The sequence below is a fragment of the Oncorhynchus masou genome, chromosome 19 (genome assembly GCF_036934945.1).
Source record: "Oncorhynchus masou masou isolate Uvic2021 chromosome 19, UVic_Omas_1.1, whole genome shotgun sequence".
Lineage (NCBI taxonomy): Eukaryota > Metazoa > Chordata > Actinopteri > Salmoniformes > Salmonidae > Oncorhynchus > Oncorhynchus masou.
Window position 1 is genome coordinate 24,043,087 of NC_088230.1, and position 144,179 is coordinate 24,187,265.

Consider the following 144,179-nt stretch of genomic DNA (forward strand, 5'->3'; position numbering starts at 1 on the left):
CCATTGACTAAGCACCGCGGAGATACAAACCGATATACAGACCAGTGTACTGAAAGTCGGGTTGATAGCATTTCCCTGTGGATCTTTATATCAGATTACTTCCGACATAGGGAAAAAAATCAGCGTAAAAAGTTAGAACAACATTCTGACATGTAACGGGACTGTTCGGCAATGCTGAGCCTACATGTTAGCGACGAGTGTGTAAGTATTTCACTCTATGATTCTGAAAGAGGCTCCTGTAATTCGCTCTGGATAACAGCGTCTGCTAAATGACTAAAATGCAAATGTATTGATGTCTTTTCTATACCCTCAGTAAACTCTATGGAGACCAGGCCAGTTTATTTGATGTGTCATCTCTCATTTATCACAGTGTTAATCTGCTAAATTGTAATTATTCGCTCCTATGGCCTATTTACTGCCTGCCTCATGCCTTTTGCATACACTGTATATAGACTTTATTTTTTTCTACTGTGTCATTGACTTGTTTATTGTGTTATTGGCTTGTTTATTGTTTATTCCATGTGTAACTCTGTGTTGTCTGTGTCACACTGCTTTGCTTTATCTTGGCCGGGTCGCAGTTATAAATGAGAACTTGTTCTCAACTAGCCTACCCGGTTAAATAAAGGTAAAATAAAAAAATCATGGTTCTCAGGTTGGTAGAACTGCCATCCAACTCCTCAGTATTTTGGGCTCCCAAGTGGCGCAGTGGTCTAAGGCACTACAGACACCCTGGTTCGAATCCAGGCTGTATCACAACCTGCCATGATTGGGAGTCCCGTAGGCCAGCGCACAATTGGCCCAGCGTCGTCTGGGTTTGGCCGTCATTGTAAATAATAATTTGTTCTTAACTGACTTGCCTAGTTAAATAATGGTTCAAGTCAACTGCAGTTTGAAAACAACAAAGTTAGCCTACTGGTTCGAGCAAGATAGCAAGTGTCTGAAATCTCAAATGTTCAGGTTAGCTTACTTGTGCTGTAACAATCTCTTTACCCCCCCCCAGTTCCTAATCACCACTGGTGAGGTCCACACTGTGTTCGGTGAGGTGTCAGAGGGTATTGGCGTCTTGGATAAGCTCAACGACACCTTCGTTGATAAGGTCTTCATCCCTTTTCAGGATTTCAGGCCAGCAGATTTCATTTCCTTGAACCATATTTAAATGCAGCAATGTTAGGGGTAAATTATAATAGAATTGAATAGACTTTCGAATTTCCTCATGAATAGCTCCCATACAGAGGTGTAGATGCAATGACCTACTCAGACATCCCAGTATAAAGTGAGGAGAAGAGAGATGTGATACTTGTTTTGTGTCATTGCAGGATAAACCACACTGTGATCCTGGAAGAGCCTTTAGATGACCCTGCTGACCTGCCCGTGCCGAACCGTTCCCTCGAGACTACCAAGGAACAGCTGGATGTGAGTGACTGGGTACTTTCAGGTACCATTTGAGGTCAAAGCATATCTCACATTTCAGAGCAAAAGCGGATTAACTGTTCATAAACTTTCATAAAAAGCCATAAGTTTTAATTTATAGTTTCTCTGTTCATCAAAGGAAAGGTGAATGATTTTCTCAATACCTGAACAAAAGTAACTGTGATGTTACTTTAGATTTTTTGATGTCATAGACTGTACACCTTTTGTTGATTTGCAAAGTCAAACCCTCTTTGGTGTGCAGAGTGGTCGTATTGGAGCAGAGGAAGTGATCAACGACACAGATGGTAAGGAGGTTGAGGAGCTGGATGAGCTGCTGAAGGAGGAGGCGGCCAAGACCCAGGGCATCCTTCTGGAGATGGTGAGATGGGGGTCTTGTGGTTCTGTCCACCTAGCCTTGTAGAGGATGTCCATACTTTCAGGCGCGATGGCAGAGCAGATTTTGTAACACTACCACATCACCACTTTGTGTACTGATTGATGTTGAAGAACCCAACACTAGTTAATTAGCTGGTAAACATATGAGTGTTTTCTGAGAGTTTTGTTTGAGACGTTGTCGTGTGTATGTGCTTGTGTAGGTGGGTAATCTTCCTGATACGGAAGTGAAACGTCCGGAGAATGTTCTATTTGTGTGTAAGCTGAACCCTATGACTATAGAGGAGGACCTGGAAATCATCTTCTCTCGCTTCGGACTTTCACCCTGTCTATTTCAACATACTGGCCTCCATGACACTACTATACATATTTCATTAGAAATAGACCTCGTCCTAACCATTTAAAAATTGAAAGGAGACTTGGTAGAATATTGGTGTATTATCCTATATTAATGTGTTCTTATTGTGAGATCATCAGAGACTTGAAGTCAGGAGAGTCTCTGTGCTATGCTTTCATTGAGTTTGAAAAGAATATGTTTGGTTTTCACTTGATTTCTATATGTACCATGAGTTAGCATTTAGTCATTTTAGCCCTCTTTAAACATTGAACAATGATCCACTCATATTCACAAGTCCAAATCAAGACTAAGCTAAAAAGAGTTTGGAACCATTTAAGTGCAGTTATGCAGAATTCAAATAGAGGGCACCACTTAGTCAAAATTGAGAGTACACATTAATTCACTTGAAAGGGTTGTATTTACTGAATTGATAGATTGTTTCCTTATTCACTATACACATAAGGGCTCAGTTTACCCTCTTAGATATAATTGATGTCATTTCTCTCCACAGGAGGGGGACTGTGAAAAGGCCTTCTTCAAGATGGACAACGTGCTCATAGATGACCTACGCGTACATGTGGACTTCAGCCAGTCTGTCTCAAAGATTAAATGGAAAGGCAAAGGTAGTCACTTATTAAAATATAACTCATTAACTTCCTTTTAATATTTAGGGTTTTTCAGCATTATATATACTTTCAGAGACTTTAAACCTCAATCAGGAACTTTAGCTAAAGGATGTGCCATTTACCTTCTCTTCTAAGTAGAGAAATTAACAAGGTCTTTTTTGGTTTTCTAGGTGGGAAGTATACGAAGGATGACTTCAAGGCCTATGAAAAAGAAGTGGGATACAAATGAGCTCTTAAGGATAAAGTCAAACCCAAGCCAGAGTATCCTTAAATGTTTTTATATTTGCTATTCTTATGAACTGAAAGATAGGGGTTAGAACCGTGTAAAATAACTAAACTGTGCACCATTTCACATAGCAATCAGGTTAGAGAGGTCAACTATTGTAAATATGTTTCTGTTGGAGGAAATAAAATTTCTCTGGAAGAAAGTGTTTCTCTTTGAAATGTTGTCTTGGCAAACCTTTTAAAGAATTACTCTCTTTACTTAAGTTTTACTTAATGGTCCCAAAATCTCCAAGTACGACCTGCTTTTAGAGGAAGAAGGAACAAGCCATTGGCATGCTGAGAAGAAACTCAAAGACAAGAAGCACAATCACACCAGGAAGTTCAAGAAATCCAAGGTTGACTGAAAATGTCTCCCCAACTCATTGTTTGTGAAAAATGTCCTTTGTTTCACAATAATGTTCAGTCAGAGCATTAGAGTAAGAATATATGAGTAAGCATGTGATTTGGGTATGGCCTATTATTTCAACAGTTGTGACACCAGTGATTTGGGTATGGCCTATTATTTCAACAGTTGTGACACCAGTCACTCCAGCTACACAGTCATTCCGCAGAGTATAACTCCAAAGATTTCTATCTAACCTTTCTCAAATCTCTTTCTCTCCCATGTTATACCTACAGTGGGACAGGGAGGAACCCCGGCGGGAGAAAAAGACAGACTGGCAACATTCTCACTCCAGGGAAAGAGACGACGGCGATGACCACCATAAGCACAGCATGTCCCATGAAAAGCACCGCCCGGAGGGCCATGACAAGGGCCACAGGGAGAGTAGCCGTAGTCACTCACCCAAGAAGTCTAAAGACAAGGAGAGGAGCAGACACCGATGATGAGAGAGGAATGGGATTGAGGTCCGTTCCATTTCAACTTCCATCAATTATGGAATTGGAAATTCCTCTTTAAAAATAAATGGCCGTTCTTTTCATGAATTGACTAAATTTAAATGGAATTGGTCCTCCCAAATACCTGCCTCTGTGGCCCCTACTACCCTACCACGACCACCCATGTCTGGGAGAGCAGAACCAGGGACTCGTCATGACTAAAACCTCGGCAGTTAGTAAGGTTGTGTAAGTATATTTGTTTTTTAGTTTGACTTATACCTACCCCACCTCTCTTTCTCTGTTCATCAAAGGGGGGTGAATTATTTTTCCCCCATGTTTGTCTTTGACCTTTTACTGTAGTTTCTTACAGATTTTATAGAGTAAATAAATTAAGTGGGCATGGAAAACATGAGTTGTGTTTCTGAGTGAGTGCACTGCAAAGGGATTTCCCTGTGTAACCCTCTCCGCGAGGTCGGCCAGTGTGATATCACTGAAATAGCATGATATCTCACCTTCCACCTCGCTGCGTGAAAACAAGTGGGAGGAAGCTATGCTAGCTGAATGTTGTGTGGGCTACATCTCTAAATGAGGGATCCTCTTTTGGCGACCGTTTTAAATGTTTTGGGTCTGTGTATCTTGGCAGTACTGTCAGAAAGGGTATCAGTTAGCCCAACCTGAATCCTGTGTTGAAGTATATTGGGATGTGAGGGGGAAACCAAAAGAGAGCTAGATTTAATTCGATACAGTCCTGACCAAAAGTGTTCAGAATAATGTTTTCAGCCTTGGCAGTCATAGAAGAATAGCACAGTGAGGGTTAGTGTGTGCAGCTAGCGAACAGTCGTTGAGTTTTCCACAGGGCCTTGTGCAATGCTGTGGGCCACCACTTCTAGCCCCCTCTGAGTTCCCTGAATTAAAGCACGAGAGACCCAAGTCAACACTCACCATATTTGGTCTGTTGACATTTGGAATCATTTCACATTTGGTTGTTTCTCAGAATGAGATGCCATTTTGAAGCTTCCCAAAATGGGTTGTTTTTAACTTGTACTGAGTGTGGGGGTGGGGTGGTGGTGGAACCAGATGGCTGTTGGAGGGAAGCCGGTGAGGTTTAGCGTGGTTCAAGTTGTAAAAAGACTGCAGATAGACAGAGGTATGTTTTGTTTTCCACCCCCATATCTAACCACTGTCAGACTTCCCCAACAGCCCACAGTACCTGAGTGAGAGCAAATTGCACTTGACAAAAGGAGTGAATATAATGGCACTGTAGAAAGCTAAATCATGAGCAGACAGTTGTAGGATCCCACGGTCAGAAGCTAATTCCCATCATTGACCAGAATTAGGAAGAACTTGGGACCAAGGGAAGTGTACAGTCAGTCATGCATTTTGTTCTAGAGACAGCCGGGTGTACAAAGTGAAATGTCTCCCCACTGGGCACACACTGGTTGAATCAATGTTGTTTCAATGTAATTTGTCAACGTATTGTGATGTGGAAGCATATGTGGAAAATAAATTGAAAACAGTAGTTTGATTGGATTTCAAAAAAAGTAATCTCATTTTAACCAGCATTGTAAACACTGAAATTAGGGTAAAACTTAACTAACAGGTTGTTACATCAATGTATTTAAGTCAGTCAATCTAATTCCAACGTAATCATCAGAACTATGTATACATTGAAATTGTGTTAAATACCACAAATAAAGATTAATCATTTTCATACTATATTGGGTGGTTGAAATGATCGAATTTCATATTTGATTAGGCACATTTTATTTGGTCATATTTTAATAGTGAAATGGTATGTTTGAATCAACGTCATTATTTTAATGTCATGCCAACAACCTAAATAAAGAGATATATTGAAATAAAATGTGAAGCTACAGTCCAACGGTTCCTGCCAGAACATTGCCTCCTACTGGTACATGAGCACTTCAGTGAGAACAAGTCTACCATCCAGATGCCGACATCTATGTACTAAAGCCTTGTTCACACTGCAGACCGTAATGCTCAATACAGTTTTGTTACAAGTGACAAACTCGGATTTGTGTTTGTTCAGACAGCAGTCATTTGCTAACATGGCTACGCTAGTTCTCATAGTAATGACGGGTATTGTGCACAGTGATTTAAGCTGATTGGCGGTGCTCATGCTTCCTATCACTCAGAAGTTCTGTAGAAGACTAAGGTGACAATGCCTGCCATGGATGTTGCTTTGAATGTTCAAAAAGATAAGATGAGCCAACTTTCAAAACTAGTCCTTTTTGTCTAGCCTCAGCAATCAACTAGCTGGGTAGCTGTTTAGCTTTTGAGCACATTTACTAATTTGTTTGTAAACAGTTAACAAGCTAGTTAGCTACCACATGTCCCTAATATACAGTGCATTCTGAAAGTATTCAGACCCCTTGACTTTTTCCAGATTGTTACATTATAGCTTTATTTAAAAAATTGATTAAATACTTTCCCCCCGTCATCAATCTACACACAATGCCTCATAATGACAAAGCAAAAACAGATTATTTTTGCACATTTAAAATAAACGCTGAAATCCCATTACATAAGTATTCAGACCCTTTACTCTGTACTTTGTTGAAGCACATTTGGCAGCAATTACAGCGTCAAATCTTCTTGGGTGTGATGCTACAAGCTACGCACACCTGAATTTGGGGAGTTACTCCCCTTCTCTGCAGATCTTCTCGAGCTCCGTCAGGTTGGATGGGGAGCATCGCAACACAGCTATTTTCAGGTCTCTCCAGAGATTTTAGATTAGGTTCAAGTCCGGGGTCTGGCTGGGCCACTCAAGAACATACAAAGACTTGAAGCCACTCCTGCATTGTCTTGGCTGTATGCTTAGGGTCGTTGTCCTGTTGGAAAGGTGAACCTTTGGCCCAGTCTGAGGTTCTGAGCGCTCTTGAACAGTGTTTTTTTTATCAAGAATCTCTTTGTACTTTGCTCCTTTCATCTTTCCCTCGATCCTGTCTAGTCTACCAGTCATTGCTGGTGAAAAACATTGCATAATGCAGCCATCACCATGCTTCACCATAGAGATGGTGCCAGGTTTCCCCGAGACATGACACTTGGCAGTCATGCCAAAGAGATTAATCTGGGTTTCATCAGACCAGAGATTCTCCCCCGATTGCTCAGTTTGACCAGGTGGCTATCTCTAGGAAGAGTCTTGGTGGTTCCAAACTTCTTCCATTTAAGAATGATGGACGCCACTGTGTTCTTGGGGACTTCCAATGCTGGAGAAATGTTTTGGTACCCTTCCCCAGATCTGTGCCTCGGCAATCCTGTCTCGGAGCTCTACGGACAATTCCTTCGACCTCATGGCTTGGTTTTTGCTCTGACATCCACTGTCAACTGTGGGACCTTATATGAACCGGTGTGTGCCTTTCGAAATCATGTCCAATCAATTTAATTTACTCCAGGTGGACTCCAAGCAAGTTGTAGAAACATCTCAAGGATGATCAATGGAAACAAGATGCACCTGAGCTCAATTTCGAGTCTCATAGCGAAGGGTCTGAATACTTATATTTATACAGTGGGGCAAAAAAAGTATTTAGTCAGCCACTAATTGTGCAAGTTCTCCCACTTAAAAAGATGAGAGAGGCCTGTAATTTTCAGCATAGGTACACTTCAACTATGACAGACATAATGAAAAAAATCTCCAGAAAATCACATTGTAGGATTTTTAATGAATGTATTTGCAAATTATGGTGGAAAATAAGTATTTGGTCACCTACAAACAAGCAAGATTTCTGGCTTTCACAGACCTGTAACTTCTTCTTTAAGAGGCTGTCCTCTGTCCTCCACTCGTTACCTGAATTAATGGCACCTGTTTGAACTTGTTATCAGTATAAAAGACACCGGTCCACAACCTCAAACAGTCACACTCCAAACTCCACTATGGTCAAGACCAAAGAGCTGTCAAAGGACACCAGAAACAAAATTGTAGACCTGCACCAGGCTGGGAAGACTGAATCTGCAATAGGTAAGCAGCTTGGTTTGAAGAAATTGTGGGAGCAATTATTAGGAAATGGAAGACATACAAGACCACTGATAATCTCCCTCGATCTGGGGCTCCACGCAAGATCTCACCCCGTGGGGTCAAAATGATCACAAGAATGGTGAGCAAAAATCCCAGAACCACACGTGGGGACCTAGTGAATGACCTGCAGAGAGCTGGGACCAAAGTAACAAAGCCTACGATCAGTAACACATTATGCCGCCAGGGACTCAAATCCTGCAGTGCCAGACGTGTCCCCCTGCTTAAGCCAGTGCATGTCCAGACCCATCTAAAGTTTGCTAGAGAGCATTTGGATGATCCAAAAGAAGATTGGGAGAATGTCATATGGTCAGATGAAACCAAAATAGAACTTTTTGGTAAAAACTCAACTCGTCGTGTTTGGAGGACAAAGGATGCTGAGTTGCATCCAAAGTACACCATACCTACTGTGGAAACATCATGCATTGGGGCTGTTTTTCTGCGAAGGGACCAGGACGACTGATCCGTGTAAAGGAAAGAATGAATGGGGCCATGTATCGTGAGATTTTGAGTGAAAACCTCCTTCCATCAGCAAGGGCATTGAAGATGAAACGTGGCTGGGTCTTTCAGCATGACAATGATCCCAAACACACTGCCCGGGCAACGAAGGAGTGGTTTCGTAATAAGCATTTCAAGGTCCTGGAGTGGCCTAGCCAGTCTCCAGATCTCAACCCCATAGAAAATCTTTGGAGGGAGTTGAAAGTCTGTGTTGCCCAGCAGCAGCCCCAAAACATCACTGCTCTAGAGGAGATCTGCATGGAGGAATGGGCCAAAATACCAGCAACAGTGTGTGAAAACCTTGTGAAGACTTACAGAAAACGTTTGACCTCTGTCATTGCCAACAAAGTGTATTTAACAAAGTATTGAGATGAACTTTTATTATTGACCAAATACTTATTTTCCACCATAATTTGCAAATAAATGTATAAAAAATCCTACAATGTGATTTTCTGGATTTTTTTCTCTCATTTGCCTGTCATATTTGAAGTGTACCTATGATGAAAATTACAGGCCTCTCTCATATTTTTAAGTGGGAGAACTTGCACAATTAGTGGCTGACTAAATACTTTTTTTCCCCACTGTGTATGTATATATATATATATATATATATATATATATATATATATATATATATATATATATATATATATATATATATATATTATATAAGGTATTTCTGTTTTTATTTGTAATAAATTTGAAAAAACTTCAAAACAACCTGTTCACTTTGCCAGTATGCGGTATTGCTTGTAGATTGATGAGAAAAAAAAATAACAATTTTAGAATAACGTAATAATCTGGAAAACGTCAAGGGCTCTGAATACTTTCCGAATGCACTGTAAATGAAAACCGTACCGGTTGATACATTTTTTCAAATTCAATGTATTTTCAACGTTGATTCCACATCCCAATACTTCAAAGGAAAGTTAATTCAACCAGTGTGTGCCCATGCAGTGAGTGGATCAGTTGTAAGAGCTAGGAATGTATTTGTATTTGCTAGACAATAACGTATTCGATCAACAATGCAAATCTGCTTAAATGTTATAAGAACTTCACCCACTTTCAAGATGTTCTTTTCTACTTTGTTATACAAGACAACCCGTTGTAGAATAAATGGCCTGATATCTATTGTTTCTTATGTGCATGACTGTGCATGAACTTGGTGATTTGGCATCTGATGTTTTCTAGTGTTGATATCTACTGTAATACAAAGTGTTTGTCAGTTCCAGGAAATGTATCAGGTTCTTTTTAAAGGTTCCACCCTCTCACTTGTTTCCACTGTTATCAAATAAATATCAAACGTCTCAGTGAAAGTGGCGAGGGCGGGTCCTCCTGAGACGTAGAGCCAGTGGGTGAGTAGGAGGAATAGAGCTCTCATTTGCTTTGCCTCCACAACTGTCAAGTGATATTTGATTGCCACGTCTTGAGGTTAGTCACAACCACGGTGCGTCCTTTATTGAAAGGGGGAGATCAAGCTGATCCCAACTGTTATAGGCCAATTTGCCCTGTTTATCAAAAGTGTTGATAGTCTTATACTCAGCTGGCCCCTCCCAAGATGTTGTGTTAATCGCTCTACAACAAAGCTTTCTTAGTGTCCAACCAGCTTTCTCTGCCCTTAACAGTACTCCGAACACCTCCAAAATAAAGGTAATGTGGTTTGGTACAATGCCCCTCTCCTCAGCGGTGTGATTACTACCACTGAGGGTTTAGAGCTTGAGGTAGTCACCTCATACAAGTACTTGGGAGTATGGCTAGACGGTACAATGTCCTTCTCTCAACACATATCAAAGCTGCAGGCTAAAGTTAAATCTAGACTTGGTTTCCTCTATCGTAATCGCTCCTCTTTCACCCCAGCTGCAAAACTAACCCTGATTCACATGACCATCCTACCCATACTAGATTACGGAGACGTAATTTATAGATTGCCAGGTAAGGGTGCTCAAGCGGCTAGATGTTCTTTACCATTTGGCCATCAGATTTGTCACCAATTCTCCTTGTAGGACACATCACTGCACTCTATACTCCTGTAAACTGGTCATCTCTGTATACCCGTCGCAAGACCCACTGGTTGCTGCTTATTTATAAAACCCTCTTAGGCCTCACTCCCCCCTATCTGAGATACCTACTGCAGCCCTCATCCTCCACATACAACACCCGTTCTGCCAGTCACATTCTGTTAAAGGTCCCCAAAGCACACACATCCCTGGGTCGCTCCTCTTTTCAGTTTGCTGAAGCTAGCGACTGGAACGAGCTGCAAAAAACACTCAAACTTGACAGTTTTATCTCCATCTCTTCATTTAAAGACTCAATCATGGACACTCTTACTGATAGTTGTGGCTTCGCGTGATGTATTGTTGTCTCTACCTTCTTGCCTTTGGTGTTGTCTGTGCCCAATAATGTTTGTACCATGTTTTGTGCTGCTACCATGTTGTTGTCATGTGGTGTTGCTACCATGATGTAACAGTATAGACTTTATGTCAGTCCCCTTGCCCCGACCTGGGTGCGACCAGGGATGCTCTGCACACGTCAACAGTCACCCTCGAAGTATCGTTACCCATCGCTCCACAAAAGCCACGGCCCTTGCAGATCAAGGGGAACCACTACTTCAAGGTCTCAGAGCAAGTGAAGTCACCGATTGAAACGCCACTAGCGCGCACCCCCGCTAACTAGCAAGCCATTTCACATCGGCTACACTCAGCCCCCTTTTGACCTCCTCCTTTTTCCACAGCAACCAGTGATTCGGGTCACGGCACCAATGTAACAGTATAGACTTTACGTCCGTCCCCTCGCCCCGACCTGGGCGCAAACCAGGGACGCTCTGCACACGTCGACAGTCACCCTCGAAGCATAGTTACCCATCGCTCCACAAAAGCCACGGCCCTTGCAGATCAAGGGGAACCACTACTTCAAGGTCTCAGAGCAAGTGACGTCACCGATTGAAACGCCACTAGCACGCACCACCGCTAACTAGCTATCCATTTCACATCGGCTACACTGTGTTGTCATGTGTTGCTGCCATGCTATGTTGTTGTCTTAGTTCTCTCTTTATGTAGTGTTGTGGTTTCTCTCTTGTCGTGATGTTGGTTTTGTCCTATATTTGTTTTATTAGATATTTTTTTGAAGGCTGGCATTGTAAATAAGAATTTGTTCTTAACTGACTTGCCTAGTTAAATAAAGGTTAAATTACTTGTTCATACGCCTACAGCTCAATGTGCTCAAGCCGCCCATATGAGTCATGTGATGATCATGTTGTAGCCTGTTGTCGATGGTGTCACACGTCATGATTACCTGCTGTGTTCCTTCTCCATTTCACCAGTGTGTGGAAGAAAAACCATAGCTTTAAAGGAACTGAAAGCACAAATGTTTTTTTTTCTTTCTCCAATGGTGTAGATCTTACTCACTCACTGTGTATTTACAGTACCTGATTGAAAGTACACCAAGAGGATAGACCAGTAATCAACCTGGGAGGCAGAAACATATGTTTAGATAATGTACTAAACCTTTATCTTTGTAAAGACCAAACACTTGAAACTGCACTAAAAAGCATTAATTCCCTTTATAGCATATCCATCAAAATAAACCAAATCTACTTGCTCTGTAAAATGAACCCTCCACTTATTTGATTTAGATTAGATTCATTAGGATCCCCATAAGCCAAAGCCAATGGCAACAGCTAGTCTTACTGGGGTCCGACACATAACGAAAAATACATTACAGACAAATAACTGATCCACTTATTCTCAGTACATGCAGGTAGATAAGGAAGTATAAGACACTTTCCTTAGAATCTGGACCAGTTTAACTGCTGTATGTGGGGACTGTTCCTGAGAATACCGCAGTCATGCATGGCCTACGAGGATGCCTCACCCCAACCAGAAATGGATTTATTTCTTTTTTAAAGATATTCACGAAAATATTCTGTAAATATATCAATCATCAAATGTCTTGTTTTGTCATTAAGTATCTCAAGCATCCACATTAAGAGGTAACTAACCTACTATATTGTGTCACAATGTAATTTTAATCAGCCGAATAAGGTTTACTGTACATTGAGCATTATGCTGTATGCATGCATGCAAAATATTTTAACTGTAGCTTGGGTGACCATCATCTGTTGTCCACCCAACTCCTTTGTAACATGATACTATATTGTCCAAATACATGTATTCAATATTTGTTATACGTTTTAAGTCTCATGCAAATATGTAGCCTGGGTGTTTTTGCATATTTATGTGTACTGAATAAATATAATGTCCTTGATTCTAAACCTGTATGGCCAAAACATTTCGTTTTAAGAGCAACTTGACTCTCAGGGGGAGGGTTTATGGTTCTGGCTGTTGTCAATCTCATCTGTCAGTTGAGCTGCAGCCACGACTCAGAGAGCAGGTGAGTTCATTGCAGGAGGAAATGGTGTCTGGCATTCCAGAGGGAAATACGTAGTAGTATCAGCCTCTGTGTGTGTGCTGTACCACAAGAAAGACAAGCTCTAGATTTTCAACTATAGACTTTATTTTGACAGACATACCACGATGGCATGTTATGCAAATTGAATTACATTTCACCATTCCTTAAAGCTATTCTTCTTGTTTCAGATTCAAAATGATGTGTGTGGCAGTGTGTGTACGTCAGTGGAGGCTGCTGAGTGGAGGACGGCTCATAATAATGGCTGGAACAGAGTAAATGGAATTTGATATCATTCCACCTATTCTGCTCCAGCCATTACCACGAGCCCATCCTCCCCAATTAAGGTGCCACCTGTGGTGTATGTTGGGGTTATTAAACGTCCGCTCTTACGATATGAATCTAATACAAGCTGCTCATATTTCAAGAACTAACCTCATATTCAATAGAACTTCACCTACTACTGAACAATATGTAACAGTACGAAGTAAGAACAGTGCCGGGTAACTGGGTAGGTACAGTATCAAGTCTCAGGCAGTCCCACTGTGTTGTAATGCCACACCAGGAAGATCAGAGAAAGAGGGGAAGAACTCTAAGGGCTTACCTATAACAAGCTGCATTCTGACCCAGACTCTGCATTGGGCTCAGATGAGGAAGTGAAATGATTGCATTTGTCTTTTGCTTCCTTGCTGGCATTGGTCTGAGCAAAGTCTCTGGAGACTTCCTCATATGACTAATAAGAGTACACACAGGTTCTGTCTCTCCATGAGATTGACGCTCTCTCACACACATCAACAGGTTCTCTACCCGACAAGCAGGCTGATTGATGCTCCTTCTAACTGCCACCTACTGGAACTGTAAGTAGAAAGAGAGAGGGAGCAGAATTAGCACACAATCCACCTAATATCCAAATCGTGTTCAGCTGCAAGGGTTTACTGTATGTAAATGTTTGTAACTTCTTAGAGCTGATATAATTTATTTTGGTAGTTTTGGTTTCTTTGATAGTTCACTGGGATTGTCTTTATGTTGTGTGCTTGAGAGTTTGGCAAGTGTTCATTTCAACTACCACACAGTTCACAGCAAGTGTTCAGTGAGACACGAAGTGTGTGATCGTTGTAAGACAGGCGTGGGAAGCCTCATACTCTGCATTCAGGACTGTGTCGAGTCTTGTAGAGGTGGTGCAGAAAGAGTGTTCTGGTTTGAGATGCAGCGGTGAGAGAGGATGTGGTTAGAAGTAGATTGTTCAAACTATTCAGAGGTAGAAGATCAACAACCCTAATCTCACTTTTGTCACGTGCAAATGAGTGGGGGTGTGGGGTATCGTAACCCATATTTATCTTGGAATTATCACCCCTATATAGTTGTGCATTAACTGGCATGGTATGCTTCTCTATTAGAGTTTACTTGTAAACTGAGCAATGTTTGTCTTAGCCTGACATTTTCTTCCTTATTCTTCAAGAGGCTTTTATGATGTAGCAATAAACATTAAACACGTCTCTTATCAAACTCCTGTCAGGACTCTGTTGGGTCTACTCTGTCTAAGGTTGTCACCTGTTGTATTCGGCGTATGTGACAAATAAAATTAGATTTGATCTTGAAAACACCAGTGCCTTTCAAATTTGAATGCGGTCGGGATGAAAGGGTGCTCTTAGGGAACAGAAGATGGGGCATACAAACGTGTGTGTGTGTGCATGTAACACTGCATGTTAAAGTAGAGATGAGGAGTTTCAATTTGTGCGTGTTCACTGTCACCATGATAGTCTACGATTGGTGAAAAATACATTCCTGAAGCTTTTAACACTTTCTAAATATGTTGCTATTCTTAGATATAACCTCAACATTCCATAGGCCTACCCAGAATAGAAGGTAAAGGGTGTGGTGAAGGCATGCACAGCACCTACCCAGAATAGAAGGTAAAGGGTGTGGTGAAGGCCTGCACAGCACCTACCCAGAATAGAAGGTAAAGGGTGTGGTGAAGGCCTGCACAGCACCTACCCAGAATAGAAGGTAAAGGGTGTGGTGAAGGCCTGCACAGCACCTACCCAGAATACCCTACCACTGAGGAAGTACAGTTCCCGCTCAGCCCAGTCAAAACTGTTCGCTGCTCTGGCCCCCCAATGGTGGAACAAACTCCCTCACGACGCCAGGACAGCGGAGTCAATCACCACCTTCCGGAGACACCTGAAACCCCACCTCTTTAAGGAATACCTAGGATAGGATAAAGTAATCCTTCTCACCCCCCCTTAAATGATTTAGATGCACTATTGTAAAGTGGCTGTTCCACTGGATGTCATAAGGTGAATTCACCAATTTGTAAGTCGCTCTGGATAAGAGCGTCTGCCAAATGACTTAAATGTAAATGTAGAAGGTAAAGGGTGTGGTGAAGGCCTGCACAGCACCTACCCAGAATAGAAGGTAAAGGGTGTGGTGAAGGCCTGCACAGCATGTCACTTTTCTACCTTTTCTACTCAGTCATTGGTAGAGTCACTTTGTAAAATAATTATTGGGGTTTTCCAGACCACTAAATGGAGGATGTGTGTGACTGGACTGACGTAAAGTATTTGCGAAACAAATATCAAAACATTTCTGTTTTGGTTTAAAGAGAGGAATATCCTCATTAATTCCGGTGGTCTATATTTGTCATGACAACGGACGCTAGTTGTATCAAACACTTTATTTAAGTTCACCTGAGCCTATAGGGGCTTTCTAGACCAGTATGACGTGAGCGTCTGCGTGCAGTCATGAGACTGTGGCAGCGCGAGCAGCCGATTCTATCCTTGTGCAGTGTGCACCTAACCACATTGAAAGTATCTGAAAGCCCCGTGACCTCCACCATGCTTCTTCATGTGTTTACAGAGTTGAGGTTGCCTCACCTCACCCCCCTGGCCTTCCTGCACCTGTCAGATCTTCCAAAACTGATGCTGTTGTTGTGGAAACCGTGATGAAGTGATAGAAAAAGGAGACGAGCAGGATTCCCCAACAGACAGAGTCCTGACAGGAGCCTGGAAGGATACTACTACTAGACACTGACAGACCTGAGGCAGAGTGTGCCAGACTGAGCTGAGGACCAGCAGCATGGACCAGCAGAATGGAAAAGTGGAGCGCTTCCTCAAGCTGGGCTACTCCCATAGTGACATTGTGCGTGTGCTAGAGAGCCTGCGTCATGACGCCCAGACCAACGAAATACTGGAGGAGCTGATCAAGACCTGCCAAATCACCACTACAACAACCACCATTACCCCATCCATACCAGCCAGCCGCTCAGCCCACTCCAGCCCACAGCTGGTCCCTCGAGGCTGCAGCTCTCCCCACCCCAGCCAGTCCCTACGGCCCAGCTCAGCTACAGACAGGGATCCCACTTTGGGATTCAGACCGGTGGTAATTGATGGAAGCAATGTGGCCATGAGGTGAGAGTACTACTTAATTTTGGACTATAGGAATTTTAGCATTAAATAGATAAAGACAGAGTATTAAATGAAATGCTGGCACTAATTAAGCTAATGTATGTACTAATGAAAACATAACCACATAGCGATTTATCTGGTCACCCACAGCACCTGCATTGTCAGATATGTTATAACAATAGTGAAAAACACATGCTACAAATACTTTGAAATAATCAACAGGTGACAGAGGTAGGTGTTGACACTGCAGCCCGAAACTGAGAGGAACAAAACGAGAAGTTCACTTCTCATAAATCAGATGTTATTTTGTCCAACACAGATCACGTGTCTCAAGCTAAAGCTGGGGGTGTGCTGAACTTTGAAGGGTTCTACTTCTCAGGCAAACGCACTCCTCTTACTCAAATGAACTCTGGCATAAATCTCAGTGACAGTTTGCTTACAAAGCAGCCTTTGATTACTCAAGTCCTGAGTTTCCTTGTTCCTAAAGGTCTCTGTCCCTAAAACTTTAACTCCAAAACACTACCTAAACTTTCTAAGCAAAGTACATCTTTCTACTAATCATTGTGTATTTTCTATAACCTGTGCTATTGTTGTTGGGTTCGGTGCCCTGCCCCAGTGGCTTTATAAGGCAACAATGTCTTATCTTTGGTGTCCTGTTATGCAAAGTTGCCTACCACTTCCTGATGGTTGAGTGCAGGGAAACCCCACGCTATATATAGTGCTGTCTGTATAAGCAAATGATCCACTCCCTGTGATCAGCTGCCAGTCAGGGTCTGGGAGGCCTTATAGCACTATAGGTCTTAGGCCTGTCTAAAGTATTGCTGGAGACATCGCACCACTATTAGGATGCTGCAGCTCACATGTGATACAAGGTTACAAAAGTGTGACATTATATCTTCTCCAAGACTTTCTGTTATTCCAGTTTTTGGTAATTTGGGGAGATAGTTTTCACTTTAGAGTTGTTTCTGGGATGAAAGGACACACAACAGTCTCTTTGCTGGGGCTATGCAAAAGAGTGAATTGGAGTAGCTGAGTCACACAGCTAGCTGGCTTCAGTCGTTTTAGAACTGAAAAAGGGAAGCTAATGTTCTACTGTGGCTCCTGTCTTTGCAGCCATGGCAACAAGCAAGTGTTTTCATGCCGGGGGCTGTTGCTGGCAGTCAGGTGGTTTTTGGAGAGAGGTATCCGTGACATCACAGTGTTCGTGCCTCTGTGGAGAAAGGAGCAACCCCGTCCTGAGGCCCCCATGACAGGTAGGACACACCTGTTATACTATCTGACCAGGGCTAGATGGCACTGTGGAGCCACAGGTCACCAACACACCAACACTACACCATACAGTATTGATGGCCTTTTATAACTGAGAATTGTTGTTTACACCCTGTATGCTGTGCACTACTTTCTTGTCTTTTTAATGATTGATATGATACAATCCATCAAGTCTATGGAACTCTAACCTCTCGTCACGTGACCCTGCAGATCAGCCCATCCTCCATGAGCTGGAGAAGAGAAAGATCCTGGTGTACACCCCGTCACGCTGCGTCAACGGGAAGAGAGTGGTGTGTTACGACGACCGCTACATCATCAAACTGGCCTACGAGTCCGATGGCATCGTTGTGTCCAATGACAACTACAGAGACCTGCAGATAGAGAAGCCAGAGTGGAAGACGTTTATAGAGGAAAGGCTGTTGATGTACAGCTTTGCCAATGACAAGTAAGTCCCAACACTAAGACTTACAGCATCTAAGAGGGCATCTGACGCAGGGCCTATAAAGAGGATATAAACCATTTTAATTTGGGGTTGGCATATGAGAGTTGGTATACCACCTGTTACACCACCTACAAAATCCCCCCTGCTTATATACTTCTAATACATCTGTAATGAAGACTTGACTTGTTTACATCATATTCATATGACTTTATATTCAAGGTTCATGCCTCCTGATGATCCTCTGGGAAGGAATGGCCCAACGATTGACAACTTTCTGAGAATAAAGCAGTGGACCCCAGAAAACAAGAAGGAGCGTTGCCCATATGGTTGGTAGATATTTTACAATACACACTTTTATTTTCAGTTTCCTACCTCATTCACCTGGGGGTTTTGACTGTAACTCATCCAATGTGAGCCAGCTGAGCAGGATTTGATTTGTAGTTTGTGACTAGTAGTTGGGTCGGTTGTAATTCCATTTGGCTGCCTGTCAGCCGGCTGTTGGCAATGGGAGAGCAGCACCACTCCAAGGCTACAGCACAGCGCCACTCACAAACAAAATACCTTATTATCAACACCCAGGATAATAAAGCTAACGGCAGGCCTGGGATTATTCCTGTCAGAGGAGTACAACGGACCCTCATAGCACTCTGCCGTGTACCTAGTGGAACAAAAACAGGCTGGAGACTAGACATATTTTGTTTGCTTTGCTAAGTGTGTTTACAGTACTAAAGAAGGGGGGAAGAGGGCTTTACAGTGAGTGCACTCAGACAGACACACATCCGAGTTGACAGTCTCTTTAAAGAGTTACAGGGTTACATACAGTGCCTTGCGAAAGTATTCGGCCCCCTTGAACTTTGCGACCTTTTGCCACATTTCAGGCTTCAAACATAAAGATATAAAACTGTATTTTTTTGTGAAGAATCAACAACAAGTGGGACACAATCATGAAGTGGAACGACATTTATTGGATATTTCAAACTTTTTTAACAAATCAAAAACTGAAAAATTGGGCGTGCAAAATGATTCAGCCCCCTTAAGTTAATACTTTGTAGCGCCACCTTTTGCTGCGATTACAGCTGTAAGTCGCTTGGGGTATGTCTCTATCAGTTTTGCACATCGAGAGACTGACATTTTTTCCCATTCCTCCTTGCAAAACAGCTCGAGCTCAGTGAGGTTGGATGGAGAGCATTTGTGAACAGCAGTTTTCAGTTCTTTCCACAGATTCTCGATTGGATTCAGGTCTGGACTTTGACTTGGCCATTATAACACCTGGATATGTTTATTTTTTAACCATTCCATTGTAGATTTTGCTTTATGTTTTGGATCATTGTCTTGTTGGAAGACAAATCTCCGTCCCAGTCTCAGGTCTTTTGCAGACTCCATCAGGTTTTCTTCCAGAATGGTCCTGTATTTGGCTTCATCCATCTTCCCATCAATTTTAACCATCTTCCCTGTCCCTGCTGAAGAAAAGCAGGCCCAAAACATGATGCTGCCACCACCATGTGTGACAGTGGGGATGGTGTGTTCAGGGTGATGAGCTGTGTTGCTTTTACGCCAAACATAACGTTTTGCATTGTTGCCAAAAAGTTCAATTTTGGTTTCATCTGACCAGAGCATCTGACCAGTCTCCCAGGTGGCTTGTGGCAAACTTTAAACAACACTTTTTATGGATATCTTTAAGAAATGGCTTTCTTCTTGCCACTCTTCCATAAAGACCAGATTTGTGCAATATACAACTGATTGTTGTCCTATGGACAGAGTCTCCCACCTCAGCTGTAGATCTCTGCAGTTCATCCAGAGTGATCATGGGCCTCTTGGCTGCATCTCTGATCAGTCTTCTCCTTGTATGAGCTGAAAGTTTAGAGGGACGGCCAGGTCTTGGTAGATTTGCAGTGGTCTGATACTCCTTCAATTTCAATATTATCGCTTGCACAGTGCTCCTTGAGATGTTTAAAGCTTGGGAAATCTTTTTGTATCCAAATCCGTCTTTAAACTTCTTCACAACAGTATCTCGGACCTGCCTGGTGTGTTCCTTGTTCTTCATGATGCTCTCTGCGCTTTTAACGGACCTCTGAGACTATCACAGTGCAGGTGCATTTATACGGAGACTTGATTACACACAGGTGGATTGTATTTATCATCATTAGTCATTTAGGTCAACATTGGATCATTCAGGCGCTGAATAATTTTGCACGCACAATTTTTCAGTTTTTGATTTGTTAAAAAAGTTTGAAAAATCCAATAAATGTCGTTCCACTTCCTGATTGTGTCCCACTTGTTGTTGATCCATCACAAAAAAATACAGTTTTATATCTTTATGTTTGAAGCCTGAAATGTGGCAAAAGGTCGCAAAGTTCAAGGGGGCTGAATACTTTCGCAAGGCACTGTATCTGCGCATTTCCCTAGTCATCCCGTTCACTCTGTCCAGTTTGAAATATAGTTGAGTAGTGGAGACCAGAGTCTATCAAACTTGGGCTGTCTCTTGTGGAGGTCATAAGTGAGCTTTTCAAGAGGGAGAAAGTCAACAATCTGGTCAATCCACATTTTAAATGTAGGAGGGGTATTAGAGGCCCACAATAGAAGAATACATTTCTTAGCAAAGTATGTAATAGTCATAAGCCGATTTTCTCTGTCAGGATCAAGAACAAAGTCCTGCTGGGCATTAAGGAGATAGATACACGGGGTCATATCAAACTGTACCTCTAATATTTTCTGTGCAGCAGTATGTATAGATTGCCAGAATCTGTCAATCTCTCTACAGCTCCAAAATACATAAAATGTCGTTCCACTTCATGATTGTGTCCCACTTGTTGTTGATTCTTCATTATAAATACAGTTTTATATCTTTATGTTTGAAGCCTGAAATGTGGCAAAAGGTCGCAAAGTTCAAGGGGGCCGAATACTTTCGCAAGGCACTGTATGTGAGCCATGTTTTTGAAAGCCCATAAATATTCCTTATATGTTTCTTTCCAGGGAAGAAGTGTACTTATGGAGTGAAGTGCAAGTTCTACCACCCAGAGCGCTCCAACCAATCGCAGCTGTCTGTAGCAGATGAGCTTAGAGCCAAGAGCAAACCTGCTGCTCAGACAGACAGGGAGTGGTCATTTCTCCCCTCAGGCCTCGGCCAGGAGGGCCATATCTACACATCCCTTTACGAGCCGGATCACACTACTAATCATCTACACAGATATCCTTCCACACCGCCTCACCTTAGAAAAAATGAACATTCCCAATCCCACAGGGCTTTGCCAAGTGATCAGTTCACCAGCCAGAGAGAAACAGGCAGCCCAGTTCTACAGCACAAATCCAGCCACCACTTCTGCCCCAGCCCAGACACTGACGAGGCCTTTGGCTCCTTGGAGACCTCCCTGTCCAGACTATATGTCCAGGACCAGACAAACAACCCCAAGGGGCCCGGGGTGTCTTACACATACAGCAGTGGGGTGGCCGGGTGCAGCCAGGGCAGTGGGGACGTCTACCCTTCCAGCACTTACAGCAGCCACAGTTACGGCAGCAACACACAGAGGCTCAGCCTGGGTGGGCCTTCCTCGGGAGTCCACTATGCCCCCCAAAGACTGCTACAGTGTGGCTGTGACCACTCACAGAGCTGTGAGTGCAGCCAGTGCATGTACGGCCACCAGCATCTCCAGCCACAGCTAAGAAAGAGCTCCTATGTTGTCCACAGTAACCCCATACATTTCACCGAGCAGCAGTACTTTCAGAGTCCTCCCCCACAAAGGCAGAGTCACAGCCTCCCAGAACACAGCCTGGGACAGGGCCTCTCTGGTGAGAGAGTGGAGATGACCAGGTCCAATGGCGGTAAAGCTGCAGATGGTGAGCAGAGGAGGAGTGTGAAGAACCAGCTCAGCACCCTCTTCCCCCCCAGCATGGTAGACTATGTGATGAGTCTGTACCCACACACCCTCAACAAGTCAGAGCTGGTTCCTCTGATCCAGAGGTTCAGAACCAGCCACGTTCCCTTCTAACGTGCAAGATCTTTCTCTGTAAGCATTAAACACAGTAGTTCCTCAGCAGACTAGAGACAAGCTTGAAAATGTAGCAGTCTGTGCTGAATTTCCTATGTATGTATATAGGTCAAGTGCAATGCACTACCATCTCCTGAATGATGCTAGTTCATTTTGAATCTAGCATTGCCTTAAAGATTATCAAAGCAGCATGTGTTGTTTTAACATGTAGCCTCAAACTGAGGGAAGCTATTTGACAGAATGTGTGTTAACCTGTACGGTATGCAGAATAATACTGTCCTTGTCATTTATTTGTTGTCATATTAAAAATAAGTCCTTGAAAATTGTCTGATGATCTGTCTCATTTACCAATTTACACCGCCAAGCTTCCTGAACTTTATCATACCAACTATTTTAGGTCTCTACTGCCATCTACTGGAGTGAGGAGATGTGACAATCGTCATCACATCACTGCAAGCCAACAACCAATGGAATGGAATCTAAATGTGGAATATCTAGTAAGAAATCCAGAATATCAGAATAGATTTTTTTTTATTTTTTACAAATAACTTATCTGTTACAAAGACAGTTTTCCCAGCTAAAATCAAAAAAACACTTTAGTTATCCAAATTAGTTTTTTTTTATGAATAAAACATGTATTAACCGACTTCACACCGAGCTGCAGATAAAGCTGAACAATTTGTTTCTTTGGGGTTTTTACAGATTTTTTTTTTTATAAGTGCTTAAGAGACAACTAAGAATTTGGCTTCGACCGAATCAGTTTTTGACAATACTAAGCTTTGGTAAAAAAAAAAAAAAAACATCTTAATTTGTGACTGCATAGATTTTCAATACAAATGCCATTCTGAGGCAGTAATGTGTGGCAGCATTTCACAACGTGAAAAACAAACAATAATAACCCATTCCACAATGAAGGTAAAATCATTACAATGGTCAACTTTTAAACTATCCTCGTAAAAAAAAGCTTCACAGGACAAATTAAACCAAATAAAAACATGATTATACAATGAGGACAGACACTATTTTGTCTCACTTTATTGGAAATATAACAATGGCACTGTCCTTATTGTCTTTTATTAGAGATATTCTAAACTTCTGGCCAGGGGTAGATACGGTAAAGCACATACCTATATAAATATCTGCTGATTTGAAAGAGGAATACTTTAAAACATATTCATTTGGAACTTACCCAATTTATACTGCATAGCAAAATATTTTGATTCTGAAAGCCCTCAGGAAACAGTCGCCTTCCACCAAGCTGTACAAGGGCCTTAACACCTTAATACAATTACCAAAGTCCGTCTTTCTTTCATCCGACTCGAAAGCTTCTATTCTGATGCAAGTTTTAGGTGAACTGTAAAAATTCATGCATCTCTTGGCACTGAGGTGTAAAAGTCCCCAAATATTAAACCTACATTCCAGTTGTCAGATAAGATGGCAGTTTGTCATTCTGCTTATGAGCTTTTTTCACCTGTCCAAGAGCTCTTGCATCCTAAAAAAAACTCCTCCATCTTTCTTTTGACTTTGCTGCATCTGCAGATCGTACACAGGAAATTCAGCATATACACAAGCGATGAACTACAGACTGAGCGGAAGAAGTTTCATGACTGCATAGTTTTCATTCAACTGCGCCTCTTTTTTCCACAATGCTTCAATTCTCACAGAAATCAAGTAAAAAGCTTAAAAGGGACACCGTACTTATTGGTTTGAAAGAAAATGGAAACAAAACAAGACAAAACAAAGTAAATAAAGTCTATAAAGCTATACTTACAGGAAATACAAGTGATTCATAGTGAGGAAGAAGGCATTTAAGGCACATTCAAAAATGATGTACAGTAAAAAGCATAAGGGTATTTCCTCCCTCCATGTACTGTACACATAAAGCATGCAATTGAGTTTCCGTTCTTTTTACTCTAGATTGAAGAGACGCAGATTGATAAGGGACATTACAGAAGACGAGAGAAACGTTTTGGTGGCAGTAAGTTTCCCCCTGTCATCCTCTAGAAACAGCAACCAAACAAATAGTCCACAAGTAGTCTGTTCGTTTTCCCTTCAGGTGTGAGGTGACGGCTGACCAAAGTTCCCATTCCTGATTAGGCCATCACAGAAGAAAAAAATCAGCAAATGCACGTTGGCACCCATATTGGCTTACGTGTTTGTGTGTGCCAACACACTGCAGGACAACTTGTTAATACTGTATATGGAAAAGGCGAGGCACCCCCAGGGGTAAAGTCGCCTGCCGAGCGTTGAGCAGGAGGAGGGAGAGGGGGGTGACCCCATGCATGCAGAGACTCCAAGGTGAGGTATCATCCAACTCTGCTGGCTTAGCAAAGTAACACAACCTGTAAACACTATCCAGTCAAGCCTTCAGTGGATAGCATTCTACAAACCTTGGAGGAGGGGGGAAAGAAACAGTCCCAAAATGGAAAAAAACTACAAACCTTGGAGGAGGGGGGAAAGAAACAGTCCCAAAATGGAAAAAAACTACAAACCTTGGAGGAGGGGGGAAAGAAACAGTCCCAAAATGGAAAAAAACTACAAACCTTGGAGGAGGGGGGAAAGAAACAGTCCCAAAATGGAAAAAAACTACAAACCGTTGGTGGGGGAAAGAAACAGTCCCAAAATGGAAAAAAACTACAAACCTTGGAGGAGGGGGAAAGAAACAGTCCCAAAATGGAAAAAAACTACAAACCTTGGAGGAGGGGGGAAAGAAACAGTCCCAAAATGAAAGAAAAACTACAAACCTTGGAGGAGGGGGGAAAGAAACAGTCCCAAAATGGAAAAAAAACTACAAACCTTGGAGGAGGGGGGAAAGAAACAGTCCCAAAATGGAAAAAAACTACAAACCTTGGAGGAGGGGGGAAGGAAACAGTCCCAAAATGGAAAAAACTACAAACCCCTGTCCATTCATTTTCTTACCACTAGAAAAAGAAGGGAAAAAACAGTCTTTTCTAATGTAGTTTCTTTGATTCGCATTGAAAAGTGATGCGTGTTGTTGGTATTGTTGGCGTCTTTGTGGCTCAGAAGTGCCGTGGGAACTCGCACTGTTCACAGCGGTTGAGGGCGGGGTGGTTGAGGAAGGTGCAGGCCGTGCAGCTCCACTGCGTCCCCTCGTCTTCCTCCTGGTCTGCTACAGTCTTAACGCTCTTACTGCTCGATTCTGGATGGAGGGAGGGAAGGAAAGAGAGAGCGGTAGACGGAGAGGAGTTAGTCACCCAACAGACTCCAGAGATAAACACACAGACACACAGTCAGCTGTAGAACATCAATCAAAATGGGGTCAGACTGTCAAGGGTTGTTCCTTCAAATTATACCCTTGAATATTAGGGGTGTATCTAGCTATCACCATATACAGTGCTGTTTTGGTTTCTGCAATAAAACTGGAATATTGTACTTGCACCACTGATGGGTTGAATTGGCAGTTGTTGGTAGTTGGTGAATCACTCTGGTTCTTTCACTCTCCACGATGTGTATTGCACAAGAAAACACTTAATGCTAAGGAAATATCAGAGTGCTAGGAGAATCCTATCAAATGTTAAAAAAGCAACAACATGCAAACCTCTCATCAACAAATGTCAATGGTGCTTTCTTTGTGTGAAATGGCAACATTGTATCTGAAGGTCATCTGTTGTAAGATTGTTAGGAAAAGGTGTGCAGGGTGGCTTTGATAAACATTTAGTATTTTACCTTTATTAATCAGGGGAAACCCATTGAGACCAGAGTCTCATTTACAAGGGCCCTGGGAACAATAAACCAACATGATCCATCTCAATACAACACTAAAAATGTACAATTACACATTCAAATGCAAAAGCAGCAGATAAAATTACACATCAATCAAAACAAGTGCAGTTCTCCTTCAGCACATTCCTCATCAAAGTCCTGAACTGACCATTCGAGACCAGCGAGCCAAGCATCAAAGTGGCCTGCCGGTCATTCCATGCTATAGGGGCACAATTACTAAAAGCAATCTTCCCGGACTCTATGGAGATCTGCAAATCTTCTAGAACCAGCCAGTCTTGAGAGCGAGTCTAATGTTGGCTGGATTTCCAATTTAGAAGTGAGGTGAGTTAGTATGGGAGTTTCTGGAGAACTGCTTTATATACAAATAGCAGCCAATGTTGGGCCCTTCTGGTAGTCAGAGACTCACAGCCAACAGAACTATATAAAAGGCAATGATGTGTACGAAAATTGCCTCCAGTGATAGACTGAATCTAAAGGTTTTAAAACAGAGGCTGCTGGGTGCATGTAGATTATATCTTCATAGTCAGTACTAGGAGGGATGCTTGAACAATCTTCCTCTCGTTTTCAAAAGTAAGGCACAATTTCTTTCTATGAAGGAAACCGATCTTAAGTCTCAGCTTCTTTGTCAGTTTTTAAATGTATGTTTTAAAGGACAGCTTATCATCAACCCAAATACCTGAATACCAGCGGAGACTGGTGGGAGGAGCTATAGGAGAACAGGCTCATTGTAATGGTTGGAACGGTATCAAACACATCAAACACATGGAAACCGCATGCTTTACACCGTTCCATTCATTCCATTCCAACCATTACAATGAGCCCATCTTCCAATAGCTCCTCCCACCAGCATCCACCTCTAAATACTTATTATGAGGGACTTGCTCAATTTGGGCCCTTCAAGGTGCAGATACGCAGGTCTTTCAGGTCAATTTTACCTGGAGAACAACATAAACATTTTTGATCAACATTTATCACTGATTGAAGATAGGTGAGCAACTCTTGAATTGAATCAAAGCCAAGCTGAAGGTTGTGAATGGCCTGCTGCACTGAGGGGGCACAGGAATATTACTGTGTCATCTGCATAGATGTAGGCCCCAGTTATTATTATTCAGGGACAAACCAACAGTACTAATGTAAATAGTGAACAGTTAAGGGCCTTGTATTGAACCTTGTGGCACTCCTTTGGTTATGTTAATTAAACTGAACTCCATCAGCAGATATACATAGACTTCTGTCGTGCAGGTAGTTGTTTAACCAGCTGCTTGGTCAAGACCAATTTCAGATCGCCTCCATAGCAGGAGTGCATGATTAACCATATTGAATGCTTTCGACAGATCAATATAAAGCGCAGCGCCGTGCTGTTTCATGTCTAGTGCGTTAACTGCAGTGCCTTCAGAAAGTATTCACACCCCTTGACTTTTTCCACATTTTGTTGTGTTACAGCCTGAACATCAAAATGGATTAAATGTAGATTTTGTGTCACTGGCCTACACAAAATGCCCCATAAAATCAATGTGGAAATAAGTTTTTAGAAATGTTTACAAACTAATTAAAACTGAAAATGTTATGAGAAGCCTAATTAAGTTCAGGAGTAAAAATTTGCTTAACAAGTCACATCAGTTTAATGGACTCACTCTGTGTGCAATAGTAGTGTTTAACATGATTTTGAATAACTACCTCATCTCTGTACCCCACACACACAATTATCTGCAAGGTCCTCACTCGAGCATTGAGTCTCAAACACAGATTCAACCACAAAGACCAGAGAGGTTTTCCAATGCCTCACAAAGATGGGCGCCTATTTGGTAGATGGATCGTAATAAAAAAAGCAGATATTTAATATCCCTTTAAGCATGGTGAAGTTATTAATGACACTTTGGGTGGTGTATCAATACACCCTGTCACTACAACCACTCAGGGATTTCATCATGAGGCCAATGGTGACTTTAAAACAGTTACACAGTTTACTGGCTGTGATGGGAGAAAACTGAAGATGGATCAACAACATTGTAGTTACTCCACAATACTAACCTAAATGACCAAGTGAAAAGAAGGAAACCTGTGGAGAATAACAAATATTCTATCAACATGCATCCTGTTTGCAATAAGGCACTAAAGTAAAACTGCAAAAAATGTGGCAAAGAAATTAACTTTATGTCCTGAATATAAAGCATTTTGTTTGGGACAAATCCAACACAACACATCACTGAGTATCAGTCTTCATATTTTCAAACAGTGTGGTGTTGCATCATGTTATGGGTATGCTTCTCAATGGCAAGGACTAGGGAGTTTTTTTAGGATAAAAAGAAACAAAAATAGAGCTGAGCACAGCAAAGTCCTAGAGGGAAACCTGGTTCAGTCTGTTTTCCAGCAGACTCTTGGAGACAAATTCACCTTTCAGCAGGACAATAACCTAAAACACAAGGTCATATATACACTGGAGTTGCTTACCAAGATGACATTGAATGTTCCTGAGTTGTCTCGTTAAAGTTTTGTCTTAAATCAGCTTGAAAATCGCTGGCAAGACTTGAAAATGTCTCTCTAGCATTGATCAACAACCAATTTTTTTCTTTTTTCTTTATTTAACTAGGCAAGTCAGTTAAGAACAAATTCTTATTTTCAATGACAGCCTAGGAACAGTGGGTTAACTGCCTGTTCATGGGCAGAACGACAGATTTGTACCTTGTCAGCTCGGGGGTTTTGAACTTGCAAACTTCCGGTTACTAGTCTAACGAACCAACTTGACAGAGCTTGAAGAATTGTAAAAATAATAATGTGCAAATACTGTACAATCTAGGTGTGTAAAGCTCTTAGAGACTTAACCAGAAAGACTCACAGCCAAAGGTTATTCTAACATGTATTGACTCAGGGGTGTGAATACTTACCGAGTGAGTTAAATTAGATATTTCTATATCTCATTTTCAATAAATGTGAGAATTATTCTTAAAACATGTTTTACTTTGTCATCATAATGTGTGTAGATGGGTCAGAAAAACAATCAATTTAATCCATTTTGAATTCAGGCTGTAACACAACAAAATGTGGAATAAGTGAAGGGGTATGAATACTTTCTGAAGGCACTGTATGTCCTTTATGACTAGAGAAGCAGCCGAGATGGTGCAGTGTCCTGGCCTAAAGCCTGACGGGTGAGAATTCAGAATACAATTGTCTAAAAAGGACCACAGATGAGAATTTACCAAGAGTTCTAATATTTTCGCTGAACAATCTCAAGTTTTGAGATTGGGTGATAATTATTAAGATGTCAGGGATCACCACCTTTGTGGATGGGAAGAACACAAGGCCGACACAGTATGAAGGAGGAAAAGGAGAGGTTGGACAACTGGGACAGACACATGGACATACAGATGGATAGACAGAGCGACAGGTACCAACCCAGAGGGACAGACAGATAGAGGAACAGGCAGAAAGACAGATGACAGGCAGAAAGACAGACAGCTAGACAGACAGACAGCTACAGGTACCAACCCAGAGGGACAGACAGAGGGACAGAAGGAAATACAGAGGGACAGGAAGATGAGACAGACAGAAAAACAGACAGAGAGACAAACAGACAAGACAGACAGAAAAACAGACAGAGATACAGGTACCAACCCAGAGGGATAGACAGAGGGACAGGCAGACAGACAGAGGGACAGGCAGACAGACAGAGGGACAGGCAGACAGAGTGACAGGCAGACAGAAGGGCACGCAGAAACAGAGGGACAAACAGACAAGACAGACAGAAAAACAGACAGAGATACAGGTAAAACACAGAGGGATAGACAGAGGGACAGGCAGATAGACAGAGGGGCAGGCAGACAGACAGAGGGACAGGCAGACAGACAGAGGGACAGGCAGACAGACAGAGTGACAGACAGACAGAGGGACAAACAGACAAGACAGACAGAAAACAGACAGAGATACAGGTACCAACCCCGAGGGATAGACAGAGGGACAGACAGACAGAGGGACAGGCAGACAGACAGAGGGACAAACAGACAAGACAGACAGAGATACAGGTACCAACCCCGAGGGATAGACAGAGGGACAGGCAGAGGGACAGACAGACAGACTGAAAGACAGACAGAGTGACAGACAGACAGAGGGACAAACAGACAAGACAGATAGAAAAACAGACAGAGATACAGGTACCAACCCCGAGGGATAGACCGAGGGACAGGCAGACAGACAGAGGGACAGGCAGACAGACTGAAAGACAGACAGAGTGACAGGTACCAACCCAGAGGGAGAGCAGCAGGGGGAGGAGGGGCAGAGGAGGGTTCCATGGTTAGGGTGGAGGTGACATTAAATGTTCTCCTGTCTTTCCCCAGGCCCTCTGGCTCTGACAGGTCCCAAGCACAGGATGAAGGGAAGGAAGGAAGAGATTGAGGAGAGGAATGGCAGGGAAACAAAGATGACAGATGCAGAGGTGAAAAATACAGCATGTATGAATGAAAACCCTAACAGACATGAAAACAGTTAGGATGAAAGAATACATGATGTAATGAGAATTGACCAGGATAGAAATAAATACCTGTTAGAAACTATCACAAGTACAGATCTAAAATCCAAGTACTAATAGATATTAATTTATAACAAAGTTTAAAATTACAGATGGTAGTGGAAGCACAAGAGAGTCTGGTTGTCCAGAGGCGACCATGCAACCTTTTCTAAACTTACCAACAGATAAAGTACCTTTGGGTTTGGGTGGGACAGGACCTAGGAATCCAATGTTGTCATAGAAGTTATGAATGGCACTGGGATTAAAGTGTGGTCCTGCAACAAACCAAAACAAGGGATTGCAATACAGGACAGAGACTGCACCAAAGCCATCCTAAGCTAAATTTAAATAGTGAGCATCAGTATAGCATATGAACATACATACACCAGTCACACATATGACCCAAGTAAAACACTGCAGTCAAACACCTTAAGTTTTGGCCTATATCACAAAAACAAATAAACTTAGAAAACAAACCCATAACACTTTACTCCTAACATATTTGTCTGTTGGCTTCAGTAAGAGGCCATATTCATATCTGAGCCATGCTTGTTTCTCCGTATTTCACCTGTGTGACTGTGCAAGCTGGTGTATTAATCCTGTTGGCCGTGGAGAGCTGCCAGGGGGCCTATAAATCGCGTGTTACCAACTAGCAACAGGATGCAATTCAGGAAACAACTGGTTGTTAACATTACAATGGCAGCACCTTGACTGCGTGTGCCGAGGGGATGTGACCAGACTAGGCCTGGCAGATGCAGACCTACTGCTACTACTACAGCTGTACTGTACACTCCACAGGTCATTTCCCCCTCTCTGCCTCGCTCTGCTACGCAGTACGTTCCCCATTACAGAATACACAAACACTACTAAACATGAAATGAGCACCAGGCTGAAGCTGAACCTTCCTTGCATTGCTAAAGACTGCATGTTGAAACACCCACAGTACACCATAAACACACTGGACATACAAGCACATGTATGCACACCACACACAGAGAGCTGGTGTTTCATTCATCACAACACTGACAAGCACACCCAGCAAACCAAATGAGCCTCCTACCTTTTGTTTGAAGGAGATCGATTTCTTTAGTTAAGCAGTCAATGTCGATCTGCAGTATCCTGTTGTTGCATCGCAACTGCTGCATTTCCTCAATCTGATAAGAGAGAATGAATCAGGTTCATATAAACCGCCATTTACAGACAGACAGGCAGCACTGTCTGCTGAAGAGACACAGTGGAGGAGTAGAGAGGGTGACAGCCTAGGCACAAGCTGTACAGTACTGACACACAACACAAGCCTAGCCTATATTACGTCAATGGAGGTGCAGGGAGCCAAGTGGGCTAACACCGCAGAAGGAGAGTTCTCTCCAGATCTCTCTGGCCTAGTGAATACACAGAATACACAACTCAAGAGCTACTGAGCTGAACTCCGGGCTTTTAACTTGACCATCCATGTCCCCTTTTTCCTCTCCTGACTAACACACTGATAGCTGACAAAAAACGAAAAATCAAAGCACCACTTGATTTTGCATTCTGATATATTTCAACAAACTCACAGCTGCACGCTTAATGTAAACATGACGTTGGGTGAAAACATGGAAGTGTGTGTGCGTTTTTACCCCAAAGAATCATGGATTCCTTAGAAACATACAGTAAATACACTATGTGACTTAGGAGTGAGTTATGAAGTCAAATTGCCATGGATCTGCTAAGACTGATCAATATCTCAAACATTTGAAGTAATTTCTTATCAAGTCGGATATCTATGAAGATAATATGCAGTTAAATCTGTAGTAAACAAAAGTTAACAAACTAAACGCATGAATACAGCTCAGGAGGATGCTGAGGGGAGGAGGGCTCATAATAATGGACGGAACTGAGCAAATGGAATGGAATTAAATACCTGGGAACCATGTGTTTGATGTATTTGATACCACTCCACTGATTCCGCTCCAGTCCTTACCACAAGCCCGTCCTCACCAATTAACTTCTTGGAACTCTAGGGGCGCAATTTCATTTTTGGATGAAAAACGTTCCCGTTTTAAACAAGATATTTTGTCACAAAAAGATGCTCGACTATGCATATAATTGCTACTGTTCGAAAGAAAACACTCTGACGTGTCCAGAAATACAAAGATCTTCTCTGTGCGTGCCCTTTAACGTGAGCTTCAGGCAAAACCAAGATGAGATGGCATCCAGGAAATGACAAGGATTTTTGAGGCTCTGTTTGTCATGATCTCCTTATATGGCTGTGAACGCAAGAGGAATGAATCAACCCTCTCTGTCGTTTCCCCAAGGTGTCTGCAGCATTGTGACGTATTTGTAGGCAGATCATTGGAAGATTGACCATAAGAGACCACATTTACCACGTGTCCGCCCGGTGTCCTGCGCCGAAATTGGTGCGCAAAAGTCACCTGCCAGTATTTTTCCAAGGAATACAGAGAGGAAAGCAAGCTTCCACGAACTGCATGTCAATGAAGAGATATGTGAAAAAACACCTTGAGGACTGATTCCAAACAACGTTTGCCATGTTTCGGTCGATATTATGTAGTTAATCCGGAAAAAGTTTTACGTTGTAGGTGACTGCATTTTCGGTTCGTTTCAGTAGCCAGGCGCAATGTAGAAAACGGAACGATTTCTCCTACACACAGACGCTTTCAGGAAACACTGCGCATTTGGCATGTGACTGAGAGTCTCCTCATTGAAAACATCAGAAGCTCTTCAAAGGTAAATGATTTTATTTATTTGGTTATCTGGCTTTTGTGAAAATGTTGCGTGCTACATGCTACACAAAATGCTATGCTAGCTTTGCATACTCTTACACAAATTAGTCCATTTCTATGGTTCAAAAGCATATTTTGAAAATCTGAGATGACAGTGTTGTTAAGAAAAGGCTAAGCTTGAGAGCAAACGCATTATTTTAATTTTATTTGCGATTTTCAGAAATCGTTAACGTTGCGTTATGCTAATGAGCCTGAGGCTTTAGTCACGATCCCGGATCCGGGATGGGGAGTTTCAAGAGGTTAAAGTGCCACCAACCTCCTGTGACAGTAGCTAGGAGAGTAGTGTCTGTGGGGACTTACCGAGGGGATTTGGGACTGGGAGTTGGATCGTTCTAGCCGTCTCCTGGTCAGATCGTTCTCCATCTCGTTGACTTCCTCTTTTAGCTTCTCCAGCTTCTTCTTCTTCAGCTCCAGCTCATGCCACAGCCGGTCCATGCGGGCCTTCTGGTGAACCAACAGGGCTACAAGATATATAGTCCACATTAACACAACAAAACTGACATGGGGGCAGACTGATGGCTTAGACCAGTGCTCTCCAACCCTGTTCCTGGAGATCTACCCTCCTGTAGGTTTTAACTCCAACCCTGTTCCTTGGAGATCTACCCTCCTGTAGGTTTTAACTCCAACCCTGTTCCTTGGAGATCTACCCTCCTGTAGGTTTTAACTCCAACCCTGTTCCTTGGAGAGCTACCCTCCTGTAGGTTTTAACTCCAACCCTGTTCCTTGGAGATCTACCCTCCTGTAGGTTTTAACTCCAACCCTGTTCCTTGGAGATCTACCCTCCTGTAGGTTTTAACTCCAACCCTGTTCCTTGGAGATCTACCCTCCTGTAGGTTTTAACTCCAACCCTGTTCCTGGAGATCTACCCTCCTTAGGTTTTAACTCCAACCCTGTTCCTTGGAGATCTACCCTCCTGTAGGTTTTAACTCCAACCCTGTTCCTGGAGATCTACCCTCCTTAGGTTTTAACTCCAACCCTGTTCCTTGGAGATCTACCCTCCTGTAGGTTTTAACTCCAACCCTGTTCCTTGGAGAAATACCCTCCTGTAGGTTTTAACTCCAACCCTGTTCCTTGGAGAGCTACCCTCCTGTAGGTTTTAACTCCAACCCTGTTCCTTGGAGAGATACCCTCCTGTTGGTTTTAACTCCAACCCTGTTCCTTGGAGAGCTACCCTCCTGTAGGTTTTAACTCCAACCCTGTTCCTGGAGAGATACCCTCCTGTAGGTTTTACCTCCAACCCTGTTCCTGGAGAGCTACCCTCCTGTAGTTTTTGGTATTTTATTAGGTTGTGAAAGCCACAGCTACTCTTCATGGGCTCCACACAGAACATTAAACATAACATAATACACAAGATTAATAGACAGGAACAGCTTCAGGACAGAACTACATACATCTAAAAATGGCACACATAGCCTACATATCAATACATACACACAAAATATGGCGTTGTGCCATGAGGTGTTGTTTTGTCTGGGGTTTTTTAACCAGGTTTTCTGTTTATTTCAGCAATATGAGGTGGAAGGGAGTTCCATGCAATAATGGCTCTATATAATACTGTACACTTTCTGGATTTTTGAGACTATGAAACCACCCGGGTGGCATGTCTGGTGGGATAAGTGTGTGGGTGTCAGAGCTGTGTGTAAGTTGACTAAGCAAACAACTTGGAATTTTCAACATGTGAATGTTTCCTATGAAAAGAAGTGATGCAGTCAGAATCTCCTTAACTCTTTGACAAGAAAGACTGGCATGCATAGGATTTACAGTGACTTCGGAAAGTATTCAGACCCCTTGACCTTTTCCACATTATGTTACGTTACAGCCTTATTCTAAAATATTCAGACCCTTTGCTATGAGACTCGAAATTGAGCTCAGGTGCATCCTGTTTCCATTTATAATTCTTGAGATGTTTCTACAACTTGATTGGAGTCCACCTGTGGTAAATTCAATTGAGTGGACATGATTTGGAAAGGCACACACCTGTGTATATAAGGTCCCACAGTTGACAGTGGATGTCAGAGCGAAAACCAACCCATGAGGTCGAAGGAATGTCCATAGAGCTCCAAGACAGGATTGTCGAGGCACAGATCAGGGAAGGGTACCAAAGCATTTCTGCAGCATTGAAGGTCCCCAAGAACAGTGGCCTCCATCATTCTTAAATGGAAGACTCTTCCTAGAGGCCAAACTGAGCAATCGGGGGAGAAGGGCCTCGGTCAGGGAGGTGACCAAGAACCTGATGGTCACTCTATTAGAGCACTAGACCTTCGCTGTGGAGATGGGAGAACCTTTCAGAAGGACAACAATCTCTGCAGTACTCCACCAATCATGCCTTTATGTTAGAGTGGCCAGACAGATGCCACTCCTCAGTAAAAGGAACATGACAGCCCGCTTGGAGTTTTCCAAAAAGCTCCTAAAGACTCTCAGACCATGAGAAACAAGATTCTCTGGTCTGATGAAACCAATATTGAACTCTTTGGCCTGAATGCCAAGTGTCACATCTGGTGAAACCTGGCACCATCCCTACGGTGAAGCATGGTGGTGGCTGCACCATACTGTGGGGATGTTTGTCAGAGGCAGGGACTGGGAGACTAGTCAGGATCGAGGGAAAGATAAACGGAGCAAAGTACAAAAGAGATCCTTGATAAAAAACTGCTCCAGAGCGCTCAGGACCTCAGACTGGGGTGAAGGTTCACCTTCCAACAGGACAATGACCCTAAGCACACGGCCAAGACAATGCAAGAGTGGCTTAGGTACAAGTCTCTGAATGTCTTTGAGTGGCCCAGCCAGAGCCCGTACTTGAACCCGATCGAACATCTCTGGGGAGACCTGAAAATGGATGTGCAGCAACGCACCCAATCCAGTCTGACAGAGTTTGAGAGGATCAGCAGAGAAGAATGGGAGAAACTCCACAAATACAGGTGTGCCAAGCTTGTAGCGTCATACCCAAGAAGACTCGAGGATGTAGTCGTTGCCAAAGTTGCTTCAAAAAAATATGGATTAAAGGGTCTGAATACTTGTGTAAATGTGATATTTCAGATATATATTTCTTTATAAATGTTCTAAAATGTCTAAAAAACAGTTTTTGCTTTGTCATTATGGGTTATTGTGTGTTGTTTGATGAGGAAACAACTAACAATTTAATACATTTTAGAATAAGGCTGTAACATAACACAATTTGGAAAAAGTCAAGGGGTCTGAATACTCTCCAAATGCACTGTGTATTAGCCCACTAATTAAAATGAAGCGCAAGATGTGCCGCTCTGTTCTGGGCAAGCTGCAGCTTAACTAGGTCTTTCTTAGCAGCACTTGACCACATGGCTGGACAATAATCAAGATAAGACAAAACTAGAGCCTGCAGGACTAGCTTCGTGGAGTGTTGTGTAAACAAGCTGAACATCTCTTTATTACGGACAGACCTCTCCCCATCTTTACAACCATTGAATCCATATGTTTTTACCATGATAGTTTACAATCTAAGGTAACACCAAGTAATTTAGTCTCCTCAACTTGTTCAACAGCCACACCGTTCATTAACAGATGTAGCTGAGGTCTACAGCTTTGGGAATGATTTGTACCAAATACAATGCTCTTAGTTTTAGAGATGTTCAGGACCAGTTTATTACTGGCCAACCATTCCAAAACGGACTACAACTCCTTAAGAGTTTCAGTAACTTAATTAGCTGTGGTTGCTGACACGTACAGTCATTGGTAAAAAAATAGAAAAAAAGTAAAGGTGCCTAGAAAACTACCCTGGGGTACACCACACCCTATTTGTTTGACATTAGAGAAGCTTCCATTAAAGAAAACTCTCTGTTCTATTAGATAGATCTGAATCCACGATATGGCAGAGGTTGAAAAGCCATAAAACATATGTTTTCTCAACAACAGGTTACGATCAATAGTATCAAAGGCTGAACTGAAATCTAACAATATAGCTCCCACAATCTTCTTATTATCAATTTCTTTCAACCAATCATCAGTCATTTGTGTCAGTGTTGAGTTTTCACGCCAACCCCAGTTGTAACTAACCTAATTTAGCTTATTAACCAGCTAATTAATATAATTAGGTGTGCTAGATTAGGGTTGGAGTGAAAACCTACAGGACGGTAGCTCTACAGGAACCGGGCTGGAGAGCCCTGGCTTAGACAATCTCTGAGAGCTGAAGGGCCAGGTTGACAACCAAATTTACAGTACAGGCTTACCGCTATAGCTAAATGCATTTCCCCTTTCGGAAATATCCGGTACGTGCAGTGGGCTGAGTAAGAATCATACATTGAGTAAAAATCATACAGTTCCATAATTGTTCTTCATTTCATGGCCTACTTCAGAAAGGGCTTTTGGGGGAGTCAACATTGATCCTGGGAAAACGTTGCTTATAACGCATCATAAGAAGTGTTATATTGTCTTATTACGCATTCATAAAATGCTATATGTTATGCGGAAATGAGCTGTCCCTGCTTTTCTAATTGTAACATACAGTGACAGTCTAGGCCTACATGTCATAAACCTTTCACCTCAACAACAACTACCCCCCCCCATGCACAGAAATAACAAAGTAAAGAGCAAAAACAATACTAGGCCAAGCCAAACTGGGAATGTCATGTGAGCCAGAGAAGAATGCATGGAGAGGGCTGCCTGCAGTGAAAGATAAGGGGCAGAAGACCTAGGCTCAGGGACGTGGAGAGAGAAGAGAAGCCCCACAGTAGTCACAGCAGCATGAGTGAGCGCCTAGCAAGACCCACAGGCACTGACTCGCACGTAATCCAGTCAAAAGTCCAAAAAAGGAAACACTGCGCTCCAACACATTTGACTCACACTGCCGCAGTCAAAGGGCTGTCAGTGTAAATCCAGCATTACTGCAGCCGACTCATGCTGCAATCACACCCCACTCCATGCGAGTCACCTTTAAGAATGTATCTATCTACTCCCTCAAATCAGGCTTAGATGAAGCAGGGTTTTAAGACCGATAGCTATTTAATGAGACCAGCGTCTACACAATTTGGCTTTAAAAATGCATTAGTGTCATCATATGGAAATCCAAGTTAAAACAAGGTATAAACGATAAGCAATAGTCAAATTACTTTCTTGGCAGAATGCAGTGGAAAAAGCATTTACTACTGGTGGACAAAAGTGTATACTATTCCTTATTGTTATGAGGGCAAGTTACTCTCTTCAAAATTACTGAAGCCTCTTTCAACCATTATACTTTGTAAGTGGATGTTATATCTCTTTGGCCACTTGACTTTTGTTGCACAACTTGATCTGCATGTGACTGAGGGATACTGTTGTTCAGCCTAAGAATTGCACAATGAACTATATCCTGGTGTGTTTATATAATTCCATAGACTGTGAACGTCGACAATGCAAAGCAACTAACAGATGAAAGAGTTTAGGAACCCTAATCTGGTCTCACCTTGTGTGTATGCTGCGTCATCTGAGCCCATGCTGAGTCTGCGTGGCTCACTGGGCCTCTCCCTGTGTACAGACAGTGGGTCTGAGAGATGATGTGGGTCAGGCTCCACAAAATGGTGGTCCGAGGGGAGGCTGAGGAGGTTGGTAGCCTCAAAGGTGGGGGACACGACGCCGGGGGACACAGCTGGGGGCTTGTTGGGGGACACGGTGATTTTGAAAGTGTACTTGGTGTTGGGCTGGGTGACCACCACTCGGGGCGAGGTGGCTGTGCCTGCCCCTCCCATAGACGCGCGGGACTTGGGCGGGTGGTGGTGGATGTAGGCGGGGCCCATGCTCACCTGGCCCCCCATATTGCGGGGCCCCTGGGACCCGTGCGGAGGTGGTTGAGCAGAGATGTAGACGGTTGGAGGGTTTCTGCCCCCACCGTCATCGTTATTAGCAGTAATGTAAAACTTGGGCTGGGAGCGAGAGCCAGATGAGGCCATGTTGGCCTCTTCAGAGGGGGTGGTAGCAGCAACAGTGGGCGGGCTGGCAGAGATGTAAACAGTGGGCTGGCTGCGGCTCAGACCTGGGCCTCCGATGGACAGGGGGGTGGTGGTTGGGCCAGGTGCTGCCCCAACAGAGGAGGAGGATGAGGGGCAGGAGGAGGAGGTGGAGGAGTTGGAGCGGGGGCCACTGCTGGTGCGCAGTGTGGTCGTGGTGGAGTTGCTCCTCTGGGGAGATTCAAGTTTGATCTCTATCTGGTTCTTGCGCGGTCCGGTGGAGATGTTCTGGATGTTGTACTGGCTGAAGGAGGACATGCCTAAGGGCATGCCAGAGGAGGAGGCACCAGAAGAGGAGCCCTGACCTCCAGAGGGGGCCTGGAGGATAGAGGAGGGGGCCTGTGGGTTGGTGGGGGAGCTGATGGGCATGTAGACATGGGAGGTCTGGTGGCCCTGTGACTGGTGCTGTGAGGTATGTGAGGAGCCGTGCTGGTGCTGCTGGGAGGAAGGGCCTGTCCAGGAGCCAGGCAGTGAGGTGGGATGGGAGATCTGGTAGATCTGCTGCTGGGGTTGGGAGGTGGGGCTGTACTGGGCCCTTCCTGCCTGCTGCTGAAGCTGCTGCTGGCTTTGCCGGGTTGTACCGCTGGGCTGGGTCACGTAAGGCCTTATGTAGATAGAGTTACCCTGTGGACTGCTCAAGCCGGACTGTGTATGGGGCCCGCCGTGTATGTGCAAAGAGGTGGGGGTGTTGCGACCAGTCTGGATGTTGGGGGCCAGGGTGACGGTGATGGGGTTGAAGCGGGGCATCTGCTGGCCATGTTGGCCCATGGATTGTCCTTTCCCCCCCAGCTGGTAGAGTCCCAGGTGCTGGGGCGGCTGGGTCTTGCGCGTGGGCTCCATCACGCCAAACACATTGAGGCTGGCGGGCACCTGCACCGGGGCTGACTGGGGCTCCTGCTGGAAGAAGTCACTATTCGGGGGCTGTCCTGTCTGTAGGGGCCCGTCACTCAGGCTAAGACTGTGGGACAGTGTCCTGCTGCCGTTCATCCTCAGGCCGTCCCTTCCCGGGGTCGCATGCACATTCTGAGACTGAGACTGCAGGCCCAGGTTCAGCTGGGTCATGGGATTCCGGAACCTGATGAAGCTGGGGTCGTCAGTGTAGTTGAGTTTGCCTCCTTTGCTGTACAAGTAGCCTGGGCTTACTTGAGACAGGTACTCACAACAAGCGTCCAAATTGTTGTTATTCTGAGGAAAATAGAAGGTTCAAATCAGTCATTTGTGATGAGAACTGGTGTTACATATATATATATATATATATATATATATATATATATATATATATATATATATATATATTTGTAACTAATGGATTGAAAATGAGGAGACACTAGACTCACATGCAGAACACACTGGGAAACAACACCCTCTGGAACTTCAGGGAACTTCTGGCGCAGGTCGTGCAAAACCTGAATGTCAATCTGGTGGCTTCCCTGGGCCATTCGTGTATTGCCAGGTCAAGACTGCTCTGCTTGCTCCGTTCAGCACACTGACGATGCATCAGTGGTGGCAGCACCTCAGCCACAGCTTGAGCATCTTCTGGAAAACAAACACAGAGATGTTTAGGCTAGCACCCAGAGTTGTAACCGAACATGCACACACACTGTTTCATACTCATACTCCTGTTCTAAACACAGTAAAGACAGTGTGAACTGTATGTGTACCAGTCTGTGTTCTGAAAGGATGTTAATAACAAGGTAGGCGTATGCGTGTTGCAGTGACAGGAAAGCAGGGAGCACATACGGGAAAGAGGAAGGGGGGATACCTAGTCAGTTGTACAACTGAATGCCTTCAATTGAAATGTGTCTTCCGCATTTAACACAACCCCTCTGAATCAGAGAGGTGCGGAGGGCTGCCTTAACCGACATCCACGTCTTCGGCGCCCGGGGACATAGCAGCCTATTCAAACTTCATACTAGTGATAAACACCCGTCAGACATTTTAAAGTCGCCTATTTCATTATGGTGGTGAGCTTTCAAAACAATATATCAGAAACCCTTGTAATATATGAAAGGCATTCATTTCACAGCCCTTCTCATCCCCAAAAGCCTCTTAATAAAAAAGTAGGAAACCACCTTGGACTATTGAGGAAGCAAAGCCTTTCAAACCGATCTTAACGTCAACATTCTATTATTAAGGACTGAGAAGACCCAAACAGTAGTCCCTAGTGTTGCAGCAATCTGCACATAATCATCAGTTAAGCCTCAAAGTCAATACCAGCACTACAGTGGAGCTTTGAGGCAAGCAGAAACACTGCCTTACTTCTGATAGACCAGCCAGAGCACGGAGAAGCAAGGCCACAAAGTGTGATGCTGACCTTCAAGAGCACGGAATTGATGATCAAGCTCTGTGACAATTTTGGCCTAAATTGAACTTCACAAGTTAAAAGCAAATACTTGACCTAAATCGGACTACAATGAGTGAGGATGAGTATTCAAGTGAAAAATGGAATCAAAGAGAAGATGCTCCGCTATGACAAACCATCAAAGCGTCAATACAGGACTAAGATTGAATCGTACTACACCGGCTCCAACGCTCGTTGGATGTGGCAGGGCTTTTACGGACTACAAAGGGAAGCACAGCCGCGAGCTGCCCAATGACACAAGCCTACCAGAAGACGTAAATTACTACTATGCTCGCTTCGAGGCAAGCAACATTGAAGCATGCATGAGAGCACCAGCTGTTCCGGGCGACTGTGTGATCACCGATGTAAGACCTTTTAAGGTCAACATTCACAAAGCCGCAGGGCCAGACGGATTACCAGGACGTGTACTCCGAGGATGCACTGACCAACTGGCAAATGTCTTCACTGACATTTTCAACCTATCCCTGACCGGGTCTGTAATACCAACATGTTTCAAGCAGACCACCATAGTCCCTGTGCCCAAGAACATCAAGGTAACCTGTCTAAATGACTACCGACCCGTAGCACTCACGTCTGTAGCCATTAAGTGCTTTGAAAGGCTGGTCATGGCTCACATCAACACCATTATCCCAGAAATCCTAGACCCACTCCAATTTGCATACCACTCCAACAGATCCACAGATGACGCAATCTCTATTGCACTCCACACTGCCCTTTCCCACCTGGACAAAAGGAACACCTACGTGAGAATGCTATTCATTGACTACAGCTCAGCATTCAACACCATAGTGCCCTCAAAGCTCATCACTCATCACACAAACACTTCCCTCTGCAACTGGATCCTGGACTTCCTGACGGGCCGCCCCCAGGTGGTAAGGGTAGGTAACAACACATCTGCCATGCTGATCGTCAACACGGGGACCCCTCAGGGGTGTGTGCCCAGTCCACTCCTGTACTCCCTGTTCACCCATGACTGCATAGCCAAGCACGACTCCAACACCATCATTAACTTTGATGATGACACAACAGTGGTAGGCCTGATCACCGACAACGATGAGACAGCCTATAGGGAGGAGGTCAGAGACCTCTCCCTCAACGTGATCAAGATAAAGGAGATGATTGTGGAATACAGGAAATGGACGGCCGAGCACGCCCCCATTCTCATCGATAGGGCTGTAGTGGAGCAGGTTGAGATCTTCAAGTTCCTTTGTGTCCACAACACCAACAAACTACCATGGTCCAAGCACACCAAGACAGTTGTCAAGAGGGCACGACAATGCCTATTCCCCCTCAAGAGGAAGGCCCTAAAAATTGCCAAAGACTGCAGCCACCCTAGTCATAGACTGTTCTCTCTGCTACCGCACGGCAAGAGGTACCGGAGCGCCAAGTCTAGCTCCAAAAGGCTCTTAACAGCTTCTACCCCCAAGTCGTAAGACTCCTGAACCGCTAATCAAATGGCCACCCAGACTATTTGCATAGACCCCCCCTTCCCCACCACCCCCATGTTTACACTGCTGCTACTCTCTGTTTATTATCTCTGCATAGTCACTTTACCTGTACCTACATGTACATATTACCTCAATGACCTTGACTATCCTGTGTACCCGCACATTAACTCTGATATTTTATTGTTGCTCTTTAATTATTCGTTATTTTCCTATTTTATTTCTTAACTCTTTTTTTATATATTTTTTTTTACTTCAGTTTGTTTTAGTAAATACTTTCTCAACACTTATTTTTCTTAAAACTGCATTGTTGGTTACGGGCTTTTAAGTAAGCCTTTCACTGTAAAGTCTACCTACACCTGTTGTATTCGGCGTATGTATTTTATTTGATACGTTCACAGTGTTTAAGTCGCTCACTGAGCCCAACTCCACGAGGTAGTAATTGCAAAAGAAGGGAGACTTTTCACGTCGTAATAATATTCACATTTTTGGGGTCTAAACCAATGCAGAAAGGGGGCAGAAAATTTCTACATTTGTGGACAAGATGCTGAGGTATGTCTTGGAAATCGATGCTTCAACACCTTTGGTCATAGAAAGGGCCCACAAAACGGCACCTACAGCCCAGAGTAGGCCCGGAGTGAAGGACACACCTGCAGCCCAGAGTAGGCCCGGAGTGAAGGACACACCTGCAGCCCGGAGTGAAGGACACACCTCCAGCCCAGAGTAGGCCCGGAGTGAAGGACACACCTGCAGCCCAGAGTAGGCCCGGAGTGAAGGACACACAGAGGCTCAGCGCTATCATCGTGCTCCTTCTCAACTTCGAAACGAAATAGAAGATAATTTAGCTGTCGAGAACCAGGTGAGAACTATTCTACAAGGACAAGCGCATATCTATCTTCAATGACTATTCTTTAGAGCTGTTAGGGAAGAGAAAAGATTATGATGGGATCAAGAGAGAATTAGCAGCCAAAAAACATCATATACTCTCTGATGTACCCTGCGAAGCTGCGCATCACCCATGAGAGCAAGACCCACATCTTTGATTCTGTACCTGATGCCGAGTCCTTCCTACGCTCCATTGGGATTACACCACCTTCCAGACCCGAGGACTGAGTACAAAAAAAATTGCTGACTATGTGGCAAATTTTTGGGCCCAGAAGGAGTAAGAAACAAGACACAAGACCCAAGAAGTAGTCTAAATCTACAGTGGAACATTGTCCAGTCCACATTGATACCTGAAGCAAGCCCTTCTTAAGGACTGGAAACTACCTGGTTTTACGATCATAAATAACTGGGACCTTATTGTTGGACTAATTCATCAATCTTTGAGCTCCAGTGTGTCAGGATGATAAGGTAATGATTTCATCTGGAACAAACAGAAGAGCCTTCTTTCCTCATTCCCACTTTCTCTTTTAGTAGACTAGAGTAAACATGATTCATTTTTAACATTGTTTTATGGCAATTACATATAGACTACCAAGTGTAGGTTATTGAAAATATTTGCCTAAAAGGCTATGGGGCTATATTTCATAGTTTATAACGGAGTGCAGGGAATGCCTCATCCATGCGGGTTTGTTTATGGGCCCCTCCCCCTTTTTGTTTCATGTTTATTTTTGCGTTCATGCTTCTCTTTAAACGATAGGTGGCTGAAGTGAAATTATCAAGTGATAAATATTACATCAGATATACTATAGGCCAAAATGTCACTTAGTTTCCACAATTGTCCCACTACTGGTCTTGTGAGGCACCCCCCTTTGTTTAAAGAACACCACACCACCAAGATCTGCCAACCAGGAATGTGGCAGTTTTATGTGTTCTACTTTTAATTTCACTGTTCGGGCTCCCTTCGTTCTAGTGGAGAAAAAATATTGAAACAGCTAAAAACAAATGGATTGTAACGTTGTCCTCCTTCAGGTGACCCACTTATCAGACGAGGAGCACAAAAAGCTTAAATGGGAATGGGTAGGTCAGACTCATCAAAAGAAATGGTGTTTGTATACTGCTTAATAAGAGGTTGTCTTTTATATCGAAAAATAAGGTAACTGATTCAGAGGGTAGGTTTGTTATTATTTAATTACTATTATTTAGCATACATTTTTGTCCATTAAAATAACATCAAATTGATCAGAAATACAGTGTAGACACTGTATGTTAATGTTGTAATTGACTATTGTAGCTGGAAACTGAAGATTTTGGGGGGAATATCTACATAGGCGTACAGAGGCCCATCATCAGCAACCATCACTCCTGTGTTCCAATGGCATGTTGTGTTAGCTAATCCAAGTTTATCATTTTAAAAGGCTAATTGATAATTAGAAAACCCTTTTGCAGTTATGTTAGCACATCTGAAAACTGTGTGAGATTTTCACGAGACTAGCACGGTGTAGCATGGCGAATGTCTTTCGCGCATGCCCCCACGCTCTTGATCTATTTCTAACCTCACTCTTTCAAAACTTCCTCTAGTGGGAGGCTCAGAATATGCCAGTGAAAACATTGTGACAGTAGCACACCCGTTCTCCATTCTGCTTCTAAACCTGCGCTGTAGGCCCGGAAAAGCCTACAGAGATCAATCCAATGTGGGTAGTGCTAAGTAGGAACATCCTGGATTCTCTCAGTTACAGGTCCCTTGATGGTAATCCAATCCATCAGATTAGACGTCGGACCAAATGAAATCCAGAAGCGTCTTTAAGAATATTTGACTCAAAGTATGCTTCTCTGATAAGGGGCGTAAGACAGTGCAGATTCTAGGCCTTTTGTGCCAAGGAGATGACATAGCAAGTAGCAGTGCTGTCTTATCTAAGCTGTGAGCATGTGTAAATGTCATAACTGAGGAGATGTAAATCTGGATGATAAACCATCCCACCAGAGCTGTTGATAACAGGGGGAGGGGCTAGTGCCAGAAGAGGGAGACCGCAGCAACAGGGCTCGAGTCCTAACAGGAACAGCCTGAGACTGACTCAAACAACACCGGCTGGGATTCCTTCTGAAAATTGGCATTATATTCAATTGGATGGTACAATGAAACTAGCTTGATTGTGACACACTATCGAAAATGTGCACTCACATGAGAAAAACATTTCAATAATGTTTCAAAGTGAGACACTTTAAATCAAACATAATAACAGAGGCTGGTACATAATGTTCTTTCATCCCAGGCACTCAAACCGTCAGTCAATGACTTCTTTTGTCCTTTGCAATACAAGGAAATGGAATGTTTTGCAATCAAACCACCAGACTGAAGAATACATTTCAGTGCGTCAAAAGAAAGGATCACACGCCAGTGCTGAGTGATTAGTGCTTTTCGGGTTCGGTTCAGTTTGTTTGATTTTTCTATTTTTTATCCCGGTTTTCCCTTTCAAACATGAAATGCATTATGAAATAAGGACATGCAAATGATTTTAGAGCTTCTCTCAGCTATCACATGCCTTCTTCCTGACAATGACAGCGGGTTGAATGCTGTAACAACACAGAATAATATGAATAACAGTTCATAAAGGTAGTGAATGCCCATTACCGCTTATCACTTATTAACCATAATTTATTCACATTACTTGACTTTAAGAAAATACTTCTGTTGTGTATATACATTCCTTTTTATTTGATACCTTTTTTATTTTTCATTCACTCTGTCACGCCCTCACCATAGAGAGCCCTCGGGGTTCTCTATGGTGTTGTAGGTCAGGGTGTGACTAGGGGGGTGTTCTAGTTTTCCTATATCTATATAACACCTGCCTCTCTCTCATTGCACTCCACAAGGAGACTGCCTGTTACGCAAATGTAGTAAGCCAAGGTAAGTTGCTAGCTAGCATTAAACTTATCTTCTAAAAAAACAATCAATCATAATCACTAGTTAACTACACATGGTTGATGATATTACTAGATATTATCTAGCGTGTCTTGCGTAGCATATAATCTGACTGAGCATACAAGTATCTAAGTATCTGACTGAGCGGTGGTAGGCAGAAGCAGGCCCGTAAAAATTCATGCAAACAGCACCCTCGTGCGTTTTGCCAGCAGCTCTTCGTTGTGCGCCAAGCATTGTGCTGTTTATAACTTCAAGCCTATCAACTCCCGAGATGAGGCTGGTGTAACCGAAGTGAAATGGCTGGCTAGTCAGCGCGCGCTACCTGCTCTGAGCCTTGGGGTGGTTGTTTCCCTTGCTCTGCATGGGTAACGCTGATTCGATGTGGTGGCTGTTGTCGTTGTGTTGCTGGTTCAAGCCCAGGGAGGAGCGAGGAGAGGGACGGAAGCTATACTGTTACACTGGCAATACTAAGGTGACTATAAGAACATCCAATAGTCAAAGGTTAATTAAATACAAATGGTATAGAGGGAAATAGTCCTATAATTCCTATAATAACTACAACCTAAAACTTCTTACCTGGGAATATTGAAGACTCATGTTAAAAGGAACCACCAGCTTTCATATGTTCTCATGTTCTGAGCAAGGAACTGAAACGTTAGCTTTCTTACATAGCACATATTGCACTTTTACTTTCTTCTCCAACAGTTTGTTTTTGCATTATTTAAACCAAATTGAACATGTTTCATTATTTACTTGAGGCTAAATTGATTTTATTGATGTATTATATTAAGTTAAAATAAGTGTTCATTCAGTATTGTTGTAATTGTCATTATTACAAATAAATAAATACAAATTGTCCGGTTAATCGGTATCGGCTTTTTTGGTCCTCCAATAATCGGTATCGGTATCGGCGTTGAAAAATCATAATCGGTCTACCTCTAGTTTAGTGTATCTGTATCAATATGGGGGTCATTTTGACCCTAGCCAAAAACACCTAAATCCACCTATAGTCATTTGATAGATTGGATCTTTATTTGAATCTAAGTTTCTCTGGAGACTTAATAACAAGTTCTCCACACCACCAGAGGGTGGAGGGGGACCTGTTATCCATACCACCAGAGGGTGGAGGGGGACCTGTTATCCATACCACCAGAGGGTGGAGGAGGACCTGTTATCCATACCACCAGAGGGTGGAGGAGGACCTGTTATCCATACCACCAGAGGGTGGAGGGGGACCTGTTATCCATACCACCAGAGGGTGGAGGAGGACCTGTTATCCATACCACCAGAGGGTGGAGGGGGACCTGTTATCCATACCACCAGAGGGTGGAGGAGGACCTGTTATCCATACCACCAGAGGGTGGAGGAGGACCTGTTATCCACACCACCCGAGGGTGGGGGGGACCTGTTATCCATACCACCAGAGGGTGGAGGGGGACCTGTTATCCATACCACCAGAGGGTGGAGGGGGACCTGTTATCCATACCACCAGAGGGTGGAGGAGGACCTGTTATCCATACCACCAGAGGGTGGAGGAGGACCTGTTATTCATACCACCAGAGGGTGGAGGAGGACCTGTTATCCATACCACCAGAGGGTGGAGGAGGACCTGTTATCCATACCACCAGAGGGTGGGGGGGACCTGTTATCCATACCACCAGAGGGTGGAGGGGGACCTGTTATCCATACCACCAGAGGGTGGAGGAGGACCTGTTATCCATACCACCAGAGGGTGGAGGAGGACCTGTTATCCATACCACCAGAGGGTGGAGGGGGACCTGTTATCCATACCACCCGAGGGTGGAGGGGGACCTGTTATCCAAACCACCAGAGGGTGGAGAAGGACCTGTTATCCACACCACCCGAGGGTGGGGGGGGACCTGTTATCCATACCACCCGAGGGTGGAGGGGGACCTGTTATCCACACCACCAGAGGGTGGAGGGGGACCTGTTATCCATACCACCTGAGGGTGGAGGGGGACCTGTTATCCATACCACCAGAGGGTGGAGGGGGACCTGTTATCCATACCACCAGAGGGTGGAGGGGGACCTGTTATCCATACCACCCGAGGGTGGAGGAGGACCTGTTATCCATACCACCAGAGGGTGGAGGGGGACCTGTTATCCATACCACCCGAGGGTGGAGGGGGACCTGTTATCGATACCACCAGAGGGTGGAGGGGGACCTGTTATCCATACCACCAGAGGGTGGAGGAGGACCTGTTATCCATACCACCAGAGGGTGGAGGGGGACCTGTTATCCATACCTCCCGAGGGTGGAGGGGGACCTGTTATCGATACCACCAGAGGGTGGAGGGGGACCTGTTATCCATACCACCAGAGGGTGGAGGAGGACCTGTTATCCATACCACCCGAGGGTGGAGGGGGACCTGCTATCCATACCACCAGAGGGTGGAGAGGGACCTGTTGTTGGTGTGTATTCTGATACTACAATACAATTATGGTAAATCGGGTTTTTAGAACTTTTGTTGACTGTACTTTGGAAAAAAGTTTCACATTATTTAAGGGAAACATTTGCAGGTAACTGCCGAAATAAAGGAAACACCAAAATAAAGTGTCTTAATAAGGCGTTGGGCCAACACGAGCCAGAACAGCTACAATGATCCTTGGCATAGATTCTACAAGTGTCTGGAACTCTATTATTTTATTTGCCCCACAAGTTCTGAGCTCAGCTCCAAGTGATTTGAATTTTGGAAATCTGTTCCAAAGTATTCCCACTCGTAATAGAAAAATACTGTATATGTGATCATATAGAAAAGTACACAAGGTTTTTTGTCCTGTGGCTGAATCGAGTTGATGGTCCCTGGCATATGGCTTACATCGTTTTCATGCTCATCAAACCACTCGTGCCCTGTGAATGTGGGCATTGTCATCCTATGGGGGAAAAGCCATGGTAGCCCAAACAATGGCCTACCCAGCATTTTATAAATGACCCTAAGCATGATGTGATGTTAATTGCTTAAGCAGGAAGCACCTGCTTTCAATTCACTTTGTATCCCTCAAGTGTTGGCCTGCCCAGCAGAAACAAACGGAAGAGAGCAGAGCACAGGCAAAATCCTAGAGGAAAACCTGGTTCAGTCTGCTTTCCAACAGCTCGACAATAACCTAAAACACAAGGTCATATATACAATGGAGTTGCTTACTAAGACGACATTGAATGTTCCCGAGTGACCTAGTTACAGTTTTGACTTAAATTGTCTTAAATCTATGGCTAAATTGAAAACGGCTGTCTAGCAATGATGAACAACCAACTTATAATAATGGGCAACTTATAATAATGGGCAAACAATGTACAATCCAGGTGTGCAAAGCTCTTACAGACGTACATAGAAAGACTCACAGCTGTAATCATTGCCAAAGGTGATTCTAACATGTACTGACTCAGGGGGTTGAATACTTATGTAATCAAGAAATAAACTTAGCAAAAAAAGAAACGTTCTCTCACTGTCAACTGCGTTTATTTTCAGCAAACTTAACATGTGTAAATATTTATATGAACATAACAAAATTCAACAACTGAGACATAAACTGAACAAGTTCCACAGACATGTGACTAACATAAATGGAATAATGTGTCCCTGAACAAAGGGAGGGTCAAAATCAAAAGTAACAGTATCTGGTGTGGCCACCAGCTGCATTAAGTACTGTAGTGCATCTCCTCCTCATGGACTGCACCAGATTGGCCAGTTCCCGCACATTTCTGGGGGGAATGGCCTAGCTCTCACCCTCCGATCCAACAGGTCCCAGATGTGTTCAATGGGATTGAGATCCGGGCTCTTCGCAGGCCAAGGCAGAACACTTACATTCCTGTCTTGCAGGAAATCACGCACAGAACGAGCAGTATGGCTGGTGGCATTGTCATGCTGGAGGGTCATGTCAGGATGAGCATGCAAGAAGGGTACCACATAAGGGAGGAGGATGTCTTCCCTGTAACGCACAGCGTTGAGATTGCATGCAATGACAACAAGCTCAGTCCGATGATGCTGTGACACACCGCACCAGACCATGACGGACACTCCACCTCCAAATCGATCCTGCTCCAGAGTACAGACCTGAGAACTGATGGAGGGATTGTGCATTCCTGGTGTAACTCGGGCAGTTGTTGTTGCCATCCTGTACCTGTCCCGCAGGTGTGATGTTCGGATGTACCGATCCTTTGCAGGTGTTGTTACACGTGGTCTGCCACTGCGAGGACAATCAGCTGTCCATCCTGTCTCCCTGTAGCGCTGCCTTAGGCGTCTCACAGTACGGACATTGCGATTTATTGCCCTGGCCACATCTGCAGTCCTCATGCCTCCTTGCAGCATGCCTAAGGCACATCCACGCAGATGAGCTGGGACCCTGGGCATGTTTCTATTGGTGTTTTTCAGAGTCAGTAGAAAGGCCTCTCTAGTGTCCTAAGTTTTCATTACTGTAACCTTAATTGCTTACCGTCTGTAAGCTGTTAGTGTTTTAACGACCGTTCCACAGGTGCATGTTCATTAATTGTTTATGGTTCATTGAACAAGCATGGGAAACAGTGTTTAAACCCTTTACAATGAAGATCTGTGAAGTTATTTGGATTTTTACAAATGATCTTTGAAAGACAGGGTCCTGAAAAGGGGACGTTTCTTTTTTTTCTGAGTTTATTTGACATGTTATCTGTAATCCATGGCTCATATGGGCCCTGAAAGGAGACCTGTGGAACCAGTGGAGATAAAAAACAAAGCTCCTATTGCTGAGCTGTTATTCCCAGTGCCAGAGCTCTTACATGCAGCTCCAGGCTAATTTCTGGAGGTAACAGCCCCCCTGTCACACTCTGTCAATGGACTGATTCACTCGGTAGGAGTGGGTGCAGCTTAAAAAATGTCCACATCAATTAAAGAAAAAATGTCATGTGAATTAACGATCAATGCACGGGAGCCTTCGGTAGAGAGATTTTAACTAACTTCCAAACAAACAAACAAACAAATACTTAATCTAGGCCTGCATGTTCATATGGATATGATGATGAATGCAACTTCGTTACACTTACACAACCTGCAGCGTGTTACTTTCCTAATTTAGTGTGTAGCTGCAGTAGGTAAAGTTCACAGCTTCTATAAATGAGAGCCCGGAGGGTTGCAGTTCCAAGGTAACCCTATCTGTGGGGATCAGATATCATTATATATGGCCATTGGCCAGCAGATTTTCCTCTGATTGATAGAAAATAGAGGCCAATTACACAGGCAGCCAGGCAGCATTTTCCTCCTCCAGTCCCAGTGCCTAACACACCTTTCAACACCAACAGCCCCTTGGGTTAAACCAGCTGGTACATCTTCTGGCTATGCCATCAATACACCAGGGCCGTTACCACGGTGAAAACCATAAAATCCCACAGTCTTCAATCAGAGCAGTCCTCTGCAGCATCAGGCACCAGGCAGCCACACTGTGTGGAATGTCTAACTGCCTCGCAAATGTAAACAAATAAAGGGTCTAATTGGCAGTGGACGCTCCGAGGCCTGCTGGCAGACACCCCAATCAGCCAGCATGGCCGTGCTTATGCTGGAGTGTATACACACAGACACACGCACGCTACTGTGCAAACACACATCTTCTGTGGGTCAAGGTAACATTCACTTCAATATTTTGGGCCAGGCAGGTCTAATGTACATTTGCTCATGTTTCCTGGCCCAAGCAAGTATTTTCTTCTTATTGGTGTCTTTAAGTAGTGATTTCTTTGCAGAAAGTCGACCATGAAGGTCCGATTCACGCAGTCTCCTCTGAAAAGTGGATGTTGAGATGTGTCTGTTACTTGAACTGTGTGAAGTGCAATCTGAGGTGCAGTTAATTGCCGATTTCTGAGGCTGGTAACTGTAATGAACAGCAGAGGTAACTCTGGGTCTTCCTTTCCTGTGGTGGTCCTCATGAGAGACAGTTTCATCATAGCGCTTGATGGTTTTTGCGAATGCACTTGAGAAACTTTCAAAGTTCTAGACATGTTCTGGATTGACTGAACATGTCTTAAAGTAATGATGGACTGTCATTTCTCTTTGCTTATTTAAACTGTTCTTGCAATAATATGGACTTGGTCTTTTACCAAATAGGACTATTTTCTGTATACCTTGTCACAACACAACTGATTGGCTTAAACGCATTAACTTCTTGAGTGTAGGGGGCAGTATTTTTGTTTTTTTGGCAAAAGAAATTTGGGAAACTGGGTACCCAAATTTCTCAGGCTCAGAAACTAGAATATGCATATAATTGTCAGATTAGGATATAAAACACTCTAAAGTTTCCAAAACAGTCAAAATATTGTCTGTGAGTATAACAGAACTGATATTGCAGGCGAAAATCTGATGAAAATCCAACAAGTGCTGTTTTTCCTGAAAGCTCTCTGTTCCATTGGACGCCTTGCCTCCATTTAAAGGGATATCAACCAGATTCCTTTTCCTATGGCTTCCTCAAGCTGTGAACAGTCTTTAGACATAGTTCCAGGCTTTTGAAAAATGAGCTAGAAAGAACCCATCGTGTCAGTGGATGGCTGGGTGCCAGCAGAGTTTTTCATGCGCAACGGCCCTTTTCTCTCTCTCGCCTATGGAAGAAGCTATATTCCGGTTGACATATTATCGATTATATATTATAAAATCAACCTGATGATTGATTATAAAAAACATTTTACATCTTTCTACGCACTTTACGGATACTATTTGGAATTTTCGTCTGCGATGTTGTGACCGCTCGAGTCTGTGGATTTCTGAACATAACGCGCCAAACAAATGGAGGTATTTTGGATATAAAAATAATCTGTGCAAACATCCGAAGATCATCAAAGGTAAGCGATTTAATTTATTGCTTTTCTGACTTCCGTGACCAATCTACTTGGCTGCTAGCTGTTTGTAATATTTTGTCTACCGAGAGAGGTGTTCTTACATAAACGCTTGTTATGCTTTCGCCGAAAAGCTTTATTGAAATCTGACACGCCAGGTGGATTAACAACAAGATAAGCTGTGTTTTGCTATATTGCACTTGTGATTTCATGAAACTTAAATATTTTTAGTAATTTAATTTGAATTTGGCGCGCTGCAATTCAGAGGAGTTGATGAAAATTATCCCGCTAACGGGATGGTGCGTCAAGAAGTTAAGGGAAGAAATTCCACAAATGAACTTTTAACAAGGCACACCTGTTAATTGAAATGCATTCCAGGTGACTACCTCATGAAGCTGGTTGAGAGAATACCAAGAGTGTGCAAAGCTGTCATCAAGGCAACGGGTGGCTACTTTGAAGAATCTGGGATGGTTTTGACACCTTCACACTCATACATACAGAGGAATCTCCCTCCTGCTCTTCAGTATCAACCAAAGGAATGCCTTTGTCCCCAGAAGCCTTTTGCCGCCAAAACTATAACACCCAAAAAGTGAATACTGGAAAAATATTTCTAAGATGGGAATGTTAGAAATGGTCGGTGGGGATCTAAAGAATAATCATACCATATTGCTTGTCATTTTGTGATGTTATTAAACTTAACTTAGGAAGGAAACCCCCTTTGGCTGTCATCCAATACATTGTGAATACAATATGTAGAACAATTAAACAATTTTTGTTAAGATACGAATGTGATTTTGGTTTTCTAATTAGATAATGGTTTTTCATGTCCTTTGCACATTAACTCCCCTGCGCACGGAACCCGCTAGCGGGCTGAAATTCTACAACATACGGTGATCTCTACATAAATAGTCATAATAAACATTCATGAAAATACAAGTGTCTCACATGTATCGAAAGCCTAGAATCTTGGTAATCCAACTGCGTTGTCAGATTTAAAAAAGGATTTACTGCGAAAGGATACGATGTGATTATCTGAGCATAGAGCCCCATACAATTTTTTTTTAAACAGCACAGGCGTAACATAATCACAAACTGCATTAAAATAAATTGTTTACCTTTGACGGTCTTCGTCTGTTTGCAATTCCAATGCTCATTGTTACACAATGAATGATATTTTGTTTGATAAAATCCGTTTTTATAGCTTAACACGAGACATTTTGTGAACCGCGTGTGTCGTGAATTCCGTCTCATTCCATTTTCGACGACACATTCCAGGTAAATAACCCTCACAGAACGTGACTTTTCAAGTCATGTTTGGTTTCACTGCAATCAACTGGTTTGTTTGTAAGACAATCAAACGTGATGGGCCATTTCGCGGGACGTATTGACTGAAAGAAACCGATTTGAAGACAACAAGTCATGACATCATTGTGCACCAATGATTTGCCCGCTGTTTCGTTGATTGACTGTCTTTTAACCCAATGACCAGTGATCGTCTTGAAATCTATCTGGGTATATAGCCAATGAGCTGAGCTAAACGGCAATACGCCATGTTTATGTGTTGCAAGACCAACCCATGTAGTAAGCTTCAACATAAAGTGAGTCATTCGCTATTGAAGTTTCATACCGGAAGAAGCTACGCATATTACGCACTGCAGTGTTTGGTGGATGCGCAGATTCAGCTGTTTATATATCAATCATTATGGTGACTAAGTCAGGGAAAGCTAAATCTAAGTGTAGATATACAGATGTACACACAATTTTAGAATAAATTGATTGGGAAGGTGAGACAGAGATTGTTGAAGGACGCTTCATTTAGCGATTGTGGAGGAATATTTTTTGAACGGGGAGGACATCGTTTTGGACTGGTAAGTTCTTATCATGCTTATGCCCTTATTTGAAATTAATAATATAAAATATTATTTGTAATTTTCTTTTTAATTTAGAAGTAATATATAAACATGCAATGTCATGAAATGTGAGATGCGTGTGTCTGCCACCCCACCCCAACCCACATGAAATTTGAGGCTATTTGAGGCTGTTGAGGAGAGGGCAGGACCACATCAATGACCAAAGTGAAATGGAGACAGTAGATCTAGCTGGTCTGTTGTAATATAATAGAGACAGTAGATCTAGCTGGTCTGTCATAATATAATAGAGACAGTAGATCTAGCTGAAATGTCATAATATAAAAGAGACAGTAGATCTAGCAGGCAATAATAATATAATAATATATTCAACCTAATATATTCAACTTTCAACCTTCAACTCTCTATATATACAGTGCCTTGCGAAAGTATTCGGCCCCCTTGAACTTTGCGACCTTTTGCCACATTTCAGGCTTCAAACATAAAGATATAAAACTGTATTTTTTTGTGAAGAATCAACAACAAGTGGGACACAATCATGAAGTGGAACAACATTTATTGGATATTTCAAACTTTTTTAACAAATCAAAAACTGAAAAATTGGGCGTGCAAAATTATTCAGCCCCCTTAAGTTAATACTTTGTAGCGCCACCTTTTGCTGCGATTACAGCTGTAAGTCGCTTGGGGTATGTCTCTATCAGTTTCGCACATCGAGAGACTGACATTTTTTTCCCATTCCTCCTTGCAAAACAGCTCGAGCTCAGTGAGGTTGGATGGAGAGCATTTGTGAACAGCAGTTTTCAGTTCTTTCCACAGATTCTCGATTGGATTCAGGTCTGGACTTTGACTTGGCCATTCTAACACCTGGATATGTTTATTTTTGAACCATTCCATTGTAGATTTTGCTTTATGTTTTGGATCATTGTCTTGTTGGAAGACAAATCTCCGTCCCAGTCTCAGGTCTTTTGCAGACTCCATCAGGTTTTCTTCCAGAATGGTCCTGTATTTGGCTCTACCCATCTTCCCATCAATTTTAACCATCTTCCCTGTCCCTGCTGAAGAAAAGCAGGCCCAAACCATGATGCTGCCACCACCATGTTTGACAGTGTGGATGGTGTGTTCATGGTGATGAGCTGTGTTGCTTTTACGCCAAACATAATGTTTTTCATTGTTGCCAAAAAGTTCAATTTTGGTTTCATCTGACCAGAGCACCTTCTTCCACATGTTTGGTGTGTCTCCCAGGTGGCTTGTGGCAAACTTTAAATGACACTTTTTATGGATATCTTTAAGAAATGGCTTTCTTCTTGCCACTCTTCCATAAAGGTCAGATTTGTGCAATATACGACTGATTGTTGTCCTATGGACAGTCTCCCACCTCAGCTGTAGATCTCTGCAGTTCATCCAGAGTGATCATGGGCCTCTTGGCTGCATCTCTGATCAGTCTTCTCCTTGTATGAGCTGAAAGTTTAGAGGGACGGCCAGGTCGTGGTAGATTTGCAGTGGTCTGATACTCCTTCCATTTCAATATTATCGCTTGCACAGTGCTCCTTGGGATGTTTAAAGCTTGGGAAATCTTTTTGCATCCAAATCTAGCTTTAAACTTCTTCACAACAGTATCTCGGACCTGCCTGGTGTGTTCCTTGTTCTTCATGATGCTCTCTGCGCTTTTAACGGACCTCTGAGACTATCACAGTGCAGGTGCATTTATACGGAGACTTGATTACACACAGGTGGATTGTATTTATCATCATTAGTCATTTAGGTCAACATTGGATCATTCAGAGATCCTCACTGAACTTCTGGAGAGAGTTTGCTGCACTGAAAGTAAAGGGGCTGAATAATTTTGCACGCCCAATTTTTCAGTTTTTGATTTGTTAAAAAAGTTTGAAATATCCAATAAATGTCGTTCCACTTCATGATTGTGTCCCACTTGTTGTTGATTCTTCACAAAAAATACAGTTTTATATCTTTATGTTTGAAGCCTGAAATGTGGCAAAAGGTCGCAAAGTTCAAGGGGGCCGAATACTTTCGCAAGGCACTTTATATCTGTTTATTATACCTGTTGATACAGGGCTCATATGTGAAACTATTCTAACTGAACATTTTCTTTCACAGTGACACTGACTCCGAACGGGAGTCTTATCCGGTGTCCTGTGTGAATTTAGGTATGCTCTCTCTAATTCTCTCTTTCTCTCTCGGAGGAGGACCTGAGCCCTAGGACCATGCGTCAGGACTACCTGGCATGATGACTCCTTGCTGTCCCCAGTCCACCTGGCCTTGCCGCTGTTCCAGTTTCAACTGTTCTGCCTTCGGCTATGGAACCCTAAACTGTTCATTTTTACTCTTGAGGTGCTGTCCTGTTGCACCCTCTACAACCACTGTGATCTCCACCCGGCACAGCCAGAAGAGGACTGGCCACCCCTCATAGCCTGGTTCCTCTCTAGGTTTCTTCCTAGGTTTTTGCCTTTCTAGGGAGTTTTTCCTAGCCACCGTGCTTCTACACCTGCATTGCTTGCTGTTTGGGGTTTTAGGCTGGGGCTATATAAATAGATTTTATTTGATAGAGGACTGAGGGTCTTCCAAATATTGAAAGTGTGTAAATAGTTACCCATGTTATTTTGCAAATGTATATATATATATATTTTTCCTAATCAATAAATATTTTTCCCCCATTTTTTTCTTTCTTCTCAATTCTTTGGGGGGGGGGGGTGTCAGAATACCATTTTGGTATTTTGTATATAGTTATTTGTTTCAAAATGTATACCTTCACCAATTTGGCCACTTGGGTACATTTGGGCTACTTGTGTGGGACACCTGGGTGACTTCATGATAAATGTCATGTAGCACACTCATTTTGGAAGTTATCATTCTGAAACTTTGCACAAGTACTGTTGCCCTCTTATATTTTTCACTGAAATTTTCCCCATCATCCTATCTGAATGTTTGTTTTATCTTGTTCATTTTAAAGATGATGATACAAAAATAAAAAACCTGTTTTTTTCCATTGTTTTATCTAAACCAGATCTATTGTGTGTTATTCTCCTACATTCAATTCACATTCCCACAAACTTCAGAGTGTTTTCTTTCAAATGGTACCAAGAATATGCATATCCTTGGTTCTGTGCATGAACTGCAGGCTGTTAGATTTGGGTATGTCTTCAGGCAGAAATTGCACAAAGTAGGGGGGGAGCTGTAGCCACGTCCCGAATGAGGTCAGAAGAGCGGGTCGGTGTGGTGGAACTGTCCTTTCTGACCAGAGTGCTTAAAAGGACTCGCTAAAAATTAACATACCATACCAGAAGACGTGAGACTGTGGTCCACACGTTGAAATGGTTGGAAACTCTGAAACTCTCAACACTAGATGAGCGGATAACCTCACCTACCAGACCAAAACATTGTCAGGTTGCTACTGTCGTGTAAAGTGGTCGGAAGGCTGAATAATTATTTTAGACCAGAAAACGTGTAGCTGTGGCTACACGGCTGAAAATGGTGAGAACTTTGAATCTCCACACGAGCTAAAGAAGATAAAGACTAGATCTTAACATTGCCAGTCTGCAGCTGGGCATGTAAAAGTGGTCTTCGAACTTTGACTAAAGACACAAGGTGGGAAGGAGAAAATCCCATCTCAGACAATCACACAGTGTCTGTCCTATTTGAACACTCCACTACAAGACCAAGACAAATAAGAAGAAGGTCACGTCCCGAGACAGCCATGATGGAAACCGCTCGTTTTAAAGAGTGGTGTACCTCAGATTAAAGCCATGGTGGAAACATCTCAGATTAGAGCCATGGTGGAAACAAACTGAAGCCAGGCCTACCGAGAGGCCGAGTTCTCCCTCTCTCTAACACACACATTCTCATATTCACCCACACACACAGGCATGGGTGACACAGACATACGGGTGACGCACATGCACGCGTGACTAGGGCTGTGACGGTCATGGAATGTTGGATAATGGTAATTTGCCAGCCAAATGACCGCGGTCACCGTAATAACCATTTTAATAGCAATAGACGCATGTGCTGCCATTACGGTTACACAATTCCAGGAACTTTCAATAAATTACCTGGTTTTCCCTAAATCCCGGATTGCCTGTTTATTCCCTCTTGATTAAGTGAATCCTCCAACCGGGATTTCGGGAACACCAGGGAATGTATTGCAAATTCCCAGAAATAGCTGCCATGAAAATTAAATGAATAGAACGATCGTCCCCATTCAAGTCAATTATGGCATAATGGGTGGACAAGGCGGTCATTACGAGTATACCCATAGCATCACAATACCATGAACCATCATCTCCTTTTCACGCTCTCGAGGCTGGGCGTCTCAGGCTCTGCATCCTATCTGGCAGGCCACTCCTACCAGGTGACGTGGAGAGGATCTGTGTCTGCACCACGTCACTACTGGTGTCCCCCAGAGCTCAGTTCTAGGCTCCGTCATATCCTCACATGGTCTCTCATATCATTGCTATGCGGATGACACTCAACTACTTTTCTTCTTCCCCCCTTCTGACACCCAGATGGTAACACGTATCTCTGCGTGCCTGGCAGATATCTCAGCTTGGATGTCGGCCTACCACCTAAAGCTCAACCTTGACAAGATGGAGCAGCTCTTCCTCCTAGGGAAGTCCGCGGTGTCCCCCTCCCAGAGTGCCAAAAACCTTGGTGTGACCCTGGAAAACACCTGTCGTTCTCTGCAAACATCAAAGCCGTGACTCACTCCTGCAAATTCATACTCTACAACATCCGTAGATTTCAAACCTACCTCACACAGGAAGCAGCACAGGTCCTAATCCAGGCACTGGTCATCTTCTCTCTGGACTACTGCAATTCGCTGTGGGCTCCCCACTTGTGCCATCAAACCCCTGCAACCTACAGAGCAGCAAGATGAACTACACCTCCCTACCATCAGGCTGTGTTCAAACCCTATACCCCAACCCAAGTACTCAGTTTTTACCACCTCTGGTCTCTTGGCCCTCCCACTCCTACAGGAGGGCGGCTCCAGCTCAGCCCAGTCAAAGATCTTCTCTTGCCACTGAAGCTAGGACAGCAGAGTACCTGCCCATCTTCCGAAAACCCCTGAAACACTACCTTTTCAAAGAGTATTTTAAATAATCCCACAGCACCCGCCTTCGCACCCCCACCCATAAAACAACCTTTCTTTCCATGAACTAACACTCAAACCTTTTCCCCCCTACTAGCACAGACTTTGCTGACAATGACTTTACTGAGGAAAAACATACTTACTATGACTGAGATTTGTGGCTGTACCACCTAGCTATCTTAAGATGAATGCAGTAACCTTAAGTCACTCTGGATAAGAGCGTTTGCTAAACGACTAAAATGTCAAATGTAGCATGCAGCCATTGTGAATGTACTCATGAGTTTACCAGTGAAATGGCCAGGGTTAGAGGTTCTAAGCCTGTTCTATTCATTCTATTTCCATGCGTGCTGCTGCATTGTAGTTATTCAGTCAGCTGTTCGTTCGACAAAATGTTATATACGGTGCCTTCGGAAAGTATTTAGATCCCTTCCCTTTCTCCAAGTTTTGTTACATTACAGACTTTTTCTAAAATGGATTACATTTGGAAAAAAAAACTCAGCAATCTACACACACTACCCCATAATGACAAAGCGAAAACAGGTTTTTAGACACAACCCACAAATACCTTATTTACATAAGTATTCAGACCCTTTGCTATGAGACTCAAAATTGAGCTCAGGTGCATCCTGTTTCCATTGATCATCCTTGAGATGTTTCTACAACTTGCTTGGAGTACACCTGTGGTAAATTCAATTGATTGGACATGATTTGGAAAGGCACACACCGGTTCATATAAGGTCCCACAGTTGACAGTTGATGTCAGAGCAAAAACCAAGCCATGAAGTCGAAGGAATTGTCCGTAGAGCTCCGAGACAGGATTGTGTCGAGGCACAGATTTGGGGAAGGGTACCACAACATGTCTGCAGCATTGAAGGTCCCCAAGAACACAGTGGCCTCCATCATTCTTAAATCGATGAAGTTTGGAACCACCAAGATTCTGGCCACCCGGCCAAACTGAGTAATCGGGGGAGAAGGGCCTTGGTCAGGGAGGTGACCAAGAACCCGACGGTCACTCTGTCAGAGCTCTAGAGTTCCTCTGTCGAGATGGGAGAACCTTCCAAAAGGACAACCATCTCTGCAGCACTCCACCAATCAGGCGGAAGCCACGCCTCAGTAAAAGGACACATGACTGCCCGCTTGGAGTTTGCCAAAAGGCACCTGAAGACTCTCAGACCATGAGAAACAAGATTCTCTGGTCTGATGAAACCAAGATTTAACTCTGGGTCTGAATGCCAAGTGTCACGTCTGGAAGAAACCTAGCACCATTCCTAGGGTGAAGCGTGGTGGTGGCAGCATCATGCTGTGAGGATGTTTTTCAGAGGCAGACACTGGAGACTAGTCAGGATCGAGGCAAAGATGAATGGAGAAAAGTACAAAGAGATCCTTGTTAAAAAACCTGTTCAAGAGCGCTCCAGTCCTCAGACTGGCGGTGAAGGTTCACCTTCCAACAGGACAACAACCCTTAGCCTACAGCCAAGACAAAGCAGGAGTGCCTTCAGGACAAGTCTCTGAATGTCCTTGTGTGGCCCGGACTTGAACCCGATCGAACATCTCTGGAGAGACCTGAAAATAGCTGTGCAGAAACGTGCCCCATCCAACCTGACAGAGCTTGAGAGGCTCTGCACAGAAGAAAGGGAGAAATTCCCCAAATGCAGGTGTGCCAAACTTGTGTCGTCATACCCAAGAAGACTCAATGCTGTAATCACTGCAAAAGGTCCTTCAACAAAGTACTGAGTAAGGGGTCAGAATACTTATGTAAATGTGATATTTCAGTTTGCAAAAATTTCTATAAACCGGTTTTTGCTTTGTCATTATGGGGTATTATGTGTAGATTGATGAGGGGGAAAAACAATTTAATAAATTTTAGAGGCTGTAACCTGACAAAATGTGGAAAAAGTCAAAGGGTCTGAATACTTTCTGAAGGCACTGTGTATGTATTTTTTTAACTAAGGTTATTTTATTTTCATGACGGCCTTCACCCATAACCGTCGGTTATACAGTAACTGTTCCAGCACTGTGCTCGCACAGTATATCGTTTTAATTCAACAACACTGTGAGGAACCGCTAGCCTTTACCTTCCACTGAGGGTTTTGAAAGCTTAAGCCTGGACGGAAACTTCATTGAGGTGCCTGGTCTTAACAGAGAAGTATTTATACAGCAAAAACATCTCACAGCCTCCCCTCTAGGAATCAAAGTGGTTTACCACTACATTAATGTCATATTGTTAAACACAATGAACATCTAGGTAGACTTTAATAGACAAGTACGATCACATGACTGCATTTACAAAAACTTAAACCAGACTGTCTCATTTTGCATTTTCACCTAGAATCGCTTGCCAAAATAATATATCTAGTATGATTCGGCATTTATTCATTTTTATCTATTTTGTCACCTTAAATGTAGGCTTTTTTTAGTACACATGCACAGTGCACACATGCATATCGTTTTAAATCTCTCTGTCATTACGGATAAAAAAAAGATAAAAAATACTGTATAACTTCACAAATGGATTAACAACGTATAGCCTAGACCTACATTTACATGTTCTTATTTCACATGTATGTGAGTAACTGAAGTGCTTTAGTTTCAAGCAAGTTCTCCGAAACAGAAACAAACTTTATGTGCAGAACCCAAATTGCATTCAACTGTGCCATGTAGCTGGGCCTCATGCTGCACAGAGAACTGTGGGATTAGATCGGCTAGGCACTTCATTTGGAAGACAGGCTGAGCTTTTAGTTGCCTACTTTTGAAAACAGGGGTAGACGGCTTCCTCTGTGTGTGTGTGTGTGTGTGTGTGTGTGTGTGTGTGTGTGTGTGTGTGTGTGTGTGTGTGTGTGTGTGTGTGTGTGTGTGTGTGTGTGTGTGTGTGTGTGTGTGTGTGTGTGTGTGTGTGTGTGTGTGTGTGTGGTAGGGGGTGGACAGGAAATCAACAATTCTTCAGCACCACAGCCTGCAGCTGGTGGTTGATTGGAAGCAGGCAAGGGCACCAGCTCCCCAGGTCGACCAACCCCTCCCAGGGCACTGTGGGAAACTGGGAGGTCTCACAAACACAGAGGAACCTAAACCTCTACTCCACTTCTTGTCTTAGTGAGTGCTCAAAGGGGTTGTCAATTTTCACTTTTTGTTTTCCTCTGTAAACACTGTAAATAACGGCCCGGCGGGTTGTGTCTTTCCTTACCGTATAAGGAATTAGCAGGAGGGGAAGAGGGGATTTAGAAGCGGTAAGTGGGTGAAGCTCTCTTCCAGGCGCTTGCTGCAGCTTGCTTTTCAGTGTGTGTGTGTGTGTGTGTGTGTGTGTGTGTGTGTGTCTCGCTCTCCTACCCACACAGGCTCACTCAGTGGTTCACTCCCTCCTTCTCCCTCCCTCCCTTTACTCTGCTCCTCCCCCACCTCTTTAACACAACATTTCTGTGGGCAACAAAATGCTGAGTTCACCTAGCAGCCACTTGGAAGTGGAAATGCTGTTGCATTCCATCAATGAATATGATAAATGGGTTAAACGTGCAGTTATCTTGATACAAGTGGTAATTGGGTTCGGGGCAGGGTAATCTATAACATTGTATAAACTACAATCTTGATCCCTATGATAAATAAACCGGGTCAAGAAAACAATACTATATCAGAGCATAATTATGTTAAGACTTATTATGACATTGTTGGAAAAATAGAAAGCGGTTTGAACCATGTATTTTTGTCCTCTCTTTACTCAGCCCATTGGGTGATTGTAGATGTGGAGGACAGTGGTTCACCCTACAGCTGGGCATGAGAAGATCTTTACTCAGCCCATTGGGTGATTGTAGATGTGGAGGTCAGGGGTTCACCCTACAGCTGGGCATGAGAAGATCTTTACTCAGCCCATTGGGTGATTGTAGATGTGGAGGTCAGGGGTTCACCCTACAGCTGGGCGTGACTAGATCTTTACTCAGCCCATTGAGTGATTGTAGATGTGGAGGTCAGGGGTTCACCCTACAGCTGGGCGTGACTAGATCTTTACTCAGCCCATTGGGTGATTGTAGATGTGGAGGACAGTGGTTCACCCTACAGCTGGGCATGAGAAGATCTTTACTCAGCCCATTGGGTGATTGTAGATGTGGAGGTCAGGGGTTCACCCTACAGCTGGGCGTGACTAGATCTTTTCTCAAAACATTAGGTGATTGCAGATGTGAAGGCCAGGGGTTCACCCTACAGCTGGGCGTGACTAGATCGGTCTACAGGCACAGTTTATGCAATAAATAAAATCAAATAAATGTGAATCGGTCATGTACATATATATAGCAATAGTTATAGCCTGGCCTGTGGCTTTAATCTCACTGCTCAACCCAGCCAGGCTGATAAACAAAGAGTCCCAGTTTTGTTCAGGTAAAATGGAGACAACCTAGATGAGGATCTACTTCATGACTTTAGGCTTGTATAGATACCCTCTTACAGGCCTTGTGGTCAATGAGCCACTGATTAACATGCTGGACATTCCTTGAGGCGTAGGCCTAGATAAAACCAATAGGAAAATAACAATAGAAAAAACACAGGACAAGGCCTGTTAAATGAAGCAGGCATCTACCAAACACTATCACGATAATAGAGGATTCAACTCATTCAGCCAAACCCTGTCTTTTAGTTTTTATCAGACACTTCTTGGCCTACAAGTGATGAATCTTTTCAAACTCCATGTCAACACAGGCAAACAGATGACAAGTCAACTATGGATAATTACAGAAAGAGCACCCAAGAGAGCTGTTGTATCTACCCAGTAAAAATTGTAAATGTATATACAGTGTTCCCGAGTAAATAAATAAACTCAAGTGAATGTACAAATGCACAGTCAACAGGACGCATCTGGTCTACGTTAGTGGAATTACTGACAGAAAAATGAAATTAACATTTAACACCACCAGCGTAATTTCCAAGCATCTCTGCCAGAGAGGTTGTAAATAAGGCATTGCTCGGCATAATCGGGTGGTTTCGACTCTGCATGAGTAACATGGCTGTGGCAAGAGGTGAGGATGTTCTGCATTACTTCTGAATTAAAGAGAACACAGTACATATTGGATTTACACGCACACCAATCAAGGCAAGGCACAATTACTACTGCTCTGACTGGTGTGAGCAATTTTCATGGGATACTTTTTCAGCCAACAACCATAGCTATATACTGCCAGGTTAAAGATTCCAAGAAATGAAAAAACACCTACAAAATATAATATTAATCACAGTGCCATCAAAGGAATAAAGTAAAAATGTGGACATAGTATTAATAATTGAATGCACTGATCACCAGTAAAAACTACAGCATCCAGCGTACCACTTAACAACCAGCCTTGCCAAGTTTAATACATATATACACTGAACAAAAATATAAACAGATGTAAAGTGTTGGTCCCATGTTTCATGAGCTGAAATAAAATATCTCAGAAATGTTCCATACGCCCAAAAGGTTATTTCTCTCCAATTTTGGGCACAAATTTGTTTACATCCCTGTCCTTTTCAAATCGTTGAAATTGTTGCATGTTGCGTTTATATTTTTGTTCAGTGCATTAGGAAAGTATTCAGACAACTTTACTTTTTCCACATTTAAGTTATTAAAGCCTTATTCTAAAAATGTTCCTCATCAATCAAAATGGAATGAATAAAACATAAATAAAATGCCCATAGAGCTCTGCAGCAGGATTGTGTCGTGGCACAGATCTGGAGATGGGTACCAATGGGTCCCCAAGAACACAGCGGCCTCCATTCTTAAATGGATGAAGTTTGGAACCACCAAGACTCTTCCTAGAGCTGGCCGCACGGCCAAACTGAGCAATTGGGGGAGAAGGGACTTGGTCAGGGAGGTGAACAGGAACCCAATGGTCACTCTGACAGAGCTCCAGAGTTCCTCTGTGGAGATGGGAGAACCTTCCAGAAGGACAACCATCTCTGCAACACTCCACCAGATCAGGCCTTTATGGTAGAGTGGCCAGATGGAAGCCACTTCTCAGGAAAAGGCACATGGCAGCCCACATCTTTATATTTAATGTACATTTTCTAACATTTCTAAAAACCTGTTTTTGCTTTATGATTATGGGGTATGTCTGTAGTTGGATGAGGTGGGAAAAAAACAATTGAATCAATTTTAGAATAAGGCTGTAATGTAACAAAATGTGTAAAAACTCAAGGGGTCTGAATACTTTCCAAATGCACTGTACATAATTATATAGGGGATATCCAATTTATATTTGTGCTTCCGCAATAAAAATGTATGAGTCAGTGCTTCAGACTGCTGAGTTGATTTCCATCACTTCATATTAGAGAAAATGAGAAGTCATAATCTCATAAAGAAAGCCAGGGCAAGAGCTGCTGCTACAGCTCCTGTTGCTGCTGGAGTAAAACATGCTTTTATAAGCCCAATCATTGCACAACAATTCTAAATGCAATCACATGTTGAAAACAGTTTTGATGGTCACGATTAAAAATAGCTACTATTTTTATTTCTCAACTGGTAATTGAAGCACACTTCCCATTCGCTATTCAAGTACTTGGGCAACGGTAGGCAGGCTTCAGCGCGTCACACACTTTGCAATGTGAGCTGGAGGCAGTATGCCTTTTGAAAACATACTTAATTGAGTGAAATCTTAACCTTTTACTTCATATTGTGAGGCATGTCTTCAAAGTAGCCGAACCAAAATCTGTTTCTTTAAACATGGAGGCAATTCTTTCATAAAGACTTCCAAATGCCATTGAAACCAGTAGTCTATTTCTCTCAAGTTCTATTGATTTTCAAATCAACTTTCTTTCATTGTCCAGTAACCAAAGGCAGAATCCTAGTCATATTAGCAACCCATGTGAGTTGTTGCATCTTTAGATCCCCCATATTTCAACATTTCTAATGGATTTCTAATTTCCATCTCTGTCACATGAACCCGCTTTAATGTGCAGTGCGGTTTTGACAACAGTGTTTTCCCGCTAATTACATTGCTTCACAGCTAAAATGTGAAAAAATAATAGCTGATCAACATTTTAAGCTAAACGTTCTCATCTGTTGCATCAGCCTCAATGCTTTTTAAAGTTATTTTGATGTACTGGTTGTATGAATTTGGGATATATCATCCCACAACTGTCCCAGAGTCTGTTTGAAATAGGGTATTTCTCGCACAGAACGACAAGCTGACCAATAGAATATGTCAACTTTTCTACTATGGCGATAGTAGATTGACAGGCTAGTGATTTTACTGTTGGCTGAGGAAAAGTAAATGTGGACAGCAATTCTAACATCTCCAAAGTGTGCATAGGGATTCGGTAAGAAGGACGCACACTGTTGCATCCCCGAGTTGCATGTTCTGTTAAGATGAATTACCATCTGTCACTCTAAGCACCGTGGGTATACACCATAATCAGGATACGTACCCAATGCATATGGGTCCAGTGCATTTATAAAATGTCAGGTAAATTTAAATTCTGCCGGTCAAATGTCCGGCACTACACTTTCGTAACGGAAATCCTGTGTCCAATATACTGTAGACTGAAACACAAAGCAAGGACAAGCAAGGACAAGAACAATAATTGCCTTTAAACAAAAACTGTCAAGTAAATATATTTTGTACAGCTATCATTATGGCGATTTGCATATCATTGTATCTCAGCATTCCACAATATTTACAGGCCCAGTCCCACGTCAGCTAAATGATTCCCTTTCATCAAGCATTAAAAACATAGGGAGGTGGAGTGTGCACCAGAATGCAGAGCTCTTGTAAGAGATTGTGCAACCATCCTCCACCTCTGCAGCCGTGTGGCCTGAATGCTCCTTATTCATGAAGACCCCCCCCCTCTTCCTTCTCCTCCTCCTAAAGGAATTATATGTCAAGACCACAGCCTAATCTTAAAATAGAAACTTTAGCAACTTGAAAAACGTTATCCTAAACCACTAATCTTTTTGTTTTGTTTCTGCCAAGAAGTTAAGGAAGTTTGAATTAAGAAAAGAGGTTGTGAGATGACTGAGAAATGGAAATGTAAAAATGGATCCTAGCAACAACAGTCTTGACGGAAAACTCACTGCACAGTGCGCACAGTGTTTTTCTTACATTGTGGAAACATTAATTGCCAGCTGACAAGCCTCAACACAGACTCTCATTAAGCAGGTATAACGTATAGCCTAAGATTCCAAACTGAGACCTGAAAAAGATAGGCTACGTGATGTAGCCTAGGCAGGCTGTTTCAAGAGTTAAAACTATAAAACATTTGGGCATAGAGAGCTAACAGCTATTTACCGAACACAAGACCTTGTACTTTCACACCTTATTAGGATATTATTCCTACGATGATGGATAGAGCCAGAGCTTAATAAATAGTGTGCATTAAATTGAGAAATAGACACATTCTTTGAGTATGGATACACTATTTCTGCAGAGCTTGGTGTGGAATTCAATTCACTGAACCAATTAAATTTCTCATGAAGTGCCAAAACAAACCCTCAAAGTTTAAATGCAAACCCTAAACTACACTGTATAGTCCTATATATCAACCAGTTTGGTGCCTGGTTGCTTTGTATCACAGTGTAGCACAAAGTCAGCAAGAGGATCCTAACCAAATGCTGAATAGCTTCTTTTAACAAAGAGCTTTCTGCTTCATATATTGTTATTTATTATATGCACCACAGCACATCTGTGCAGATCCTTTAATATATGGACAGTGTCTCAGACCAAAAGCGTTTTTATCATGAGAAAATCCTACATAGTCCCACTCCAATCATTTTAGTGCATCAAAGACAGAATGAAAGGAGCTGAATAACACAGACAGTCTGAGACATTGAGCTCTGAGCAAGGAGATGGGCCTAGTTGGAGTCTTGGAGAGCTTCAGGAACGAGGCCAGACCGATAGGAGTGTTTTCCGGTGGCTTCTACACAGAGCCCAGTGATGCAGCTGGAGTCAGATGTCTTTCTCCCAAATCCTTCAAACCCCTGAGGAGTCATCCCTGGCCTGAGAGATCCATACTGAGAGGTGATCTGGCCACACACCCTCAGGGAGAGCTTACACAGCGGGCAGGGGCATCCACAACAGTCAGTTTGCTTCTGTAGTAGACTTACGATTTGAAAAACAATGAAGAAGAGTTCAAGTGCATTCGGAAAGTATTCAGACCCCTTCCCTTTTCCACATTTTGCTACGTTACAGCCTTATTCCAAAATGGATAAAAATCCTCATCAATCTACACACAATACCCCATAATAACAAAGTGAAAACAGGTTTATAGAATGTTTGCAAATTTATACAAAATAATAAACAGAAATACCTTATTTACATAAGTATTCAGACCCTTTGCTATGAGAATCGAAATTGAGCTCAGGTGCATCCTGTTTCCATTGATAACCCTTGAGATGTTTCTACAACTTGATTAGAGTCCACCTGTGATAAATTCAATGAATTGGACATGATAAGGAAAGGCACACACCTGTCTATACACGGTCCCACAGGTGAAAGTGCATGTCAGAGCAAAAACCAAGCCATGAGGTTGAAGGAATTGTCCGTAGAGCTCTGAGACAGGATTGTGTTAAGGCACAGATCTGGGGAAGGGTACCCAAAAATATCTGCAGCATTGAAGGTCCACATGAACTGGCCTCCATCATTCTTAAAAGGAAGAAGTTTGAAACAACCATGATTCTTCCTAGAGCTGGCCGCCCGGCCAAACTGAGCAATTGGGGTAGAAGGGCCTTGGTCAAAGAGGTGGGCCTCGGTCTGACAGACCTCCAGAGTTCCTCTATGGAGAAAGGAGAACTTCCCAGAAGGACAACCATCTGAGCAGCACTACACCAATCCAGCCTGGAAGCCTCTTTTCAGTAAAAGCCACATGACAGCCTGCTTGGAGTTTGCCAAAAGGTACCCAAAGGACTCTCAGACCATGAGAAACAAGATTCTCTGGTTTGATGAAACCAAGATTGAACTCTTTGGCCTGAATGCCAGGCGTCACATCTGGATGAAGCCTGGTACCATACCTACGGTGAAGCATGGTGGTGGCAGCATCATGCTGTGGGGATGTTTTTCAGTGGCGGGGACTGGGAGACTAGTCAGGATCGGGGTTAGAGATGAACAGAGCAAAGTATAGAGAGATCCTTCATGAAAACTTGCTCCAGAGCGCTCAAGACCTCAGACTGGGGCAAAGATTCACATTCCAACAGGACAACGAACCTAAGCACACAGCCAAGACAACGCAGGAGTGGTTTTGGGACAAGTCTCTGAATGTCCTTGAGTGGCCCAGCCAGAGCCCGGAATTGAACCCAATCGAACAGCTCTGGAGAGACCTGAAAATAGCTGTGTAGCGACGCTCCCAATCCAACCTGACAGAGCTTGATAGGATCTGCAGAGAAGAATGGGAGAAACTCCCCAAATACAGGTGTGTCAAGCTTGTAGCATCATACCCAAGAGGATGTAATCGCTGTCAAAGGTGATTCAACAAAGTTCTGAGTAGAGGTCGACCGATTAATCGGAATGGCCGATTCATTAGGGCCGATTTCAAGTTTTCATATCAATCGGAAATGGGTATTTTGGACACTGATTTGGCCATACATTTTTTTCACCTTTATTTAGTCTTTATTTAACTAGGCAAGTCAGTTAACCTCTTGAAACTCTGGGGGCGCAATTTCATTTTTGGATGAAAAACGTTCCCGTTTTAAACAAGATATTTTGTCTCAAAAAGATGCTTGACTATGCATATAATTGATAGCTTTGGAAAGAAAACACTCTGAATTTTCCAGAACTGCAAAGATATTGTCTGTGGGTGCCCTAGAACGGGAGCTACAGGCAAAACCAAGATGAAATGGCAACCAGGAAATGAGCAGGATTTTTGAGGCTCTGTTTTCCATTGTCTCCTTATATGGATGTGAATGCGACAGGAATGAGCCTTCCCTATCTATCGTTTCTCCAAGGTGTCTGCAGCATTGTGACGTATTTGTAGGCATATCATTGGAAGATTGACCATAAGAGACTACATTTTCCAGGTGTCCGCCCGGTGTCCTCCATCGAAATTGGTGCGTCATTTTCAGCTGCTGGTATTTTTCCATGCTGAGGGGAAAGCAGGCTTCCACGAACTGCATATCAATGAAGAGATATGTGAAAAAACACCTTGAGGATTGATTCTAAACAACGTTTGCCATGTTTCGGTCGATATTATGGAGTTAATTCGGAAAAAGTTTGACGTTTTGGTGACTGAATTTTCGGTTCGTTTCGGTAGCCAAAAGTGATGTACAAAACGGAGCGATTTCTCCTACACAAAGATTCTTTCAGGAAAAACTGAACATTTGCTATGTAACTGAGAGTCTCCTTATTGAAAACATCCGAAGCTCTTCAAAGGTAAATGATTTTATTTATTTGGTTATCTGGTTTTTGTGAAAATGTTGCGTGCTAAATGCTACGCAAAATGCTAAGCTAGCTTGCAATACTCTTACACAAATTATTGATTTGCTATGGTTCAAAAGCATATTTTGAAAATCTGAGATGACAGTGTTGTTAAGAAAAGGCTAAGCTTGAGAGCAGGCGCATTATTTTCATTTTATTTGCGATTTTCAGAAATCGTTAACGTTGCGTTATGCTAATGAGCCTGAGGCTTTATTCACGATCCCGGATCCGGGATGGGGAGTATCAAGAGGTTTAAGAACACATTCTTATTTTCAATGACGGCCTAGGAACGGTGGGTTAACTGCCTCGATCAGGGGCAGAACGACAGATTTTTACCTTGTCAGCTCGGGGGATTCAATCTTGCAACCTTGCAGTTAACTAGTCCAACGCTCTAACCACCTGATTACATTGCACTCCATGAGGAGACTGCCTGTTACGCGAATGCAGAAAGAAGCCAAGGTAAGTTGCTAGCTAGCATTAAACTTATCTTATAAAAAACAATCAATCAATCATAATCACTAGTTAACTACACATGGTTGATGATATTACTAGTTTATATAGCGTGTCCTGCATTGCATATAATCGATGCGGTGCGTATCGTTGCTCCAATGTGTACCTAACCATAAACATCAATGCCTTTCTTAAAATCAATATACAGAAGTATATATTTTAAAACCTGCATATTCAGCTAAAAGAAACCCAGGTTAGCAGGCAATATTAACCAGGTGAAACTGTGTCACTTCTCTTGCGTTCATTGCACGCAGAGTCAGTGTACATGCAACAGTTTGGGCCGCCTAGTTTGTCAGAATTGTACGTAATTATGACATAACGTTGAAGGTTGTGCAATGTAACAGAAATATTTAGACTTATGGATGCTCCCAGTTAGATAAAATAAGGAACGGTTCCGTATTTCACTGAAAGAATAAACGTCTTGTTTTCGAGATGATATTTTCCGGATTCGACCATATTTCTGTGTGTTAAGGCTCGTATTTCTGTGTGTTATCATGTTATAACTAAGTCTATGATTTGATAGAGCGGTCTGACTGAGCGGTGGTAGGCAGCAGCAGGCTCGTAAGCATTCTTTCAAACAGCACTTTCGTGCGTTTGCCAGCAGCTTTTTATGACTTCAAGCCTATCAACTCCCGAGATTAGGCTGGTGTAACCAATGTGAAATGGCTAGCTAGTTAGCGGGGTGTGCGCTAATAGCGTTTCAAACGTCACTCGCTCTGAGAATTGGAGTGGGTGTTCCCCTTGCTCTGCATGGGTAACGCTGCATCGAGGGTGGTTGTTGTCGTTGTGTTCCTGGTTCGAGCCCAGGTAGGAGCGAGGAGAGGGACGTAAGCTATACTGTTTCACTGGCAATACTAAAGTGCCTATAAGAACATCCAATAGTCAAAGGTTAATAAAATACAAATGGTATAGAGACAAATAGTCCTATAATTCCTATAATAACTACAACCTAAAACTTCTTACCTGGAAATATTGAAGACTCATATTAAGGAAGGAACCACCAGCTTTCATATGTTCTCATGTTCTGAGCAAGGAACTTCAACGTTCGCTTTTTTACATGGCACATATTGCACTTTTACTTTCTTCTCCAACACTTTGTTTTTGCATTATTTAAACCAAATTAAACATGTTTTATTATTTATTTGAGGTTAAATTGATTTTATTGATATTAAGTTAAAATAAGTGTTCATTCAGTATTGTTATAATTGTCATTATTGCAAATACATTTTTTTTTAAATCGGCCGATTAATCGGTATCGGCTTTTTTTGGTCCTCCAATAATCAGTATCGGTATCGAAAAATCATAATCGGTTGACCCCCCTTTACTCTTCTGAATATTTTTATTTTTCTAAATTATCAAAAATGTCTAAAAACTTGTTTTTGCTTCGTAATTATGAAGTATTGTGTGTCGATTGAAGAGGATTTTCATTTAATCCATTTTAGAATAAGGCTGTAACGTAACAAAATGTGGAAAAAGTCAAGGGGTCTGAATACTTTCCGAATGCACTGTATGTGGTAGGCTAGAAGACTGTCTCCCAGTATGCCTGCCAGAACACAGGACTGTAATGTAATGTAACAAAAAGGTTATTATGTGGTATATTTGACAGGCAAAACAAATGATGAAACGGTTGTATGAAAGGTACGACACAAGTGCCGTATATTATACAGTAGCCTTTGGCGTAACACTCAAAACCATTGTGTAAAATCTTTAGCATAACTGAACTTTGATTCTGGAGAGAATACCCACAAAAAAAAACTAAAGGAATGTGTGAACACAATGCGGCTGCCTGTCATGTCACAAAGAAAGACAGTGGTGAATTGAAGAAAGCGCACAAGTATGTGAAAACTGATCTGAGATAGCTGTGATAGTTCGGAGGACAGGGGTGGGAGGGGGCTAAAAAAAGGTTCAGAAACAGTTGGTTCTGATAGATTTTCCGACAGGAGTTTCAAAGGCTACTCAGCTTCACTGGCCCTGTGCCGAGCAACATATACCTCTGCTAGATGATTCACAATTACAGGTTATTTGTTGGCCATGGAGACAACCCCCTGGTACTACTTTCTGGTCTTAAGACGGAACCGCCTCTTCCACTGATCGATTCATTAGGGATCACAACGCAGTCAGCCCTAAATTTAGGAACTTAGTGGTGTAGCCTTAGCTTAGCATCAAGGCGCTCCAGCAAATGGCATGATATTACTATGGAAGGAAGCTTCCATAGAAACGCATCCCTCTTGGCAATATAATAAACTGACAGTCAAATATCACTGAGTTCTTCATGACTGTTATACACATGCCGTAGAGCTGGGAAAAGGCTCAGGGCAGTATCTCAAAGCGAACTGATACCTGTCCTTGGGCTCACAATGCAACATGCAGAAAAATCCATAAATACCAGACATATCTTTCATGTTAATCTCATACCACAGCCACACCTTCAAGAGGAAGTACCACACCTCCTTGAATGGAGCAACAATGGAGGCAAGCACAGAAAGCATGCCATCGCTCTGACAAGATCTCACCCTATATTTCCTACTTGGGTTAGGATAATTGCAAAACACCTGAAAGTTCCACTTGATTGAAAACTGTGGTACTGTGGTCGTCTTGTCCCATGTAGTGTTATTGTAACTGAACAATGAAGCTACTTGCAGGATGTTCAGCTCTGATATGCTAGGTATGCACAGGCAAATCACCCTTTACTGCATTAGGGCATATCCATCAAAAAGGACCCATGGGAAGTTCATAGGAGCATATCAAATTGGGTGTCAAATGACAGCTAAGAGTCTATATTTTTGGGAAATGAAAGCATACAGTGCAATCCGAAAGTATTCAGACCCCTTGACTTTTCTACACACAATACCCCATAATGACAAAGCAAAAACACATTTTTAGACATTTTTGCAAATGTATAAAAAAAAATAAAACAGAAATATCACATTTACATAAGTATTCAGACCCTTTACTCAGAACTTTCTTGAAGCACCTTTGGCAGTGATTACATACCTGAGTCTTTTTTAGTATGACTCTACAAGCTTGGCACATCTGTATTTGGGAAGTTTCTCCCATTCTTCTCTGCAGATCCTCGCAAGCTCTGTTGGATGGGGAGCGTTGCTGCACAGCTATTTTCAGGTCTCTCCAGATATGTTTGAACGTCTGGGCTCTGGCTGGGCTACTCAAGGACATTCAGAGACTTGTCCCGAAGCCACTCCTGCGTTGTCTTGGCTGTGTGCTTGGGGTAGTTGTCCTGTTGGAAGGTAAACCTTTGACTCAGTCTGAGGTCTTGATCACTCTGGAGCAGGTTTTCATCAAGGATCTCTGTACTCTGCTTCGTTCATCTTTCCCTTGATCCTTACTAGTCTCCCAGTCCCTGCCGCTGAAAAACATCCCCACAGCATGATGCTGCCACCACCATGCTTTACCGTAGGGATGGTGCCAGGTTTCCCCCAGACGTGATGCTTCGCATTCAGGGCAAAGATTTCAGTCCTTGTTTCATCAGACTAGAAAATCTTCTTTCTCATGGTCTGAGAGTCCTTTAGGTACCTTTTGGCAAACTCCAAGTGGGCTGTCATGTGCCTATTACTGAAGAGTGGCTTCCATCTGGCCACTCTACCACAAAGGCCTTGGTGGAGTGCTGCAGAGATTTTTGGCCTTCTGGAATGTTTTCCCATCTCTAAAGAGAACTGAGCTCTGTCAGAGTGACCATTGGGTTCTTGGTCACCTCCCTGACCAAGGCTCTTTTCCCCTGATTGCACAGTTTGGCCGGGCGGCCAGCTCTAGGAAGAATCTTGGTGGTTCCAAACTTCTTCTATTTAAGAATGATAGAGGCCACTGTGTTCTTGGGGACCTTTAATGCTCCAGACATAGTTTGGTACCGTTCCCCGGATCTGTGCCTTGACACAATCCTGTCTCGGAGCTCTGACATGCATTGTCAACTGTGGGATCTTATATAGACAGGTGTGTGCCTTTCGAAATTATGTCCAATCAATTGACTTTACCACAGGTGGACTCCAATCAAGTTGTGGAAACATCTTAAGGATGATCAATGGAAACAAGATGCACCTAAGTTCAATTTCAAGTCTCCCAGTAAATTGATTGATGAAAAACCTTTTGTATTAAATCAATTTTAAAATAAGGCTGTAACATAACACAATGTGGAAAAAGGGAAGGGGTCTGAATTCTTTTCAGATGCACTGTAGATACATTTTCAACCATTTTCCACCTTAGAAATGTAGCATAAGTAAAGGCGTGGATTTCTGGATAAACAGATAGAAAAGAGGTCTTAGAAAACATCTACCAGAAAAAGTTTGAAAAGGTATCAGAAATAGCCTACATCAAAACACAATAATATTGACGTAAAGAACCTTGCCAACTAATATCAACAATTGTTTACCTTTGTAAGTTTAAGAAACATTGACTTGTGCCTTGTAATTCCATTCCCAAAAACCCACATACCTTCAAATGAAGTTATAGTGATTTTACTGATATACCTTTTGTTTATATAATTATTAAGTGATTAAAACTCATAATTCCATTACCAAATTATTTTTTTGAATTCCCAAAACATCTGTAACAGAATTACTGCAACTGAATTGGCTACAACGGGAAATCATAATAGTCACAAACCACAGTTGGGTCACCTGCTACTGTCCTCCGTTCCACTGGCATACTGTTATGTTCAGCTCACAACAGTTTTCTTTGTTTTTCTGTTGTCTGATGGTCAAACCAAGAGTGTAAAAACAGTCAGAGTCTGGACAACCCCTCCCTCTCTCTCTTTCCCTGCCTCTCTCTCTCTCACTCTCCCAGCTCTTACTGACACCTACCAAAAAGCCCCCTCTCTTTCCATTTACTGTAACCAGCATCCTCACCCACTGAGCACTGACCGACACCGGACGTCCATGGACGTTGAAAAGTAGTTGACATTTGGTCAGTCCACCCTGGCCTTGATGTCTACAGGCGGACCGGACTGGATCAAATCTGAACTTATCATAGATGTTTGGATAGCACAGTACAGTACAATACAGTACAGTGAGTAGAACACAGTGCAATACAGTAAAGAAAAGTATAGTACAGTAGAGTACTGCTGTACTCTACTGTACTACTGTACACTGCTGTACTCTACTCTAGTGTACTGCACTGTGCTCTGCTGTGATGTTCAAACTTGTGAAACATGAGCAGAATGACATTCATATCCATAATTATGCATTTCTGTGTATTGCAGATCAGGGACCCAAGATATAATTCCGTTACCGAGTTCAAATCCACTTCACGTACTGTAGTTCAATAACGAAAATAGATTTTTCAAACTCAAGGTGCCAAGTCATAGTTGAGAACCAATTCTTTCTGCAGAGCTTTTGGAAAACCCAGAGGGAGATTCTACCATAATTCTGTTACCAAAGTATGCATTTGCACAGTTCTTCCACTAAATTGTTGTAAATTGTTGTATTTGTATTGTTGAAAGTAGTCCTTGCACATAGAGTTGTATGGTTTGTTAACATTTTAAATCAATAGTTTTTCTTTGGCATACAGTTCAAAGTGAAAAAAACTGAGTCAAAGTGTAATTCCGTTACCATGGAATTGCCCCTTAGGAAATACACTTATGGCGTGTCATCACGCTCCTTACAGCAGCACATAGCCAGCAGGTTATTTATTAGTGTACCATCTCTCCCTGTGGCTTTGGTCCATTCTATCACCTTCCTCTACCACACTGGGGTGTAAAATATGCCCTCTCACACTGAGAGAGAAGCCCTCTGTGAAGCCTGTGGATCTCTCCAGTTTATATTACAGTGTATCGCGGCAGGCAGGACAGACCTCCATGTGCTCCGCTAAGGAGAAAACCCTCCGCCGGAAATGCTTTCTGCAGCTGCTAGGAGTATTATTCCCCACCTTGAGGCCAACCAAAAGACAAATGGCAGCCAAGTCACATGACTCGTCCGCCGCAGGATGCCATTGGTAGAAAGACACTCTATTCCAGCCCTCTCTAAACATTCTAGCCATTCTTCTCACACTGATGACTGTATTCACCCCACCACTGTAAATGAGTTGGGATGTAACCTGGTAGCTAGCTACTGTAGTCATGACTATTGATACATTGAAAACAGGCCAGTCATGACTGACAGGAATGCTTATCTATGATTAACTATATAACAATAAGTCATCTCTGTTGACAGTATGAACTTATGCCATAAGTGGCTCCGCTCCCCCCAGGTGTACTATAACACTGCGTCCATGAAGTCTGACCAAAGGGACCTCAGTGATCACGGATGCCGCGTGGATGTTTTTAAAATCATGAAATGTGAATTTGTCAGACTCTTTCCCCACCACACCCACCAGGACTGGCTGTGTTGCGTATGAAGGGGTATGGACTGGAAGCTCTACTGAGTGGCTCTTCTGGTGCCCACAGAGGACGGGAGGGACAGTGCCGGCTCTGCCCAGAATGGCACTGACAGGTGTGCCTGAGAGGGTGCCAGCGGCGGCCAGGCCTGATCCGCAGTGCAGATAGCAGCCAAACTACACACAGGACCAGGACCCTGGGTCCATGGCAGTACATTCCTCTGAGGAATAACCCAGCAGAGCCACAGCCACGCTGTTATGACATCTTCAACCTGGAGCAGGGACGGGGTATTGAGGGGTGGGCCTGTGAGGTCAGATGACAAGGAAAAAAGTAGTGAGGGGGTGCAGAGGGGGTGATAGGGTTAGGTACCCCCTTCCCCCATCTCTGCTGCCCCCCTCTCTATTCGCCAGCTTCAAAGTCAAGAGAAGTTTCCATGGATCAGCGACAAGGAACAAGGAAACTACCAAAACAAAAGGAGGCTCAGGGCAGCTTGGAAAAAGGACACTCTCACGTAATAAGAGCACTGTGGCCCGCTTCCACCTTTACAAGCCTGCACTCAGCATGATCCTCTCTAAACTAACTCTTCGGGAAACGTTTTTTCCCTCAGCATTGAACAAAAAGTAATTCTGATCAAAAACCAAGGGGATGGGCAGAGGTTCCACAATCCACAAACTTTACTTTTGTGTATGTTTGCAGTGCTGTTGTGAAATTTGTGTGTTGGAAAAAATATTGTCTCCAAGCTCAATGGCTTGTTTTCTTCCTCAGGGCTCAGGAGGTTGCATTCAAGATTCAAGAGTTGCAAAACATCGCCAAATGTAATTTAATAGACCGCTACTATTTCAGGAATTACAGAGAGAGATAGACCCACACAACAGCCAGTTGCCCTTGGCAAAGCCATACTAAACCACAACAAACAAAAGCGTTTCAACTGTGTGGACTTCACTGTCCACCACACCCTGACAAAATGTTTTGAGAGCGGGAGAGAGAGTGCTCCGGGGGAGGGAGAGAGAGAGAGAGAGAGAGAGTGCTCCGGGGGGGGGGAGAGAGAGAGAGAGACAGAGAGAGTGCTCCGGGGAGGGAGAGAGAGAGAGAGAGAGAGAGTGCTCCGGGGGGAGAGAGAGAGAGAGAGAGAGTGCTCCGGGGGAGAGAGAGAGAGAGAGAGAGTGCTCCGGGGGGGGAGGAGAGAGAGAGAGAGAGAGAGTGCTCCGGGGGAGGAGAGAGAGAGAGAGAGAGAGAGTGCTCCGGGGGGAGAGAGAGAGAGAGAAGAGAGAGAGTGCTCCGGGGGAGGAGAGAGAGAGAGAGAGAGAGAGTGCTCCGGGGGAGGGGAGAGAGAGAGAGAGAGAGAGAGTGCTCCGGGGGGAGAGAGAGAGAGAGAGAGAGAGAGTGCTCCGGGGGGGAGAGAGAGAGAGAAAGAGAGAGAGTGCTCCGGGGGAGGAGAGAGAGAGAGAGAGAGAGACTGCTCCGGGGGAGGAGAGAGAGAGAGAGAGAGAGTGCTCCGGGGGAGGAGAGAGAGAGAGAGAGAGAGAGAGTGCTCCGGGGGAGGAGAGAGAGAGAGAGAGAGAGAGAGAGAGAGTGCTCCGGGGGGAGGGAGAGAGAGAGAGAGAGAGAGAGTGCTCCGGGGGGGGAGAGAGAGAGAGAGAGAGAGAGAGAGAGAGAGTGCTCCGGGGGGAGGAGAGAGAGAGAGAGAGAGAGAGAGAGTGCTCCGGGGGGGAGAGAGAGAGAGAGAGAGAGTGCTCCGGGGGGGGGAGAGAGAGAGAGAGAGAGAGAGTGCTCCGGGGGGGGGGGGAGAGAGAGAGAGAGAGAGAGAGAGTGCTCCGGGGGGAGAGAGAGAGAGAGAGAGAGAGAGTGCTCCGGGGGGGAGAGAGAGAGAGAGAGAGAGAGAGAGTGCTCCGGGGGGAGAGAGAAGAGAGAGAGAGAGAGAGAGAGTGCTCCAGGGGAGGAGAGAGAGAGAGAGAGAGAGAGAGTGCTCCGGGGAGGAGAGAGAGAGAGAGAGAGAGAGAGAGAGAGAGAGAGAGAGAGTGCTCCGGGGGGGGGAGAGAGAGAGAGAGAGAGAGTGCTCCGGGGGGGAGGGAGAGAGAGAGAGAGAGAGAGAGAGAGTGCTCCGGGGGAGGGAGAGAGAGAGAAAGAGAGAGTGCTCCGGGGGGGAGGAGAGAGAGAGAGAGTGCTCCGGGGGGAGAGAGAGAGAGAGAGAGAGAGAGAGTGCTCCGGGGGGGAGAGAGAGAGAGAGACAGAGAGAGTGCTCCGGGGGAGGAGAGAGAGAGAGAGAGAGAGTGCTCCGGGGGAGGAGAGAGAGAGAGAGAGAGTGCTCCGGGGGGGGAGAGAGAGAGAGAGAGAGAGAGTGCTCCGGGGGGAGGAGAGAGAGAGAGAGAGAGAGTGCTCCGGGGGAGGAGAGAGAGAGAGAGAGAGAGAGTGCTCCGGGGGGGAGGGAGAGAGAGAGAGAGAGAGAGAGAGAGAGAGAGTGCTCCGGGGAGGAGAGAGAGAGAGAGAGAGAGAGAGAGAGTGCTCCGGGGGGAGGGGAGAGAGAGAGAGAGAGAGTGCTCCGGGGGGAGAGAGAGAGAGAGAGAGAGAGAGTGCTCCGGGGGGGAGAGAGAGAGAGAGAGAGTGCTCCGGGGAGGAGAGAGAGAGAGAGAGAGAGTGCTCCGGGGGGAGAGAGAGAGAGAGAGAGAGAGAGTGCTCCGGGGGGGAGAGAGAGAGAGAGAGAGAGAGTGCTCCGGGGGGGAGAGAGAGAGAGAGAGAGAGAGAGAGAGTGCTCCGGGGGAGGAGGAGAGAGAGAGAGAGAGAGAGAGAGAGAGAGAGAGAGAGAGAGCTCCGGGGGGGAGAGAGAGAGAGAGAGTGCTCCGGGGGAGGAGAGAGAGAGAGAGAGAGAGAGAGAGTGCTCCGGGGGAGGAGAGAGAGAGAGAGAGAGAGAGAGAGAGTGCTCCGGGGGGAGAGAGAGAGAGAGAGAGAGAGAGAGTGCTCCGGGGGAGGAGAGAGAGAGAGAGAGTGCTCCGGGGGAGGAGAGAGAGAGAGAGAGAGAGTGCTCCGGGGGAGGAGAGAGAGAGAGAGAGAGAGAGTGCTCCGGGGGAGGAGAGAGAGAGAGAGAGAGAGAGAGAGAGAGTGAGAGAGTGCTCCGGGGGGGGGAGAGAGAGAGAGAGAGAGTGCTCCGGGGGGGAGAGAGAGAGAGAGAGAGAGAGAGAGAGAGTGAGAGAGTGCTCCGGGGGGAGGGAGAGAGAGAGAGAGAGAGAGAGAGAGAGAGAGAGAGAGAGAGTGAGAGAGTGCTCCGGGGGAGGAGAGAGAGAGAGAGAGAGAGTGCTCTGGGGGAGGTGAGGGAGAGAGAGAGAGAGTGCTCCGGGGGAGGAGAGAGAGAGAGAGAGAGTGCTCCGGGGGAGGAGAGAGAGAGAGAGAGAGAGAGAGAGAGAGTGAGAGGGCAATGGAGGGTGAGAGCCTGAGGCCCACACTGTGCTGATAGGGCTGTAGGACACCAGATCAAAGCCCTTTCACAGCATTAGTGAGTAAAAACCTGAAAGAGAAGACAATAGATGAAAGACAATCAGCAAACTGTGAGAGCAATGATGAAGGACAGAGAAGCCGTAGTCGTCTCTGCACGGCAGTAAAAACAGCACAGAATAACAACTGGAACAGAACAGTCTCTCTGTCTACAGCCTGGGGAGGTCTACATGGACACGGGACAGTAATCTGCCCATAGGATAAGCAAAGTGAGTGGTGATAAGGCAACTGACTGTCTTGTGATATCTAGACCCCTCGAAACAAGCAACAGGCAGGTCAACACAATATGCTGACTCACTACGTGAACACAGAAATGTCACTCTTGTATTGTAGCACGAAGCAACAAATAGGGTAAGCGTAACTATTAAGTCCACTTCCATCTTTGAATTAAAAAAATAAAAACAACATTTTCAGCTATTTAATGTTTCAACCTATTAATCTGTTTGTTTTATCATAACAGTTTTAATTCTAAGAATCAGGTGTTTTATTATTAAGTGATTGCCCGTTGTGTCAGTTCCCACTTGTGGTCAATATCAACGCAACAAAGAAATGTTGGTGTTAAGACACATTTTTCTGATATATTTATTACCGTCTAAGATAAGTTATCATACTTTATGTAAAATTCAGATATGAATGTACTGATATATGCACATGATAGCATATATCATGGGCATTAATGACTACTTCTTGCCAATTGAAAATATGGGTTTTTCTCGTTAGCAGTCGTGCCTGCATGTCACAGTCACACAGGAGCAAAATAACTTGATGAACTACAACAAGACAATAGATTTCAGGCATTTACAGCTTACATTTTCAAATGCATTTAGTCTTATTTTACTGTTAAATTAACCTTGCATTGTTATACATAGATTACATTGTTGTGTATTGTACATGTATCTCGGGTGAGCTTAGGGGGTACAGTAGCAAAAAAAGGAAACTCCCTCTATGCAGAATGTAAATGGTAATAGATAAATATTGTCAATACTAACTTTGCATAATATTGTGGATATGTATAACTACAGTGTGGATATGTATAACCCAAACCATTGGTTTCCAAATATTGATTTTGCTATCTTTTTCACCATAAATCTCTGTTTTTCCAATTAAGTTCAGTATGCTCCTATTAAGCAAATTTTGCACTGAAACCCATGGGGATAGTGTGTTGATATCCCTAATATTCAATGATCATGCATAAATCATTTGTTTTTGGTTCAGATTTAAGTTGTTTAAAATCACACAAAAACTACAGTTATGCATATTATGCATCTAGCCATACGCCTTTCCCAAGATTAGAAACAATTAGGAACAATTATAAACCTCTGTACTCTCTCCAAGACGTTTGGAATGGACAGGTAGTCGTTGATGCAGAGAGAGAAGAATAAGACCAGGGTTGAGGGATAAAGGACCTACAAGTGGTGGACAAAAATGCTAGGGACATGAAGATGACTGTTGGGCGATTACTCATGCACTTTTGGGTGGGGGCATTGTCATATTGTTGTCCTTCATTCATCCAGGTTATCCCATTTGTTGGTCCACCACCTGTACCTTTGTAATACACAGTAGAGAGGGAGATTTGAAACAGTCTTCAGATAGGCTTTAGGAAGACAAGTCAAACTAATTAACAAGAAAAGCAGTACAGCAAATGTGAATCCGCTTTCATATAATTACTTGACACTTGTGTGTGTTATGGTCTTTGTTGCATGGCCGGCGTGGGTGAAGGTTATTTTTTTTATATATTTACTTATCAAGCAATAACACACCTGAGTTAACTAATCATGTCTCGATTGAAGTCAATGATTAGTTCATTAGCTAAATCAGGTGTGTACTGGTAGGCAAGAACAAAAGCCTGAGTCCACTGTTATGAGTGCTACTTTCATAATGAAAAGTAATTATGCGTTTATTTTAATAACTTTAGGGGAGATGAATATTATATAATTCAACATAAGAAATGTCCATATGTAAGTTTTGAACATTTGGAAATGTATTTAAATAGATGATCTAAAAGTGGGATTATTTGGAACAACCATGGGTTTAAAGGGTACATTCAGTAGGTACCAAATTAAGCCAAGTCCAGACTTTTCACACATTTTATCAAATCTTTTTATGTTTTATAAAAAACAATTGTAAGTCAGAAAACTTCACATCATAAATGAACATTTCATTTTATTGGGACTTTTCTTAAATTAATTTGGGCAGTATATGTTAGAAATGTCTAAACTTAGATTTTGGTAGGTTTTATAGGTAGACTTACCCGACTTGTTTCTAACACAATGTTTCTTATAAACTCAGGAGTGAATCAGGAAAAACATGTAGTTAGTAATGTATTATTGCAGCGTTTCATTTCAATGTCAAATTGCAGTGCAAGAGGAAACAACAATGCCTTTACTTTCCATTTTCACTCGTTTCCACAGTTTCGCTTTCTTCCTGAGGGTTTGGATGGCCGCCTGTACTAATTTAACGGAGAAAAATATTATTCAATCACAGCTGATGTCCCGTCTGAGAAACAGTAGGTGCTAGTGGTGCAGGCCTACATGGAGAAGGTGTGTGTGTGTGTATTTTGTACATTAATTTATTAAGAATCCCCATTAGCTGATCCCCATTTGCAGCTACTCTACCTGGGGTCCAGCAACATTAAGGCAGTTATATACAATTAAAAACATTACATGACATTCCATTTCACAACACTTTTCACAACACATCAAGTGTGTTCCCTCAGGCCTCCCAAGTGGCGCAGTGGTCTAAGGCACTGCATCGTTGTGCCACTAGAGATTCTGGGTTTGAGTCCAGGCTCTGTCGCAGCTGGCCGCGACCGGGAGACCCATGGGGAGGCACGCAATTGGCCCAGAGTCATCCGGGTTATGGGAGGGTTTGGCTGGCAGGGATGTCCTTGTCCCATCGCGCACTAGGGCGTAGTGTACGCTGACACGGTCGCTAGGTGTACGGTGTTTCCTCCGACACATTGGTGCGGCTGGCTTCCGGGTTAAGTGGGCATTGTCTGTACGGGAGTTGCAGCGATGAGACAAGACTGTAACTACCAATTGGATACCATAAAAAAATTTAAGCGTGTTCCCACAGGCCACTATTCACGTATGTGACTCATTTCAGGAAACTAGTAGTATGTCGGGGGTCACTACTTCACAAAGAGAGCCATTTGAACATAAACTTTTTTGAAAAATCTAAAATGCATTTTTGGGCAGAAATGCATTCTGGAACATGTGAACGTTCATGTGCCTTAATAACAAACATCTGTAAATACTAGGGATGCACGATATACCGGTGAAGACATCAGAATCCGCCGATATTAGCTAAAAATGCCAACATCGGCCCGCTGTCTAGTTTAACGCCGATGTGCAAAACCGATGTCAAAGTTGACATGCATACCTATATAACGTAGGTACATGACGTAATGACACCGCATAAAATGTTGCGCTACACGTGCAACACAGCATTCCTAACCTAGCCCACAATGTCTGCTGTGTGGATCAAGCAGTCAACAAGTCGAGCAGTCATTTAAAAGAGTAAGAACATCCATTAATGCCAAGATAATGGAATTCATTGCCCTTGACAATCAACTGTTCTCTGTCATGGGTGACGTTGGCTTTCGCCGACTGGTCGAGCACCGGTACACACTACCAAGTGCGATATTTTTCAGATGTTGCCCTACCGGAGTTTATTTTTGCAACAAAAATGTTTACCTTTATTTAACTAGGCAAGTCAGTTAACTTCTCTGGCCAAAAGCCAGGGAAAATGCAGAGCGCCAAATTCAAATAAATTACTATAAAAATCAAACTTTCATTAAATCACACATGCAAGATAGCAAATTAAAGCTACACTTGTTGTGAATCCAGCCGACATGTCAGATTTCAAAAAGGCTTTTCGGCGAAAGCAAACAATGCTATTATCTGAGGAAAGCACCCCTGTAAACAAAGAGAGAAACGCTATTTCAACCCTGCAGGCACGACACAAAACGCAGAAATAAAAATATAATTAATGTCTTACCTTTGACGAGCTTCTTTTATTGGCACTCCAATATGTCCCATAAACATCACAAATGGTCCTTTTGTTCAATTAATGCCGTCGACATATATCCAAAATGTACATTTATTTGGTGCGTTTGATCCAGAAAAACACCGGTTCCAACTTGCTCAACGTGACTACAAAATATCTAAAAAATGACCTGTAAACTTTGCGAAAACATTTCAAACTTCTTTTGTAATACAACTTTAGGTATAATCGATATAATTTAAGACGGGATGATCTGTGTTCAATACAAGAGGAAATCAAACTGAAGCTAGCTTTCTGGTCAAACAGTACACTTCAAGTGACCCTCATTCAAGATGGCGGTACTTCTTCATTACACAAAGGAATAACCTCAACCAATTTCTAAAGACTGTTGACATCCAGTGGAAGCGATAGGAACTGCAAGAAGGTCCCTTAGAAATCTGGATTCCCAATGAAAACTCATTGAAAAGAGAGTGACCTCAAAAAAAGATACATCTGAATGGTTTGTCCTGGGGGTTTCGCCTGCTAAATAAGTTCTGTTATACTCACAGACATGATTCAAACAGTTTTAGAAACTTCAGAGTGTTTTCTATCCAAATCTACTTAATAATATTAGAGGTCGACCGATTATCATTTTTCAACGCCGATACCGATAACGATTATTGGAGGACCAAAAAAGCCGATACCGATTAATCGGCCGATTTGTTTTACATTTATTTGTAATAATGACAATTACAACAATACTGAATGAACACTTATTTTAACTTAATATAATACATCAAAAAAATCAATTTAGCCTCAAGTAAATAATGAAACGTTCAATTTGGTTTAAATAATGCAAAAACAAAGTGTTGGAGAAGAAAGTAAAAGTGCAATATGTGCTATGTAAGAAAGCGAACGTTTCAGTTCATTGCTCAGAACATGAGAACATATGAAAGCTGGTGGTTCCTTTTAACATGAATCTTCAATATTCCCAGGTAAGAAGTTTTAGGTTGTAGTTATTATAGGAATTATAGGACTATTTCCCTCTATACCATTTGTATTTCATTAACCTTTGACTATTGGATGTTCTTATAGGCACTTTAGTATTGCCATTGTAACAGTATAGCTTACGTCCCTCTCCTCGCTCCTCCCTGGGCTCGAACCAGCAACACAATGACAACAGCCACCATCGAAGCAGTGTTAACCATGCAGAGCAATGGGAACCACTACTAGAAGGATCAGAGCGAGTGACGTTTGAAACGCTATTAGCGCTAACTAGCTAGCCATTTCACTTCGGTTACACCAGCCTCATCTTTGGGGTCGCTTAGAAATGTCATTGTTTTTTAAATAAAAATAAAGAAAATTGTCCATTAAAATAACATCAAATTGCAGATTTTTTATGGAATATCTACATAGGCGTACAGAGGCCCATTATCAGCAACCATCACTCCTGTGTTCCAATGGCACGTTGTGTTAGCTAATCCACGTTTATCATTTTAAAAGGCTAATTGATCATTAGAAAACCCTTTTGCAATTATGTTAGCACAGCTGAAAACTATTGTCCTGATTCAAGAAAAAATAAAACTGGCCTTCTTGTTGAGTATCTGGAGCATCAGCATTTGTGGGTTAGATTACAGGCTCAAAATAGCCAGAATGGCCAGAAAAAATTACTTTCTTCTGAAACTTGTTAGTCTATTCTTGTTCTGAGAAATGATGGCTATTCCATGTGAGAAATTGCCAAGAAACTGAAGATCCCTTACAATTCTGTGCACTACTCCCTTCACAGAACAGCACAAACTGGCTCCAAACAGAATAGAAAGAGGAGTGGGAGGCCCCGGTGCACAACTGGGCAAGAGGGCAAGTAAATTAGTGTCTAGTTCGAGAAACAGATGCCTCACAAGTCCTCAACTGGCAGCTTCATTAAATAGTACCCGATAAACACCAGTCTCAACGTCAACAGTGACTCCAGAATGCTGGCGTTCTAGGCAGAGTTCCTCTGTCCAGTGTCTGTGTTCTTTTGCCCATCTTAATCTTTTCTTTTTATTGGCCAGTCTGAGATATTTCTTTTTCTTTGCAACTCTGCCTAGAAGGCCAGCATCCCGGAGTCGTCTCTTCACTGTTGACGTAGAGACTGGTGTTTATCGGGTAGTATTTAATGAAGCTGCCAGTTGAGGACTTGTGAGGCATCTGTTCATTCCTGTGCTGTTTGTAACTACCCTGGTAGGTTGACTGGTAACCTGAACCAGATTGCAGGCACTGGTTACAGTTTGAAACTTTTTCTTGAGTGGGCAGCTTGACTTACTTCTCTGTTGATATCACATACATTATCAAGCATTTCACACATGTTTTCCAGATACTGACTGTTAGCACTTGGTGGTCTATAGCAGCTTCCCACAAGAATGGGCTTTAGGTGAGGCAGATGAACCTGTAGCATATTACTTCAACAGTATTTAACATGAGGTCCTCTCTAAGCTTTACATGAATGTGGTTCTGAATATAAACAGCAACACCTCCGCCATTGACATTTCTGTATTTTCTGTAGATGTTATAACTATGCATTGCTACCACTGTATCATCAAATGTATTAACTAAATCAGAGATTGTCAGAATACGAATGTCATCTGTTACTGGCAAATTATTGTGTGTGTGTACACACAAATTGGGGGCGGCTCCCACCCAGAAACGTGTGCAGTCAGCTGCCTGCAGAGGAAGCCATCACCAGTGTCCACGATCAGGTGCTAGCTACATTCCTCTAAACCATTCACTGTCATATCAGATAGATAGACAAGTCCGCCAGCACCAGCATATCTATCTTGGCTCAATTCCCCTCAAGGCTTTCCTGGCCTCCTCTCCTCTAAATAAATACAAGCTCAATGCCCTAATTCCACTGAATCCACCACCGCCATGTTGTCTTGTGTGACTTCGGGTGGCGTTGTGGGGCCTCAGGGCTGCCTGAGAGCACAGCAGAGCATGTCACAGAGTAGTGAGGGAGGGACAACAGTAGAGGCACCACCTCACAACCCCTTACTGGTGCAGGATGAGAGACTCCACTCAAGACTCACCCAATATTACACACCTGGGGGAGACTCGGGAGAGAAGGGGGTTCACAGTGTCCTTGAGCTGCAAGGAGGAGGAATGGAATTGATTGTACAGACTGACTGATGCTAGTATGATAAACTGGCACCACAATTCATGAAAGGACAAGCAAGCTATCAGTTAGCATTGTCAATGCTGCTATTATTTCTTTGGCATTCCTTCTGCATTGACAATGGAGTGTCTTATTCAGTGTAAATCAATATGAAGGGGAGGATGAGGTGCCAGTTGGCTAGCGTGAGAGTTGAGGTGGTTATCACAACTGTCCTTGACAAGAGGAAGTGTTTGTATGTCACACACACATATCCTGCCACAGTGTCTGGCTGCAGTCTCCTTAATCCCATGGTGTGCAATGTTATGGTCACTGCTGCTCTGTCTTCCTGTGTGTGCAACCTGTCATTCAAACTGTTTGAAAGAAGATGACAACAGAATGACGAAATACAGCATATATCATAGCCCCCCTTTTCTCCAAAATCCACTGGACTATTCCAAGTCCATTGACCTACTGCTTGCTCATAAATTAAAACTGGAAAGTCATTGCTTAAAGGGCAATTCTGCCACTTTCAACCTCATATGCATTCTCTCCAGCACCATACCAGTGTCTACATATGTGAAAACAGCATATTTCTATGATCTGTGGTTAAAACAAAAGAAACGGTGATATTCAAAACCTGCAATGAGTTTTTAGCCAGAGGGAAGGTATTTTCTTACTCCCCATGTCACCACGAATCTTACAGTGCTTGAAAATCACAGTTTTTTAAATGTTTTAACTTTTGATGATGTAATTGGGTAGAACTTTTTAACTTTATACATCTTTCTACAAAAAAACAGAAATATCCCCTTGTCACATACACTATATACACAAAAGTATCTGGACACCCCTTCAAATTAGTGGATTTGGCTATTTCAGCCACACCTGTTGCTGACAGGTGTATAAAATCGAGCAGACAGCCATGCAATCTCCATAGACAAACATTGGCAGTCGAAGAGCTCAATGACTTTCAACGTGGCACTGTTCTAACAAGTCAGTCCGTCAAATTTCTGCCCTGCTAGAGCTGCCCTGGTCAACTGTATGTGCTGTTATTGTGAAGTGAAAACATCTAGGAGCAATAACGGCTCAGCCGCGAAGTGGTAGGCTGAAGCACGTAGCGTGTAAAAACTGCCTCTGGAAGCAACATCAGTAGAATAACTGTTTGTTGGGAGCTTCATGAAATGGGTTTCCATGGCCGAGCAGCCGCACACAAGTCTAAGATCACCATGCGCAATGCCAAGCGTCGTCTGGAGTGGTGTAAAGCATGCCGCCATTGGACTTTGGAGCAGTGTAAACGCGTTCTCTGGGGTGATCAATCACCCTTCAGCATCTGGCAGTCCGACGGACGAATCTGGGTTTAGCCGATGCCAGGAAAATGATACCTGTCCCAATGCATAGTGCCATCTGTAAAGTTTGGTGCAGGAGGAATACTGGTTTGGGACTGTTTTTTCATGGTTCGGGCTAGGGCTGGGCGATATGGCCAAAGTACTATATCACGGTATTAAAAAAATAATAATAATTGTATAGCATGATCAACTGTATCAAAAGCCTTGATGAGATCAATAAAAAGTGAGACAGTGTTGTTTTTTTGTCGATTGATACATTGATAAAATAGAGTTAGTATATAAAAACACTTTTAGCTGTTCTCTCACAAGGGGTTCAAGTATTTTCACCAGGGGTGACAGCTTTGATATTGGCCTATAATTATTTAAAAGAGTTGAATCTCCCCCTTTTAAAAGTGGTGGAAGAAATACTGATTTCCAGATCTTTAGAATTCCATTACATTCCAGGGTTAGATTGAACAGATATGTAAGTGGTTCAGCTATGAAACCAGCTGCCAGATTTAAAAATCAGGGAACAAAAAGATCAGGACCTGCAGGCTTTCTCTGATCTAAGGATTTCAGGGCATTATGTACCTCCTGCACTGAGAATGGCAAAAAGCTAAAAGTTTGACCAGCTCTCGCTGGTTCATCCACACAGGGTTGTACAGAGACAGAGGACACTGAATCAAACAGTCTACCAGATGATACAAAGTGCTAATTGAAACAATTCAGCATTTCAGTTTTGTCATTTACAGCAACAAAGTCCTTCAATACAGATGAAGGTAATTCATTAACATTACTGTTTCCAGACATAAACTTAATAGCCTTCTAAAACATTATAGCGTCATTCAGGTTATCAAAGGTAGTGAGAGATCCTAAGGTGGCAACACATACATTCTAAGTGATTACAATGAGTTTTTCTCTATTCTGATTGTTCTATACTGTTCAATTCAACTTCAACCCCAAAATATGTCATAATTTTCATACATTTTTGCATTTGAGATCATTTCCACACTGCAATGTAGGGCTGCACGATACTGGCAAGCAATCTGGGCCTTATTTTTAATCACATGTTGCAATTTGACTTGCGATTTATAGCAAAACACTTAACTTTTGGAATCATGGGAATAGAAAGTCTGTTCTAATTCTATAGTTATAATATGATAGTGGGCACTTTAATACAGTGTTGTTTGACATGACAACGAATCAAAATGCCAGGGAGGACTTATTGTGACAGGGTAGGAACTAATGTGTTGATAGATTATAGGGTCCTCTAGGAAACACCTTTGGCTACATTGAACGTTTTCTCTTAGCTACTTCATGTAGCTAACATATTCTTGCTTTGCGTTTACCTCTTTAATTTAGAAGACACTGTTGAACAAACAATATGCTGATTTAGGTCTACACCATTACTGGTATTATCAGGCTGTATAGCTAATTACGCTTGCTCTTACTCAGTACATTTATTAGCTGGCTAGCTAGCGATTAGCATTAGCGGCTAACAAGATTTAGGAACAACTTGCTAAGAAAAGACAAACTAGCTGTTTGCAGATGTATGAAACACAAACGAATAATGTGATTATAGAACGCTAGTAGATTTATATTAAGAAGGCAAGTGAAAACGGCATCATTGTCATCGACAAGCATTTCGCTACACTCGCATTAACATCTGCTAACCATGTGTATGTGACAAATAAAATTTGATTTGATTTGAACAGTGCTGCATATGCTGCATTGACCATGCAGACTGAACGCAAGTGTCTCGTGGTTGAGGAACATCAAATGCGCTCCTTGAGTGACAGGGGACGCGGCTAGGTCTGTGTGGAAAGCGGTATAGAAAGAGCGGAGAGAGACGACTCAAGTAGCGAAGTAAACTATAAAAATGGACATTACACTCTGCATATCACATTTAACAAACCAAACATTCAAATACCATTATAGAGTGTAAAGTAAAAACCCAAACCGGTCCATGCATCAAATGACATGCTACAAGATTCTGTGCTTTGTGGCAACAGTTTGAGGAATGCCCTTTCCTGTTTCAGCATAACAATGCCTCTTCCTGTTTCAGCATAACAATGCCCCGTGCACAAAGCGAGGACCATACAGAAATGGTTTGTCAAGATCGGTGTGGAAGAACTTGACTGGCCTGCACAGAGCCCTGATCTCAACCCCATCGAATACTTTTGGGATGAATTGGAATGCCGACTGCGAGCCAGGCCTAATCGCCCAACATCAGTGCCCGACCTCAATAATGCTGTTGTGGTAGAATGGAAGCAAGTCCCCGTAGCAATGTTCCGGACATCTAGGAAAGCCTTCCCAGATTTGATTTGATTTATTTCACCTTTATTTAACCAGGTAGGCAAGTTGAGAACATGTTCTCATTTACAATTGCGACCTGGCCAAGATAAAGCAAAGCAGTTCGACACATACAACGACACAGAGTTACACATGGAGTAAAACAAACATACAGTCAATAATACAGTATAAACGAGTCTATATACGATGTGAGTAAATGAGGTGAGATAAGGGAGGTAAAGGCAAGAAAGGCCATGGTGGCAAAGTAAATACAATATAGCAAGTAAAACACTGGAATGGTAGATTTGCAATGGAAGAATGTGCAAAGTAGAAATAAAAATAATGGGGTGCAAAGGATGAGATGAGTAGAGGATGCTGATGCAGCAAAGGGGGGATCAACTCCATATTAATGCCCATGATTTTAGAATGATGTCCACAGGTGTCCACATACCTTTGGTCATGTAGTGTATGTATGTGCTGGAGATAATGAAAATGAAGTTGAAAAGTGGTGGAATTACCCTTTAAGTGCACAATACAGCATTTCTCTAACAATGCTAAATAAACATGTCTCAAGACTTGCACTCCTGTCTCTCCAAACATCCCTTTTTAACACACGAGTCTGTTCTGTTTTTAATTACTTTAAATGCTACATCCAAAGAGACCCAGCTGAGGCACTCTCCTATATTTCTTTAATTGATGGTTGTGCTACTATCCTATTTCATAGCAGAGTTCCTCCTGGGTTGTGTCCCAAATTGCACCATATACCATATATAGGGCCCATAGAGCTTTGGTCAAAAGTAGTACACTATGTAGATAATAGGGTGCCATTTGGGATGTAAATGCAGCAAGGGAAAGGAACATTGAAAAACACTTAATTAGCAGAAAAAGCATGCTCTCTAATTATTCTTCTGTTTTCTATGCTGATTAAGTGCTTGTGTTGCTGAGGAGGGCTATTTTAGGAACATTGGTTCCACTGACTGAACTATTTACAAGTTTGTCAAAGTGTGCATCCCAAATGACACCCTATTCCCTATATAGTGCACTACTTTTAAAAGAGTGCACTATATAGGGGACAGGGTGCCATTTGGAACGCGCCCAAAGACATTGAGCAGAACTAGACTATCTATAAAAAACATATGGTTCCCAAGTGGATACAGTACCTACTATAGGAAAGTTCTGGTTTGAATACGACATGTTACATTAGGGGCTCAGCCGACAGAATACAAACTGAAGGGAGCGCGTGCTGATTTCTGTTGAGACCAAACTAGGCTAATTTGAAATAGAGAAGATGCATTGATTTGAGTAATGGGACTGATTTTAGGGGAAAACATACTGTCGTGATTTAAGGAGGAGAATGCAGACTGATTTAAGTAGTGGAAAATAGTACCCAAGGTCAAGCAGGGGGGCAGAGCGCACAGTCTCGCTATAGGATGTGGTGCACACTTCTCCCATTTCCTGAGGCAACAGATACTAAAAAGGCAGCTATACTATAATAACACCTTTGACTGCACACACAGCATGTTGAGCACCCAGAGGCATGAAAACAGAACCAACAAAGTGTAACTGAATCTCTCACAGCATTTACAAAAGCAAAGTGGTTGGGGGGGGGGGGGGCAGTACAATGGTTAATTGTGTTTTCACCTGATCATGGTATAGTTTATACATGTTCTAGGCTTCAGAGGTTGTCTGATCTACGCGATAAACCACAACAAAGGTTACTTCCTCCCTGTCAGTGAGCAAAAAGTTAATACCTCTCACTTCTTTCAAAACAGCTGACTACAGCATGTGCAGTAACAGGCAAATAGCGCATCCTTTATGCACCAAAAGACATCCACAGAGAGGTTGAGCAAGTTCACTCACATAAACACATCAACAATTCTTGAGACATAAGCCTATACCTAAAGTTTCAACTATAACTAGTCCTTAAAGGTCAAATCATCACTTTAATACTTAGGAATTTTTGGTCCTATTCAATAATTAATGTGAATGCGGAGAGAGGAAAACAAACCAAAAGCTAATAAACAATTGCATTGCCTGAGTCAGAGATAAATATGTGATGTTCACATCAAACAGATCCTAGAACTGGCAGAATATAACTTTTTTTAGTGTAATGTTTACTGTTTTTTATTTTTTTTAATCACTTTTGTTTATTATTTATTTCACTTGTTTTTGGAATGTAAACATATGTTTCCCATGCAAATAAAGCCCCTTAAATTAAAATTGAATTGAGTGAGAGCCAGAGGCCCTGTGCTCCTGTCAACACCATATTCCCTACATAGTGCACTACTTTTGACCAGAGCCCTACATTTGACCAGAGCCATTTGGGACACATCCAGAGACAGAGACACTGTGGTCCTGTCAGTGTGCTCTGGTAGAACAGCCTGGAGACGTCATGGTTGTGCTCAGTCACACAAAAGGAGCTGGCCCATTACTACTGATGACTGAGACCTTTCTTCTTCAATTCAAGCAAATGAAGGAGTGCAAAATAAATTATGCTCTGTGATTGTTTTGATTTTGCTAAAATCAGAGAGCTAATTAGATTAGCTGCTTTAAATGACACAGTTGTTAAGAACTATTTATTCTGCCACTGTGAGGATTGTTCCGTCATAACCGTGTTACTCACGACTTAGTTATAAACCACATTTCTTAAATATTCACTCTTTAGCAATGTCCTTCTCTTATCAAGTAAAATGTGTAAAAGTGTGGTGGTTCTACTGTTTTGGTTTATGTCATGTTACAATGTTGTGTTTACTGTTTTTTGTAAGTAAAAAATAAACTCTAACCACACTTCGCTTCAAGTGATTGGAATCCGTTGAACTGAGCGATTACTTGCAGCGGACCCTGCAAAATCTACCACACTGGTATTCCAACAATGTGTCAAATAGCCTTATCAACGTATAATGATTCAGTAATGCAAAGTGCCTCTTGCAACTAGGCTCTAATGGTGGTGGAGTCAGTCCACGTAACCTTTGCAGTGTCATACTCAGCAGATGCATGCAATTTAACCACTGAACTGGAAAGTCCACCATGTGAAATGGGAGGATTCCATTTGAAGCTAAGGAGTTAGAGAGCTGCTTTACCAGGGGGAGGGGGGTTCAACTGAGTCTCTCTCCCTGACAGCCAGGCAGCCACACACAGGCCAGGGTGGGGGAGGGTTAAAGCCAGAGGCTCTGTCTCTCTCTTCCTGAGACAGACTGCTGCACTTGGCATAATGTGATGTATCCTTATAGTGTACTTACTACGTACTGCTCTCATAGAGATAAGGCAACATGACTATAACAAGCAATATGAAACCAATCAATAAAACGTTAGTGTCCACCTGGTAGGGTAATTGTGATGCAACATTTTACCAGAACACTCCAACTATTTCACGGTGTAGCTATTACTGATAAAACTATGAACAGGACAGAAAAATGCTCTGGTGGCAAAATCAACCAAATCCAGTGTCTGACAGATAGGAAGGTAAGCCAGCATGACTTCCTAGGTTAACTTTCCTCTGTACTGTTGATCCAAACAACTAGCACTTATACTCAAGCCAGAATACTCATATAATTATCCCTCCCCCTGCCTAGTCAAAAAAACAGCCCCTCTCTGACTGGGAAGGGGTTGTTGTGCAAATGATAAACCTCAAAACCAGTCTTTCAGGAGAGAGGATTCCAGTCTTGGCAATAATGAACCATAACATTTTGAAACACCATGCCATTAGCCTTAAAGATACAACAGCAACAGGAACTGACTATTAGTCCATGAAATAAAAAAGCACACAATGAATTTTCTTTGTTTTTCAGCTTTGGTTGACTAACATCTATCTACCTTGTCCAATGTGTGTTTGCAAACAGCACATTTGGAAACTAAGCAGGGAGACATTACTTTGACCGTGAGCTTCCAAACAACATCAAACAACTTAATTCTTATTCACTAACTCAACACGGTATATAAATGTTTAGCCTAATCTCCCTTCATTCACACTCACAAAACACCAAGTCATTGAAGAAATACTGTGCTCCCCTCACTACACTTTCAAAATAATTGAAAAACTGAATGTACAACTTCATTATCTCTGATGAAGACCTACACAGAACATCCATCCACTCCAGTCATCGTCTTGTTCGAATTTGTGATTTATCTGTGGATTAGCGCTTATCAGAGTAAAACGTGAGACTATCACCCCCAAAGAGTGGCAAATCAGCAGGCCTTTCTCAGCGAGCGACACATGGTTTCAGTTAGGGGTCTGCACCTATAAACAGTTGGCCATGGCAGCTTATTGGTCAGGAAGTTCAATGTTGACTGCAAGTCAAGACAGGCACAAGCTGCTAATGAATAATACTCTACCCAAACCACTATCAGCAACACCAACACAACCATTGGAGACCAATAGAGAAGAGATTCTAGAAAGCCTAGTAGTAATTTAAATGGACCGCACTAGACCCTTTACAGCCAGGCTAATATATAATAAATAATAATAAATATTTTAACTTTGTAGCAAAAGGAATACCACAAAGGAACATTCAGGCATTTACTTTAATTACATGGAATATCAGGAATACCACCCAATTATTTGGAAGAGAGTTAAATCAAGAGAGCTGAATTAATAGCCTATATGGACAAAAATAGGGCAAGATAACAAGATGGTCCTTGTGTGCAGTGACAACAACTATGCATGGAGATAGTATACATGTTGTGTATCCATAAAGTTAGCGTGGTTGAAGGCTGAGCTTCATATTCCAATGATTGATTTGCCCTAAATATTCAAAAACAAAAGCCTTACAAGGGGAATATTGTTCAATTCCAAGTGAGCAACAACAATCTGTGGTTAAAACAGTTACTGGCTGACATGTAGCCTATAAAGGCCAGGGCACATGATAAAGTATTCATTATTTTGAAAGACACTATGAGCAAAGTGTGCACAAATAGCGAAATAGGCTACATTAAACCATTGCAAACGAGGCCTGAACCATGTATGTCTTTGTCGATAACAAACTATAATTAAGGTAAGATAGTAAATATATTATTATTGTAATGTGTCAAACCCACCTCCCACACATGCTCCCCTGCACCTATCCACATGAAAGCTGTCAAACCTCTCATCTGAAATACTCCTGAAGGGACATTTCAATACATGGGTCAAATCTGCTCAGATGATCAAACTAAGTGATTACATTCACTTTAACTAAGAAATATATCTGTATCACATAAGTGAGCGAAGAAACAATTATAAAATGATAAAGAATAACATATAGCCTAATTGAGAGAATGTGCAAACATATTTCATAGAAGTTACATAGAAGGGAAGGAGAAAGTACAGGGCAGGCTACTGTTACTGCGTTTGACACCTCGAGGTAATTCGATTCGTGCAGCAATACAATTCATTACATGTAGTCTACAGGAGACTTTCGATTAGCCTATTTATTACATTGGGCCTGTGCTATGCCATTCGGAACTCCTAATATGTCTCTAGGCAATATTTGGGGAGGCCCATCAATGCAGCCGATAGGATAGACAAGCCATCATATAATTGTAAAGCAATGTTTTACACATTTAGATGCTGGCAACAACTGCAGCTAACTTGTTACATTTAGGAAGCATCAAACGTCCGGGTAAATTACCAGACCAACTATCGCTACTTGCGAGCTACTATGTTAGCTACGTTACCGAGCTAACTAACTTGTTGAAAACTATTTCCAAAAAATAAATCTAACTTATTTGAAGTCACAACACTTGATATAATCATATTGGCATTATAACGGCCGTGTTACAATTTAGTTGTGCACTCGGAACACCATGGCTGACGAAGAAGTTTTGCAAGAACTCTCAATGGAAAAATGTAGCTACTATAGTGTAGCCTTTATAAGCTACAAAACATGCACGTCAGCTTTAAAATGAGCGGACAATAAATGCAAGGTTTACAGCTAAATTTGATTACAAATGTGTAATAACATATGCATGCTGGACACAACAAATCGCACATAGCTAAACGAAATAGCTCACCAGATGCAGTCAAAAACTTTTTCACACCTGAAAAGCCGACAACAGAAAGTTTGTTCTTCGTTTTCTACTTACCAGAGGGATGTGCTCGCACATACATTTCAAACATGTTAGTAGCGAGTTGTTAGACCGAATTTCCATTTACAGTAACTCAACTACAACTTCAACCACTTCTGGTTCTGGGCCTATTCTGAAGCATTCGCTTACCGTCTCCGCCGCCGCTCCCCGGGCCACCTTCAACACCCGAAACTCAACCACCGAATCTCCCACAGGGCCGTGGTGCTGAAAGAAAAGCGGCGAGGTGGACTTCGTAGACGGAGTTTCTACGGTACCCAGGCCTTCTCTGTTTTGACCCGAGTGGGGGGTTACTACAGCCCCCGATGTTTCAGAGACACGGGAATTCTTTTGACAGCTCTTCTTCTTTACCCCCTCTACTCCCCCTTAATTTCTCTTTTCTTACTTCCAACAGATACGAATCAAAATACTTGTCACAGAATATGGCGGCTGCACAAACGAGCGCCTATCGCGAGACTTACATTTTTCCTCCTAGGGGAAAGTTATGTTAGGGGAGAGGAAGTATGATTGCTAAATCCTCTGTAGAAGCAGAGACAGAGAATGAACACTTTGTGGTGATATTATTGGAATGGAAACTATCAACAGACGTGTGGGAGGAATACAGGTGGGGGTTAGGTCTGTGTCACTCTCATGGAACAACAGAGAAAATTAGGTCACAATAGTCTGCTGCTAGAGTAAAAATACTGTAAATTGGTAAGTACACACCCACAATGATATGTCACCCATAATAACAATAATACACACCCCATAATATCTCAAAAAAGGTATCCAACAGACAAAACAGATTGTAAGTGATTTTGTAAACAAAAAATTATGTCCAGAATAACACCTTCTAAAAAAAACTGCTTGTTTCAGCTGGTGGTCAGCTGTAAGCAGGTCCTCCCCTCAGATGACAGCTATACTAAAGCTGGGAGCCAGTGGGAGGTTATATTGGTCATGTGGGTAGTCACTGTGTGTTTTTGACCCCCAAAGAGAGGAGTTCCGGGGGAGGCGAGAGCTACAAAAGAGTAAGGAAAAAAACAAATCTAGCACTGTGTTCTGCGAAGGGTTCACTTCAGTGGTTATTGATCTAGTACTAAATAACTCTTATGGACATAAACATCTTGCTTTACTGTAAGTCTGTAGGTATTTCTATACTTATTGATCCCCACCCTATTTATATAAAAACATGTATTTTAAGTAATTTAGCAGATCTTCTTATCCAGAGTGACTTACAAGGGCAATTTGGGTTATGTGCCTTGCTCAAGTGAATATCGGCAAATACTCAGGGATTCAAACAGGCAACCTTTCAGTTACTGGCCCAATCACCAAGCCACCAGCCGCCATTCCTCATCAGGCTTACCCTCGTGACATGATTTTATGTAGTGAGAGCATTCACACATCAAAGATGGAACAAAACTATTCAGTGTTAACATACATTTAATGACATGCCAAACTCTCCCATAATTGAACTGGGAAGTGGAAGTGGGGATTTAAAATTCCTGGTACCTGTCATGGTTAATGAGGACATATGGGAGTGAGGAGGAGGTCAATAGGGCTGTGTGGCTTATTAGGGTTCACTTTGGGCAATCAAGTGTTTAGGGGGCATCATTCACACATTGGGCTGACTGCGTTGCAATCAGCGACTGCCAACTAACTGATCTACAAATCACATTGCATCATAAATAACTACTCATTATTATTTGTAGATCAGTCTGTCAGTCATAATTTACTCACGATTCATCACCGATTTCAAGGTCTGGAACACAGCCCCTCACTCCTTCAGAGAAGAACATGGATGGCAGCTACAGATCTTTATTTGATCAATCTTTTGTTCCTGATTATTTTCTGCACAGCAGGAAATTCAAATCTGTAGTGTACTCAAGGTTTAAAAAGGCTTCTAAAGTTTGCAATTTCCACTTTTTTTAACGTCCAACTTGATTTGCATCAACCCCTACTGTCACGGATTTCTCCGGAACTTTCATTATGCACAACTGGCCTCTATTCCCACTGATTGTATTTGTATATATGTGCCCTTTGTTCACCATGGTCTTTTCGATTATTGTTTCAATGTCCGTTGGTGTGTGAGTACCTGTGCTGTGTGTTTTGGCTTTCGTGCCATTGTGGATTGCGCAGATGATTACTTGTCTCATCCCATGTGTTAATCATTGTGCGCTTGTGTTATTTATTTGAGGTACTCCTCGTTCTTTTGTTTGGGTTTCAACCCTGTGTTTTGTATAGTGTATGTTTGGTCTTCGTCCCCGTGCCTTTACATGGCACGCCATAATTTGGGTGTAATAAAAAAAACTATTACACATTCCTGCGCCTGTGTACTGAATCATTCATACCAGCGTGACAGAATAATCGACCATTAAGGGAGACAGCGGGAATGGCCCGACCGACGACGCTTGACTGCTCCGTCTGGCGCCACCGCAACTTCAGCAGCTGCAACTGGCCCGTCCGGGGACGACGCAACTTCGGCAGCTGCAACTGGCCCGTCCGACGACGACGCAACTTCAGCAGCTGCAACTGGCCCGTCCGACGACGACGCAACTTTAGCAGCTGCAACTGGCCCGTCCGGGGACGACGCAACTTCGGCAGCTGCAACTGGCCCGTCCGACGACGACGCAACTTCGGCAGCTGCAACTGGCCCGTCCGACGACGACGCAACTTCGGCAGCTGCAATTGGCCCGTCCGACGACGACGCAACTTCGGCAGCTGCAACTGACCCGTCCGACGACGACGCAACTTTAGCAGCTGCAACTGGCCAGTCCGGGGACGACGCAACTTCAGCAGCTGCAACTGGCCCGTCCGACGACGACGCAACTTCAGCAGCTGCAACTGACCCGTCCGACGACGACGCAACTTTAGCAGCTGCAACTGACCCGCCCGGGGACGACGCAACTTCAGCAGCTGCAACTGGCCTGTCCGACGACGACGCAACTTCAGCAGCTGCAACTGGCCCGTCCGACGACGACGCAACTTTAGCAGCTGCAACTGGCCCGTCCGGGGACGACGCAACTTCAGCAGCTGCAACTGGCCCGTCCGACGACGACGCAACTTCTGCAGCTGCAACTGGCCCGTCCGACGACGACGCAACTTCGGCAGCTGCAACTGGCCCGTCCGACGACGACGCAACTTCAGCAGCTGCAACTGGCCCGTCCGACGACGACGCAACCCGGCAGCTGCATCGGGTCCTGATTGACCCTGATTGATTCCTGTACTCGTCCGCCAGCGCAGGTGTCGTCCCCATGCTGGTCGGGGCGCAACTTCAGCAGCTGCAACTGGCCCGTCCGACGACGACGCAACTTCTGCAGCTGCAACTGGCCCGTCCGACGACGACGCAACTTCAGCAGCTGCAACTGGCCCGTCCGACGACGACGCAACTTCGGCAGCTGCATCGGGTCCTGATTGACCCTGATTGATTCCTGTACTCGTCCGCCAGCGCAGGTGTCGTCCCCATGCTGGTCGAGGGGTGTGGGGGGGGGTACTGTCATGGATCTCTCCGGAAGTGTGTCATTACGCACACCTGGTCCCCATTTCCCTGATTGTAATTGTATAAATGTGCCCTTTGGTTCACCATTGGGCTGTGGATTATTGTTACAATGTCCATTGGTCGTGTGAGTACCTGTGCTGTGTTGTTTTGACTTTCGTGCCACTTGTATTGTGCAGATGATTACGGGTCTCGCCCCAATGTATTTATTCAAGGTACTCCTGTCTCTTTTGTTTTGTATTACATGTTTGTTTGGTCTTCGTCCCTATGCCTTTACATGGCATGTTGTAATTTGGGTAAATAAAAAGTGCTATTACGCATTCCTGCACTTGTCTCCCGATCCCTTTATACCACCATGTAGGATCTTAACAGGAAATGTGAATTATTATGTGGATTATAATTAATGGACATTTTTTGTAGGTGTCATACCTACAAAAAATGTCCATTAATTATAATCCACATAATAATTCACATTTCCTGTTAAGATCCTACATCTGTATGACAGGACTGGGGGTCACATCTATAAATCATCATAGACTGTGTCACTAGACTGTGTCACCCTCCTCTCATCCCAGTAGATTGTACACACATCTATACAGGACAGGTCCTCCTGGGTGAAACTACTGTTTCCACTTTCTGGGTGCTCTATGTGCTGTTCTGTGTAAATGTAGTCTGCCCTCAGTGTTAAATTGTATGGTTGAATGTGTCTGTGAGGACGTCATAAACAGGTGTCCCATTTAATTTGTTTACAACTGAATTGATGTGGACCCAGTCTATTGCTCTGTTGCATTAACCCACACATGGGGTAAGTGGAAAACAGACACTTGCTGAATCCTCTCGTGAAAAAGGACGGCACATTTGTTCTTCAGTGGACTGGGTGGAAACATATGGCGTCTCGTGTGTCTGCGTAATGCAGTGACTCACACACACTCACTCAGTCTTACACGGCACAGGCACACACACACACACACACTGTGGCCCCTGTTATCTGCACAGACCATGACCTCCTGACTCTGGGGTCTGAGCGAGTGGAGCCAACTGAGCTGAAAGCCCTGAAGCACAGACAAAATCCTCCCTCTCAGCCCTTTCACAGAGTATTCATTTCTGTTAACAATGGCTGATACACACATCTCTAAGTCCTCACCCCCCATGTGTATGTCAAAGGGGAGGAGCAGTCCGTGAGTCAGCAAAAGATTATAAAAAATACTTTAAAAAATGTGGGAACGTTTTAAAATGTCTTTACCAGTTTAAGCAGTGACTTTGTCTCATTCTGTAAGTGCCATGCGTGGGATGCAGGTGAACACTGTACACTGCACTGGCAACTCCCAGTCAAAGACCCAGAGGGAAGGGAGTGGCCCTGGCTGTCTTCCCTGGCTGTCGCCCTGCCTCGCGTCACAGTGAAGAATGTGTCACAGAATGTTATAAGAAGCTTTACACTGTTACCAATCACTCCCTTCTCATGTACATGCTGTACTGGTCTGGAGCACACAGATTATCACAGTGACAACTTGATAGGGGTGCAGGAGGGTAAAAGTGCAACTCATGCAAAAAAAGACTGTTTCTGTCCCCCAAAAAATACTTTCTGTCCAAAAAAAAGCCACACCACTACATGTGGTGGTGCTATGTGCCGTGTCGTGCTTCTTGGGAAATTAAGCTGGCCACCCACATTCCTGGCATGGAAAGAGGTCCTTTTCTCACGGTCTGAGGACAGCCTGTCACGGGTCAACAGTGGAGATTTAGCTTGCAGCGGCAGCGGGTCTCCACTCATTGTTCCGCTCCAAGCAAACTTTAGGCATCCAATGTGCCAATCCAGTGTCCACTGACCTTGCAGCAGGTATAGTTACTCTCCTACTAACAAGTGTGAAACAAGGCTTGAGGAAGAGTGTGCTTAGGGGACGGAGGGCATGTGGGTTGTGTGTGTGTGTGTGTGTGTCTTAAGGGGAGGCGAAGGGGGAGGTGGGGACAGGAATGTTACCCGGTCCTCTTCAGTGATCATCAACACGAGGGGGTGTAGGACGGAACATTCTAAGCACAGAGAAACTGACACCCTTGTAGCTTGCTCAGAATTCTCCCTTAAGAGTTTTACAGAGCACGAACAGTACTTATAGGTATAGGGAGAATTTGCACTCCATATCAGTTTTCAGTATCTAACCAAGCAATAATACAGTATGCTTAGTAAGTGCCTGATGTTGTTATAACAATGTAATAAGATATCACCAAATATCACCAGACCACCAAAAATTCCATCCCTAACTACAACATTTTCAGATAAGATAGAACGGCCAAAGGGGGCGGTGTTGCAATCTACTGCAAAGATAGCCTGCAGAGTTCTGTCCTACTTTCCAGGTCTGTACCCAAACAATTTGAACTTCTACTTTTAAAAATCCACCTCTCACCATTGCCGCCTGCTATAGACCACCCTCTGCCCCCAGCTGTGCTCTGGACACCATATGTGAACTGATTGCCCCCCATCTATCTTCAGAGCAAGTGCTGCTAGGCGACCTAAACTGGAACATGCTTAACACCCCAGCCATCCTACAATCTAACTTGATGCCCTCAATCTCACACAAATTATCAATTAACCAACCAGGTACCATTCCAAAGCCGTAAACACGGGCACCCTCATAGATATCATCCTAGCCAACTTCCCCTCTAAATACACCTCTGCTGTTTTCAACCAAGATCTCAGCGATCACTGCCTGCATCCGTAATGGGTTAGCGGTCAAACGACCTCCACTCATCACTGTCAAATGCTCCCTGAAACACTTCAGCGAGCAGGCCTTTCTAATCGACCTGGCTGGGGTATCCAGGAAGGATATTGATCTCATCCCATCAGTAGAGGATACCTGGTTCTTTAAAAAAAAATTCCTTCCTCACCATCTTAAATAAGCATGCCCCATTCAAGAAATTTAGAACCAGGAACAGATATAGCCCTTGGTTCTCTCCAGACCTGACTGCCCTTAACCAACACAAAAACATCCTATGGCATTCTGCATTAGCATCGAACAGCTCCCGTGATATGCAACTTTTCAGGGAAGCTGGAAACCAATATACACAGGCAGTTAGAAAAGCCAAGGCAAGCTTTTTCAAGCAGAAATTTGCTTTCTGCAACACAAACTCAAAAAAGTTCTGGGACATTGTAAAGTCCATTGAGAATAGGAACACCTCCTCCCAGCTGCTCACTGCACTGAAGATAAATCGACTATAATTGATAATTTCAATAAGCATTGTTCTATGGCTGGCCATGCTTTCCACCTGACTATCCCTACCCCGGTCAACAGCACTGCACGCCCCACAGCAACTCGCCCAAGCATTCCCCATTTCTTCTTCTCCCAAATCCAGTCAGCTGATGTTCTGAAAGATCTGCAAAATCTGGCCCCCACAAATCAGCCGGGCTAGACAATCTTGACCCTTTCTTTCTTGTTGCCAACCCTATCACTAGCCTGTTCAACCTCTCTTTCTTGTCATCTGAGATTCCCAAAGATTGGAAAGCAGCTGTGGTCATCCCCCTCTTCAAAGGGGGGACACTCTTGACCCAAACTGCTTCAGACCTATATCTATCCTACCCTGCCTTTCTAAGGTCTTCGAAAGCCAAGTCAACAAACAGATTACCGACCATTTCGAATCCCACCATACCTTCTCCGCTATGCAATCTGGTTTCAGAGCTGGTCATGGGTGCACCTCAGCCACGCTCAAGGTCCTAAATGATACCTTAACCGCCATCGATAAGAAACAATACTGTGCAGCCGTATTCATTGACCTAGCCAAGGCTTTCAACTCTGTCAATCCTCATCCGCAGACTCAATAGCCTTGGTTTCTCAAACAATTGCCTCGCCTGGTTCACCAACTACTTCTCTGATAGAGTTCAGTGTGTCAAATCGGAGGGCCTGTTGTCCGGGCCTCTGGCAGACTCTATGGGGGTGCCACAGGGTTCAATTCTTGGACCGACTCTCTTCTCTGTATACATCAATGATGTCGCTCTTGCTGCTGGTGAGTCTCTGATCCACCTCTACGCAGACAACACCATTCTGTATACTTCTGGCCCTTCTTTGAACACTGTTAACAACCCTCCAGGCAAGCTTCAATGCCATACAACTCTCCTTCCGTGGCCTCCAATTGCTCTTAAATACAAGTAAAACTAAATGCATGCTCTTCAACTGATCGCTGCCTGCACCTGCCCACCTGTCCAGCATCACTACTCTGGACGGTTCTGACTTAGAATATGTGGACAACTACAAATACCTAGTAGTCTGGTTAGACTGTAAACTCTCCTTCCAGACTCACATCAAACATCTCCAATCTAAAGATAAATCTAGAATTGACTTCCTATTTTGCAACAAAGCATCCTTCACTCATGCTGCCAAACATACCCTTGTAAAACTGACCATCCTACCGATCCTCGACTTCGGCGATGTCATTTACAAAATAGCCCCCAATACCCTACTCAATAAATTGGATGCAGTCTATCACAGTGGCATCCATTTTGTCACCAAAGCCCCATATACTACCCACCACTGCGACCTGTACGCTCTCGTTGGCTGGCCCTCGCTTCATACTCGTCGGCAAACCCACTGGATCCAGGTCATCTACAAGAGTCTCCCCTTATCTCAGCTTGCTGGTCACCATAGCAGCACCCACCTGTAGCACGCGCTCCAGCAGGTATATCTCTCAGGTCACCCCCAAAACCAATTCTTCCTTCGGCCGCCTCTCCTTCCAGTTCTCTGCTGCCAATGACTGGAACAAACTACAAAAATCTCTGAAACTGGAAACACTTATCTCCCTCACTAGCCTTAAGCACCAGCTGTCAGAGCAGCTCACAGATTACTGCACCTGTACATATTCCATCTATAATTTAGCCCAAACAACTACCTCTCCCCCTACTGTATTTATTTATTTATTTTGACCCCTTGAACCCCATTATTTCTATCTCTACCTTGCACATTCTTTGCCCTTATCTCACCTCATTTGCTCACATTGTATATAGACTTATTTATCTACTGTATTTTTGACTATATGTTTGTTTTACTCCATGTGTAACTCTGTGTTGTTGTATGTGTCGAACTGCTTTGCTTTATGTTGGCCAGGTCGCAATTGTAAATGAGAACTTGTTCTCAACTCGCCTACCTGGTTAAATAAAGGTGATTTAATAAAAAAAAATATATCTATTAGAGTTTATTAATGATAATGAATTTGGGTTTTAATTCAACAGCTTTGAACTGGTTTCTAAAATCTTTGTTCTTATGTCAGCTTAAACCAATAAAACCAATAAATTGCAAGACTTTGCATGAGTTTAAATGGGTGTGAGAACATTTCTGTTGTCAAACATACCCACCAAGCAGTACAGTGCCTCTGCAAACAGCGGAGTAGAGAGGCTGAGATCCAGACTTAGATCTGCTGCGCCCCCCAACGAAGTCAGCCTGACCCTCTGTAAATCAGCCCTGCATTCCTCCCTCCCAACCTGAGGAGACTGAGGAAACACACTCACAACTACCACAGACTGTTTCTTGAGTGGGCACACACAACCAGGAACCATTCTCTCTCCCCTGGGATGTTCCCCGAGGTAAGGCCCCTAGCCAAGCCCCACTTGAATAGTATGATCTTCCCCCAAACAAGGAGGATGGAAACGTATTCTCTCTAGGTGACCTCTCCCTTCAGATTATTCCTCAGTGGCACTTCAAGCCGAGGACTCCACATCCATAACTGATGCCCATGTGGCTCCCTTATAATACATTCTTAGAAAAAAGGTGCTATCACAGAGGGTTCTACATGGAATCCATAAAGGTTCTACCTGAAACCAAAAAGGGTTTTACATGGAACACAAAGATGGTTCTACCTGGAACCAAAAATGGTTCTCTTATGGGTACAGCTGAAAAAACGTTTTGGAGGCAGTAGCCTCTCCACTGGTGCTGACACCACAGGTGTTTACTGCATGTCTATCTTTTGGTCTCTGCCTCATATGGGCCACTGAGCCTCTATAAAAGGGGCATCAGACAGTGGATGTCAGGAATGTGACCCATGTGTCAGGGAATCAGTGTTAGGCTGCTGTATGGCGAGTTGACCACTGCTGTGCTACTCAGACATTTTCAGTCTCACTGGATTGAGAATCTGGGGGAAATAGGCTCAGCAAGCAGGGCTGTCCCCATAAGGGTACTTTGGCTGTTCCCAGAGGAGAACCCTTTGAAGAACCCTTTTTGGTTCCAGGTAAAACCCTTATGGGTTCCACGTAGAATCAATTCCACAGAGGTTTCTAGCTGAAACCAAAAAGGGTTCTAGTAAAGATGAAAGATTAGTAAAGATGAGTAAAAGTAAAGATACCTGGCACACTCCAAAACTCAGACATCATTTACAAACTAAGCATGTGTGTTTGAGTCCGCCAGATCAGAGGTAATAGGGTTGACCAGGGATGTTCTTTTGATACATGCCTGAATTGGTCAATTTTTATGTCCTGCTAAGTATTCAAAATGTAGCAAATACTTTTGGATGTCAGGGAAAATTTATGGAGTAAAAAGTACATTATTTTCTTTAGGAATGTAGTGAAGTAAAAATGTGTCAAAAATATAAATAGCAAAGTACAGATACCCCCCCAAAAACTATTTAAGTAGAACAGCCGAAGAACCCATTTGTGTGGGAGGGGCACCTTAAGACAGAGTGGAAATGGGATCACATCTGTGTTGATACATTCTGCGGAGAACCCTCCAGCTCATACATTTCTCTAAGTGGTAGGACAAGTAATAAGTCAGGGGCCGGGGAGTTCACTCAGGTGTACTATAAATGCAATAGGGTGCTATCTAGGACTCAGCCTCTGTCTGTTCACCATCACTGCATGATTGATATCCGTTCTCAGCTTGCCTGCCCTGCCTGCACTGGTCCCACTATCGAGTCTCCAGTGGCCTCCAGCCTATAAAATTATCTTAAATGTGGCACCCATTTGACACATCTCATGGAATCCCATGCAGATAAATAACACAGTGTTGATAGTGAATGTGACAGGGCTTGATTTTTAAACACAGAACTATATAAAACGTCTCAGGAAGTTTCATGAACAAAACGTATTTTAAACCATTCACAATTACCATATCTTCCCCTTTGTCTTTCCAGGTGCTTGAAAAGGCACTGTGGGCAGACTCCAGAAAGTGGAATTAAAGCTGGTGAAATTTAGAGAAAAAACATATTATTGCATTTGCACTTGCTTTGATCATAGTTAGTTTATGCACGGCTTAAGATAAGGTGTCTCAAAACACTGTCCAGTCAGACTATTAAAAATGACCCCATAATGACAGTTTTCATCGTCACCGGACTGGATTGCAGCTGGAAAATCACGCCATACAATACCCACTGATGACACCATGTGGGCAAACAAGAGAACACAACTTACGTATGTTTTCTCTTCATCTGAGGTGTACTGTATCTGTATGTGAGCATGACCATAGTTAAGTATTTCAATATCCAGAAATCAAGATACTAAAAGTCCAGGGAAATCTAAACCATGGGTCTTCACATTTGAGCCATGCATTCCAATTGACACAAGCATCCAAATTAACATTATTTGGCTCAAAACAATAGGCTATGCTAGATTTAAATTGCTATGCCACAGACCCTGTAGATAGGGTCCAATGACACAGAGTTATCAGACAGTGTGACACTGACACATCTCTCATACTCTAGTTGCAAAAACTCAAACTCGGGACATTGGAATAAACCAGAGACTTGCTATCTGAAGCAAAAGAGATTTTATTACAATAGAGGATATAAAATAAATATACACAACTTTTATCTAATTTAACAGTCATTTGTACAGTGAAATTAGGACAAAGTAGCTAAAAGCCGCTTAAGAAATGTATAATTTTTATTTCTTGCTCTGTGCCATTACCTTACTTATGAAAGCTATGGAACCACAATACATTTAGGCCATGTGTCTATTTTGAACTTCTTCTGTGTGCACACACATTTATACACACACAAAATACACCGAAAATTCTTTAGTGTTGACAGAGACCCACACCTGCAAAGCACTGTTGTTTCATGCCACAGAGCCTGGGGGATGTAGTGTAGAGAACAGAGTCGAACACTTCATGTCTTACTAAAACTGAGAGATGAGGAGTGCTCCGTGACATAAATATGTACAAACAATTGTGTTGCCTTTTGTCTTTCTGTGAGACTTAAACGGCATGGTGAGAGTATAGCCAAACAGATATTTTCTTTCAAAACAGGAAACGCATACCATAAATGCTCTGGTTAAATGGGTAAATTGGTTTCATCTTGGAGATCAGTGAGCACTAGCCTGAATGCCAGTCTGTTTGTGCTATCTTTCCAACTCCTTGTCGCTCATTGTCATGCTAAACAATAAAGTTGGAAGAGCACAAACAGATCTGGTACCATGCTAAGTGAGTGTCTCTCTCCATGTACAAGAGTCCTAAAACAAACATCTCGGAAGGCATTTTGATACATCACAGGAGCACTTTGCAAATGGAGTGTCTGTCTTTCTGTACATACTATTGAGAAGGTGACAATAAGTGCTTAAGTTCTGGATTGGAAAAGACAGAAAGACATGCAACATTGGGTATTAGTTATACTGCGTGTAAGAACTCCTAAAAAGAGCTTTATCTGGCTTAGAACTTTCATTACCCGCCATATCTTTAGTGTCTAAAAAAGAACAAATATACTTTTCATTTACCACAAAATATTTCCGCAATAACAGTGCATTAAAAGACAATTAAATTATCAATATGATTCAATGACAAATTATTAACATGTTTGTATGTACAGTGTTTTAGTTTCAACAATGTGTTTGGACAATATTGATTAGAAGAGAAAATGCTAAATCATTCTACGCTGTACTTTTTGCATTCATTCAATTCGAGATCGGATACATTGAACTCAAAGCTGATATTTAACTGCTTGTTGCCAAATTTTGTAAATAACAAATTTAGTAAATAACACACTACATGAATTTGAAAAGAAAAAAAAAATATAGAAACAAACTCAAATGTACCATAAAAGAAGGTGTAGGACAAAGAGAAATAAACATGGTCCTGAAGATCCCATCATGGGATGGCAACTTCAAACATAAACACTCAGACTAAAAAAGGCACTGTCCACACATAAAAAATGCATTGTTTCAGTCCTGGAAAACTTATGAGGTGGTACAGATATGACAGAAAGTGCACTGGACTTTATAGACTGAGTGTAAAAAACACAAACAATCCAAGCAGCAGTGGAGGCAGATCTGATCACACTGAGCAAAAACACAGCAAAGGAAACAAGCAAAAGAGACAATTGTAGCTCTAATTCCTCCAAATGGATCATTGCCATAGTACATCAGCAACAAGATAACATGGCGATGCACTACTTGTATCACACAGAAAGGTATCTAAACTAGATATGATTATTTCATATGTTTATAGAGAAGAATTCCCTTTTAAAAAACTAGGAGCTATCAAGTTGACAAGCAAATTTGTGGTAGAATGAAAATCTTAGTGATTCAGGCTCTGTTGGACAGAGGTGCCCATCTACAGTGGGGCAATAAAAGAATTTAGTCAACCACCAATTGTGCAAGTTCTCCAACTTAAAAAGATGAGAGAAGCCTGTAATTTTCATCACAGGTACACTTGAACTATGACAGACAAAATGAGAAAAGAAATCCAGAAAATCACATTGCAGGATATTTAATGAATTTATTTGCAAATTATGGTGGAAAATAAGTATTTGGTCACCTACAAACAAGCAAGATTTCTGGCTCTCACAGACCTGTAACTTCTTCTTTAAGAGGATCCTCTGTCCTACACTCGTTACCTGTATTAATGGCACCTGTTTGAACTTGTTATCAGTATAAAAGACACCTGTTCACAACCTCAAACAGTCACACTCCAAACTCCACTATGGCCAAGACCAAAGAGCTGTCAAAGGACACCAGAAACAAAATTGTAGACCTGCACCAGGCTGGGAAAACTGAATCTGCAATAGGTAAGCAGCTTGGTTTGAAGAAATCAACTGTGGGAGCAATTATTAGGAAATGGAAGACATACAAGACCACTGATAATCTCCCTCGATCTGGGGCTCGACGCAAGATCTCACCCCGTGGGGTCAAAATGATCACAAGAACGGTGAGCAAAAATCCCAGAAACATAAGGGGGGACCAGTACATGTCCATGCCCGTCTGAAGTTTGCTAGAGAGCATTTGGATGATCCAGAAGAAGATTGGGAGAATGCCATATGGTCAGATGAAACCAAAATAGAACTTTTTGGTGAAAACTCAACTCGTCGTGTTTGGAGGACAAAGAATGCTGAGTTGCATCCAAAGAACACCGTACCTACTGTGAAGCATGGGGGTGGAAACATCATGCTTTGGGGCTGTTTTTCTGCAAAGGGACCAGGACGACTGATCCGTGTAAAGGAAAGAATGAATGGGGCCATGTATCGTGAGATTTTGAGTGAAAACCTCCTTCCATCAGCAAGGGCATTGAAGATGAAACGTGGCTGGGTCTTTCAGCATGACAATGATCCCAAACACACCGCCCGGGCAACGAAGGAGTGGCTTCATAAGAAGCATTTCAAGGTCCTGGAGTGGCCTAGCCAGTCTCCAGATCTCAACCCCATTGAAAATCTTTGGAGAGAGTTGAAAGTCCATGTTGCCCAGCAACAGCCCCAAAACATCACTGCTCTAGAGGAGATCTGCATGGAGGAATGGGCCAAAATACCAGCAACAGTGTGTGAAAACCTTGTGAAGACTTACAGAAAACATTTGACCTCTGTCATTGCCATCAAAGGGTATATAACAAAGTATTGAGATAAACTTTTGTTATTGACCAAATACTTATTTTCCACCATAATTTGCAAATAAATTCATTAAAAATCCTACAATGTGATTTTCTGGATTTTTTTTCTCATTTTGTCTGTCATATTTGAAGTGTACCTATGATGAAAATTCCAGGCCTCTGTCATCTTTTTAAGTGGGAGACCTTGCACAATTGGTGGCTGACTAAATACTTTTTTGCCCCACTGTATATCTAGACATGGATAGACATATATATATATATATATATAGAGTTGAAGTGTGAAGTTTATATACACTTAGGTTGGAGTCATTAAAACTTGTTTTTCAACCACTCCACAAATTTCATGTAAACAAACTATAGATTTGGCAAGTCGGTTAGGACATCTACTTAGTGCATGACAAATGTAATTTTCCCAACAATTGTTTACAGTCAGATTATTTCACTAATAGTTCCCTGCATCACAATTCCAGTGGGTCAGAAGTTTACATACATTAAGTTGACGTGCCTTTAAACAGCTTGGAAAATTCCAGAAAATGATGTCATGGCTTTAGAAGCTTCTGATAGGCTAATTGACATAATTTGAGTCAATTGGAGGTGTACCTGTGGATGTATTTCAAGGCCTACTTTCTAACTCAGTGCCTCTTTGCTTGGCATCATGGGAAAATCAAAAGAAATCAGCCAACAAAATTGTAGACCTCCACAAGTCTGGTCCATCCTTGGGAGCAATTTCCAAATGCCTGAAGGTACCATGTTCATCTGTACAAACAATAGTACGCAAGTATAAACACGATGGGACCACCAGCCGTCATACCGCTCAGGAAGGAGAGTGCGAGCAGTGCAAATCAATCACAGAACAACAGCAAAGGACCTTGTGAAGATGCTGGAGGGAACAGGTGCAAAAGTATCTATATCCACAATGTACAGTCTCTTGACAACAAGGTTGATGAAATCCGAGCAAGGGTAGCATTCCAGAGGGACATCAGAGACTGTAACGTTCTGTGCTTCACGGAAACATGGCTCACTGGAGAGACGCTATCCGAAGCGGTGCAGCCAACGGGTTTCTCCACGCATCGCGCCGACAGAAACAAACACCTTTCTGGTAAAAAGAGGGGTGGGGGTGTATGCCTTATGGCTAACGAGGCATGGTGCGATGAAAGAAACATACAGGAACTCAAATCCTTCTGTTCACCTGATTTAGAATTCCTCACAATCAAATGTAGATCGCATTATCTACCAAGAGAATTCTCTTCGATTATAATCACAGCCGTATATATCCTCCCCAAGCAGACACATCGATGGCTCTGAACAATCTTTATTTAACTCTTTAACTCTTATTTAACCATTTATCCGGAGGCTGCATTCATTGCTGTTGGGGATTTTAACAAGGCTAATCTGAAAACAAGACTCCCTAAATTTTATGAGCATATCGATTGCGCAACCAGGGGCGGAAAAACCTTGGATCACTGTTACTCTAACTTCCGCGACGCATATAAGGCCCTGCCCCGCCCCTCTTTCGGAAAAGCTGACCACGACTCCATTTTGCTGATACCTGATACCTGCCTACAAAAGCTAAAAAAAAGAAGCTCCCACGCTGAGGTCTGCCCAACGCTGGTCCGACCAAGCTGACTCCACACTCCAAGACTGCTTCCATCACGTGGACTGGGACATGTTTCGTATTGCGTCAGATAACAACATTGACGAATACGCTGATTCGGTGTGCGAGTTCATTAGAACGTGCGTTGAAGATGTCGTTCCCATAGCAACGATTAAAACATTCCCTAACCAGAAACCTTGGATTGATGGCAGCATTCGCGTGAAACTGAAAGCGCAAACCACTGCTTTCAATCAGGGCAAGGTGTCTGGTAACATGACTGAATACAAACAATGCAGCTATTCCCTCCGTAAGGCTATCAAACAAGCTAAGCGTCAGTACAGAGACAAAGTAGAATCCCAATTCAACGGCTCAGACACAAGAGGCATGTGGCAGGGTCTACAGTCAATCACGGACTACAGGAAGAAATCCAGCCCAGTCACGGACCAGGATGTCTTGCTCCCAGGCAGACTAAATAACTTTTTTGCCCGCTTTGAGGACAATACAGTGCCACTGACACTGCCTGCAACGGAAAAATGCGGTCTCTCCTTCACTGCAGCCGAGGTGAGTAAAACATTTAAACGTGTTAACCCTCGCAAGGCTGCAGGCCCAGACGGCATCCCCAGCCGCGCCCTCAGAGCATGCGCAGACCAGCTGGCTGGTGTGTTTACGGACATATTCAATCAATCCCTATAACAGTCTGCTGTTCCCACATGCTTCAAGAGGGCCACCATTGTTCCTGTTCCCAAGAAAGCTAAGGTAACTGAGCTAAACGACTACCGCCCCGTAGCACTCACTTCCGTCATCATGAAGTGCTTTGAGAGACTAGTCAAGGACCATATCACCTCCACCCTACCTGACACCCTAGACCCACTCCAATTTGCTTACCGCTCAAATAGGTCCACAGACGATGCAATCTCAACCACACTGCACACTGCCCTAACCCATCTGGACAAGAGGAATACCTATGTGAGAATGCTGTTCATCGACTACAGCTCGGCATTCAACACCATAGTACCCTCCAAGCTCGTCATCAAGCTCGAGACCCTGGGTCTCGACCCCGCCCTGTGCAACTGGGTACTGGACTTCCTGACGGGCCGCCCCCAGGTAGTGAGGGTAGGTAACAACATCTCCTCCCCGCTGATCCTCAACACTGGGGCCCCACAAGGGTGCGTTCTGAGCCCTCTCCTGTACTCCCTGTTCACCCACGACTGCGTGGCCACGCACGCCTCCAACTCAATCATCAAGTTTGCGGACGACACAACAGTGGTAGGCTTGATTACCAACAATGACGAGACGGCCTACAGGGAGAAGGTGAGGGCCCTCGGAGTGTGGTGTCAGGAAAATAACCTCACACTCAACGTCAACAAAACTAAGGAGATGATTGTGGACTTCAGGAAACAACAGAGGGAACACCCCCCTATCCACATCGATGGAACAGTAGTGGAGAGAGTAGCAAGTTTTAAGTTCCTCGGCATACACATCACAGACAAACTGAATTGGTCCACTCACACAGACAGCATCGTGAAGAAGGCGCAGCAGCGCCTCTTCAACCTCAGGAGGCTGAAAAAATTTGGCTTGTCACCAAAAGCACTCACAAACTTCTACAGATGCACAATCGAGAGCATCCTGGCGGGCTGTATCACCGCCTGGTACGGCAACTGCTCCGCCCTCAACCATAAGGCTCTCCAGAGGGTAGTGAGGTCTGCACAACGCATCACCGGGGGCAAACTACCTGCCCTCCAGGACACCTACACCACCCGATGTTACAGGAAGGCCATAAAGATCATCAAGGACATCAACCACCCGAGCCACTGCCTGTTCACCCCGCTATCATCCAGAAGGCGAGGTCAGTACAGGTGCATCAAAGCTGGGACCGAGAGACTGAAATAACAGCTTCTATCTCAAGGCCATCAGACTGTTAAACAGCCACCACTAACATTGTGTGGCTGCTGCCAACACACTGACACTGACTCAACTCCAGCCACTTTAATAATGGGAATTGATGGGAAATGATGTAAATATATCACTAGCCACTTTAAACAACGCTACCTTATATAATGTTACTTACCCTACATTATTCATCTCATATGCATACGTATATACTGTACTCTATATCATCGACTGCATCCTTATGTAATACATGTATCACTAGCCACTTTAACTATGCCACTTTGTTTACATACTCATCTCATATGTATATACTGTACTCGATACCATCTACTGTATCTTGCCTATGCTGCTCTGTACCATCACTCATTCATATATCCTTATGTACATATTCTTTATCCCCTTACACTGTGTATAAGACAGTAGTTTAGGAATTGTTAGTTAGATTGCTTGTTGGTTATTACTGCATTGTCGGAACTAGAAGCACAAGCATTTCGCTACACTCGCATTAACATCTGCTAACCATGTGTATGTGACAAATCAAATTTGATTTGATTTGAGTAAAACAAGTCCTATATCGACAAAACCTGAAAGGCCGCTCAGCAAGGAAGAAGCCACGGCTCCAAAACCGCCATAAAAAATCCAGACTACGGTTTGCAACTGCACATGGGGACAATGATTGTACTTTTTGGAGAAATGTCCTCTGGTCTGATGAAACAAATATAGAACTGTTTGGCCATAATGACCATCGTTACAAGCCGGCTTACAAGCCGAAGAACACCATCCCAACCGTGAAGCATGGGGTGGCAGCATCATGTTGTGGGAGTGCTTTGCTGCAGGATGGACTGGTGCACTTCACAAAATAGATGCCATCATGAGGCAGGAAAATTATGTGGATATATTGAAGCAACATCTCAAGACATCAGTCAGGAAGTTAAAGCTTGGTCACAAATGGGTCTTCCAAATGGACAATGATCCCAAGCATACTTACAAAGTCGTGGCAAAATGGCTTAAGGACAACAAAGTCAAGGTATTGGAGTGGCCATCACAAAGCCCTGACCTCAATCCCATAGAAAATTTGTGGGCAGAACTGAAAAAGTGTGTGCGAGCCAGGAGGCCTACAAACCTGACTCAGTTACACCAGCTCTGTCAGGAGGAATGGGCCAACATTCACCCAACTTATATGTCTATATATATATATATATATATATATATATATATATGTCTATATATATGTGTATATGTATATATATATGTGTATATGTGTATATGTATATATATATGTGTATATGTATATGTATATATGTATATATATATATATATATATATATATATATATATTCACATATATATATATATATATATATATTCACATATATATATATATATATGTATATATATATATATATATATATATATATTCACATATATATATATATATATATGTATATATATATATATATATATTCACATATATATATATATATATGTATATATATATATATTCACACACACACACAGAATTATGTGGACTCCCCTTTAAATGAGTGGATTTAGCAAATTCAGCAACACCCGCTGCTGACAGGTGTATAAAATCAAGCACACAGCCATGCAATGTCCATAGACAAACATCGGCAGTAGAATGGCCTTAGTGAAGAGCTCAGTGACTTTCAACATGGCAGCGCCATAGGATGCCACCTACCAACAAGTCAGTTCGTCAAATTTCTACCCTGATCAACTATAACTGCAGTTATTGAGAAGTGGAAACGTCTAGGAGAAACAACGGCTCAGCCGTGAAGTTGAGAGCTTTAAGTTCCTTGGTGTCCACATCACCAACAAACTAGAATGGTCCAAACTCACCAAGACAGTCATGAAGAGGGCACGACACAAGCCTATTCCCCCTGAGGAAACTAAAAAGATTTGGCATGGGTCCTCAGATCCTGAAAAGGTTCTACAGCTGGAACATCGAGAGTATCCTGACTGGTTGCATGATTACCTGGTACGGCAACTGCTCGGACTTCCGAACACAAGGCACACCAGAGGGTAGTGCGTACGACCCAGTACATCACTCGGGCTAAGCTGCCTGCCATCCAGGACCTCTACACCAGGCGCTGTCAGAGGAAGGTCCTAAAAATTGTCAAAGACCCCAGCAACCCCAGTCATAGAATGTTCTTTCTACTACTGCATGGCAAGCGGTACCGGAGTTCCAAGTCTAGGACCAAAAGGCTTCGCAAAAGTTTTTACCCCCAAGCCATAAAACTCCTGAACAAGTAATCAAATTGCTACCCAGACTATTTGCATTGTCCCGCTCCCCCCCAACCCCTCTTTTACGCTGCTGCTACTCTTTGTTTATCATATATGCATAGTCACTTTAACTATACATTCATGGACATACTACCTCAATTAGCCCGACTAACCGGTGCCTGTATATAGCCTCTCCACTGTTATTTTTCACTGTATTTTTACTGTTGTTTTTATTTCTTTACTTATCTATTGAACACCTAATACCTATTTTTTACTTTAAAATCACACTGTTGGTTAGGGCCTGTGAGTAAGCATTTCACTGTTTTATTCGGCACACGTGACAAATAAATTTTGATTTGATTTGTAGTGGTAGGCCACACAAGCTCACAGAAAAGGACCGCTGAGTGCTGAAGCACATAGCACGTAAAAGTAGCCTGTCCTCGGTTGCAACACTCACTACCGAGTTCCAAACTGCCTCTGGAAACAAGTCACCACAAGAACTGTTCATCGGGAGCATCATGAAATGGGTTTCATGGCCGAGCAGCCGCACACAAGCCTAAGATCACCATGTGCAATGCCAAGCGTCAGCTGGAGTGGTGTAAAGCTCACTGCCATTGGACTTTGGAGCAGTGGAAACGTGTTCTCTGGAGTGATGAATCACGCTTCACCAACTGGGAGTCAGACGGACAAAACTGGGTTTAGCGGAGGCCAGGAGAACGCTACCTGCCCCAATGCGTAGTGCCAACTATAAAGTTTGTTGGAGGAGGAATAATGGTCTGGGGATGTTTTTCATGGCCTGGACTAGGCCCCTTAGTTCCAGTGAAGGGAAATCTTAACGTTACAGCATGCAATGACATTCTAGACGATTCTGTGCTTCCAACCTCAACCATATCAAAGACCTTAGGGATGAATTGGAACACCGACTGCGAGCCAGGCCTAATCGCCCAACATCAGTGCCCGACCTCACTAATGGTCTTGTGGCTGAATGGAAGAAGGTCCCCGCAGCAATGTTCCAACATCGAGAGGAAAGCCTTCCCAGAAGAGTGGAGGCTGTTATAGCAGCAAAGGAGGGACCAACTCCATATTAATACCCATGATTTTGGAATGAGATGATCGACAAGCATGTGTCCACATACTTTTCATGTCGTGTATATATATATGTATACATATATACAGTGCCTTGCGAAAGTATTCGGCCCCCTTGAACTTTGCGACCTTTTGCCACATTTCAAGCTTCAAACATAAAGATATAAAACTGTATTTTTTTGTGAAGAATCAACAACAAGTGGGACACAATCATGAAGTGGAACGACATTTATTGGATATTTCAAACTTTTTTAACAAATCAAAAACTGAAAAATTGGGCGTGCAAAATGATTCAGCCCCCTTAAGTTAATACTTTGTAGCGCCACCTTTTGCTGCGATTACAGCTGTAAGTCGCTTGGGGTATGTCTCTATCAGTTTTGCACATCGAGAGACTGAAATTTTTTCCCATTCCTCCTTGCAAAACAGCTCGAGCTCAGTGAGGTTGGATGGAGAGCATTTGTGAACAGCAGTTTTCAGTTCTTTCCACAGATTCTCGATTGGATTCAAGTCTGGACTTTGACTTGGCCATTCTAACACCTGGATATGTTTATTTTTGAACCATTCCATTGTAGATTTTGCTTTATGTTTTGGATCATTGTCTTGTTGGAAGACAAATCTCCGTCCCAGTCTCAGGTCTTTTGCAGACTCCATCAGGTTTTCTTCCAGAATGGTCCTGTATGTGGCTCCACCCATCTTCCCATCAATTTTAACCATCTTCCCTGTCCCTGCTGAAGAAAAGCAGGCCCAAACCATGATGCTACCACCACCATGTTTGACAGTGGGTATGGTGTGTTCAGGGTGATGAGCTGTGTTGCTTTTACACCAAATATAACGTTTTGCATTGTTGCCAAAAAGTTCAATTTTGGTTTCATCTGACCAGAGCACCTTCTTCCACATGTTTGGTGTGTCTCCCAGGTGGCTTGTGGCAAACTTTAAACAACACTTTTTATGGATATCTTTAAGAAATGGCTTTCTTCTTGCCACTCTTCCATAAAGGGCAGATTTGTGCAATATACGACTGATTGTTGTCCTATGGACAGAGTCTCCCACCTCAGCTGTAGATCTCTGCAGTTCATCCAGAGTGATCATGGGCCTCTTGGCTGCATCTCTGATCAGTCTTCTCCTTGTATGAGCTGAAAGTTTAGAGGGACGGCCAGGTCTTGGTAGATTTGCAGTGGTCTGATACTCCTTCCATTTCAATATTATCGCTTGCACAGTGCTCCTTGGGATGTTTAAAGCTTGGGAAATCTTTTTGTATCCAAATCCGGCTTCACAATAGTATCTCGGACCTGCCTGGTGTGTTCCTTGTTCTTCATGATGCTCTCTGCGCTTTTAACGGACCTCTGAAACTATCACAGTGCAGGTGCATTTATACGGAGACGTGATTACACACAGGTGGATTGTATTTATCATCATTAGTCATTTAGGTCAACATTGGATCATTCAGAGATCCTCACTGAATTTCTGGAGAGAGTTTGCTGCGCACTGAAAGTAAAGGGGCTGAATAATTTTGCACGCCCAATTTTTCAGTTTTTGATTTGTTAAAAAAGTTTGAAATATCCAGTAAATGTCGTTCCACTTCTTGATTGTGTCCCACTTGTTGTTGATTCTTCACAAAAAAATACAGTTTTATATCTTTATGTTTGAAGCCTGAAATGTGGCAAAAGGTCGCAAAGTTCAAGGGGGCCGAATACTTTCGCAAGGCACTGTATGTATGTATGCATGTATGCATGTATGCATGTATGCATGTATGTATGTATGTATATATATATATATATATATATATATATATATATATATATATATATATATACACACACAGTACCATTCAGAAGTTTGGACACACCAACTCATTCAATAGGTTTTCTTTATTTTTACTGTTTTCTACATTGTAGCATAATAGTGAAGACATCAAAACTATGAAATAACACATATGGAATCATGTAATAACCAAAAAAGTTTTTAACAAATCAAAATATATTTTAGATTCTTCAAAATAGCCACCCTTTGCCTTGATGACAGATTTGCACACTTGGCATTCTCTCAACCAGCTTCACCTGGAATGCCAACAAGTGCTCAGAATATGTAGGAACTCCGTAAAGACTGTGGGAAAAGCATTCAACATGAAGCTGGTTGAGAGAATGCCAAGAGTGTGCAAAGCTGTCATCAAGGCAAAGGGTGGCTACTTTGAAGAATCTAAAATCTAAATTATATTTTGATTTGTTTAACACTTTTTTACTATATGATACTATATGTTACTATATGATTCCATGTGTTCTATTTATAGTTTATGTCTTCACTATTATTCTACAATGTAGAAAATAGTACAAATAAAGAAAACCCTTGAATTTGTAGGTGTGTCCAAATTTTTGACTGGTACTGTCTACAGTTGAAGTCGGAAGTTTACATACACTTACACTTAGGTTGGAGTCATTAAAAGTTGTTTTTCAACCACTCCACACATTTCTTGTTAACAATCTATAGTTTTGGCAAGTCGGTTAGGATATCTACTTCATGCATGACAAAAGTAATTTTTCCAAAAATTGATTGCAGACAGAATATTTCACTTACAATTCACTGTATCACAATTCCCGTGGGTCAGAGGTTTACATACACTAAGTTGACTGTGCCTTGAAACACCTTGGAAAATTCCAGAAAATTATGTCATGGCTTTAGAAGCTTCTGATAAGGCTAATTGACATCATTTGAGTCAATTGGAGGTGTATCCATGGATGTATTTCAAGGCCTACATTCAAACTCAGTGGCTCTTTACTTGACATCATGGAAAAATCAAAAGAAATCAGCCAGCTTTAAGTTCCTGGCTGATGTCTTGAGATGCTTCTTCAATATATCCACATCGTTTTCCTTCCTCATAATGTCATCTATTTTGGGAAGTGCACCAGTCCATCCTGCTGCAAAGCACCCCCACAACATGATGCTGCAACCCCCGTGCTTCACCGTTGGGATGGTCTTCTTCGGCTTGCAAGCCTCCCCTTTTTCCTCCAAACATAACGATGGTCATTATGGCCAAACAGTTCTATTTTTGTTTCATCAGACCAGAGGACATTTCTCCAAAAAGTACGATCTTTGTCCCCATGTGCAGTTACAAACCGTAGTCTGGCTTTTTTATGGCGGTTTTGGAGCAGTGGCTTCTTCCTTGCTGAACAGCCTTTCAGGTTATGTCGATATAGGACTTGTTTTACTGTTTCCTCCAGCATCTTCACAAGGTCCTTTGCTGTTGTTCTGGGATTGATTTGCACTTTCGCACCAAAGTACGTTCATCTCTAGGAGACAGAACGTGTCTCCTTCCTGAGCGGTATGACGGCTGCATTGTCCCATGGTGTTTATACTTGGATACTATTGTTTGTACAGATGAACGTGATACCTTCAGACGTTGGAAATTGCTCCCAAGGATGGACCAGACTTGTGGAGGTCTAAAATTCTGTTTCTGAGGAATTCTTTTGATTTTCCCATGATGTCAAGCAAAGAGGCACTGAATTTGAAGGTTGGCCTTGAAGCACATCCACAGGTACACCTCCAATTGACTCAAATGATGTCAATTAGCCTATCAGAAGCTTCTAAAGCCATGACATAATTTTCTGGAATTTTCCAAGCTGTTTCAAGGCACAGTCAACTTAGTGTATGTAAACTTCTGACCCACTGGAATTGTAATACAGTCAACTATAAGTGAAATAATCTGTCTGTAAACAATTGTTGGAAAAATTACTATTGTCATGCACAAAGTAGATGTCCTAACCGACTTGCCAAAACTATAGTTTGTTAACAAGAAATTTGTGGAGTGGTTGAAAAATGAGTTTTAATGACTCCAACCTAAGTGTATGTAAACTTCCAACTTCAACTGTATGATTGTATAATGTATGGGTTGTTCCACCATCTCGGTGCCATTTGAGAAGTGTAACTTGGTCCATATTTTGGGGGGATTTTACCTAATTCTAACATTCTGTCATAGAGAGCACATGTTCAACTTTATAAAAAATATGTTTTCCCAACTCAAGATTTTAAATTTAAAAACAAGTTTACTATAGCAAGTGCCTATTAAGTGCCAAATAAGGTAACACGGTTGACCGTAACATGGTTGACAATTTAATCTTAAATCAGCCATAAATCCCATTGTGACAGGCGGAATGGAATCATGTTGTGTGCATGTGGAGTGGCAATTAAATGCAAGCTTCACAAAAAAAAATAAGAAATTGCTAAAACATTTCTAGTCTGTATATCTACGGGTAACAGGGTTGACTTTTATGCTCGACAGCTCAATTTTCCACCACAAAACAACAGAAAATGGCCAAAAAGAGTAGAACCAGCTCACCTGATTTTACACTATGATTTGACTATTAGATGTTCAATGTTTGTTTTGAGAAGGAATAGTTTCACCACATTAAAAATTGAGTTGAGTTCACATAACAGGGTTGACCTTAAAATGAGGGATAGACGTAAATGAATAACTAATCACATGAAATAAATAATAATCTTCAGAAATGACTTTGTCAAAGCAACAAAATAACCAGGGCTTTACAATAATGGTGAAACTTGGAGAAATGTTTGGATTAAGTGGTTTGAAATCTTCCTATAAGTGACACAGGGTTAACTGAGGGACCTGTCAAAATACAGGATTTTCGCACATTAGCAAGCCTTTATTCATATAATAATCAAAGTCATTTCTCTAACCTCCAAACGAGCTTCAATGCCATACAACACTCCTTCCGTGGCCTCCAACTGCTCTTAAACGCTAGTAAAACCAAATACATGCTTTTCAACCGATCGCTGCCTGCACCCGCATGCCCGACGAGCATCACCACCCTGGATGGTTCCGACCTTGAATATGTGGACACCTATAAGTACCTAGGTGTCTGGCTAGACTGTAATCTCTCCTTCCAGACTCATATCAAACATCTCCAATCGAAAATCAAATCAAGAGTCGGCCTTCTATTCCGCAACAAAGCCTCCTTCACTCACGCCGCCAAACTTACCCTAGTAAAACTGACTATCCTACCGATCCTCGACTTCGGCGATGTCATCTACAAAATTGCCTCCAACACTCTACTCAGCAAACTGGATGCAGTTTATCACAGTGCCATCCGTTTTGTCACTAAAGCACCTTATACCACCCACCACTGCGACTTGTATGCTCTAGTCGGCTGGCCCTCGCTACATATTCGTCGCCAGACCCACTGGCTCCAGGTCATCTACAACTCCATGCTAGGTAAAGCTCCGCCTTATCTCAGTTCACTGGTCACGATGGCAACACCCATCCGTAGCACGCGCTCCAGCAGGTGTATCTCACTGATCATCCCTAAAGCCAAGACCTCATTTGGCCGCCTTTCGTTCCAGTACTCTGCTGCCTGTGACTGGAACGAATTGCAAAAATCCCAGAAGTTGGAGACTTTTATCTCCCTCACAAACTTCAAACATGTGCTATCTGAGCAGCTAACCGATCGCTGCAGCTGTACATAGTCTATTGGTAAATAGCCCACCCATTTTCACCTACCTGATCCCCATACTGTTTTTATTTATTTACTTTTCTGCTCTTTTGCACACCAATATCTCTACCTGTACATGACCATCTGATCATTTATCACTCCAGTGCTAATCTGCAAAATTGTAATTATTCGCCTACCTCCTCATGCCTTTTGCACACAATGTATATAGACTCCCCTTTTTTTGTACTGTGTTATTGACTTGTTAATTGTTTACTCCATGTGTAACTCTGTGTTGTCTGTTCACACTGCTAAGCTTTATCTTGGCCAGGTCGCAGTTGCAAATGAGAACTTGTTCTCAACTAGCCTACCTGGTTAAATAAAGGTGAAATAAAAAATAAAATTTAAAAAAAGATTGAATTCTACATGTAGTCTATATTAAAGGGCACTTCATTTAATATAGCAGGCTTTTAAAATTCAGAATTGGTGCACAATTTCTACTTAAAATATCCCAGGGATGCAAAAGGCACTCGTGGAACAACCATATACCATCCATATAGTTTATATTTCTTTACAATATTTCATTTAGAGTACAATTAACAATGCTGTAAGAAACAAGTGAATGCCTTCTTCAATTACGATGTTCAACAGTAGATTTACTATGTGGAAATGGATATCCCAATCGTTTTAAAAACCCTAAGAAAACTCTCAATCTCTCATAGTAAAATTTAAGCATTGCACCATTCTCTTTGATTTTGCATAGGAACTGTTTAACAGTTATTTGCCCCACGATCACTTGTTGGAGCCGCACAATGAATAATACTTTTGATACCTCGCTTGTATAGAGATAAATTGAGAAACAGTAATGTATTCTCAATGCTCTTCAACTATACTTCAGATATGCGCCAATAGAATAAAAGAGAGAAAAAAGGTTCAATAGCTGCTGGTTTTGTTCCCGAGTAAACGCCACTGTTCTGGGAAGGCTGTTGTTAATCCACTGGGCCTGTGTGCCTGCCAGATCATGTGGAAAATAGAAAAGAGAAACTCAAACCCAAACCAATACAGTTACAATGTATCAGCATCAAATAGAGAGCCAGTCCGATATGGAAAACATTCTGGGCGACTGTTAGGAACTCATCTTGAACAAGGAGGGAGCAGTCCCTTTTGTTCATCTAGTGTTTTTGGCATTCACCACAACACACATAAGACATACTGTACTTCAGTAACCTGGGAGTGCTGAGAAAGAAATATGGTCTGTGAGGAGAGAGGAGACAGACAGACAGACAGACAGACAGACAGACAGACAGACAGACAGACAGACAGACAGACAGACAGACAGACAGACAGACAGACAGACAGACAGACAGATGATGATCAACAGCAGATCTCTCAATCCGACAGATGATGATCAACAGCAGATCTCTCAATCCACCTGTTTGATTGAGCCAGAGATGACAGACAAATCAAACACAGAAGAACTGTGCAGTATTACTGTCAGAAGCAAACAGCATCACAGAGAGCAGTATATCAGTTGTTCAACACATGTTAGTACCTTGTATTGTTGCTGTGAATATTTTCTTACTATAGAAAACAAAAGAGTCTCTCTCCTTTGGCTACAAAAGGACAGTGTTGATGATCATCATCGTCAACATATGCCAGTTGAACACGACTTGTGTTTCTGAACATCACAAAAGGCCGTTTAAAGAATCGTAATGCAAAGTCTTGATAAAGATTTCCTTGATCCTTGTGACAAACTGAACACAATACATGTTCACCATAACTGAACAAGAGGTCCCGTTCTGTCAATAGCCACTAGATGTCAATGTTTCCACATCCCTTCCCTAGTCACAGAAGAAGCTGAAGTGGCTGTCTTATCCCATGTCCATCTACAGTCTCTCTGTGTGTTTGGACGGACGGACGGACGGACGGACGGACACACGTGTGTGTGTGTGTGTGTGTGTGTGTGTGTGTGTGTGTGTGTGTGTGTGTGTGTGTGTGTCCGTCCGTCCGTCCGTCCGTCCGTCCGTCCGTCCGTCCGTCCGTCCATATGATGTCGACGGACGGACGGACGGACACGTGTGTGTGTGTGTGTGTGTGTGTGTGTGTGTGTGTGTCCGTCCGTCCGTCCGTCCGTCCGTCCGTCCGTCCATATGATGTCGACGGACGGACGGACGGACGGACGGACGCACACACACACACACACACACACAGTGCAGATCCAGTCAACTAGTTCACAGGATAAGTACTATAAGAAAACATTTTTCTACCTGGGTTAATACCAGGGGTGTGGAGTTGAAGAGGCTGGGGTGCAAGACTTTCCATATTTGTTCCAGGTCTTTGCAGATCCGTTCAGCAGTGCAGTCCTTTGACTGAATAAGAGGAAATACAAGCATGTAAAGGGCAATAATGAAACATTAAAAGCTAGAAAAATACATGGAAAATAAAACATTATTAAGCAGTAACCGTCTCAGGAACATACACACTGTTAGCTGCACTATATGATGTCACCTTCAGTGATGTCTGTGTCCATGGAAAGACCTGTCAACCCAAGGTGTCCACAACAAGCATCTCACACACTCAAACACCTCTGGCCAGAAAGGAGAACATTCAGATTCGCCGACAAATGTTTCCTTGATGGACATGACTCATAGTAAAACAGTAGCTTGGTAGTTGTTATCGGTCAGGCGACATGGGGTACCTAGAGATGCTTACATAACTTGCTGCAGACTGAAGAAAGGCTGAGAAACGGTTCCTTCCAATGCAGACTTGCAGACTACAAATCTAGAAAAACAAAAGGCTAAAAATTAGAAAGCAAAAGTTTTTTTTATAACAAGATTAAGATAAAATGGTGTATTTCGTAATTCCCTGCAATTACATCAGCTAAAGAGCTAACTTTCTTCTGTACAAATGTATTTCCAAGCCAAGGGGAAGATCTCAGAAGAAGATCTTTTGTCATCAGGAAAGGATTGGCTCATTTTCTTCCTTTTGATTCAATAGTTATCTGGTAACAGAAATCCAGGGTAAACAACTGTACAGTGAAGGAAAGTGGTGACAGTAAAGGGCTATTTTCCTGTTTCATCCCATCTTCTTCTATATCGAACAATATTTACAAAAACATCCACAGTCAAAGTAAACAAACTCTACATAGCAAACGAGCAAAAACAAGTCTCTTGTTAAACAAATAAAAAAGTACTATATAGTATATATTTATATATGAACAGAGCTGCAATTCTTCCTCTTGAAGAACATGTTTTTGTAAGTGTCATGGTTCATAGTCTTTGTGTTGTATAGTCAGTTGCACCTGACGTGTTTCCTTCTTAGTTAAGTATCAATCCATTTTGCCACTTGATGATAATAGAAAATCTTGTCCTACCCCTCAAGGAGGCAGGGTTTGTTTTTGGTTCCTATGTTGAGTTGGCCTTCATATTGCAGTGCCCTCGGGTGGGTAAGTGTGAGGACATTGGCTGGAAGTGAGGCCAGGGTCAGTCGGTGTAGTAGGGCTGACATGAAGGCGGATAATGAGTGACTGTTGTGTTGTTGGAATTATCTGACACATAATGAGGTCTGATCAGGATGAGGAGTCAGTAATACCTTGGCCAGAGGGAGGTGAGAGGTTATGCTAAGGTTTGTTTTTGGGAGAGGGTTGGTTTGGGAGAGGCCCCTGGCCTGTTCTAAGAGCCTCAGTAGCGGTGTGGCTGGTGTGAGTACTGTGAGCTCTGCTGGGATGACGACGAGTATCCCTGGGACTGAGTGGAACCTTGGATGCTGCTTTGGTAACCAAGGCGGGAGCTGGAGTGCTGAAGTGGAGAAAAGAATGGAGAGGAAATAGTAAACCGTTGACAGCTAGAGACCACATTTGTCATTCATTCTTTTTCGGTCAACACCACTGTTAAAATTCCATTGTTTATTTTGACTTTGCATGGGGTTTGAAAATAAAACCTGTACAACATAAATTATTCCATAACTTTACCTTAGGACACCTTGTTGGAGGGAAATTACTTTTGTTGGCAATGTTTGCAATTGTAAATCTGGCTGAATAAGTTATAGGTCAAGAACGAGTCAAATAGAAAAGCATGATGCACACAGCCATAGATCTGTAGTACTTATCAACATACCGCCACAGCTTTCCAATCTTGTTTACTTGGCATCTAAAGATGTGGACTACTTCTCATAGATTTCTCAATGTAACAGTATAGCTTCCGTCCGTCCCCTCGCCCCTACCCGGGCTCGAACCAGGGACCCTCTGCACACATCAACAACTGACACCCACGAAGCATCGTTACCCATCGCTCCACAAAAGCCGTGGCCCTTGCAGAGCAAGGGGAACCACTACTTCAAGGTCTCAGAGCAAGTGACGTCACCGATTGAAACGCTATTAGCACGCACCACCGCTAACAAGCTAGCCATTTCACATCGGTTACATCAACATATTTAGCCAGAGACTACCAACCCAATTCCAAGCTATTTACAGTACCATGACCTACAATTATATATCCTAAAAAGTATACTGTATATCACACAACGGAATAAAATAAAATCAAAAGTGGCTGATGCCGAAGACCTGGGGGTCTGAATGAATAACTGATCTGGGTTAAAGGGGACTGAGCCACACATCAATAGACGTCAACAGAAGGGCTAACTAAACACCTGGCCGTGATTCACGCTAACCAACTCAGACTGGGCCCAAGGCCAAATGTCGTCTTAGAAAGGCAAGAAAAGGCAGAAGTCTCTGGTCTTTAGATGATAAACATTTATTAGGCCCCGAGGAGCTACAGCTGGACTGGTACCTAGAGGGCTTGGATGGAGGGTTGGGGGAATAGGAGAAGAACATGGCTGAAACCCCTGAAGTACAGAGACATCGGCCAAACTAATTCCAGTCGCCGCCTGTCTAGGAGTCTATCTACACTCACAGGCAGAAAGGAGGAGTGAGTTGTGCACATTAGGGTACTATAGCCTTGGGGAAAGTGATCAATGAGGGGGAAAGGGCGTTGAATGTGATGCCACAGACACAGCAAGCTAGCTCTGTCTGCCCATCCAGAAAGCAAGGGGATATTAATACATCTGTTCTGCTAAGGCTCGACTTTGAAGAGTCCAGCAGCTGTCCACATGCAGCCTCAGCCCCCTGCTAAATATAGCCTAGCACCTCGTCAGTCAGTCAGTCCAGAACCCCACAGGGTCCGGGCCTAGCCAGGAGGAGACACCTCTGAACAGAACACCATTGAGATCCGGACAACAGGGAGATTACCTTCATCTTACCTTTCTCATATGTAAAACACTCTCCTTTCCTCTGTACCATGAACTCCACTCTGTCACTCTTGCTCATAGTCCCTCTCCTTCTCACTTACTCACTCTTGCTCTAACTACAGCCTTTCTCACTCTCTCATTTACTCACTCACTCACACTTGCTCCAACTCTGTCTCTCTCTCTCACCCAGTGATAGGGGCTCAGTCAAAGATAGAGCAGGCGCCAAGAGGGGGAACAACAATGAGGGCAGCTTTTTTTGCTGTCACCTTTATCAACAGGCTAGTGTGAACTGGATGAATGACATTATCATTCTGATATAACATGACCTGCAATCCTACTAGCTAGCACAATACTCCACTCTGGTCTGAGTTGAGGGGGTTGTGTCTGTTCACTAAACGAGCACAACACGTGTTTTGCACGTCCCTGACATACTCTGCTGTACGCGTCTGTACGTGTTTTAAACCTTGAGGGCTCTTTGGGGAAAAGTTCACAGCCATTCATTTTTACTCCATAGTCAAATGAATCATTAATAAAGGAACACTGTTGATGGCACACGTTCTGGGTCCTCCAAGGGCCTATTTGGATGAAGCAAATTTGAATAAGTCAACCCTAGATAGCAAACATGCCGTAGGTTATAAACTGTTGGTGACTGTCATCGCCTTCCATCTCCTTTCAATTAAAAAATGGACAGTAATACTATGGATGTATGTAAGGCTGTAAAAGCTCAAACCTGGTGGATCCCAGTGCCTGAGGAGGCTCCTGAGGGCCCGGTGCGAGATTTCTTGTTGGGGGGCCCCTGGTCCTGGCCGTGCTGTAGGCCTCCCCCGGAGTTGGCTCCAGTAGCCCCTGCATTGCCGTTGGTCTGGGTGGAGCTCTGCTGGTTAGAAGCTTGCTGGGTGCCACTCTGCTGCTGGGCCTGGGCTGTCGTCTGCTGGTGCTGTTGGACCTGGTTCTGATGGAGGACAAACACATTCATGTTCAATTGAACAGATACAGAGTAACAGATGGAGACTGCAATAATATTCATTGTGCACCAACATACTAACAGTTTCCTTGGTGTACAACTTTATTGTAATCTCCGATTTTGCACCAACACACTCACAGTTTCCTATCCATACAAAACATATTCCATACATGCACATTGTAAATAAGGTCTGCTAACTCAATAAATGGTATCAAGACAACATTACTGTTCAACAACAGCCAAATGTACAAATCGCTCACTAATCAATCATGGTCACTGTTTACAGTATTTGGGAACTGGGAAGTGTGTTCCCAGTATTGCAGTGTTAGTTTGGGCTTAGTAAACAGTGGGCTGAAATTATTGAACAAGAATTACGCTCCGAGCCTTCAGGCCAGCTTATCACTTCTCAACAGCTCCACGACCACGAGGCTGAGACACGTGAAAGTTTGGGTCAGCTAAAACAATGAGTCCCTCTCATACCCTCTGGGCCCTGGTTGGCACAGAGGCCCTGCAGCCTTCATGACGGCTGCTCTGAGGCAACACTTGTATCAGGTGTTGCCTACTTGACAACAGCTGCCAATGTGATGCAGGGCGGGGATTCGCAGAAACCGCTCAGTTGGAAGGGGACTGGTATTTCTCTGGCTGTAGCACATGCATACACTCCGCTTCACCTCAAACACACTGATTTGGCTTGGCATAATACAAGCACCTGCTTTCTATAGGGTCTGGTATATTCACAACATGGTGTTTGATACCAGCCAGCCGACAGTACATTATCAGTAACACTATGGTCCAATTAAAGCCTCCTGTAGCCTATCTGCTATCAGGGGAACAGCTCCACGTTAATGACCTTTACCTCAAGGAAGATGTGAAGTTTAGTGAGAGTTTAGTGAGATAAGTCTTGAGATAAGTCTCGAGAGCTTAGTGAGATACAATTTCGAGAGCTTAGTGAGATACGCGTGGAGAGCTTAGTGAGATACGTGTTGAGAGCTTAGTGAGATACGCTTCCGAGAGCTTAGTGAGATACGCGTGGAGAGCTTAGTGAGATACGCGTGGAGAGCTTAGTGAGATACGCGTGGAGAGCTTAGTGAGATACGCGTGGAGAGCTTAGTGAGATACGCGTGGAGAGCTTAGTGAGATACGCTTTCGAGAGCTTAGTGAGACACGCGTGGAGAGCTTAGTGAGATACGCGTGGAGAGCTTAGTGAGATACGCGTGGAGAGCTTAGTGAGATACGCGTGGAGAGCTTAGTGAGATACACGTGGAGAGCTTAGTGAGACACGCATGGAGAGCTTAGTGAGACACGCATGGAGAGCTTAGTGAGACACGCGTGGAGAGCTTAGTGAGACACGCATGGAGAGCTTAGTGAGACACGCATGGAGAGCTTAGTGAGACACGCATGGAGAGCTTAGTGAGACACGCATGGAGAGCTTAGTGAGACACGCGTGGAGAGCTTAGTGAGATACGCGTGGAGAGCTTAGTGAGACACGCGTGGAGAGCTTAGTGAGACACGCATGGAGAGCTTAGTGAGATACGCGTGGAGAGCTTAGTGAGACACGCATGGAGAGCTTAGTGAGATACGCTTTCGAGAGCTTAGTGAGATACGCTTTCGAGAGCTTAGTGAGACACGCATGGAGAGCTTAGTGAGATACGCGTGGAGAGCTTAGTGAGACACGCATGGAGAGCTTAGTGAGACACGCATGGAGAGCTTAGTGAGACACGCATGGAGAGCTTAGTGAGACACGCATGGAGAGCTTAGTGAAACACGCATGGAGAGCTTAGTGAGATACGCTTTCGAGAGCTTAGTGAGACACGCATGGAGAGCTTAGTGAGATACGCTTTCGAGAGCTTAGTGAGATACGCATGGAGAGCTTAGTGAGATACGCTTTCGAGAGCTTAGTGAGACACGCATGGAGAGCTTAGTGAGATACGCATGGAGAGCTTAGTGAGACACGCATGGAGAGCTTAGTGAGATATTCTTTCGAGAGCTTAGTGAAATACGCATCAAGAGCTTAGTGAGACACGCTTTCGAGAGCTTAGTGAAATACGCGTCGAGAGCTTAGTGAGATACGCATAGAAAAAGTGTATGACAGAGAAGGCCTGGGGTTCCCTCTCAATTCATATCTCACTCTTCCACCTGTATCCCATGAACTAAAGGCAACCACCTGACACACTTTAGAGTTTTACCTTCTGATTTCTCATCTTTGTTTAGCTGATGTGCTATCAGGTGACGGGCTAACTGGAGTGACGTTAACCTCCAGAGGTGATTGGACCAACCCTTCTCCTGTGTTGCTGGCTGAAGCTGCTGCTGTTGTGCAGCTTGTCCTTAATCCTTATTATCCCATGGTGTGTCTTTCTCTCTTCCCTTATTTTAAAGGAGTGGGGCAGTCCCACTCCTCACATATTTTCTGTTTATTGGATAGGACACAGGTATACAGTAAAGATGGGGCAGGAATCAAATTCATGCTGCTGCAGTGGTATATGTGGTCTGGAGGCAGCGGCTCAGAACACTTCATCACCCTAGGCCACAGACTGCTCATTTTCAATGGACCCTTACCCTGCACTTTCAATAACCTTATGAAACCCCTACTGCTGGGCTGACATTCCACTACTGTTTCTATTAAGGTATTTTGGGTCTATTTATTAAGCTGTTTTGCGTCTTTTTATTAAAGTGTTTTGGGTCTATTTATTAATAAGGTGTTTTGGGTCTATTTATTAAGGTGTTTTGGGTCTATTTATTAATAAGGTGTTTTGGGTCTATTTATTAATAAGGTGTTTTGGGTCTATTTATTAAGGTGTTTTGGGTCTATTTTGTAAGGTGTTTTGGGTCTATTCAGACAGCACGATGACAGTTGTTAATAAAAGCATAAGGACAAAGAAGGCTCAGAATTGTGGGGGATTCTTGATGCATATCCCAGGATTACACTTTTAGTCTATAGCCCAAAGCATTTCACCTCTGTTTACCTTCTCTGTTTTCTCATCTGGCTCATCTTCGTTCAGAAACTCTCGTTTTGGGTAAGGTATCTGACATCTGGCAAATACACTGCAGGAGAGAATGAGACGAGGGATACACACAATCACAAACTGACTGGCTGGGTGCTATGCGTACAAAGACCAATTATTCTTGATGAACAGTGGCTTGTGAAAGTATTCACCCCCATGGGCATTTTTCCTATTTTGTTGCCTTACGATCTGGAATTAAAATAGATTTTTTTGAGGGTTTGTATAACTTGATTTACACAACATGCTTTGAAGATGCAAAATGTTTTTTTATTGTGAAACAAACAAGAAATAAGACAAAAAACTTGAGCGTGCATAACTATTCACCCCCTCTAAGTCAATACTTTGTAGAGCCACCTTTTGCAGCAATTACAGCTGCAAGTGTCACGGTTGATTTCCTCCTCTTCGTCGCCTAGTGGTGTTGCAGACTCTGGGGCCTTTCAGAACAGGTGTAATATATACTAAGATCATGTGACAGATCATGTGACACTTAAATAAAGTCCACCTGTGTGCAATCTAACTAATTATGTAATTGGTTGCACCAGATCTTATTTAGGAGCTTCATAGCAAAGGGGATGAATACATATGCATGCACCACCATTTTTTTAAATGTTTTGAAACAAGTTATTTTTTTCATTTCACTTCACCAATTTGGACTATTTTGTGTATGTCCATTGCATGAAATCCAAATAAAAATGAATGTATATTACAGGTTGTAATGCAACCAAATAGGAAAAACGCCAAGGGGGTGAATACTTTTGCAAGGCACTGTATCTATGTTTTTTTAAACACACACAACCAGGCCACTCGAGATAAAAACAGGAAACTATCAAATTCAAATAACAGACTATGACTATGAAATCAAATTGTAAGTGGGCTGTTTTTAGTTCACTGAATCAACAATCGCCATTGTTAGTTTATCAGACAGATGTATCATGGTGAAGATGTAACTGTGTTAATGTGTGGAGAGGATGACGATGATCTAGACTGTGTTTGGAAAATGAAGTTTAGTTGCTCTCACTCTGAGGTTGGTAAGGGATCCTCCAGGAAATATGGGTCCTGTAGTGCCTGTTCGGACGTAATCCTTTTAGTGGGGTCCATTGTAAGGAGTTTCTGGAGCTGAAAGGTGGTTAATGAACACTGGGTTAGTGGTGCCAAGCAAACCCGATCAGCCAGCCCAGGCTTATTGGTTTTACAGCACTAATATCTAGATTGGGCCTTGTTATCTTATATTCTCCATTATAAATTTGGTGGTTCGAGCCCTGAATGCTGATTGGCTGACAGCCGTGGTATTTCAGACAGTATACCACAGGTATGACAACATTTTTTACTGCTCTAATTACATTGGTAACAAGTTTATAATATCAATAAGGCTCCTCGGGGGTTTGTGGTATATGGCCAACATACCTTCGCTTTGCGTCATGAATAAGAACAACCCTGAGCCGTGGTATATTTGCCATATACCACCCCCTTGTGACTTACATATTGCTTAAGTATAAATCACTCTATGGTGTGGTTGAGTAGATACGTTAGCATGCCCTCCATAAACTGGCACCTATGTTCAAGCATCTAATGGTTACTAGAAGGTGCTTACCAACAGGAAAACCTTGCTGTCAGGTTTGACTTTATGCTTCTCCATGTATTTGATTAGACTGCTATTTGCATACCTGAGAATGGGTGAAACACAGCAAAGACAAAAACGGACATCTTAAAGCAGGGGAATAGTCTCAACATGCTGCCTCCTTGAGAGAACGGTTGAAACGTGATGTAAGATGTGTGTAACGGGTTCAGGTATCCTTTGACAGCCGAGAAAGCCCAGGTATGGTCAGAATGTCAAGTCACTCACGTCGTTCTCCTGAAGTCTTTCTGAAGGGTGGGGAACTCTGGCATCTTCCTGATGTCTTCCCAATCTTTATCTGGCCAATTCAAACAGAAAAACTTAAGTCACTTTCACCCAATTCTTATACTTGGACGAAGCACATGCTGTCTTCAGAGGATAATGTAATCTACTGTACATATTGTAGCTATGACAACAAGCACATGAGAAGATCAAGGTTGATGATGACATAGTATACGTCATGACTTTCATGACCGTGGGAATGTAACTGGTCTTTTACTGTGTGTTTCACATGGTCTTATCATGCATGTGTGTGTGTGTGTGTGTGTTGTGTGTTGTGTGTTGTGTGTGTGCGAGCATGTGTGTGTGCTGGTCAGACCTGCTGGGAAGCCCATGACACTGAATATCCTGTCCAGCTGGTCGTGGTGGAAGGGGTTGCTGGTCTTAATGTCCTCCTGGCGACAGTGGAATATCGGCTCCGATGTCAGCAGCTCCGCAAAGATGCAGCCAATCGCCCAAATGTCTGCATCGGACAGACAAGCAGTTAGCAATTAGACTCAAGTGGTCTTGGCCTATACCTTTGACCTTAGCAGGGAAGGACACAAAGACATCAGGCATCAAGGGCTATCTGTCTGTGACAATGTCTTCATCCTTCACTCTGTTTGGAAACTAGCCTTTTGTACCCATTATATTATATGTCCCATTGTGGAGAAACAGAGTGAAGGATTCAAATATCTGTTAGTGAGAATGTCTTTATCCTTCCCTATGTTTCTCCACTACAGGACACAGAAAACGATGGGTACACTGTGTATTATGAGACACAAACTAAACTCCTCTAAACTCCTTTCAACAGTCACAGGCTGTAATGGATGCCAAGGGACTTAACGTGTTCAGATCTGCTACACTGTATGCATCTGTGATGACACCCTGAAGGGCTTGTTGGGTTTGGCCTGGAGGGCTCGATTGGCTCGATTGAGTAATATATGTCATTTATACTTGACATTCCCAGGCAAGGGTTCCAGGGATTTATTTTATTTAACCTTTATTTAACCAGGCAAGTCAATTAAGAACAAATGTAATTTAAGACAAAATGGGCAACACAGACAGAAGATACTGGCAACAGTACAAATACAACAGCAAACCAACAGTAGGTGTGTGTGTGTGTGTGTGTGTGTGTGTGTGTGTGTGTGTGTGTGTGTGTGTGTGTGTGTGTGTGTGTGTGTGTGTGTGTGTGTGTGTGTGTGTGTGTGTGTGTGTGTGTGTGTGTGTGTGTGTGTGTGTGTGTGTGTGCAGGCAGGCATGTGTGTGGTGTGTGTGAAATAATACAAACAACATGCTTCCTTACATAAGGCAAAACAAAGAGGTAACATCGGGTGACAACTATGTGTCAACAACCTGTACTTGTAGGTTGGTTTGGAGGGAATTCCAAGACCAGGGGGCTGAGTAATGAAATGACCTTTTTCTATGCTCGGTTCTAATTTTCGTAACTCTTAGCATAAAACAAGACTGAGATCTGAGCTTGTATGCGTTTTCATTTCAAGCTAGAACAGAGGATAGATTAAATGGCAGTATTCCTAAAATGGCCTTATAAATAGGAATATAAGAGTGTTGGAGCCTGCGTGTTGCTAGGGATGTCATCTAGCTAATTATACACAAGACATACCCTTCATACAGATAAAGACCACGTATCACACTGCTTGTCAGGCCCTTGCTGTCAATGACACCCACAAAGTATCTGTGAATGTCCACATATACTGAGTCTGACCAGAGCTGTATATTTGAGATTTTATTCATTTAGCAGATGCTCTTATCCAGAGTGAGTGCATACATTGTTTGTCCTTTTTCGTACTGGTCCCCCGTGGGAATCGAAACCACAACTCCGGGGTTGCAAGCGCCATGCTGTACCAACTGAGCCACACAGGACCAAACATGGCTCTGAGGCTTGCATAGAGTAACGAGAGTAAATGCAAAAACTGTTTAAGTAAACAATCAAGGAGCAAAGTTCTACTGGCCTGTCTGTGCTGGTCGGTTTCAATTCATTTTCCATCTAATCTCCACGCTTTGGTTACAAAATAGGAAGCATGTGTTAGGTATGAAAATCACAATAACTTCTCTGAAACGTCTTTCAACGTATGTACCTTTAGTATGAAAATAATTCAGGCTACAACTTCTATGGAAGGTCTTTTGATGTATGTACCTCTTGCCTTAAGGCTAACAACTCACCGATTGCTTTGGTGTAATGTCTGGCCCCTAGCAGAAGCTCAGGGGCCCTGTACCAAAATGTCACCACAACGGGGTCAAGGTCTGCCAGGGGTTTGAGAGGAGAGTTGAAGAGTCTGGCGAAGCCCATGTCAGCTAAAACGTGGGTAAAATAGTGGGGGAAACACAACATAGTATCAACGTATATAAGATAGTGGGGAAAACACCACATAGTATCAACGTATATAAGATAGTGGGGGAAACACCACATAGTATCAACGTATATAAGATAGTGGGGGAAACACCACATAGTATCAACGTATATAAGATAGTGGGGAAAACACCACATAGTATCAACGTATATAAGATAGTGGGGAAAACACCACATAGTATTAACGTATATAAGATAGTGGTGGAAACACCACATAGTATCAACGTGAATGAATGACAATGAAACACAGGGCGGCCTGAACCCAAGGTTACTATTGATATTGATTATTATTGATATTTGTACTGCACTGTTGAGGGAGCTGGCATGTAAGCCTTTCTCTGCACCGTTCATACCTGCTGTAAACTGTGTACATGATGAATAAACTTTGACTTGATTTCAGTGAGGGAGGTAGTGCTTGGTTGTAGGAAGGATCTCAGGCTCTGTTGAGCAAACCATACAGATGTGGGATCTTAAATTGAGCCAGTTTGTCACAGCAGGAAAATAATCCTGCAGTAACAGGAAATGTGAATTATTATGTGGATGACTTTTCCTTCAGCGAGACTGAAGATTGGTCTGAAGAATTGCATGACAAGATAAGCCTCAAGACGGTCCTGCCACCCCCAAAATCTTTTAAGAGCTCAATGCTGCTGTTCCTGTCTCTCTGCGGGTCTGGACTCACACGACTTGTTCCATTTGCTTGGGCCCAAAGCAAGCTCGAGACGGCATTCAGGACCCCCGGAATGCGTCAGCTGCATCCTGTTATCCTCCAAGATGCGGAGGGAACAATTGGTGATCTCTGCACTCTCAGGGCTCTTCTGGAGATGATGAAACTGACGACATTGGGGATATGGAGGACGCTATTTTCAAAGAGCCGACTCCACTGACCCAAGCTCACGGCCTCCCCTCCCCCCAAGGAGGCTAAGTGTAGCAGTGACACCGAGGAGAGGGAAGAGTTCTCCGACCTCTCCTTCGGGAAAATCGTCCGCTCTGCCAACTTCCCTACGCTCCGACTTCCCAGGGATTATCGAGGGGGCTCGGTCAAGTCAGAGATACTGACATGATGGTGGGCGGGCCTCTGGCTCAGCGATGCAAAGTGGCGGAACCTATAGCTCCTGCCATGCCCTCGCTGAATAGGTATGAAGAAGGCTCCTGAGATGAACAACTAATGGCAAGGGAAGCGGGAAAATCATATTTACCCTTTACCAGAGTGGAGGGGAGGGCAAGAACCCTTCACCATGGGAGAAGACGCTGGCTGCCCACTTTATTCCAGGCTACAGCCAATGGAACGCAAAAAAGCTTTAAAACAAAGTAAAGTCAAAACAAAGTCAAGTCTTACATTTCTAAGTGGATATTACAAACTTCCGAAGCCTTTTTAAGCTCAAATACACTACAAGTTTTACAATTTGAAATGGAATGTTCTCTTGAAACAGGGTTGATCAAACTAAGATACCATGATTAATGTATAGCTTGTCAAAGCAACCATGCTTGAATTCTGTCTGTAGTCTTATGGGGAGGTTTTCTCTCTGTAGTCTTATGGGAAGGTCTTTTGTTTGTAGTCTTATGGGAAGGTCTTTTGTTTGTAGTCTTATGGGGAGGTCTTCTGTCTGTAGTCTTATGGGAAGGTCTTTTGTTTGTAGTCTTATGGGGAGGTCTTCTGTCTGTAGTCTTATGGGAAGGTCTTTTGTTTGTAGTCTTATGGGGAGGTCTTTTGTTTGTAGTCTTATGGGAAGGTCTTTTGTTTGTAGTCTTATGGGGAGGTCTTCTGTCTGTAGTCTTATGGGGAGGTCTTCTGTCTGTAGTCTTATGGGGAGGTCTTCTGTCTGTAGTCTTATGGGGAGGTCTTCTGTCTGTAGTCTTATGGGAAGGTCTTTTGTTTGTAGTCTTATGGAAAGGTCTTTTGTTTGTAGTCTTATGGGGAGGTCTTCTGTCTGTAGTCTTATGGGAAGGTCTTTTGTTTGTAGTCTTATGGAAAGGTCTTTTGTTTGTAGTCTTATGGGGAGGTCTTCTGTCTGTAGTCTTATGGGGAGGTCTTCTGTCTGTAGTCTTATGGGAAGGTCTTTTGTTTGTAGTCTTATGGGAAGGTCTTCTCTCTGTAGTCTTATGGGAAGGTATTTTGTTTGTAGTCTTATGGGAAGGTCTTCTCTCTGTAGTCTTATGGGAAGGTATTTTGTTTGTAGTCTTATGGGAAGGTCTTTTGTTTGTAGTCTTATGGGGAGGTCTTCTCTCTGTAGTCTTATGGGAAGGTCTTTTGTTTGTAGTCTTATGGGGAGGTCTTTTGTCTGTAGTCTTATGGGAAGGTCTTTTGTTTGTAGTCTTATGGGGAGGTCTTTTGTCTGTAGTCTTATGGGAAGGTCTTTTGTTTGTAGTCTTATGGGGAGGTCTTCTGTCTGTAGTCTTATGGGAAGGTCTTTTGTTTGTAGTCTTATGGGGAGGTCTTCTGTCTGTAGTCTTATGGGAAGGTCTTTTGTTTGTAGTCTTATGGGGAGGTTTTCTCTCTGTAGTCTTATGGGAAGGTCTTTTGTTTGTAGTCTTTTGGGAATGTCTTCTGTTTGTAGTCTTATGGGGAGGTCTTCTGTCTGTAGTCTTATGGGGAGGTCTTCTGTCTATAGTCTTATGGGAAGGTCTTTTGTTTGTAGTCTTTTGGGAATGTCTTCTGTTTGTAGTCTTATGGGGAGGTCTTCTGTTTATAGTCTTTTATTTACCCCCTTTTTCTCCCCAATTTCGTGGTGTCCAAGTGTTAGTAGTTACTGTCTTGTCTCATCGCAACAACTCCCGTACGGGCTCGGGAGAGACGAAGGTCGAGAGTCATGCTTCCTCCGAAACACAACCCAACCAAGCCTCACTGCTTCTTAACACAGCGCACATCCAACCCGGAAGCCAGCCGCACCAATGTGTCAGAGGCAACACCGTACACCTGGCGAACTGGTCAGCACGCACTGTACCCGGCCTGCCCCAGGAGTTGCTATTGCGCGATGAGACAACGATATCCCTACCGGCCAAACCCTCACTAACCCAGACGATGCTAGGCCAATTGTGCATCGCGCCATGGACCTCCCAGTCGCGGTCGGCTGTGACAGAGCCTAGGCTCGAACCCAGAGTCTCTGGTGGCACAGCCTTAGACCACTGCGCCACCCGGGAGGCCCCTGTTTGTAGTATTTTTGGAAGGTCTTCTGTTTGTATTCTTATGGGAAGGTCTTCTGTGTCTGTGCAGCACCTGAAGTGAAGTTTGGTGGTCTGGTCTGGTATGTTGGGTGTCACACTGCCATTGACACCCATGCATCCCTGAGCAGCAGTTATCATGGGGGTTCAGTGACTCTAAAACAATAACTTAGCACTAATGCTAGACTCTCAGGGTTAGGGTATAAATAGAGTACGGCCGGTACTGCTGACCTGTGACATCATCCTAGAACAGTGCCATGCTGGGGAGTGGGTTATGCAATAGCATGATCTGTGTGATGTGGCCATTTTAAGGCTCTCTGCCTGGTCCTGTGTCCCTGTATTCAGAGACCCTCTCAGAGGCTGGTTGAAGGTTAAAGCTGCAGCCATTGTCAAGTAAACAACCTCATCGATCTACAGTTGAAGTCAGAAGTTTACATACACTTAGGTTGCATTCATTACAACTTGTTTTTCAACCACTCCACAAATTTCTTGTAAACAAACTATATTTGTGGCAAGTTGGTTAGGACATCTACAAGTCATTTTTCCAACAATTGTTTACAGGCAGATTATTTCACTTATAATTTACTGTATCACAATTCCAGTGGGTCAGAAGTTCACATACACTAAGTTGACTGTGCCTTTAAACAGCTTGGAAAATTCCAGACAATTATGTCATGGCTTTAGAAGTTTCTGATAGGCAAATTGACATCATTTGAGTCAATTGGAGGTGTACCTGTGGATGTATTTCAAGGACTACCTTCAAACTCTGTGTCTCTTGGCTTGACATCATGGGAAAATCAAAAGAAAATCAGCCAAGACCTCAGAAACAAAATTGTAGACCTCCACCAGTCCGGTTCATCCTTGGGAGCAATTTCCAAACGCCTGAAGGTACCACGTTCATCCCACATTCATCTGTACAAACAATAGTGCGCAAGTATAAACACCATGGGACCACGCAGCCGTCATACCGCTCAGGAAGAGATGCGTTCTGTCTCCTAGAGATGAATGTACTTTGGTGCGAAAAGTGCAAATCAATCCCAGAACAACAGCAAAGGATATTGTGAAGATGCTGGAGGAAACAGATACAAAAGTATCTAGTCACATATCGACATAACTTGAAAGGCCACTCAGCAAGGAAGAAGCCACTGCTCCAAAACCGCCATAAAAAAAGCCAGACGATTTGTAACTGCACATGGGGACAAAGACCATACCTTTTGGAGAAATGTCCTCTGGTCTGATGAAAGAAAAATAGAACTGTTTGGCCATAATGACCATTGTCAATTTTGGAGGAAAAAAGGGGAGGCTTGCAAGCCAAAGAACACCATCCCATCCGTGAAGCACGGGGTGGCAGCATCATGTTGTGGGGGTGCTTTGCTGCAGGAGGGACTGGTGAACTTCACAAAATAAATCAATAGATCATGAGGAAGGAAAATTATGTGGATATACTGAAGCAACATCTCAAAACATCAGTCAGGAAGTTAAAGCTTGGTCACAAATGGGTCTTCCAAATGGACAATGACACCAAGCATACTTCCAAAGTTGTGGCACAATGGCTTACGAACAATAAAGTCAAGGTATTGGAGTGACCATCACATAGAACATTTGTGGGCAGAGCTGAAAAAGCATGTGAGAGCCAGGAGGCCTACAAACCTGACTCAGTTACACCAGCTCTGTCAGGAGGAATGGGCCAACATTCACCCAACTTATTGTGGGAAGCTTGTGGAAGGCTACCCGAAACGTTTGACCCAAGTTAAACAATTTAAAGGCAATGCTACCAAATACTAATTGAGTGTATGTAAACTTCGGACCCCACTGGGAATGTGTTGAAAGAAATAAAAGCTGAAATAAATCATTCTCTCTACTATTATTCTGACATTTCACATTCTTAAAATAAAGTGGTGATCCTAACTGACCTAAGACAGGGAATTTTTGCTAGGATGAAATGTCAGGAATTGTGAAAAACTGAGTTTAAATGTATTTGGCTAAGGTGTATGTAAACTTCCGACTTAAACTGTATCTGCTATAGAAATAATGGACACATTATTAAGCTGTTTTGCTCACATTCAAGTTTCAAATGGGAATACAAACAATATGATGTATAATCAACCTACTGACAGAGTTTTAAGCTTTAATTAACTGAATCAGCAGCCCGCTCCATCAATCATCTACAGTGTATTGACTTCAGAGTGTAAATTTAGCCCATCTTACCGATTTTCACTCGCCCTCGTTCTGAGCCCTCCCCCATAACCAGAATGTTGGCTGGTTTCTAGAGGAGAGAGAGACAAACAGACAAACATTTAATCATCTTGTTCTGTGTGTGTTTCAGCCATTAGGGA

The 144,179-nt window shown here is 43.1% G+C and overlaps 3 protein-coding genes and 1 pseudogene across 12 annotated transcripts in view; 2 read left to right on the top strand and 2 right to left on the bottom strand.

The window, feature by feature from the left end:
• Window positions 1–3,280: 3,280 nt before the first annotated feature.
• Window positions 3,281–22,229, top strand: LOC135506038 (ribonuclease ZC3H12A-like). 4 transcript variants are annotated; one of them, XM_064925403.1, is made up of 7 exons: window positions 3,281–3,386; window positions 3,670–4,113; window positions 15,659–16,209; window positions 17,320–17,459; window positions 17,686–17,920; window positions 18,137–18,243; window positions 20,891–22,229. In XM_064925403.1, exons 3-7 carry the CDS (start codon window positions 15,878–15,880, stop codon window positions 21,901–21,903), a joined length of 1,827 nt encoding a protein of 608 aa, XP_064781475.1. In that variant the 5' UTR covers window positions 3,281–3,386; window positions 3,670–4,113; window positions 15,659–15,877; the 3' UTR covers window positions 21,904–22,229. The 4 variants fall into 4 exon arrangements, with proteins under 4 accessions (XP_064781475.1, XP_064781477.1, XP_064781476.1 ...); XM_064925405.1 differs by lacking the exon at window positions 3,281–3,386 and having other exon boundaries at window positions 3,578–4,113; XM_064925404.1 differs by lacking the exons at window positions 3,281–3,386; window positions 3,670–4,113 and adding an exon at window positions 12,769–12,787.
• Window positions 22,230–22,417: 188 nt separating this feature from the next.
• On the bottom strand, window positions 22,418–99,211 carry LOC135506037 (TGF-beta-activated kinase 1 and MAP3K7-binding protein 2-like). Of its 2 annotated transcripts, none has more exons than XM_064925401.1 (7): window positions 98,867–99,211; window positions 40,220–40,418; window positions 38,342–40,067; window positions 33,232–33,392; window positions 31,209–31,302; window positions 30,343–30,423; window positions 22,418–25,063 (listed from the first exon to the last, which is right to left on the bottom strand). In XM_064925401.1, exons 2-7 carry the CDS (start codon window positions 40,319–40,321, stop codon window positions 24,924–24,926), a joined length of 2,304 nt encoding a protein of 767 aa, XP_064781473.1. In that variant the 5' UTR covers window positions 40,322–40,418; window positions 98,867–99,211; the 3' UTR covers window positions 22,418–24,923. The 2 variants fall into 2 exon arrangements, with proteins under 2 accessions (XP_064781473.1, XP_064781472.1); XM_064925400.1 differs by having other exon boundaries at window positions 30,328–30,423.
• On the top strand, window positions 70,088–102,128 carry LOC135505634 (polysialoglycoprotein-like; annotated as a pseudogene).
• Window positions 102,129–123,575: 21,447 nt separating this feature from the next.
• LOC135506041 (cyclin-dependent kinase 19-like) overlaps window positions 123,576–144,179 on the bottom strand; it is a 53,823-nt gene continuing 33,219 nt past the window's right edge. The window contains exons 5-15 of one of the 6 annotated variants that reach the window (XR_010450335.1): window positions 144,052–144,109; window positions 138,498–138,629; window positions 136,654–136,797; window positions 136,284–136,353; window positions 136,032–136,104; window positions 135,459–135,556; window positions 134,402–134,480; window positions 131,205–131,426; window positions 128,604–129,027; window positions 127,498–128,231; window positions 123,578–126,241 (exon numbers count right to left, since the gene is read on the bottom strand). Coding sequence is in view for 1 of the 6 variants with exons in the window: in XM_064925408.1 (XP_064781480.1) it covers window positions 128,911–129,027; window positions 131,205–131,426; window positions 134,402–134,480; window positions 135,459–135,556; window positions 136,032–136,104; window positions 136,284–136,353; window positions 136,654–136,797; window positions 138,498–138,629; window positions 144,052–144,109 (993 nt within the window). In the remaining 5 variants the exon portion in view is untranslated. Of the gene's footprint in view, window positions 126,242–127,420; window positions 129,028–131,204; window positions 131,427–134,401; window positions 134,481–135,458; window positions 135,557–136,031; window positions 136,105–136,283; window positions 136,354–136,653; window positions 136,798–138,497; window positions 138,630–144,051; window positions 144,110–144,179 lie in introns of those variants that run through there. The other 5 variants (XR_010450334.1, XR_010450336.1, XR_010450333.1 and 2 more) reach the window with 5 other exon arrangements.

Coding starts and splice junctions, on each gene's coding strand:
- LOC135506038 (XM_064925403.1), top strand. CDS start 15,878: ATGGACCAGCAGAATGGAAAAGTGGAGCGCTTCCTCAAGCTGGGCTAC. Junction 16,210..17,319: donor GGAAGCAATGTGGCCATGAG/GTGAGAGTACTA, acceptor CTGTCTTTGCAG/CCATGGCAACAAGCAAGTGT. Junction 17,921..18,136: donor TACAGCTTTGCCAATGACAA/GTAAGTCCCAAC, acceptor TTTATATTCAAG/GTTCATGCCTCCTGATGATC.
- LOC135506037 (XM_064925400.1), bottom strand. CDS start 40,321: ATGGCCCAGGGAAGCCACCAGATTGACATTCAGGTTTTGCACGACCTG. Junction 40,068..40,219: donor TTTCCCAGTGTGTTCTGCAT/GTGAGTCTAGTG, acceptor TATTTTCCTCAG/AATAACAACAATTTGGACGC. Junction 30,424..31,208: donor CGATCTCCTTCAAACAAAAG/GTAGGAGGCTCA, acceptor GGTTTGTTGCAG/GACCACACTTTAATCCCAGT.